The 135,603-nt window shown below is 42.0% G+C and overlaps 3 protein-coding genes across 11 annotated transcripts in view; 2 read left to right on the top strand and 1 right to left on the bottom strand.

The window, feature by feature from the left end:
* The first annotated feature begins 13,975 nt into the window (after window positions 1–13,975).
* On the top strand, window positions 13,976–58,344 carry kpnb1 (karyopherin (importin) beta 1). The gene is made up of 22 exons (XM_041173489.1): window positions 13,976–14,285; window positions 14,399–14,457; window positions 25,055–25,237; window positions 31,750–31,950; window positions 34,557–34,709; window positions 37,060–37,119; window positions 37,221–37,310; window positions 38,676–38,786; window positions 39,568–39,669; window positions 42,803–43,027; window positions 46,438–46,629; window positions 47,866–47,996; window positions 48,401–48,548; window positions 49,455–49,526; window positions 50,209–50,353; window positions 51,280–51,362; window positions 52,919–53,026; window positions 53,293–53,436; window positions 54,048–54,153; window positions 54,244–54,358; window positions 54,693–54,854; window positions 56,391–58,344. Coding segments are annotated over exons 1-22 (2,646 nt in total). The 5' UTR covers window positions 13,976–14,230; the 3' UTR covers window positions 56,392–58,344.
* A 3,943-nt stretch (window positions 58,345–62,287) lies between these two features.
* Window positions 62,288–82,103, top strand: si:dkey-225f5.4. The gene is made up of 10 exons (XM_041173686.1): window positions 62,288–62,344; window positions 67,892–67,982; window positions 68,852–68,972; window positions 71,022–71,185; window positions 72,289–72,339; window positions 72,858–73,006; window positions 74,123–74,318; window positions 75,391–75,518; window positions 80,522–80,696; window positions 81,898–82,103. Exons 1-10 carry the CDS (start codon window positions 62,322–62,324, stop codon window positions 81,967–81,969), a joined length of 1,170 nt encoding a protein of 389 aa, XP_041029620.1. The 5' UTR covers window positions 62,288–62,321; the 3' UTR covers window positions 81,970–82,103.
* Window positions 82,104–87,348: 5,245 nt separating this feature from the next.
* The window catches only part of igf2bp1 (insulin-like growth factor 2 mRNA binding protein 1), a 240,054-nt gene continuing 191,799 nt past the window's right edge, over window positions 87,349–135,603 (bottom strand). For all 9 annotated transcript variants that reach the window (XM_041173645.1, XM_041173647.1, XM_041173646.1 and 6 more), the window contains 6 exons: window positions 106,295–106,417; window positions 105,606–105,725; window positions 101,175–101,249; window positions 99,262–99,393; window positions 95,794–95,907; window positions 87,349–93,345 (listed from right to left, as the gene is read on the bottom strand). In XM_041173645.1, coding sequence (XP_041029579.1) covers window positions 93,250–93,345; window positions 95,794–95,907; window positions 99,262–99,393; window positions 101,175–101,249; window positions 105,606–105,725; window positions 106,295–106,417 — 660 coding nt within the window. In that variant the 3' untranslated portion in view covers window positions 87,349–93,249. The remainder of the gene's footprint in view (window positions 93,346–95,793; window positions 95,908–99,261; window positions 99,394–101,174; window positions 101,250–105,605; window positions 105,726–106,294; window positions 106,418–135,603) is intronic.

Genomic DNA, 135,603 nt, shown 5'->3' with positions numbered 1-135,603 from the left:
ATGAGGCCAAAAGCGGGGAAGTTTTCCCTAAATCTTTGTAAATCACTGGTTAGGTCTCAGCTCGAACACTGTGTTCAATTCTCTGTGCCAAACTTTAGGGAGAATATCAAGAACTTGGAGAAGGTGCAGAGGAGGTTTACTAAAATACTATTGGGGATGAGACTGTAAAAATTGGAATTGTTCTCCTTTGAGCAGAGACAGTTGAGAGGAAATTTGATAGATGTGTTCAAAATCACGATAGAGTAAATGAGAAACTGTTTCCAGTGGCAGAATGGTTGGTAACCAGAGGGCACAGATTTAAAGTGATTGGCAAAAGAATCTGAAGCAACGTGAAACATTTCAATACACAGCCGGTCAAGATCTGAAATGCACTGTGGAAAAGTCATGAAAGGAGATGCAATAGTAGCTTTCAGGAAGGATTTGGATATATACTTGAAAAGGAGCAATTTGCCAGACTTGGATAGCTTGTTCAAAGAGTTGGCACAGACTATGTCTGCATTTGGAGTTGAAGCATTCAGTACAGTTGGTAGTGTGATGTTCCACAGGATAGAAAAGAAAAAAAGGGAACTGACTAGTACGAGTCAGCAATGTTCTTTCACTCCTAAAACATGGGTTCAAACCCAAAAGCTGCTTGTCTGCTAGCAATCCATCTGTTGACTTTAAACACCATTCATCCTACCTGATCTTTGTTAGCTTTGTATTTTATACAAAGATAATTGCTGTTAATGTTCCTCCTGAGTTACAACTAAAATTTCCCTCTTGCTTTTTCTCTGATCTGTTTCTGTGTTAAACTCTTGTCCTATTCCTAAACTCTTGTCCTATTCCTATGCTTGCTCATTCTTTGATAAAACCCCAAAGCTACTAATCCAGAAAAAATGAATTTGCATTTACATAAAGTCTTTCACAATGTGCCAAAGTACATTTAATTAAGTACGTTTGAAGGGTTGTCATTGTTGTAACACACTTACAAAGTCTGCTAGTTTAGGATAAGTATTTTTGTTATTTTATTGAATTATGTGAAACAAAGCTCCACTGGTTCGCCACTCCAATATTGGTGTATTTATATAGACCAGTACCTATAAAGTTCTTCTATCAGTAACCTGTTCAGTGCACTGTACTCTGGTTACTTAAAACGAATACTTATTGTGCTGACTTTTGCAAACTGCCTCTATTGCACACTTCCAACAGAGATAATTATTAGAAAAACAAACCCAGGCCAATTTTCCCCTCCCTCCCCTGAGGGACCTTGTTGACAATTGTTACACTCTAGCTAAGCTCAACCAGTGACCCTTCTTCCTAAAATTCGCTACTCCCCATAAGTCTGCTGAGCTAGGTTTACACAATTTTTCAGGGAAATTTGAAAGTCTTAAGCTTTCAAAAAAATCTGCATCAAAATAGCCATTGCCTTTAGAAAGTGCTAGTCCAGTGTCTGCTGTCATTACTGGGATTAGCCTGTGACATACATTAACATACTACACAAAATGTCTGCAACAATTCACAAAATGGCAGCCAGGTGCATCTGTACCAATTAAACACTGGCATATCATAACGTTAAGCACCAGATGAGCAAAATGCAATTATTCAAGTCGTTGTATTTAATTGCAGTAAATGAATGTGTAAATTTAATTGTATACTTGTAATAAATTAGTATTAATCTATTTGATTTTTTCCTCCATTTTTGACAATTTTGGTGCATTTGTTCTTCTAATGAGAAAACACTTAATTGTTGGAACATTATCTTAACTTGATAGAATTCCCAGCCTCAGGCTATAAGCACTGGTTCTACAATTCCTCTATAGAGATCATGAAGGAACTATGGTTTTCACCTCATATACAGTGAGTTGCAAGATGTTAATATGTTTGACTGTGGGTAGCTGATGGATTTTCTAATTTTTTTAAATGTCAATTTACTGGCATGGAAGCTGTTAAAAAGCACCAGTCACCCTTCCAGAATGTTTATCAGTGTCTAGCCTTCAAATGTGAACCTTAGTTAGTGGAGGCAGATTATAAGGCCATTGCAGTTGAGCCTAGGCCTGTCCTAGTTCCGTAGCCATATTTGTATTTGTTTCCAGTTAGATTTTAACTGATCACGGTTAGGTACAGCTAAAGTACTGTGTACAGTTCTGGTCACTGCATTGCACAAAGGTGTAATCATACATACAGAGGAGACTTACAAGGGTATTGTCAGGACTGGAGAATTTTAGCTGTAAGGATAGATTGGGGTTGTTTCTTTGGAATACAGGAGGAAGAAATATCCAATTTTTCCCAACACAGCTACATCACTGATGTCTACCTGACAAAGTGAAAAATTGCCTATGTACACCCTTAGGACAATCCAATCCGGCCAATTACTGCCCCATCAGGAGTTGTCAACAATGCCACTTATCCACTGCTAACCTGCTCACCTATATTTTGAATTCTGCTGGACCACTCTTCTCCAGACCTCATTAAAGCTTAGGTCCAAATGCAAACAAAGGAGCTGAATTCCAAAGTGAGATGAGGATGACTGACAAGACAACATTTGACTGAGTGTGACATCAAAGAACCCTTTTAAAATTGAAGTCAATGGGAATCGGGGGACAATCTCTCCACTGGCTAGAGTCATACCGAACACAAAAGAAGTGGTTGTTGGAGGCCAATCATCTCAGTTCCAGATAATTGGCCTGAGGAACTTCTACATCTTCAGCTGTTTCATCAATAACCTCCCTCATAAGGTCAGAAATGGGAATGCTCGGTGGCCCAGTTTTCACTTACATTCATAACTCCTCAGATAAAGGAGTCCCTGCCTGATTGTAGCCAGATCTGGACAACATTCAGGATTGGGCTGATGATTGAATTTGTTCCACACACATGCCAGGCAATGACCATCTCTAACAAGAAGGAATATGACCATCTCTCCTTGACATTCAATGGCATTAACATTACTGAATCTCCCACTATCAGCATTGACCAGAAACTGAACTGGACCAGCCACATAAATATTGTGGAGTGTTCTCCAGCGATTGACGTACTTCCTGAGTCCACAGTTCTTTCCATCATCTATAAAGCACAGCCAGGCATGTGACAGAATGCTGCACTTGCCTGGATAGGAGCAGCCCCAACAACTCAAGAAGCTCATCAGCATTCAGGATGCTTGATTGGCACTGCATCTACCACCGTAAACATTTATTTTGTCCACTGCTGGCACATTGTGGTTGCAGTGTATATCAAGATGCATGGCAGCAATTCAGCAAAGTTTCTTCAAAATCACCTCCCAAACCCAGGGTCGGCAGGTATATGGGAATGTCAACCCCTGCAAGTTGCCCACCAAGTCACATATTATCCTGACTTGGAAATATATTGCAGTTCTATCATCACTGGGTCAAATCTTGAAACTTTCTCCCTAATTGTACTATGGGAGTACCTACACGATAAGGGCTGTAGTGATTCAAGTTGACTCTTTGCCTTCTCAAGGGCAATTAGGGATAGGCAATGGCACCCACATTGTACAGAGGAATATAAAACTGAAGGGTATAGATTGAATGGTTAGGTAGGATCTATTTCCCTTAACAGAGAGGTCAGTAACCAGGGGATGTAGAATTAAAGTAATTGGTAGAACATTTAAAGTGGAGATGCTGTTGAAGACAAATGTTTTACCTTAAAAGAACATAGAAAAAATTTCTGCCATCAGTAATCCGCCTATTTTCACCAACACAACATCACCTGACTTTGCCTTGTCTCAGCTCATCTGGTGAAATCCTGATTCATGCCTTTGTTATTTCTATACTCGACAATTCCAACACACTCTTGGCTGGTCTCCCAGATTCTACCCACCATAATCTTGAAGTCATCCAAAGCTCTGCTGCCCCTGTCTTAACTCTCAGCAAGTCCTGTTCCTTATCACCTCTGTGCTCACTGACCTATATTGGCTCCTGGTCAAGCAACATATTGATTTTTTAAATTTTCATCCTTGTTTTCAAATCCCTCCAAAGCCTTGCCCCTACTTATATCTTTTCCAGCCTCACAACCCTCTGAAATGTCTGCGCTCCTTTAAGTCTGGCCTCTTGTGCATTCTCGGTTATATTCTCTCCAAAATTGGTGGCAATGCCTTCAGTTGCCTAGGCTCCAAGCTCTGGAATATCCTCCCTAAACCTCTCTACCTTGCTTTCCTCCATTAAGACGGTCCTTAAAACTATCTCTTTACCCAAGCTTTTAGTCATCTGACCCAATACTTCCTTATGTGGCTCAGTGTCCTACTTTGTTCTATAATACTCTTGTGAGACGTTTTATTATGTTAAAAAGGTGCTGTATAAATAAGTTATTGTTCAGTATGTACTTAACCATGTATGGCTTGATGTAACAATTAAGTCAGCCAGTTCCTTAAGTTAATAAGAGTTAGTTTTAGTGCTAAAACTTACTCGGGTAAAGGTGCAGAAATTATTAAAAGATTTAAAATGTACAAATATGTCCAACTACCCACTAATACAAAAGCAACGCGCGCGCACACACACAGACGATCCTCCCCCAAGCATGCAAAAAAGAAATAAAACTCTGGCCAAGTTTTAAGAGCTGATACTCTGCAATCAAAAATTAAAGTCAGGAAACAATTGTTCACGGATTGTCCAGATGCTTGTTTACAGGTTGGGGTCACTTTCCACAGTAGCTGCTGGGACTGGTGTTTCTCACTGGAGTAGTCAAATGCTGGGGGACAATGGTTCAGCGTTCATTTTGCACCCCGTCAATATCCAGGCACTCCTGGGGACACTAATGATCCTGCCAGCCCACTGAATTCCAAGAGAAAATTAAAGCACTCTGAAAGAGCCCCCTTGTTGAATTCCAGTTCCCTGCCCCCGCAGAACCTCCAGTCTCAACAATGAGCAGCCCTCTGGCTTTATGGCATTAGAGCATACTCTCCAAATCTTACAACTTAATGTTGAGGAACTATTAGCCACCAAGTGAAACCTCATTGGATGTCTTGCCACCCAACATTCCGCTGACATGATTTGCCTACAAGAGAACCATATTGGAACTGAAGAAACAGGTCACTATTACATCAAAGCTTTGGCCTACCATGTTACTCCCCTCATGCTAAACACGGCCATGCTGCCTATGTCCAATCCAATATTGCTGATGCAGCTACCCTGCCATCAAGCACCATCTGTGACACAGTTCAGGTTGGCAGTTTCCAAACTGCAAATGTGTACAAGCCTCCCAAGTGCCAGTTGGGAATAGCAAGTCTTGTCAATACAGGACTACCATCCAGCTACCACGTGGAAGACTTCAACAGCCACCACTCTGGGGTTACTGGTCATGGTGCACAGCTCCTAGAGTGGGCCTCCAGAATGATCTCTCAATGATAAATGACCCCAAGCAACAAGGAATGTTCTATTCAGCCATATGGGTACCAAATTATACTCACCTGACCTGTGCTGGGTCAGTTCTCTTGATGGTCATCCCATCCAGCACAGTGTCTCTTCCTGGATGTCTTCCCACATAATCAACACAGGCCATCACTCCTTCACATTGGCCTTTGACTTCCAGTCATCAACAATGCGAAGATGATGTGAGGGAGCTTCCATAAAGCAGATTGGCCAAAATACAGTAAGACCTTGGACCACATGATTGTAACTATACTTATTTATAATGTACCTGTGGAAGAATCAAAAAAATGCTTTTATGGTGCCATTCACAAAGTTGCTTGCACAGCCATCTACATTCCATGCCATGTTGCAGAGAATGCAGTACTCCAAAAGGAATATGAATAATTTAATGAGTCTGATATAGCAGACCACCTCAATCTCTCAATGCCGCATGTCTCGCCAGATGGGAGGAAACAACAGAAGAGCTCAGTTTTATTCATTCCAGTCAGAAGTGTTGGTGCCTGATTCACTGTCTTGGAGCAGCCCAAAAATCATCTACACCAAAAATCCATCAATCCCCCAAACCAAGTCACCAGTCGCCTGCTCCATGTAGCAAGGACACCATTAGAATACAAAATAAAATGCGTCATCGACATTGAACTGAAAACCACCAACAGCATGCAGAACATAACAGTCCTGATCCTTTCAAGATCACAGAACTAGAGAAAGTATAATGGGGCCTGAAATGTGGCAAAGCAGTGGGATATGACAGTATTGCACCAGAATTCCTGAAACATCTTGGCCCTCATGCTCCTGCCTGACTGACTCAATTCTATACAAGAGTCATCAGCTCAAACTCACTCCCAAAGATGTGGAGTATGGCTAAAATCATTGCCATTTAAAACCATAGAAAAGATCTCACATGGCGACTAGCTGTCAACTGATTTCACTACATTCTGTGTGCTTTAAGATCTTTGAGCATCTTATCTTGCAACTCATACCTCTGGAAGTAGAGACCATCCTTAATATCAACCAAGCTAGATTCTGTAAGGGACGCAGCACACCTTTCAAGTTCTGGCACTGACCACCTACATTGAAAATGGCTTCCAAAAAACCTGAAGACAGGCATGGACTTCACAGCTGCCTTCTCTTAAAGCTGTCCAGAATGCTTCCAACCTGGGTCTGGACAGTTGTTGAAGCACTCCTTCGTAACAGACAAAGGGCAAGGGAGAAGTGCATGGAGAAACAGGTCAACTGATTGCCACAGGGCTGAATGCTAGCCCCAACCCTGTTCAACGTATATACAAATGACCTGCCAACAACCACATCCCGCAAGTTCATCTATGCTGATGACACTGGTTGTGTCACCCAAGCTCCAGCCTTCTGCATTCTGGACCATATCCTTAATAAAAATTGAAGGACTACTGCAGCACATGCCTCATGTTAAATCTCTCTAAAACCATATCATTGTATTCCACCTCCACAATACCAATGCCAAAACAGAATTGCATATCTACATAGATGGCTGGAGACTAAAGCATGATCCCAACCCAACATACTCGGGAGTGACTCTTGATAGGTCTCTGTCCTTCCGGGAACATTTGAAGAAAACATCAGCAAAGGTTAAAACTGGAAGCAGCCTACTAACCAAACTTGTTGGGTCTACATGGGGCACTGCTACCACAACACTGCAGACCTCAGCACTTGCCCTTCATACTCCACAGCAGAGTACTGTGCAACTGTCTGGCAAAGGTCATTACACATACATCTTGCTGATATTCAACTGAATGCAACAATGTGCATCGGAACCCTCCACTCAACACTCCTCCCCTGGCTTCCTGTCCTTGCAAACATCACTCCGCCGCAAATCCACCAACTGATGAAAACCCACAAGCTGGTTGAAACCATCCAGGCTGCACCTCATTTATCACTCCATGATGACCTGTTCAACCCACTTGCTGCTCACTTTCTATCATGGCACCCCAAATGGAGCACCCTTCCTGAGCAAGATCTACCAGCAGACATCCTTTGGATGAAGGAATGGGAAACCAGGGAAGTCACTAATAGGTTCCTTGTGACAAAACCCCATCTGTCAAATGGCAGGCTTTGAACTGCCATGGCGAGAGTGGTTCTTGCTAAACAGGTTCAGGACAGGCCAGGGCCCTGTGCAGCCAAGTTCCACTGCTGAGGCCTCAGTACATATACCTTATGCACTTGTGGAAATATGCAAACAATGTTGCACATTACTGAGGAGTGTCCCCTCTATAGACTAAGTGGCAGACTAATCACCTTAAACTCAGCAAATGAGGAGGTACCGCTTGGCTTTGGCGACTTGCATTCACTAAATAAATAAAGTCAAATGCTCTGCATTTGTGGCTGGTTGATTCTTTTTTCTCTTGGAGGCAGCGTTGATTCAGAATCCTCTTTTAAGAGCTCTCAGTTTACAGCAAAGAGGTATTCTGGTGGGTTTTCACATCATAAACAGCTCAGTTTTGATGAGAGAAAAAGAGGGATGGGTTAAGACTTTTGCCTCTGTGGCAGTCTCTGACAGTTCAAATCCAGTATATTTTTACACCTAACACATGGGTCACATGACCTCTCTCTGCTTTCAATCTGGGCTTATCTTAGCTACCATCTCTAAGAGCTCTGTAGACTCTGTCTCCATAAAGCAGCCTGTGCCCTTCGCCAATGTAACATAGTAGCTGCTGTAGGACAGCGTCCTTTGTTGAGCAAAAATGTTCTTTTCAAAAAGTTCTATACATTATAAAGTCATATGTGTCCAGCTGACGGTATTATAAATTAATATTTTACAATCCATAAGGATTAGGTTTGAAAGAGAAGTTAAGCAGTTTGAAGTCCCTGAACTAGAGGCAAGAACTGAAGGATCAAGTTATCCCAATGACCTATTTGCTTCTAGGCTTATGAATGTATGCATGTTCTGCTTATTGTGGATAATACCTGAAAAAGTTGGCTACTTATGGACCAGGCTCGAGGGGTTGAATGACATACTACAGTTCCTATGCTCCTATAATACTAAAGAAGGGTCCATCCCTTCCTTTTCCAGATCTAAATGCGACCCGTTATGAATTTCACTGCCGGTGTGATGCCAGGTATGTAGGCCATAGGTCCCAATGACTGGTGGATCATATCAGACATCACGTCCCTTTGGCTGTTCATTGTATTGGCAAAGTACTGATCATACTCAAATGTGCTTGCAAAACTCAGAACATGGTGTCCAACATTAGATGTGATTCCACAATTGGGCAGCACTTGCTAAACAATCCTGTGCTAAGAATTACACTGACAACCAATTTAAGATTATCAGTCAGGCTCACACTGTGGCTCACTTACATGTGCTAGAGGCCACATATATTCACACACACACAGGGCCCTATCCTTTGCAAACAGAGCCTGTGCACAGATTCAGCCTTCTTCAACTAAATAATAGCTTAGGGGCAGCCATTCCCTGGTTCATTCCCCATAGCAATGCCTTGACTGTTCAGAGTCTACCTGCCTGGTTTGAATTTAAACATAAGCTTGGTAGTTACCTATTCTCCATGGCAATATCTCTATCAATCAGAGTCCTCTTGCCAACTAATCAGCACCCTCTTCTCATGCAATATAAATTGTTGTTCCTTTTAGATTTGGTATTTTTGTGAACTTGTCCTGATGAGTGCAAGATGCCAAACTTTGACTGCATGTATCTTTTCTCAGCTATACTCAAGTTCTGTACTGCCAAACAATTATTTATATATTTATCACCTATACTTGGGTATGAAAGGTATAATTTCAAAATTTGCAGATGACTCAAAACTTTGAAGTATTGTGAACTATGAAGAGCATAGTGATAGACTTTAAGAGGTCATAGACAGGCTGGTGGAACGGACAGACAAGTCGCAGATAAAATTTAGTGCAGAGAAGTGTGAAATGATATAAATTGGTAGGAAGAATGAGGGAGGCAATGTGAAGGATACAATATTAAAAGGAGTGCAGGACCAGAGGGTCCTGGGGGTTTATGTGCACAAATTGTTGAAGATGGATGGGCAGGTTAAGAAAAGTGATTAATGATGGATATGGGATCCTGGACTTTATAAATGAAAGCCTAGAGTACAAAAGTCAGGAAGTTATGATGAACCTTTATAAAACACTAGTTCGGCCTCAACCAAAGTATTGTATCCAATTCTGGGCACCACACTTTAGGAAGGGCGTGAATGCTTTAGAGAAAGCACAGAAAAGATTTACGAGAATGGTCCTAGGGATGAGACCAGTGTTGTCTCGTAACTTTCTCAGCCAATGCTAAATCTTGGCATTTATCAGCAGACCTTATCAGCAGACTCTGAGTCTCAGGCAGTGGAGGCAGATAATTTGTATAAAGTAAATCTGTGACTTCAGCAGCTCACAAGCTTAAAAATTTTAATGTCAGACACTACTGCCAAGCTCAGTATCTTAGACCTTAGTGACACATTTGCTACTGAGATGAGCTTCTGACCACATATTAATGCCATCTCAAAGATCACCTATTTCCACATCCATAACATTGCCCAGCTTCGCCCCTGTCTCAGCTCATCTCCTGCTGAAATCCTCATACATGCCTTTGGTTACATCTCAACTTGACAATTCCAATGCCCTCCTGGCTGGTTTTGCACATTCTACCCTCCATAAACTTGACGTCATCCAAAACTCTGCTGCCTGTATCTTAATTCACATCAAGCCCTGTTCCCTCGTCAACCTTTTGCTTGCTGACCTACACTGGCTCCCGGTCAAGCAACATTTTGATTTTAAAATTCTCATCCTCGTGTTCAAATCCCTCCATGGCCTCACCTCCTGGCTCCCTATTTCTGTGATCACCCCCAGCCCTACAACCCTCCAAGATATCTGCACCTCTCTAATTTTGACCTCTTGAGCATCTCCGATTTTAATTGCTCCATCATTGGAGTATTTGTACCTTCAGTTTCCCAGGCCTTAGCTCTGGAATAACCTCCCTACACCTCTCTGCCTCCTTTAAGACGCTCCTTAAAACCTTTGACCAAGCTTTTGGTCATCTAACCTAATATCTCCTTAGCTGGTCTGGTGTCAAAATTCATTTTATAACACTCCAGTGAAGTGCCTTAGAATGTTTATTATTTTATGTTAAAGGCACTGGGCGTTGGTTAGCTCAGCTGGCTGGATGGCTGATTTGTGATGCAGTGTTGCCAACAGCATGGATTCACTGTACTTGTCATCCATAAAGACCTCGCCTGAGGTATGGTGACCCTTAGGTTAAACTCACCACCAGTCGTTTCTCCTAACGAGAGTGGACTATGGTGACTTCCACTTTCATTTTTTCATTTAAAGGCACCATATAAATATGTTGTTGTAGATACAAAGAACATTGTGGCATAGGATTACAATTTGATTGTGGGGTACATAGAGCACAGATGGCATGCAAAAATACTGTCACTTTATACTTTGTATTGGCATTCTCACTGCTGACTTGTTGAAAATAAGAATGTAGCATGTTGAAAAACCAATCTCCTGGACTGAGCATGTTTTTTCTGAAGATGATGCAGTTCTGTTCATTTGCAGATTTGTCACTGTCAGAGGCTACCACAAAAACCTGTTGTAATGCTCTTAAACTGACTCTCAAACAAAACAAACTCAGCCAAAACTCTGCTCCCTGTATCCTAACCCACACCATGTCATGTTCACCTATGCTCCAATGTGCTCACTGACCTAAATTGACTCCTGGTCCACCAATGCCTCAACTTTAAAATTCTCATCCTGATATTCAATTCCCTCAATGATCTTGCCCTTCCCTATCTCTGTAACCTCCAGCCCTTCAACTCTGGCCTCTTGTGCACCCCGCATGCCATTTGCTGCAGCACTGTCAGCTGTGCCTTCAGATGTCCAGATCCTAAGGTATAGAATTCCCTCCTCACACCTCTCCATTAATCCGCTCCTTAAAATCTACCCTACAGACCAAGGTTTTAATCACCTGTCTGAATACCTCCTTTGAATCAACATCAAAAATGTGTGTCTGATTATGATCCTGTGAAGCACCTTGGGACCTTCCACTAACATTAAAAGGACTGTAAAAATGCCAATTGTTGAATTGATGGCATTGCAATAAATCTAAAAACAAGCTTTTCACATCCAGCATGTTGTTAATAAATGTAATTGTTTTGTGTGAAGTTAACGCTGGGAAAATATTCCATTAATTTTAGTATTTAAAAACCTGATTGTAAATGGGATCCCATTGACCTTGTCAACACATTTACAGCACAATGATTCTTGTGTGGGACTCAGATCTCATCAATTCCCTCAGTCTCTCCGTGGCACGTTGTGACAATGAAGTTAATAAACCTAGTAACTGCTAGACGAGCACCATGAGAGAAAAACATCCATGAAATCCACTGAATTCCATAAAAGCTCAACTGCTGCACTCGTTCTTTCAGGGGAAGGGGGGAAATCAGTCTGGCTTCCTTGTGGCTGAAGTAGCATGTTGTTGACTTCTAATGTTCTCCTAAGCAGGCTAGCAACGTATATCCATCCATAGAACATACAAGCGAGAACAACTTGTGTCAACAACTAGAATAATAAAATGACAACACAGGAAGGCCATTCAGCCCATTGTGCCTGTGCTGGCTCTTTGACAGATCTATCCAATTAAAGCCACTCACCGTAGCCCTGCACATTTTTTCATTTTCAAGTAATTATCCAATTCCTGTTTTCAAGTTATAATTGAATCTGCTTCCACTGCCCTTGCATAGAATGACAGATGGCTCTATCAAACAGCTGGCACAGACACAATGGGCCAAATAGCTGTATAATTTCACGTTTCTATGCTCTCACCAAGGAGAACTTTTGAATCATTGAAATTTACAGCTATTCAGCTCATTGTGTCTGTGCTGGCCAGCAAGTAGCTATTAAGCCTAATCCCACTCTCTAGCTTTTGGTCCAAAGCCAGTTTACGGCAGTTCAAGTGCATCTCCAAGCACTTTTTAAGTTATGAGGGTTTCTGCTTCTACCATCTTTTCAGGGAGTAAGTTGCAAATCCCCACCACCCTCTGCATGAATAAATTTCATCTCGAATCCCCTCTAAACCTCCCATTTCTTATCTATGCCCCTCCACCCCAGTTATGGTTCCCTCAGCTGAGAATAGGGCCTAACTATCCACTCTCATCTAGGCCCCTCATAATTTTTCATACACTTCAGCTGAAAGTCACAAGAGCACAAGAAATACAAGTAGACCATTCAGCTTATCAAGCCTGCTCCACCATTCAACGGCTGATCTTGGGCTTCAGCCCCACTTTCCCACCCCGCTCCCAAATATCCCTTAACTCCCTGAGAGGCCAGCAATCTATCTACCCCAGCCTTAAATGTACTCAGCGATGGAGCATCCACAATCCTCTGGGGCAGGGAATTTAAAAGTCAACAAACATGGGACTGGACTGAAGTCACAGGACAGTCATACTGGTCTCCCCCACCCCCCCAATGCAGCCTTGCCAGCAGTTCATGGAAGAATTCCAATGGAAAGGAAATGTTTGCAACCATTAGTGGCTTCAGTAAGGTACACTTGCAATGTTGTGTAGGGTTGGTTCTGAGATGCCTTTGGTTACTAGAAGCTGCAGTTCTCGCTCCTGTTTTTTTTCCCTCCCTGGAAACGGCGGGAAATACAAACCGGGACCGCCGCACTCACCGCCAGGCGTGTCCCCTCCGCCGCCGGAAAGTAGTTCCCCTCAAGTTTTAACCTCATCAACCGCCTATTTCTTTAAAGCCCTCGGATGTAACCTGCACGGACTAGAACCTAGCTCCCGAAGGACTTCCGTTTGCTCCTTTCTCAGAGAACACTTTAGATAAAATAAGATTTCGATTCCAGCAATGGGAGAGAATGAAACGCACAATCTGATTCGCGGAGGAAAATCTACGGCGCCAAACCCCTCAGAAGTTTAGGGTGCTCGATAAATTGGACGATGATCATTCGGAGGGAGGCTCAGGGAAGGGAAAAATATTCACCGCCACCCCCACCAAAAAAAAATAAAGGCCGGACAGAGCGACATTTCCACATTCGAAATTCGGTCGAGAGCAGAGGTCATAGCTTCTCGACCAATCAGGAGCAGCGTTAGAAAGCAGCGGCAACGGTTGAAGAGATGTGACGGCCGAAACCAATGGCTGGCGCGATCCACCAATCAGGGATCGCGTTAGATACAATCAGGGCTGGCCGGATGGCCCAATTAGGGGTTGTGTTAGATAGGATCGGCGGCGGTTGAGGGCATGTGATGCGCGCGCGCAATGGCTGCAGCAATCCTCCAATCAGGAATCGCGTTAGATAGCCACCGGACTGGCGTGAAAGACCAATCACGGGTCGCGTTAGATAGGATTGTCGACGGTTGACAGCATGTGATGCGCGCCGGCAATGGCTGGCGCGATCCACCAATCAGCGGACATTTTAGATGAGCGGCGGGGTTAGGGCGGCGAAAAAGATGGTGGATCGACCAATCGGACGACGCGTCAGGCGGGGACGGCGGTTGAGCGTGTGACGCGCGGGGCGCCTGTCGGCCAATGGCACGGCGCGTTAGATTGGTGGCGGCGGCGGCGGTTTGCGGGGGGAGGGGGAGTGTGGGGGAGGGGAGCGGCGCGCGCGGCCGGTATATCGCTCCGCCGCCGGCGGGACTCGGCTTTTGCGCAGCTGCGGAGCCGGGAGAAGGCGTGAGGGAAGCTCCGGCTCTGTGGAGGAGTAAGCGATAGATAGAGAGAGAGAGAGAGAGAGAAAAAACACCAATAAAATAAAACACATCTAAACCAATATCAACAATAAAACCGCACAGTTTATCTATTAAAAATCAGAATCTGAGTGACCCAGAACCATTTATGGCCGTTTCTGCTTGAGAAAAATCCTCGTTGTTTCCCACATGAGATTCGTTAACATGGAGCTTATCACAATTTTAGAGAAAACCGTCTCTCCAGGTAAGGGGCTGAAGGGGGAAAATTGTCTCTTTTTCCACGTTTTTCTCCGCCTCCCATGTTATTTTAAACATTGTTTTTTTTTCTCCCCCCCCCCCCCCCCCCCCCCTCCTCAGATCGCAATGAGCTGGAGGCAGCGCAGAAGTTTCTGGAACAGGCGGCTGTTGAGAATTTGGTCAGTATTAGATTCCGTTTTAAATTTTTTTTTGAATGGATGGGGGGGCGATTATTTGACCTAATCTGCGGTTTTTTTTTAATGCGTGTGGGGGGCGAGGGAAATGGGTTTTATTATCTTTATTTCTATAAAAGGGAGGGAAACCGGAGTCTTCATTGAGAAAAATTACATTCCACACCCCCCCCCCCCCCCGTCCCCCATCTTTTTCTTTCTTTGGTGGGTGGGGGTGGGGGGGGGAGGAAACTAGAGTGAAAAATGCAACCCAAACTGCTGGCCGGATGTGTTGCCCTGATTGACAGGTCCTGGCAGCCAATGGGAGCCTGGGGCTTGTCGGAGGGTCAGCCGGCGGCAGCCAATGAGTGCGTGCCGAAGGGGCTGGGTTTCCGTTCTGCGCAAGTTAGGTTGACGGGAAGGGAAGCTGGGAGCCGAGGCCTGAGCGCATGTTGCCGGCTCAGCCTGGTTTCCCTGTGGGTGAGAGAGGGCAGCCTCCCCACTGACTGCAGTGCCTGGCGATGGAGCGGAGCTTTCCATTAAAACACAACTTCACATCTCTGCATCTTAGAACAATATATTATTTCACTCTTAATATTGCCCATGATCTGTACAATTTGGTGCTTGGCATCAGGATTAAGACTTTATATACAATATACTAGAGGATTAGTTACATACAGTAAACGTTTTGTGGGGGTGGCTTCCATTTCTTCTTTATTTATGAAAGTTAATCAATTTATAACCTTTTAAAACAAATTTAGAACACAAAGAGGCCACTCAGCCCATCGAGCTAGGTGCTGATGAAAAATAGCCACTCGCCCTAATCCCATTCTTGGCCTGTAACCCTGGAGGTTATGACACTCCATGTGTATTTCTTTAAATGCAGTGTGTCTGTCTCTACCACCTTTTCAGCCAGTGAGTTCCAGACCCCACCCCTCCTGGTGATGAAAGTTTCTCCTCAACTTCCCTCTAATTCTTTTGTCAATTACTTTAAATCTATCCCTTGATTATTGAAAAACAGAAATAGATCCTTCCTTTCCACTCTACCTAGGCCCCTCAATACAGTTCAGTTAAATCTTCCCTCAGCCTCCTCTCTTAACTACAGTGTGTTGCTGCACCTTAAATTGTACAAATGCATCTGAATCTCTTGCACTTCATGGAATATCTGGCCAAGAGACCCTTTTAGGATTTTAAAATCTGAATACACCATTTTATGGTAACAGCAGGGTCCATGAGTTTTTTTTTAGCTTGTTTGAGCGTTTTATTTATGGGATAGTTTCTGTTGCATCCTGTCTACGGTTGCTGCCGTCTTCCATTTAATTGGTAATTTAATGTGACTTCTGGTTTATATTTTAATTTGCAAAAAGTTATTTGAATAATGTGGAAATTGGGTTATTTTAATAACTTGAAAATTGCTTTGTGGTCAAGCGAAATTTGAACTGTGCTGCATTTTAATGTTAGAAATCATTTCAATTTCATATCTAAATGCATCACTCATAAAAGTATATTTATTTTTGTGAAGTGCATTGAAGACTTTCATTATTTTTCACGAAGTTAGTTTATCCAGGGTGCTTCATATTGTAGGTAATATTCTTTCTGAATTCTTTCTTGAAAGTGTGTGGTATTTGACAGTTTGCTAATGAGTGCTTGGGTAATTGAGAAGCCTTAACTTTCTCAATAGAATTTCTGGGTTTGTTTATCAGATTTTTTATTTTAATCTTTTATATCTTGCTAAACATATATATGCATTAACATGTTAACAAGTAACACACATGCACTATTGACCTTGACCCCTCAGTGCTATACTCAAAGTTTCCTGCTAGGTGCTGATTTTCGAGATGGCTGAGCCTATAATGTGTTTTCTGTATTAAAATGCATCTAAGACTAAGTTGTTGCAACAACAAATTCAATTGGACCACATGCTACAGATTCTGTGTTGATCAATTAGTTACTTTTTTTGGTCGATGAAAACTGGACTTTGGGAGAAAGGAGAAAGAAGGTGAGTAAAGCACTTTTTTTAAAAAAATGCACCTTTGAAAGTGCAGGCCATGTTGGGTGGAAGATGGGGCATTAAATTGAAATCCTACAGAGAATAGCTACTGGAAGAGGAAAGGTTGGTGGGTGTGGGGGAAGCAACTGGGTAACCTGATTTGGTGTTGAATTTTCATTGTTGAGGAAGTGGGGGGGGAGTGGTGAGAATAAATTTTATTGGATGCTGGGAATAGAATTCTGTCAAATCTTGTCACTTGCTGTCAGTAGCAGATGCTCCTAGGTCAGGTATGGCATCTGCAGAGCAAAGCTTCCTCTAAGCTATTGTCAGATTTCGATTTAATGTCCCATCTTTCACCCAACGTGACCTGCACTTTCAAATGTGCATTTTTTTTTTAATGCTTTACTCACCACCTTGCTCCTTTCCCCCAAAGTCTATTGTCTTTTGAGCAATGTGCCTAAATTCAATTCCAGCCATCCTTGTAAACTTGGATTGCTGGCTAGGGACTATTGGAACTGTTTGTTTCTGTGGCTCCATGCAGATTAGTCACCCTGCCTCCAACTTAATTCACCATGAAACCCACTCCAGCTTAGAGGAATCAGGTGAAAAGCCTGTGTCCGGTTAAAATGTTATCTTGTATGTCTAAATTTATTATAATTATACCTTAAGTTCAAATATTTTAATAGTTTAGTGTTGGTAGGGAAATATTAAAAGGTTGATTCCAGCAATGAAACTGGAATTGGGAATATTTGAGTTGATTCTTTATCATTTGTTTTGGCTCTCAGTCCTCTTCATTCTAGCCAGCCTGTTGTAATGCCTTTTGTCAATCAGGATTTATTATATATTGTCTGGTTCATGCCATTCTTGAAGCTGTGTAGTGAGGTTGAAAAGGGAGGTGTTCCAATTCTGCTGCATTGTTTAGTGGCTTGTAGCTCAGCCCTTTTGTCAAGGAAGGACTCAAGTTTTATTCTTGTTTTGTATTGAGTTAAATTATCTCAGTTAAGGTGGTGGTAGATGTGCCCCTTGCCAGAATTCCCACTCTTGACCAATATTCTGTGATCCTACTGGAAATTTTGGCTGTTGGATTGAGAGATCCCTGCTCAGCTTTGAGTCCTGCACAACTCTGCCTCCATGATACCAACATGAGTTGCAATCATCTGTGCAACTGTACTCCAAGTAATGGCACCTTTTAGAAACAGTGGGGGAAAATTGGATTTTTTTTAAGGAGGAAATGTAGCCTTTTATGTTTTGTGGAGACAGACACAAGTCCAGTGTTTGCCCAACTCTGCTCTGGGGGAGCCAGCCTTCTCTATAGCCAGTTCCTCAATCAAAGATGTGGCAAGTCTATTCTGACCAACGAGGATTGAATGTGAACAGTGCTGGTGATCTAGGAGTGAAACAGACCCCAAAAAATTTCTCCAGTTGGAGCTGAAAAGTTAGTGTAATCTTCTCTGATATGTTCCAAGTTAGTGAAACAAGGTGGTAGATCAGTCTGGCTGCTAGTGCATTGTTAAACAAAATGTCAGTTGGCCTCTAACAACCCTGAAGAATCTGAGATTGCTTATTTTGTAGGGAGCAATCCCAGTAGTGCACACTTGATGAGGGAGGAAAAGATGAATGGAAAGTTAGAGGCTGCTGGGGTTGGAATTGTTACATCGTGAGGACAGGTTTGGGTTTGGCTATAATTGGTCAACTAACTTGTCAATGTTGAAGCACACACTAAAATGATCATTTGGAAAGGGTAATGTATCTAGGACTCCCAACAGGAAACTGATTTCTAGAGTGGTGGGGAGAAGATTGAAGGTGAGTATATTCAATCTTTTTAAAATCCAGAGTGGTTGCACAATTCACGTAACCACCCGGGTAGTTATTTTTTAACTGCTGTATATTTTATGTGCTGCAAATGTATTTGTACTGTTTCTTAGTCATTGGAAGACTCTAATGTGGTTCTGCAGGTTCATTTCCAGTGCTTCATCCAAGTATGAGCCTACATCCTGTACAGAGGCCCTACCCTGAATTATTTTTCAGCATGTCTCACTGGATAGCAATTGGCAGTAGGGCTGTGGCTGATCTCTCCTCCTCTGCAGTCAACTGATTTAACATGGCCTTGGATTCAAACTTGGCATCTTGTTTTCATGGGTGTTTGGCAAACACTTAACTAGGAAAATTTGTAATTTAGCAAATTGAAAATATCCACCTGAAAAGATACTCAAGTTAAGTGTTTGATTGAATTGTGGAAATTTGGTTCAGAAAAACTAGACATTGTACTTCCTTTAAGTGAGATCTCTACTCTGACCAGGGGCGCATGAATGTCATAAGAGTTTAGTGTACCATAAATATGCTATTGATTTGATCGGATGCCATGGAAGCAAAAATAATTTAGTTGTGGCTAAGGCTCTTCTTTCTATCGTCAGAAATAGTTTGAACTGTAGATACAGGTAAGACTAAAATTCCAAATAGGAAACTGGTCTATGGATAAAAATATTTCCTTCACCAGTAGTGCAAATACCTGCTGCATCTCAGGCTTTCAAATATAAGTTGGCTGTCTCTTTATGGAGAACTCGATTCCTCAATTTCATTTGAATTTCTCCAAAACTCAACATTTTTCCTGAATGCACATTTGTTGCACAGTTCAGTTTCTGCATATAAAATGGCACCCTTGATATCAAAGTTGTCATTGATACTGTGTAAGTAAAATCATATAGGATGAATTATCTTAATTTTAGATTTTCTTATTATTCAGTGATGGGATGTGGGCATCACTGGCTAGACTAGCATTTATTACCGATCCTAATTGCCCTTGGGAAGGTGGTGGTGAGCTCCCTTTTTGAACCACTGTAGGCCATGTGGTGTGGGTACACCCACTGCTATTAGGGAGGGAGTTCCAGGATCTTGACCCAGTGACAGTGAAGGAACGGCAATATATTTCCAAGTCAGGATAGTTAGTGGCTTGGAGGGGAGCTTTTCAGGTAATGATGTTCCCATGTGTCTGCTGCCCTTGTCCTTCTAGATGGTAAGGGTCCTGGGTTTGGTGCTGTCTAAGGAGCCTTGGTGAGTTCCTGCATCTTGTAGATGGTACACACTGCTGCTGTTGGTGGTGAAAGGAGTGAATGTTTGTGGGTGGGCTGAACATTAAGTGAGCTGCTTTGTCCTAGTTTGTGTCAAGTTTCTTGAGTGTTGTTGGGGCTGCATTCATCTAGGCAAGTGGGGAGTATTCCATCACATTCCTAACTTGGACAGGTTTTGAGGAGTCAGAACGTGAGTTATTCTCTGCAGGATTCCTAGCCCCTGACCTGCTCTTATAGCCACAGTATTTATATGGCTAATCCAGTTCAGTTCCTGGTCATTGGTAACCCCCAGGCTGTTGATAGTTGGGTATTCAGTAATTGTAATGCCATTGAATGTCAAGGGGCAATGGTTAGATTCTCTCTTGTTGGAGATGGTCATTGCCTGGCACTTGTGTGGCGTGACTGTTACTTGCTGCTTGTCAGCCCAAGCTTGGAAATTGTCCAGATCCTGCTGTATTTGGACATGGATCTGAGGAGTCATAATGGTGCTGAATCTTGTGCAATCATCAGCAAACACCCCCACTTCTGACCTTATGATGGAAGGAAGGTCATTGATGAAGCAACCGAGGATGGTTGGACCTAGGACACTACTCCAAGGAACTCCTCTGCAGTGATGTCCTGGAGCTGAGATGACCAACCTCAAACAACCACAACTATCTTCCTTTGTGCTAGGCATGACTCCAACCAGCGGAGAATTTTCCCCAATTGCTATTGACTTCAGTTTTGCTAGGGCTCCTTGATGCCACATTTGGTCAAATGCTGCCATGATGTCAAGGGCTGTCATGCTCTCCTCACCTCTGGAGTTCAGTTTTTTTGCCCATGAGGATACTGATGGGGTAGTAACTGACCAGCTTTTTGTGTACCGGATATACCTGGGCAATTTTCCACGTTACTGGGTAGATACCAGTATTGTAGCTGTACTGGAACAGCTTGGTTAGGGGTGTGGCAAGTCCTGGAGCACAAATCTTCAGTACGATTGCTGAAACATTGTCAGGGTCCATGGCCTTTTCAGTATCCAGTGCCTTCAGTCATTTCTTGATATCAAGTGGAGTGAATCAAATTGTTTGAAGACTGGCATCTGTAATGTTGGGCATCTCCGAAGCAGGCCGCCGAGATGGGTTATCCACTCAATTTATCCTGAATTATTTGCGATCAGCTTTCAAGCACCTTTCAGATTTAGCTACTGTTTGCATGTTACAAGTTTATTCCTATCTGACCAGCTTTTGTACCCTTTTTTCAGAAAGAAGTTTTGAGTGCTTTTCTGTTGGAAGCAGTTGATTATTTGTGCCATTCACACCTTCTCTAGATGTATCTTTCGTTTGTTTACTTAGCCCATTAGCACTCCTGGCCTTGCATCACAGACCATTTTGTCATTTAATCTCCTGCCTCCACCCCCCCCCCCCCCCCCCTCCCCTTCATAGATTTTCTTTTTTGTTGTTGTCCTCACCCTCCTCCCACTTTCACTTTCTTTAAACCTATTACGTCTTTAACCTTTCCTGGTGAAAGGTCATCAACCTGAAATGTTAACTCTGTTTCTCTCTCCTCAGATGTTCCCAGACCTCCTGAGTTTTACCAGTATTTTCTGTATTTATCATAAGCTTAGAGATGGTTTTGCAGCTCTCAAATATGGCGTTGGGCATTCAACAGCTATGAACTATCATGTATATAACCATCTAATATTGTTACACGGCACTTTAATTCAGTGCATACTTTGATATTAGCAGTTTTCCTGAAGCATATTCCTATACGTTTAGATAACTTACTGGTTCTTATACCACATCTGGTAATTTATAGTGCAATTTGTTACCTGAAATTTGAGTTTTCTGAGGTGGGGGTGAATAGATGGGGACATTCATTGTGAAATTTTGATGTAACTGGGGTTTTGTAGCACATCTTGCAGCCAGACAGGATCAGTGTTTTTGCTATCCAGTGTGATTTTGAGGGTGGCGTGGCTAGCTTTATCTGTAGTCATTCTCCAGTACTCCGAGATGACAATTTTTAAAATAATCTCCATGTTCTAGTTTTCCTACTAACCAGGAACTAATAGTGACCTGACCTCACCTTCTATTCTCCAACTCGTCACAGCAGAAGTCCTGATCTGATGAAAGGTCCCAACCTCAAAGGTTGGCTCAGTTTCTCTCTCTACGGATGCTTCTGGACTTGTTGGGTGTTTCCAGCAATTTCTGTTTTTATTTCAGATTTCCAGCATCCACAAGACTTTGCTTTTTTGATCCCCTGTCTTCCCTGTCATGGATAGCTTACTGATATCAGAATGTTTTGGGAGCTGAATATGATTCCTCTGAACTGTCACTTAGCTGTCCCAGGTTTTCATTATATGCAATGAATGGCTACTCTTGATTAGAACTAATTGCCATTGATGATATGGACAATGCATGATTTAGTTTGCCTCTGCTTTCTGATTGGAGGGAGCACATTTACAACTATCTTTGACTCATTGATATTTGTGCTTGTGCTTTCACATTGCAGGAGGTAGCCTAGAAAAGCTGAATCCCTGTAGAACTTCCCAACTACAACATGAATGTGTAGTTTTACTGCCTGACCACTGGGACAGAATCTCATGGCGTTGAGAATTGTACAAAAAATATTTCAAGCTTCTTAGAAGTTATAAATTATAGCAATGAGTGGTGGCAATAAGTGGATAACTTTATTTTAAACAAATATTAACCTTTCTGAAGAGTTTATTTTCCTTTTTAAGATTTGTGCAGTTCCTTGCAAATTTAAAATCCAGTAGTATTGGCAAGATATTGATATAAATCGGCACTTTCTGATGTCACGAAGTGAGCAAATTAATGAAGTTAAGATAGTTGAACTTTGTTTAATTCTTCTAGTGCCTAAGTATGCAACATAATGCTTATCCAACCAGTGTGTGCTGCCTCTGCAATCCCTTTTTGATAGCGGGATCAGAAGGTATACCTTTACAGTTAGTTATAGTGAGCTCATGTGGTATTTTTGCTTGTTCCAATTATCATGTGAATATATCACACAAATATTCAAAAGATTATCAAAGTGCAATTTTTTAATGTTGGCACATTTTTATTTAAATTGAGTTTTTTTTCTGAATGTTCCACAGCAGTCAATGTGCAGTGTATTGCAGTACTGAATGGTACCTGCAGCTTTCCAAGGAAAGGATATTTAATTGTAAACATTCAGTCTCTCCTAATCAGCTCTTCCTAGGGAGGCCTGCTAACTATGGATGGTGAGAATAACTGTTTTTGAAAGAAAATTATGTGCCATTAAAGCTGTATGTGTCTCAGATTGTTCCCATGGAGGATGCATAGCTCAAGGTTAGAAGAGTCAGGAGATGCACTAGTTTATAAGGCTTTTCTACAGTACGCAGAATATTTTGGTTTGGCATTGAACTGAAATATGAGTAGTTCATGCCATTCCAGTAATATAGTTGACTTTGTTTTTCTCATAACACATTGCCTGTGGGTGTCTGCACAGTGTTTAAGAGAATAGCAGTTTCCTAGTGATTTAAAATAAATACTTCATGCTATGGCAGTTTTTAATTGCAGTGCTTAGCACTTTTTTGGAAACTGAAAAGGCTGGGAAGAAGTCAACAATGAAGTAGATCTGATCAGCGTGTCATTGGGTGAACACCTAGTGTGGAACTGAACCATACAAACCAGAAAGCTCACTAGTCCAAACTGATTTGAGGAATTTCAGCTAGGTAGTAGTTGGTCTGTGACTACTGGCTCCAATGTCCTTAGGGAATTTGAAACCGGCAATTATTCTCACTCCTGGTAGCTGTTCACTGACTCCTGGTAAATAATCCAGTTGGTGGCAGTTGAGGACCTTCTCCCTTTAGTCTGACAACACATGCTGTCCTGCCTTGTGCTTGAGCAGTGATGTTCAGATAAATGCCACTTTTACTCCCATTTCCATACCTATCCATTGCTTTGCTTCTCAGAAATGCATTAATTGTCTTGAGCCTGTTTCTATTGTCTAACAAAAAAAGCCTCCGTTCCCTAGCCACCAACCCAGCCTCCCCCCACTCCCGGCAACTGTCTGAGGCTGACATACTTGACCTTGAGCTAAACTTCTGATTTCATATCACTTAACATCATAGCATTGCCTGACTCTGTCCCTAACTCATCAGCTTTTCTGCTGCTGAAACCCTCAGCCATCTCTTTGCTATCTCTAAACTGAGTTTTCTAATGTGCTCCAAACTGGTCTCCCACATCCTACACTGTAAATATGAGGTTATCCAAAACTCTGCTGCCCGTGACCTAACTCCCAACAAACTGTTCAGCTATCACCCCAGTGCATGCTGACCTACATGGGCTCTTATTTAAGCAATGTCCCAATTTTGAAATTTTTACCCTTTTTCAAATTGCTCCTAGGCCTTGCCCTCCCTATCCCTGTAATCTGTTCCTACCCCACAGCCCACCAAGGTGTGTGTGTTGCTCCAATTCTGTCCTCTTGTGCATCCCCGATTTTAATTGTTCCACCATTGGTGACTGTGCCTTCAGCTGCATTGGCCCAAAGCTCTGGAATTCCTTCCCTAACATCTCCACCCCTCTATACTTTTCTCCTTTAAGTTGCTCTTCAAAACCTACATGTTTATTTGCCCTAATGTCACCTTATGTGACTGTCAAAACTTTGCTCGCATTCCTGTGAAGTGCCTTGGGATGTTTTATCACATTTAATGCATTATAAATTCTTGTTTACTTTAATGCCCTTTCTTGGTATCTCTTGCAGTAACTTCCCAGTTTTTCACTTGTCTGTTTGGCAGTACCTGCTGTTGCATTTCCACTTTCGAATGACTGATGTTTGGATATGGAATCCCAAGATGCTGTGGATGGAACAAGTTCCTTTTAAATCCTTTGGCTAATTGCTGCTGTACTTCTCTGACACAAGTGTAATGTTCAATTAGCTGTCAGTGCTCTTGCCTCTGGATCAGAAGATTGTGGATTCAAGCAGCACTCTAGGACTTGAGCACTTCAGTTAAGATGACTCTCCAGTGTAGCATTGAAGGTGTTTTTTTTTAAATAGCCTGTGAACTTTTAAGACAGATTGTCCCTATTTTTTCTTCTCCTGTAACTTATTCCCTTCATGCTTCTATTGTGGATCCTCTGTTGCACAGCCTTCTATCAGTACCCACCTATGGCAAGGTGCCAAACACTACTTGGGCATGACTTTCTGAATGAAAAGTAGCTACAGCTTCTGCTCACGACTTCATCTGAGTTTTGTTAAATGGAGGCTTCAATGTGGATTGGTTAATGCCTTCTGGCACTGAGAATTAGTGTTGAGATTCATTGTCATCTAACCCTAACCACTGAGGTTCTAAAGGTTTGTCAGTCATCCTGTGGATAGCTGGTTGATGGTTTTTACTTGATGCAAAAATATTGTAAATCCTTTTTAACTTTTGTTTTCCACTGTATCAATTATACAATACAGAATATCATAACATCCAGGGCTCTTGTTCAAATGAATTTTAAAATTTAAACTAAAAATACATGATCAATAATAATGGGAATTGTACAACTAAAGTAACTTTTTTCCACAATTCTCTCATTCAATATAGCCTACTTTCTTGGTGGAACTCTCAAAAGTACTAGCAAATCCAGGAAACAGTCAAGTTGCCCGAATTGCAGCTGGTCTACAAATCAAAAATTCCCTGACGTCCAAGGACCTTGATGTCAAGACACAATATCAGCAAAGGTGGCTGGCAATTGACACCAACGCTCGTCGAGAAATAAAAACCTTTGTAAGTTGTGAAGACTGGTAACCTTTTATAATAATTTTAATATTGAATTTTGTTTATTTCTTGGGAGAATGAGGAGGTTTTATGTCTTTCAAACAATTTTGGACTTGCCAACGTAAAAATCTAACTGGTAGAGGAAAAGGAATGCGGCCTTTCACATTTTAGACTTTGTTATTTTTAACATGGAGTGAATAGTGTTCTTTTGGATAACAACAGTTTGTCATTGGGTAAGATCTGTAATTTTTCAGTGGATGACGAAATAGTTAACCTCTTTGTCCAAACGAGTGTGCAGTTTTGCATGCATGACTAATTGTTCAAGAAATATTTCTAGCGCAGATTTGTTTATTCAGAAACTTTTTTAAAAATTCTGATTTCCAAAATGTTTGGCCGGTCTCCAGGTCCTAGTAGACTGATCTGTAATTCATTGATCTGGTAATTCAGCTGGGAAAATATGCTGGTTTGGCACTGACTTTAAATAAATCTGTTGGTAATTAGAGGTCGAACAAGTCAAACTGAAGTTCATTTATAAAATATATATATATGTAAAACTTAATTACCTTGAGTGACATAATTAAATTATCTAGCTCTAAGTAGGTATTTGGGATGTTTGCACATACATTGTATTATTCTTGTAGGTACTGTTGCTTTATAACATGGATTTGGTAGAGCATAAGGTGTTTTGAAGCAAAAACTGTTTTTCAAGGAAAGTATTAATGCAGATATAATTATCTGGACACAATTGAGGTCCAGCATGTGTATTCATGTTTGCAATTATCTTGCAATTTAATTAAACTTCTTTTTTGATCATTTCACTTCCAAGACCTAGTGTTGTGGCTGAGATTTTTATTAATACAGTTCAGGAGTATTTGGATATGTTCATGTAATATATTATGGAGCTGGCAGTGTTAACATACTGATAATGTAAGATAAATAAATTCTTCCAGTGAGTTTTCCATATAAGCATTTTTCAGACATGATTGCAACAATGGAACGTCCATTATACAAATCTGTTATTTTTGTATTTTAGAACATGTCTGTTTAATGCCATCTTAAGCGTTGTTTTATTTTACGCATGCACTGGCTCAGTACCAATGAAAAGTCGCAATAGAATGCACAGGATCTTTAAGTGCACAAGGAGGCCATTCAGCCCATCACGTCTGCACTGGCTCTCTGAAAGAACATTCTACCTAGTTCCACCCCTCTGCCTTACTCCCATAATGTTGCACATTCTCTCTTTTCAGATAGCAATCCAATCCCCTTTTGAATATCTCAATCGAACCTGCTTCCACCACCCCCTCAAGAAGTTCACCCTCTGGTTGAAAACGTTTTTCCTCACATCACTTTTACTCCTTTTGTCAATTATTTTGAATCAGTGCTTCCTCGTTCTTAGTGCTCTCTTGAGTGGAACCAGTTTCTCACTATGTACTTTGTCTATACTCCTCTGGATCTTGATTACCTCCAAGTCTCCTCTCAGCCTTATTTTCTCCAAGGAAAGCAGTCCCAACCTCTCCAAGCGATCCTGATAGCTGCAGTTCTTTATTTCTGCAATCATTCTTGTGTATCTCCTCTGTACTCTCCAATGCCTTCACATCCTTCAAGTATAGCCCACAGAACTGGACGCAGTACTCCACATGAGGCCTAACTAGTGTCTTACACAAGTTCAACATGACCTCCTTACTCTTGTACCCAGTGCCCCTATTATAAAGCCTAAGATACTATATGCTTTATTAACTGCTCTCTCAACATGCCCTGCCATCTTCAATGACTTATGAACATATAAACTGAGGCCTCTGTATTGCTGCACCTTCTTTTGGGTTTCTCCCTTTATACTGTGTCTCCATATTCTTCCTGCCAAAATGAATCAACTTGCACTTCTCTGCATTAAACTTCATCTGTCGTTGTCTGTCCACTCCACCATCACGTCTATGCCCTTTAGAAGTTCAAGTCTATCCTCATCACAGTCAACAACGTTTTTCAATCTTCGTATCATCTGCAAATTTTGAAATCATGCCCTGAACACCCCAGTCTAGGTCATTGATGTCCATCAGGAAGAGCAAGGGTTCCAACACTGACCCTGGGGGAACTCCACTAAAAACCTCCAATCTGAAAAACAACCATTTATCACTCCTTTATTTCCTGTCACTCAGCCAATTTCATATCCAAGTGCCTACTTTGCCTTTTATTCCATGACCTAGAATTTTTCTCAAGTCTTGTGTGGCACTGTATCAAATGCCTTTTGAAAATCCATATACACCACATCAACGGCATTGCCCTTATCAACCTTCTCTCTGTCATCTCCTCAAAAAACTCCCAAGTTAATTAAACATGGTTTTCCCTTAATGAATTCATGTTGGCTTTCCTTAATTATCTCACACTGAAGTCAATCTGACTGGTCTGTAGTTGCTGGCTTTACCCTTGTACCCCTTTTTGAGCAAGGGTGTAACATTTGCAATTCTTCAGTCCTCTGTAGAGTCTAAGGAGGACTGGAAGATTGTCACTCATGCCTCTGCAATTTCCACACTCACTTCCCTCAGTACCCTTGGATGCATCCCACCTGATCCTGGCACCTTATCAATTTTAAGTAAAGATAGCCTTTCTGACACCATCACCTCCTTGATTGTAAATTCTAGCGTACCAGTTACCTACCTCTGTCTCGGCATCGTTTTCTTCCTTTGTGAAGACAGAAGCAAAGTACTCTTTTTTTTTTTAATACCTCCACTATTTCTTCTACCTCCAAATGCAAGTCCCATTTTGTATCCCTAATCGGCCCTACTTTCTTTTACAACCCTTTTATTATTTATATGCTTCTAGAAGATCTTGGGATTCCCTTTTATGTTAGCTGTCAGTCTCCTTTCATGCTCTCTCTTTGCTTTCCTTATTAGAGTCCCTCTGGCCCTTCTACATTCAGCCTGACTCTGCATTGTATTGTCTACCTGAGACATCTGTCATATGCGCACTTCCCTGTCATCCAGGGTGCTCTGAATTTATTTGTCCTATCTTTCCCCTTCAAGGGAATATACCTTGACATTGCCTGCAATCTTTTTCTTTGAAGGTGGCCCATTGCCACCCAACACCTTTCCTGCCAATATAATGGTGATGGACAATTAAACAACTCACTAGGGGAGGACGCTTCACAAATATCCCAATCCTTAATGATGGGGGAGCCCAGCAGATCAGTGCAAAGGATAAGGCTAATGCATTTGCTGCAGTCTTCAGTCAGAAGTGCCGAGTGGATGATCCATCTTGGCCACCTCCAGAGGTTCCCAGCATCATGGATGCCAGTCTTCAGCTAATTCGATTCACTCCACGTGATGTCAAGAAATAGCTGAGGGCACTGGATAGTGCAAAGGCTATGGGACCTGACAATATTCTGGCAATAGTACTGAAGACTTGTGCTCCAGAGCTTACCATGCCCCTAGCTAAGCTACAACACTGGCATTTACCGGGCTATGTAGTAAATTGCCCTGGTATGTCTTGTACACAAAAAGCAGGACAAACCCGACCCGGCCACTTACCGCCCCATCAGTCTACTCTCAATCATCAAAGTAATGAAAGGGCTCATCAACAGTGCTATCAAGCAGCAGTTGCTTAGCAATAACCTGCTCACTGATGCCCAGTTTGGGTTCTGACAGGGCCACTCAGCTCCTGACTTCTTTGTGATCTTGATTCAAACATGAACAAAAGAGCTCAACTCCCGATGTGAGGTGAGAGTGACTGCCCTTGGAATCAAGGCAGTATTTGACCGAGTGTGGCATCAGAGACCTAGCAAAACTGGAGTCAGTGGGAATCAGGGAAATTTCTCCAGTGGTTGGAGTCATACCTAGCACAAAGGAAGGTGGTTGTGGTTGTTGGAGGTCAGTCATCTCAGCCCCAGGACATCACTGCAGGAGTTCCTCAGGGTAGTGTCCTAGGCCCAATCATCTTCAGCTGCTTCATCAATGACCTTCCTTCCCTCATTAGGGCAGAATTGGGGATGTTTGCTGATGATTGTACAATGTTCAGCACCATTCGCGACTCCTCAGATACTGAAGCAGTCCACATCCAAATGCAGCAAGACCTGAACAACATCGAGGACTGGGCTGACAAGTGGTAATTAACATTCATGCCACACAAGTGCCAGGCAATGACCATCTCCAACAAGAGAGAATCTATAACCATTGCCCCTTTACCTTCGATGGCATTACCATCACTGAATCACCCACTATCAACATCCTGGAGGGGGTTACCATTGACCGGAAACTGAACTAGGCTAGCCATATAAATACTGTGGCTACAAGAGCAGGTCAGAGACTAAGAATCCTGCGACAAATAACTCACCACCTGAATCCCCAAAGCCTGTCCACCATCTACAAGACAGAAGTCAGGAATGAGTGCAGCTCCCAAAACACTCGCGAAGCTTGACACTGTCCAGGACAAAGCAGCCCGCTTGATTGGCACCACATCCACAAACATTCACTCTCTCCACCACTGACACACAATAGCAGTAGTGTGTACATTTAATAGATGCACTGCAGGACTTCACCAAGGCTCCTTAGATGATATCTTCCAAACCCACAACCAATACCATCTAGAAGGACAAAGGCAGCAGATAGATGGGAACACCATCACCTGGAAGTTCCACTCCAAGTCACTCACTATCCTGACATGGAAATATATCGCTGTTCCTTCACTGTCGCTGGGTCAAATCTTGGAACTCGCTTCCTAACAGCACTGTGGGCGTACCTACACCACATGGACTGCAGCGGTTCAAGAAAGCAGTTCGCCACCACCTTAAGGACAGCTAGGGATGGGCAATAAATGCTAGCCTAGCCAGTGAAGCCCTTATCCCATTGAAGTTGGCTTCCCCCAATTAATTATCCTTGCTTTGGATTGTTCCTTGTTCTTTTCCAAGGCCAACCTAAACTTATGATACAATGGTCATTATCCCCTAAATGCTTTCCCACTGATATTTGATCCATTTTTGCCAACTGATTCCCCAGACCCAGGTCCAAGAGTGCATGCCCACTTGTTGGACCAGAAACATAACTGCTGCATAAAATTATCTTGAACACCTTCCAGGAACTCTTGCCATTCTTGTCCCTTTGCACTATTCCTATCGCAGTCTGTATTTGGATAATTATCTCTCTGTAATTTCTTTTCAAATTTGTTTCTCTGCATCCCTTCCGCTAGTTGGTGATCTATATACTACACAAATCCGTGTTAGTGCACCTTTTTTGTTCCATACCTCTAGCCAGAGAAAGTTCATCCTTTACCCTCTAGAACATCCTCTCTTGCCATTCCTGTAATGCCATTTTTAATCGGTGCTGCCACTCACCCACCAGCCCCTGCCCTTCTTCCTTTCTTGTCTCTCCTAAACACTTTGTAACCAGGAATATTTAATGTCCAGTCTTGCTCTTCGAGCTAGGTCTCTGTTATAGCAATAATATCATAATTCCATTTGTCAACCTGTGCCTGTAGTTCACTAGTTGTTAACCACACTCCATGCATTCACATACATGCACATTAAACCTGATTTAGGCTTTACTTTTCCCCTTATTCTGACCCCATCTAATGACTTAGTATTGCTAACTCTAATTCTACCAAACTCTACAAGTATTCTATTTATCTTGATACTATTCTCTGATTTATCCTCCTTATCAATTAATACTTCTCTATTTCCAACTGCTAGTTTTCCTCCTCTCCACTCCGAGTTTCCTCGCCCACCTCCCTGCCATGCTTGAATACCCAACAACTGGAAAAGATATATTTGCTTGCAACTTAATGCATAATGTTTCCTCCTGTATTTCCTATGTTTTAAATAAAAAGGTCTTCACTTCTCAAATAGAGTCTCTGTCTGAAATGTTAATTTCAGCACTTACTGATGCTGACTTGCTCTGATTCCATTTTTTCTTTTGACATATAGCATCTGTAGTGCGATTTTTAAATTTTAGTTTCAAGTGAGACACTAGGAACTAAAGTAAATATTCTCTGCTATTCTGGTCTATTTATGGTTTGTATGCTGTAGGAATACTGAACTGTGTAAAACTACATTAGTAGAAGAGTGGTTCAAGAGGCATATATCAATGTTTACAATGTCCATATTCTAACTTCAAGATAATGTGTAGTTCCTGAGTGCAAGATGTGACCTACGTAACGTGTTTGTTTTGGGTGGTTTTGGGGACTCTGGGGAATCGATCATCCATTTAGTAAAATGTATAGCTGTATTGGCACAAGAGTGTCCGTAGTCTCTGGTTTTTGCTTTCTTTACTGGCATAAGTGTTTTCTATATTTTCTGCATCTTTCCAGTTTTCTTTAAATATCTCTCTAGAATAACTACCTAGGTCCAATTTTAACCAATTAATCAATTCCCACTGGTGCCTTTCTCTAACCTAATTAAAGTATGGGGGTTATGGCACTCCAGTCCTATTCTCTCTTTTTAGATCATGATTTATTTCTGTGATGGAATTGTTGCAAATACTATTGCTTATCTTTGAAGAGCTAAACCTTGCTTTAAAGTTTCTAAACTACTCCCACAGGTCTTGCAAACTCTGGGCACAGAGACCTACAGGCCCAGTTCTGCATCTCAGTGTGTTGCAGGAATTGCGTGTGCAGAGATCCCTGTTGTTCAATGGCCGGAACTCATTCCTCACCTGGTTGCAAACGTTACAAACCCCAATAGCACTGAACATATGAAAGAGGCTACTTTGGAAGCTATTGGTTATATATGCCAGGATATAGTGAGTATTTTATTTTAAATTATCCTCCAAAAATACAGTACTTGTGAAGTTAAGCTTTCTTTTGTCATGTACTACCAATTGCCATTTATTTTGCAACAGCCATTGAGCATCAATTTCCATTTTGTATTGTGCATGCCACTGGAAATATTTCTGAGTTGTGTAATCCATATTGATCTGAAAAGAAAATGCGCCCAATGTCGCATACTTGAGCTTTAATTCCCTGCCTGTTGGCATTGATGTGCATATAAGATCACACTAAAGAGCTGATGCCGTCCACTTAAGTAGCTACTTTTAAAAACATTACCAATATCACAGAATCACAGTGCAGAAGAGGCCCTTTGGCCCTTCAAGACTGCACCAACACGTGAGAAACACCTGACCTACCTACCTAATCCCATTTACCAGCACTTGGCCCATAGCCTTGAATGTTATGACGTGCCAAGTGCTCAAGAGGCAACCCGCCTCCACCACCCTCCCAGACAGTGCATTCCAGTCCGTCACCACCCTCTGGGTAAAAAAGTTTTTCCTCACATCCCCCCTAAACCTCCTGCCCCTCACCTTGAACTTATGCCCCCTTGTGACTGACACTTCATCTAAGGGGAACAGCTGCTTCCTATCCATCCTGTCCATGCCCCTCATAATCTTGTACACCTCGATCAGGTCGCCCCTCAGTCTTCTCTGCTCTCACGAAAACAACCCGAGTCTATCCAACCTCTCTTCATAACTTAAATATTTCATCCTAGGCAACATCCTGGTGAATCTCCTCTGCACCCCCTCCAGTGCAATCACATCCTCCCTATAATGTGGCAACCAGAACTGCACATAGCACTCCAGCTGTGGCTTCACTAAGGTTCTATATAGCTCCAACATGACCTCCCTGCTTTTGTAATCGATTCCTCGATTGATAAAGGCAAGTGTCCCATGCCTTTTTCACCACCACACTAACATGCCCCTCTGCCTTCAGAGATCTATGGACACACATGCCAAGGCCCCTTTGTTCCTCAGAACTTCCTAGTGCCATGCCGTCCTTGTCAAATTACTCCTTCCAAAGTGCACCTCTCACTTTTTAGGGTTAAATTCCATCTGCCACTTATCTGCCCATTTGACCATCCCGTCTATATCTTCTTGTAGCCCAAGACACAACCTCACTGTTAACCACCCGGCCAATCTTTGCGTCATTCGCAAACTTACTAATCCTACCCCCCACATAATCATCTATGTCGTTTATATAAATGGCAAATATAAAATGAACTATTTCTGTGGTGCTGGGTGGGTAAATTCAGCAAAAATACTGTATGAAGTTATTGCAAGATCACGTTTGAATTTGCCAATCTGGCTTGGAAAGGTTCATAAATGGCAGTAATTGGATGATATAGGTTGCATCCACCATTGCTTGAAGCCATATGCAGCTGATGGATGTTCAGCACAATGATTAATCAATTTGAGGTGCTTCCACAGGCGTAGTCTGTGGTCCACTTGCTGTCACAGCCTGTAACCCTATAAAATAAATAAGTTCTTATATTTTAAGTTGAATACCAAATGTTGATTTAGATTTTCAACCTATCCTTGAATGTTAGAAATTTGTGTAAAATTATATTAAAATGATCATATCTGGAAAAATGCGACATCATGCACTACACTGACGTGTATGATTACAGCTGAGACCAGGATTAGCTGATTTTCTTTCCATGTTGCATAGTATTTTGTTTGCTTTGTAATGGTGAGTTATCATTTGTCCAGGGCTATTAACCTTGCACTAATTGGAAATGCATTTATCTGTCAGAAAAGGGGTGGGGGGAATAGCACTTTGGTAGAAAGCTCCAGTCCTTTAACTCACTTGGTTAATTCTGCTCAAATGGAAGCTTAGTATTTTGGGGCCCATTTTCACCTCCATCTGATGTAAAGTGGCAGTTATTCTCCTTCAGAAGTTTTTGGACCAGTCAGAATGCCTGAATGCAGCTGAGTGCCTCCTAAATGTGCAAAAGGGGGCCCCCCCTAACATCATGAAAACAGCTCAAGGTGCAACCTAAAATGGCAAACCACCATGGAAGTGGAAATGAGTCATCATAGAATCACTGTTAATTTCAGCTGAGCTTTTGTAAATTATCAGAAACTCAGTGAAAAGTAACCAATGCTTTGCAGTGGCACCTTTATGCATACTTCTGCAATGCTTTGTAACGGTGAGTTATTGTTTGTCCAGGGCTACTAACCTTGCACTAATTGGAAATGCATTTATCTGTTAGGAAAGGGGTGGGGGTAATAGCACTTTGGTATTCTGCAATGTTGGATTGACAACTGAATTTAGTTACTGCTGTGTATTTCATAACTTTCAAACTATTGCATTTCAAAATGGCACTAAATTACATTAATGTAGACTTAAAAGTCAATTCCTCTTGGTTTGTAATAAAATGTGCAGTTTTAACTGACCGGCTTACTTTGTGAAAACTCAGTAGAGTGCTGGAATATATTCAAATAACCAGTTAATTCTAGTGACTGTGCCTGTGGGACTTGGCAGATTAGCACATTACACATTCTTTACACATGTAACATAGGCCAGAAAATGAAGAGGAAAATTTAAAAGCTGAGCAACATTTTGGCTTTTTCAGGATCCTGAGCAACTACAAGACAAATCAAATGAAATCCTTACTGCAATTATTCAAGGGATGCGGAAGGAGGAGCCCAGTAATAATGTGAAGTTAGCTGCAACCAATGCACTGCTCAACTCCTTGGAATTCACCAAAGCTAACTTTGACAAAGAGGTAGGAAGCCATCTTTGCTGCATTGTATTAAAAATCTTTTAGCTGTATTCCATACTTGTGTGAGGATGTAGGGATGAGATGCCTCTCCATCTGGATACAAACAGGCATTGGCATCAAACCAAGCCAGTCCAGTAAAAGCCCAGAATCAATATCTGGGATTATGGGTGTGTCATTTTTTTTTACGTAAGCTAGTTACTTGGCATCTAAATGCCTTGGTATGTAGTTATCTGGTCTGAAGTCTGTGATGAGAAACCATGCACCACGCTGCATTTCACCTGATGAAACCTAATGAATGAAGCTGAGACTTGATGACCATGTTTTTAGTAAGCATTTTCTGCTGACTGAAGTAATGTATTGATTTGTTTTATTTCTTAAAATAATCACAAGGGTTGAGGTTTTATAATATTCTCAACTAAAACTAAAGTGAGCTACTGAGTGTAAACCATGTATTCCCCAAAACGAAGGAAAGAAGGTGAGAGAAATTAGGACAAGGCTTAAGGAGGATAAATAAGCTTTTAGCTTTTCAGAATTTCTCTGATGCCCTAAATGTTGTTTGATATCTTTGACATGTCATCTTAGCCTAGGAGTAAACCCTATTTTGTAGAATCCCTTCACCAGTGATCATTGAGTGGTTTCAATCTATGGCTACGAAGTCACGGGATTCTACACTGTCTGGAGATTTTTTTATTCATTCACAGGACATGGGCTTCGCTGGCTGGGCCAGCATTTTTATCACTCATCCCTAGTTGTCCTTCAGAGGATGGTGGTGAGTTGCCACCTTGAACCGCTGCAGTCCATGTGGTGTAGGTATACCCTCAGTACTGTTAGGAAGGGAGTTCCAGGATTTTGACCCAGCGACAGTGAAGGAATGGCAATATATTTCCAAGTCAGGGTGGTGAGTTACTTGAAGGGGAATATCCAGGTGGTGGTGTTCCCATCTATCTGCTGCCCTTGTCCTTCTAGGTGGTATTGGTCATGAGTTTGGAAGGTGCTGGAAGAAACCTTGGTGAATTCCTGCAGTGCGTCGTGTAGGTGGTACACTGCTGCTACTGTGTGTCGGTGGTGGAGGGTGTGAATGTTTGTGGATGTGGTGCCAGTCAAGCGAGCTGCTTTGTCATGGACGGTGTCCAGCTTCTTGAGTGTTGTGGGAGCTGCACTCATCTCGGCATGTGGGGAGTATTCCATCACACTCCTGACTTATACCTTGAAGATGGTGGACAGGCTTTGGGGAGTCAGGAGGTGGATTGCTCGTCACAGGATTCCTAGTCTCTGACCTGCTCTTGTAGCCACAGTATTTATATGGCTGGTCTAGTTCAGCTTCTGGTCAATGGTAACCCCCAAGGATGTTGATAGTGGGGGATTCAGTGATGGTAATGCATTGAATATCAAGGGACGATGGTTGGATTATCTCTTGTTGGAGATGGTCATTGCCTGACATTTATGTGGCGTGAATGTTACTTTCCACTTGTCAGTCCAAGCCTGAATACTGTCCAGGTCTTGCTCCATTTGGACATGGACTGCTTCAGTTCTGAGGAGTCATGAATGGTGCTGAACATTCTGCAATCATGAGCAAACATCCCCACTTCTGACCTTATGATAGAAGGAAGGTCATTGATGAAGCAGCTGAAGATGGTTGGGCCTAGGACACTGCCCTGAGGAACTCCTGCAGTGATGCCCTGCAGCTGAGATGACTGACCTCCAACAACCACAACCATCTTCCTTTCTGCTAGGTATGACTCCAACCAGTGGAGGATTTTCCCCCGATTCCTATTGACTCCAGCTGTGCCAGGGTCCTTGATGCCATGCTTGGCCAAATGCTGCCTTGATGTCAAGGGCAGTCACTGTCACCTCATCTCGGAAGCTCAGCTCTTTGTCCGTGTTTGAACCAAGTCTGTAATGAGGTCAGGAGCTGGGTGGCCCTGGCGATCCCAACTGGGCATCAGTGAGCAGGTTATTGCTAAGCAATCGCCACTTGGTACACTGTTGATGACCCCTTCCATTACTTTACTGATGATCAAGAGTAGACTGATGGGACATTAATTGGCCAGGTTGGATTTGTCCTGCTTTTTGTGTACAGGGTACACCTGGTTAAGTTTCCACAGAGCTGGGTAGATGCCAGTGTCAAAGGTTGATAGCTTGAGAAGTACAAGAGCAAAATAGGACTTAGACTCACCAATGTTTGATTTTGTGGAAATTAAGTAGAATGCCATTTTCCCCTTGGAGCCCAAAATAACAGAATAGCTCTACCTGATTGGATACAGAAGTATTGTTATGCAGTCATCTATTATAAAAACTGACGAGGTGAAATTTTGATGATGCTTTGCATTCATTTGTTTTTATTCCTTTGCAGTCTGAAAGGCACTTTATTATGCAAGTAGTTTGTGAAGCAACCCAGTGTCCTGATACAAGGGTATGTAACATTAAATTCCCTAAATTGTGAAATCATTGGATTTCATAATTTTATTCATACAATGAATGATTTTGAACTGAATTGTTGTTTTAACCTAATAGGTACGAGTTGCTGCCTTGCAAAACTTGGTGAAAATTATGTCCCTTTATTACCAATATATGGAGACGTATATGGGCCCTGCTCTTTTTGCTGTAAGTATAATTTATGTTTTGACCTAATTTATTGCCCTATTTAGGGGAAATAAGGTTTAGTAGCAAAATATGAAGGCTCCCCTTCATACCACATGCACAAACAGCCAAGCTGACTGCCTATCTGTTTAGAATCTCTGAAATTTGTCGGAAAATTTTGACCCGGGTAGCCATTTTCTGTAATTCTAAACAGTTAAATCCAGCTTTCAGTCCTTTAGTCTCACACTTGAGTCAGAAAATTGTGGTTGCAAGACCCATTCCAAAGTCCAGAGCACACAGCTCAGGCTGACACTTCGTGCTGGAAATGCCACATTGTTGGAAGTACTGTCTTGGATGAGATGTTGAACTGAGGCTCCCTTTAGCTACTCGATATGCATTCTAAGGCACTATTGGAGAAAGTGTTGGTGGGTTGGAGTTGACCAGGCCAACGCCGCTTAAAAACATAATTTCTTGTCTATCACCTCATTGCTATTTGTGGCATCTTGATGTGTGAAAATTGAGTGCCGCAGCTACATTACAAAAGCACCTACACTTCAAAATTGGCTGTGAAATGTTTTGGCATATTCTAAGGATATGGAAGGTAGCATATTGACTTAAGTGATTTCTTTTGCAAACTAAGGTCACCATACTGCAGTATTTCACACTGTTATAGAAATACTGAAACATAATGTAGTGATGAATTAATTTCTCAACAAGCTACCCAGAAAATGTGTTTAAAGTAAATTGCTTATTCTGTTGCTAGTTTAAATTTTGATATGATGCACCATGCCATCTGCAAGCTGATTCATATAGTGTTCATGTAGCCGGGAATTATTTGCCAATTATGGACTTTCCAAATAAATTATTAGATAGCTACCAAAAAACTGACCACATTTAATTTATGCTCTTGGAAGATTACTCTGAGTTGATCCAGATTTATTAGTAGTGTAAAAGCTGCAGCATAAAAACTGCAGATTAAATCTTGTGATGTAATGTAAGTATTGGAACTACACCAATTTAACCTAAACTACCATTAATCATTTAAAAGCCCAAGTTTTCATTTGAAGTTGCTGCATTCAGGTCAAGTGGGCAAAGTATTGACCGCCTATCTAGAAAACAAAATTTTAAATTTTTGGTATGGTTTTATAAACAAATAACCTTGTTAGAGCATTTATCATTATGGAGTGGCCACTTGCATAATCATGTATCAGTGACTTTCTGCAGTGGATTAGTGAACTTTAATAGCTCACTTCAGTGTTACTTTAGTTCAGGCCAGCTTTTATATTGTATACTATTAGTGTTGCCAGAAGCCAATCCATGGGCAAATAATTGTATTTAATCTGTGTGAATGCTTAACAACAAGTTCTTTATATTTTGAAAATCCTTAAGATTACCATTGAAGCTATGAAGAGTGATATTGATGAGGTGGCCCTACAAGGAATTGAATTCTGGTCCAATGTTTGTGATGAGGAAATGGATCTTGCTATTGAAGCTTCAGAGGTACAATTTTAAAACTGTTTGACAATATTTTAAAACTATAGTTAAAAATAATGGCTATATTTTTAATTGACAGCCTGTTTTTGCTTTTGTTCTTTACTCTTTATGGGGAAAGAAGTGTGTTAGTCCTAGATTAATAACTCTTGCAGACACAGGCATGAAATGATCACGATGCTAGAAATATTCCTTTAGAAAACTCATTAAAACACATTACCCCTCAAAAGTAAGCTCTTTTTCAAAGTAATTGTTTTGACAAGAGCAAAATACTGTGGATGCTGGATATTTGAAATAAAAACAAAACTGCTGAAAAATCTCAGCAGGTCAGGCAGCATCTGTAGAGAGAAAGAGTTCATGTTTCGGGTCAAGTGATCTTTCATCAGAACTAACATCAATCCTGATGAAAGGTCACTTAAACTGAAGCATTCATACTGTTTCTCTCCACCGATGTTGACTAACTTGCTGAATTGTTTGATGAGATTGTTTTGCTTTAAGGTAAAAAAAATTTGGTTGTGGTTCAGATATTTTAATTATCACAAGTCAATGAGAATCACGTTTTAAAGATGGCATTCAGTATATGACACAAAGCTGGCAGTTAGTCTATGATGAAATACCATGCACCACGCTGAAGCTGTTCAGTTGATGGATATATTGGAACAAAGTTGAGACTTCATTTGCCAAGCTTTTGAAGAGTATTTGAAGTTAGTTTGGTTCAGTATTGCACTAAATTTGTATATTTTCTGTTTTTAAAGAAGGAGTTTGTTAATTATACTTGATCTTCATGCAGGCAGCAGAACAGGGAAGACCTCCTGAACACACAAGTAAATTCTATGCCAAGGGGGCACTGCAGTACTTGGTACCCATTCTTACCCAGACACTGACTAAACAGGTAAGGCAGCAACTTTGATGCCTTTTGATTCATGTTTTTACTGTTGGAATTTGATGAAATGATAAACAGCAAGATATTTTGCAGTTAAGCCCTTCCTGTAACATTTAGTTGTTATTTGTGACGTTCTTGGAATTGCTTTCTTATGATCACATTAAACAGTGCTAATGGAGCTGTGGATTATTGCATGATGCATAACACAGCACCTTTTTCTGCTTCTGAATTCTAGCTTCAGTATGTCTCTTTTAAGGCCAAGAGCTGTGATCACTGTATATTAAGATCAACTCTCAGAAGACCCTTTGGTCATTTAGCAGTGAGGCTGTTTTTAAAGCCAGCTAAAAGCTATCTTGTAATGCTAGCAAATTTAGTCCCTTTGAAAGTGCTCTCTTTTCTTTTTTAGTTAAAAGTGTTTGCATCTACAAGTGTAAAACAAGCAGATTCTAGGCAGATGACTTAGAATAATTTTGTATATATTTCATACAGGTTGTAGTGTGTTCATGGTAGGTGGGATGCTGTGCAGTTTTCATGGTCATATAATGCAGAATATATGCTGCTTCATTTAAAGCTATATTTTAATGCTAGTTACATGAATGTTGGATGAGGGTCCTTCATACTTTATCATATATCGCAAGTCTTGTATATAGCAATTACTTCCTGTCATGCTTGCTGTTACAGTGAAGCTTGCCTATTTGTTTCCATGCCTCTGATTTTAATTGCACATCATTTCCTTTGAAGTGCTTTGGGATGTCCTAAGGTGCTTTATAAATGCGAGTCTTTCTTATTTCAAAGTCGGTAGCATTGTTGAACACTTGCCTTTGAGACCTTCCAGTTCTGTCACTCGGCATGTTCTCCAGAGCATCATTGCTTTGGAGTTGATTAGTCCTGTACCACAAAGCTGACTGCCCTATCTTGATGCAGTTTACTTTTTAGTATGTTTGTTGCAGTTGTTCAATGATCTTTTTATAAAAAGGGGCAGTCATTTATTGGGTGCTTCTAACCTGAAGCCTTAAAACCTTAGTAGCAGACAATACATTGTGCATTCCACAATATAACTCGTCCTTGAGAGTATCATTTAGCTTATCATGAAGAAACTCAGGATATATCTGCATCTATACTTTGTGGGTAGTTATGTCTGAGCAGACAGGCATAAATCTCATTTATGAAAGAATAGCAAATCGGAACTTTGATGAGGTCTTTATGGATCTAGGGCGAGGGAGAATGGTCCTGCCAATGAAGAACTATTAAGCATCTTTGAAGGAAAAAATTGAAAAAAGAAGCTGAGCCAATCAAATCACCCCAAATAGCTACTGAGCATTTTGGTTCTCCTACTGTTTTTTCTGCTACATTGAGCCATTTTAGGTCTGTAAGAAATCTGACATTAAACATATGTTTTTAAGAAACAAAATTACTTAAAAAAAAAAATAATTAATTGTCACAGCCATGTCAAATACAATGCTGTTTGTCCAAGGTCCTGATACAAGGCAGGATACCTGATCTTTCAGTTCTTGCAAGTTCCAAGACTCATCCACGTTGGGTGATGAGATTAATGCAGGCAGATGGTAGTTCTCAATATGTACCTGCACCTTTCCTTAGGACCACCAGCAAAATTAACCAGTCAGATCTGTCCAGGACTTGCTATTTATTAGATACTTCCTTCCCCCATGCATCTTACTCATAAGGTACAAGGAATAATCGTTTTTGTAAAGCAAAAGCAACTGGAAGTTCTTTTACATAAATCATTAAACAAGCTAAGGCATGGATTTTTTTTAACAGGTAATATCTGGGACAGGCAGGGAGGATTGTGTTACTCTATTCTGGGAGTTTACAACATGTTAGGTGTGATAAATTTTAATGTAGAATCTTTTATATTTTCTAATATATTCTAGATGATTACTGCTTCAGAACTCAGAATAATTGTTCATAATTGAAGCAGTCCGTGTCCAAATGTAGCAAACCTGGACAGTATCCAGGCTTGAGCTGACAAGTGGCAAGTAACATTCGCGCCACTCAAGTGCCAGACATTGACCGTCTCCAACAAGAGAGAATCTAGCCATTGCCCCTTGACATTCAATGGCATTATCATCACTGAATCCCCCGCTTTCAACATCCTGGGGGATATCATTGACCAGCAACTGAACTAGACTAACCATGTAGATACTGTGGCTACAAGAGCAGGTCAGAAGCTAGGAATCCTGCGGTGAGTAACTCACCATCTGACTCCCCAAATCCTGTCCACCAGTCAGGAATGTGATGGAATACTCTCCACTTGCCTGGGTGAGTGCAACTCCAACAACATTCGGAAACTTGACACCTTCTAGGACAAAGCAGCCCGCATGATTGGTAATCCCATCCACATGCATTCACTCCCCTCACCACTGATGCAAAGTGGCAGTAGTGTGTACCATCTACAAGATGCACTGCAGGAACTCAGCGAGCCTCCTTAGGTGGCATCTTCCAAACCCCCATGTCCACTACCCGCTAGAAGTACAAGGGCAGCAGACACATGGGAACACCACCACCTGGAAGTTCCCCTCCAAGTCACTCACCATCTTGACTTGGAAATATATCGCTGTTCCTTCACTGTCGCTGGATCAAAATCCTGGAGCTCCCCAACAGTTCTGTGGGTGTACCTACACCAGGTGGACTGCAGCGGTTCACAGCCAACTTCTCGAGGGCAGTTAGAGATGGGCAGTAAATGCTGGCCTAGCCATCAATGCACACTCCCATGAATGAATAAAAAAAAATGCAAGTATGATGTAGACTACAGTGCATGTAAAATCAGCTACTTCATTATCTCTGAACAGGCATTTTATAAACATATTTCTTAGTTCTTGTACCACCTCCCCCCACATCCCTTTTAAAGATTTTAAGGCTCAGCTTGAGGCACGTGTAACTATAATGGTTTCTATTTCGAGCCCACTAGTTTCCTATTTTCAGATTTGTGTCAGCTTAATCAGGAAGTTAAAGCCATAATTGAGCTAGGTAGTATTTTTTCCATTTTTGTGCCCATTATGTCCTTTGAGCAAAAACACTGAGGTGGTATAAATGCTGATTTGTATATGGTCAGTTGGTTCTTGACAATTAATTGCTGGAATGCAGTATTTTTATTTTAAATCATTCATCCTTTCACTATTAGGATGAAAATGATGACGATGACGACTGGAATCCATGCAAAGCTGCTGGTGTTTGTCTCATGCTGCTGGCAACTTGCTGTGAGGATGACATTGTTCCACACATACTTCCATTTATCAAGGAGCATATCAAAAATCCGGACTGGAGGTACAGAGATGCAGCAGTGATGGCGTTTGGCTCTATTCTAGAAGGACCAGAACCCAATCAACTAAAACCACTAGTGATACAGGTAAAAATATACCCTTACTGCAATTTACATCTTCAGTTATTGCTGCTGAAGCTGGGAGACGGTGTGTCCCAAATGCTCACCTCTAAGTTATCAGATAGTAGTGGTTTATAGATAATAAATGATGCTTTGATCTTGAGTGTAGACTATGCCAGGGTGTGGGTGTGGCTTGGGCAGAGATGAGAAATGGTAAAGGCAGGAAATCACTTGTCGGAGTCGTGTACAGGCCCCCTAATAGTAACCATATGGTAGGGTGGAGCATGAAGAAATAATGGGAGCTTGTCAGAAAGGCACGGTGGTAACCGTGAGAGATTTTAATGTACATACAGACTGGAAAAGTCAGATGGGCAAAGGTAGCCTAGATGAGTTCATTGAATGTTTCTGGGATAGTTTCTTAGAACAGCATGTTCTGGAGCCAACTAGAGAGCAGACTATACTAGACCTGATATTGTGCAACGAGATGGGATTAATTCATAGCTTTATAGTTAAGGTGCCACTAGGTAGCTATAACCATAATAAGCTTGAATTTTGCATTCAGTTTGAGGGAGCGAGAAATAGGTCCGAGACTGTTTTTAAACTTAAATAGGGGCAAATACGAGGGCATGAAAGCAAAGCTGGCTAAAGTGAATTGGCAAATTAGGTTAAGGGATAGGTTGATAGAGATGCAGTGGCAAACATTTAAGGGGATATTTCAGAATATACAGAATAGATAAATGCTAACGTGTAAGAATGTCTATGGGATAGACATAGCATCCGTGGTTAACTAAAAAGGTTAGATAGCATTAGACTTAAAGAAGAGGTATATAATTGTACAAAGATAGGTGTAAGGTCAGAAGATTGAACAATATAAGGAACAACAAAGGATGACTAAAAGATCGCTAAGGAAGAAAAAATTAGAGTACAAGAGAAAGCTAGCCAGATATATAAAAGATAGGAAGAGTTTCTATAAAGTTAACAAAGTGAGCGTTGGTCCTATAGAAAGAGAGCCTGGAGAATTGACACAGAAATGGCAGGTGAATTGAGCAGGTTATTTGCATCAGTCTTCATTATAAGGATACAAATAACATCCCAGAAGCAGCTATAAATCAGGAAATGGAAGGGAGGGAGGAACTCTGGCAAGATAACAATCATCAAGAAGTGGTACTGAGTAAATTGGAGCTGCAGGCTGACCAAGTGCTTGGGTCCTGATTGACTTCATCCTAGGCTCTTAAAAGAAGTGGCTTCTGAGATATTGATACATTGCCGAAACTCACTAGATTGTGGGAAGGTCCCATTAGATTGGAAGATAGCAAATGTAACTCCATTATTCAAAAGGGAGGAAGACAAAGTGGGAAACTACATGCCAATTAACTTAACATCTGTCATAAGGAAAATGTTAGAAGCTATTATTAAAGAAGCTATAGCAGGGCACTTGGATAAATTCAAAGTAATCAGGAAGAGTCAACATGGATTTGTGCAAGGGAAGTCATGTTTAACCAGCTTATTGGAGTTCCTTGAATAAAGGGGAACCGGTGGATGTACTGTACTTAGATTTCCAGAAGACACTTTATAAAGTGCCATATCAAAGGTATTTGTGGAAGATAAAAGCTCATGATATGGGGTAACATGTTGGCATGGACAGAAGATTGGCTGCCTAACAGTAGGCATAAGTGGGTCTTTTTCAGGTTGGCAAGGTGTAGTGAATGGTGTGTCACAGGGATCAGCGCTGGGACATCAACTGTTTACAATTTATATAAATGACTTGGATGGATGGGATGGTTGCCAAACCTGATGATGACACAAAGATAGGTAGGAGAGTAATTTGTGAAGAGGACACAAGGAGGCTTCAGAAAGATATAGATAGGTTAAGTGAGTGGGCAAACATCTAGCAAATGGAGTATAATGTAGGAAAATGTGAAATTGTCTATTTTGGCAGGAAGAATAAAAGAAGCATATTATCTAAATGGTGAGAGATTGCAGAGCTCTGAGATTCAGAGGGCTCTGTGTGTCTTAGTGCATGAATCACAAAAGGATAGTATGCAGGTACAGCAAGTAATTAGGAAAGCTAATAGAATGTTATCATTTATTGAGAGGAATTGAATGCAAAAGTAGAGAGGTTATGCTTCAGTTATACAGAGCACTAGTGAGACCACACCTGGAGTACTGTGTACAGTGTTGGCCACCTTATTTAAGGAAGGATGTAAATGCATTGGAAGCAGTTCAGAGAAGGTTTACCAGACTAACACCTGGAATGGGCGGGTTGTCTTATGAGGAATGGTTGGGCGATCTAAGCTTGTATACGCTTGAGTTTAGAAGTGTAAGAGGCAACTTGAAAAAACAAGATCCTGAGGGGAATTGACAGGGTGGATGTGGAGAGGATATTTCCTCTTGTGGAAGAATTTAGAACTAGGGGTCACTTTAAAATTAAGGGGTCACCCGTTTAAAACGGAGATGAATGGAAATTTTTTTCTGAGGGTCATGAGTCTTTGGAACACTCTTCTTGAAAAGGCAGTAGAAGCAGAGTCTTTGAATATTTTTAAGACAGGTGGATAGATTCTTGTAAGCAAGGGGTGATAGGTTATCGGGGGTAGGCGAGATGCAGATTTGAGTTTGCTATATGATCAGCTATGTTATTAAATGGTAGAGCATGCTCGATTGGGCTGAATGGCCTACTCCTCCTTGTCCGAATGCAAATACTCCTGATTGTTCTAAATTACGTTCAAGTCATTCTACTCTAAGCACCTTTGGCTGAATGTTTGTGTATAGGGGTAATGTGTTGAAGGGTTTAATGGATTGAACAGTGACTAAGTAAATTTAGTTATGCTTTATCAGATAGCTAACATGGGCATTTTGCTGGAGCATGAGCACCTTAGTGGTGGGATGTAGTTTGATGGCCTGTGATTTCGTAATGCTGAATTCCTACTTTCAATTGCATGCCTGGAAGCTGCCTTGCTAAAACGGTAATGTTGATTTGAAGAAAAAAAATGGTTTTTTTATGATTAATCAGTTTTTGTTCTAAGCTTGCTTCGATTTTATTGCTTGGCTGCCAGTTTTTCTCGTCTTTGGTCAGTGGGTGTGGCTTCAGTGGGTGATATGGAATTTTCCCTGCATCATGGATTGCTGATGTTTGTGAGGATCTGCTTCGCCAAGTAAATTGCTCAGATTTGAATTTTGGTGATGGGGAGGAGTCATCCTTGAGACAATACTGGTGGTAAAATGTGGTTTTGAATCTGTGGGTATTTTTCACACAAACTTTCAAGAATATCTCCAAAAGTGACACAATAGTCTCTCATGTTCACAACAATGATAGATTACTTCAAGACTCCAGTAATTTCAGTCTGTAGGATTAATGTTGTGTAAGTATTTATGGCTATTTTAGCCATGTAAATATTATTGATAGTTGTCACTGTTTGTAAATTCATTTCTAATTGCAGGCTATGCCCACACTGATAGAGCTAATGAAAGATCCTAGTGTTGTGGTTCGGGATACTACAGCCTGGACAGTGGGTCGAATTTGTGAGTTGCTTCCTGAGGCTGCCATCAATGACATGTACTTGACCCCTCTACTGCAATGTCTCATTGAAGGTCTGGGAGCTGAACCTCGAGTGGCTTCTAATGTTTGCTGGGTAAGTCACTTGGGCAGAGAACTACATTGAAATTAACCTCTGCATGATCCTAATCAATACTGATAGGATTTGGAATTTTCATAAGCCTTATAGAAGTGATGGGTTGACAAAATTATTGAATTGTTGACAGAGTCTTGAATAAAGCTTTGATGGCGACCTCCAGTCATTTGTTTGGTGCCTTTGCTGTTGACTGTACAGAGAGACATAGCAAATGTTCTACAAAATGTGAATATAAAGCTACCTTTCACTTCAGTGTTAGAAGGCAAATAAATCTAGTGTCCATTTTGAGTTCATAAATAAGTTAATGGTATAACAATAAACTCTTTGAAGATTTACAAAGACTGGACATTAGGGAGTTTAGGAAGTGATACCTAAATATAGGTTTTATGTAAGGTTTAATCTAAAAGTTATTTTGCCAATGTGGAGCACTTGCAGCTGGGAGCTGTGTAGCTGTCAAGTTTAATTGTAAATTTAAATGTTAACTATTGAGGATTATTAAAACAATTTGCAGATATTTGGCATTTTATGACCCAAAACTCTTAGTAGACATTTGAGAAGGAAAAATATGGCTTGGTTCTTGCATGTATGTTTGATTTCAAAAAAAGTATCTTTGTAACCTAGTTTCCTGTCAGAAAATTGAGTCTGAACCTGCTATAAGACAGCCCAGTGATGCACCACTTGGCATGAAACTCATTCACATATGAAACTATTTCAGATATGTCAAGAGGATCTTGGGGTTCCACATTTGTTCCGAGTCCTGAAACCTCATTGTGTTTTCACTGTTTGTAGTCCAGGTTTCTTCTAGAAAAATACCTGAGGGGGGAAAAGGTTGATGCCAGGACTGGTTCTGTTCTGGTACTCTGTTAACATAGGGTACCAGAACTTCAGTCCTGGGTTATCAATAGGGCATGGTCACTTGGGCAATATATCAGAGAACAGCTAATACCCATAAAATAAACAAGTAGGGGACCAGTACTTAGGGAGAGAGGTGGGAGGGTAGTGTGCAGATAGTATTTGGTGGCCAGATGAGGAACATGAATGACTGAACTGCAGCATTAGTAATTTGTGAGCATCTCTATCTGTGCCTGTAATTCATCATTCTACTGATCTTTTGCTCTTCTCTCTGCTTCTGTTTGTCTTAGCAAAATTAACCAAAACCTGACAATTGTTGCAATTAGACCTTTAGTGTTAATTAATCTTTAAAAGTCTCTAAGTGTAGTCTGACCATTTTCACAGGCATTCTCCAGTTTAGCAGAAGCTGCTTATGAAGCTGCAGATGTGGCAGATGATCAGGAAGAACCTGCAACATATTGTCTGTCGTCATCATTTGAATTGATAGTTCAGAAGCTATTAGAAACTACTGACCGGTAGGAGAAGTACTTTGTGACCTACCTTAATGTATGTTTGTTCTTGCCCATCTAGGCAGTCTGCTAAGTCAAATTTGTAGTTTGCTGCTTGTGGCTGATTTTTAGCACTCACACTTAGATTTAATTACTACAATATAAAATGCATCTGCGCATTTGCCACAAATGTTTGCATCTCATTCTTAATGTAATATAGCTGCTTAAGGTTAGTACCTGGCAGTGGCTTGGTTTGACACTGAAGTAACAATTTTCATTTGTGTGTTTATTGGCAGAACTTATTGTACAACTATGTTATTCTGGCAGTCGTTTTGGATGTTGAATTGTGAGATGTTGATTGTTGCTGTATCTAAAAGTTCTGAAAATGTAGATTTGATAACCTGATTACTAAGTAAAATGTTTTTCTTTAGGCCTGATGGGCACCAGAATAACTTGAGGAGTGCTGCATATGAGGCACTGATGGAGATAGTCAAGAACAGTGCCAAAGATTGTTACCCAGCAGTGCAGAAAACAACTCTGGTTATCATGGAAAGGCTACAGCAAGTATTACAAATGGAGGTATGTGGATTATGCATGCAATGTAACAGAAACATAGTCTGTAATATTTTTCTCTGGTTGTTTTATTTAAAATGGACATTTTGCCTTAAAAATATTATTCTGGAAATATTAAAAGTATTGCATTTGGAGTTTGGTATGAAAGTAGTTTGAAGCTTTTGTCGACTTTTCCTATCAAGGTTGAACAGTCATACTTGTGTCCAGTTTCAGTTCTCTCAAAATGAGTACTGTGGACAGCAAGTATTTTGCCACAATTTAATGACTACAGTCAAAATGCCAATAGGATAACTGACCAAAATCATAAGCTTTTAGTTGTCTAAACTGTCTAAATTTGGTATAATTCTTTCAGGTTTGTTTTGACAGAAGTGCCTCAAAATACTTGCATTTGAGCAACATAATTGAACTGTTGTAGGAATCCACATCCTGATACTGCTGCCATGGATTAATGTAGATAGAAAGTATGCAGAGAGACTTGAAGGAGAAGCAATTAAGTGCAAGATATAGTGGGATTCAGTATTATTTAGCCTATATGCTTAGTAATCTGGTCAGTAGTATCTCCCTTCATCTGAGAATTATTTTCTGTATTTCCTCTATGGCAAATGGGCAGCATAAAGATAACACACAAATGTGATGGAATGGAAAAGACTATCTGGTCCTTATTGTCATGATGCAACTGAGCATTGTGATCCACTCAGTCATCAGTAGCTATCTAATCTGGGAGAGGTAAATATAAACAGAAAAATATCCTAGATCAATTTGGGATATGAAAAATTCCTTAAAGGGGATTTAACTGAGTTCCAGGTGACCACATTGACAATGAGCTATGCAATAGGCTATGTACCTTTTTGTATGCTAGGAGATATTTTAATAAAGCAGTCCTCACTAATCTTGTTTTTTTGTTCCATTCAGTCTCATATTCAAAGTACCTCGGACAGAATTCAATACAATGATCTTCAGTCTCTGCTGTGTGCTACCTTACAGGTAACTAGTTTTTTTTTTTTGCTCCCATATCTTTGTTCTGGTGATATTGGTTGGGTTTGATTTTGTACTGGACTTTGCAAGGCTGCCTGTTAACTGTTATTAGATAACATGTTTTTCATCAAAATATTATCTTGGCCTCTGCAGAGTGGCCCTTAACCGTACATTTTAAATTAGCTTATTTGAGCAGGTGAAGTGCATTTAAAAACTAGAAGTTTTAGGTAGAATATTATCAGTGTCCAAGTGAATTGCAAGGCAAAATAGAAGCAAATTATTGCAGATGCTGGAAATCTGAAATAAAAACAGAATATGCTGGAAAAACTCAACAGGCCTGGCAGCATCTGTGGAGAGAGAAACGGAGCTAATGTTTCAAGTCTGTATGACTCTGAAGAAGAATCATATGGACTTAACATTAACCCTTTTTATTTATCCACAGATGCTGCCAGACCTGCGTTTTTCCAGCATTTTCTGAATTACAAGTTATTTTGAATTAACTTGGATTTGTGTGCAATGTGTTGCTTTCTTATACTTACTTGGAACAGATTGCCTGGTGATGACAAGTTCATGCACCACACAGAAAGATGATGGTGATTATGAATTAATCTGAAGGCTTTATTTTTGTTTTCAAAATGAATTAATATATTTACTTTTTTAAATAAACTTTATTTTTCTGTCTGGTCCTTAGAATGTACTGCGGAAGGTCCAGCACCAGGATGCACTGCAGATTTCAGATGTGGTGATGGCATCACTGCTCAGGATGTTCCAGAGCACTGCTGGCTCCGGAGGTGTGCAGGAAGATGCCCTCATGGCTGTCAGCACTCTAGTTGAAGGTATGTTTCATCATTTTAAAGGAATGAAGTGGAAAAATTGTTTTAATTCTACTAAGGTAATCAGTGTTTATAGGTACTTCGTAATTTGGTGATAGCAATGTCTTTTTTTCCATTTGTATTATATACAATAGATTTACTGCTTACTTAGATTGTTCAAGTTAATTTTGGAAAGAGAAAGGCCAGTTACTCTTGATAGTTCTGTCATTCCATCTGTGTGGCAAATGAATCAGATTAATGGTGATGATTTTGTTCCAATCTAGGAATTGGCATTCAAAACTAACTGGAACCTGGGAGCAGCTTCCCAAATTAAATGCTATCCTTCCTGTACAGAGTTAAATTTGAGTTCATAATTTGGCTGCTGAGCAATTTGGGAACAGTTGTACAGCAGACTTTCAAAGATAAACAGTTTAATCATACAGTGGGCTCAATTTAATTTTATTTTGTATCATGGTGTTTGAAATAGATCATTTTTAGCATTATAGTTGCAGAAATAGAGCCTTGTGCTATAACCTTCAAAAATTGGATCATTTGAACTAAGTTGAACAACTTCGAGTTAATTTTATATCCCAGGAATTGAAAATAGGTCCATTTTATGATTGTTAAATGATGTATGTATTGGAAATTGAATATTGTTCAGTACTTGGCTAATTTGCATCCATGGGAAGACAGCTGGAATGCACCAACCTTTTTTATTGAAGAACTGAATGCAATCTTAATTTTGATGACTATTTTAAGAATTAGTTATTACTAACTGAACTGTAAGTTGTTACTGATTCACTTTGGTAAGAAAGTACTAAACTGTAAAAAATGTGGAAAATTAAAGTATAACAGTAATAAATTGCAGATTATATTCTTGACAGCAACTACTTTGCTTCCCTTTTCCCTGAGTTCAAAGTAGGTGTATAAACGCTTTGTTTTACCTACAGTACTAGGTTCAGAGTTTTTGAAGTACATGGACGCCTTCAAACCATATCTAGGGATTGGACTGAAGAATTATGCAGAATATCAGGTAAGAATCATTTGTCCTTTTTTGTGGGGTTGGGGGGTGGAGAGGAGATGGAGTGTTTGCTAGGCGATAAAATTTACGACCTCATCTCTGGCACAAATAATTGCAGGAGGAATATGGTTTAGATATTTTTTGTCTACCTCCTTTTTTCCCTCCTACGTCTTTGTGTATCTCCCTTTCTATTCAAAATTCCCCCCCACCCCTGGCCTCCCCAATTGCTGAGAAATCCCACTTGTCTTTACCTGGTCCTGTCTTTGATTTTTAAACTAAACTTACATTTATGTAGTGTATTTTACACCCTTGGAATGCTTCATGGGATGTGAATTAGTTTTGAAGTACAGTTTGTTTCTGTAGGAAAATGAGAGTTTGCCATCTGTGTTTAACCTCATCTTTTGGTACATTTCACTCCCAAGTATCAACCCTTCATCCTTTGGCTTCATTCCCAACTGATGGAAGAAGCAAAAAAAAAAATACAAACTGGAGTCAGTTTAGAAGTCCCTTGTAGAAATTATTCTGCTGCTTCATGGATGATCAGGCAAGGGCCAGCAAGGTTCCATGCAACAAATTAAGATAAATAACTAGTTGAATCATTTTTGGTGCTGTTAGTTGAGGGCTGAATGTTGGATGCAAAATTGGAAAAATGTCCTCCAAGTAAGTCCGGGTAGTATCATGGATCATATACCCAATGCACAGACAGAGGAGATCTCTGACATTGTGGCACTATCTATCTGTCATTAAGTTGTTCATTTTGAAGTTCAACCTGGCCCACAAAAGTGTGTTTTTATCTAAGCTAAAGGTTCTATATAAATGTAAATTGATGATTTGGTTCATATACCTAGTGTGCTATCAAGTTCTTCTGGTTTGGCTAACTTGGTTTAACTAACCAGAGACCCTGGTAACCTGCAGTACTTTTAAGAACATTTTCAATAGCATACCAATTAAGTTGTGATGGCGTAGCCTTCAGATTGCTCTGAGATCAGTTCGTGGGAAGCCTGCATCTCTTCCTGGACAAAAAACAAAGTCCTCAGTAATAGCTGCTCACTTAACTTTTGTTTGTCTGGGTGAAACTATGCGAATACATATTTTTTAAAAAACATTGTTTAAACAGGGTTTATGTAGAATCATAGTTATGCGGCACAGAAACAGGCCCTTTTGCCCATCGTGTCCATGCTGGCCATCAAGCACCTATCCCATTTAAATCGGAAATTAGTAGCTTTAGTATCTATTTCACATTGTGCGTGCTTTAACCGCACACGAATTGTGTAGGATGTGAAATGCATGGGAATTGGGAAGATGTTATAGATGGAGATTAGATTGTCACCTGACACTATTTGGGATCAGAGCATATGGTATTGGTGCTTATAGTCTATAGGGGAAACTGGCAGGAGTGAAATTCCATGCCTGCAGTCTCATAGAGCAGTGCAATCATTGACTAGTGAGGATTAACTTCACTTGTGCAGTGTAAAGGATATTTCCTGAGACCAACTATTGTTATTGAATAGAACCTGGTTTGCCAAAGTTGAATGACTTCATGTTCTAAAACTCTAATGTTGTTGAAGGTTTGTCTTGCGGCAGTAGGTCTAGTGGGTGACCTGTGCAGAGCACTGCAGTCTAATATGCTACCTTTCTGTGACGAAATGATGCAACTCTTGCTGGAGAATCTGGGGGTGAGTTTGTGCCCATGATACCAAACTTAATTTTGTGATTGTCTTCTAGAGAGCTTCCTGTCTACATTTACACCATTTCAACTTAATTCTAACGTTTCAGTTCCTTAGAAAATAGTAATCCGTAAACAATTTGCTTTATAGATTAAAGTTTTTCCTGAAGCACATTAATGTAGTGTATTTTCTAAATTTAGGGTATTCTTTTAAAAGTGGTAGAATTTGGCTATTATTTCCACTTGCAACAATGGACAAAATGTCTCTCTTTCCAGAATGAAAATGTCCACCGATCTGTTAAGCCACAGATTCTGTCTGTGTTTGGGGATATTGCCCTTGCTATTGCAGGAGAATTTAAGAAGTATCTCGATATTGTCCTGGATACCCTTCAGCAGGCTTCACAGGCCCAAGTAGACAAAGTAAGTACAGCACAAGCATTTAAACCCTTCTGCTTCAAATTTAGACACTTGCCTTTTGGTGGAAACAAATGGAATTTCATCTAACAAACCTCTAACTTGGTAACATTTTGTTAAACTAACTTAGAACTTTCCCGTTTTAATATAATTATATTTTAGCAAACATATAACCCAAGACTGAGATGAGGAGAATTTGTTTCTCTCGGAGGGTCATTGGTCTGTGGAATTCTGTTCCCCAGGGAGCAATGGAGACAGGGTTATTGAATATTTTTAAAGTTGAGTTAGATACTTTATTGCCAAGGGAGTCAAAGGGTATAAGGGTAAATAGTGGCCACAATCAGATCAGCCATGATCTTATCAAGTGGCAGAGCAGGCTCACGGGGGCAAATGGCATACTCATCCCAATTTGTATGTAAATTCTGCTAAACAAAAATAGTAGCTTTAAGCAAGGTTTTTAATTTGAAAATACTTGCTTTGTTTTTTGCATGCATTTTTTTTTTGTCCCATGATTTATTAAGATTTTGTGTAATACATTTAGCACGTACCTGAACTGCTGCCCCTTGGTGTGGGTTTACACTCTGGTCAGCTGTGCTAAGATTCTGATTCATTTTTAGACAGATTATGATATGGTGGATTACCTGAACGAACTAAGAGAAGGTTGTCTGGAGGCATATACTGGCATTATTCAGGGCCTGAAGGGTGACCAAGAGAATGTACATCGTAAGTTCAATTACACAGAATGAAAACACAACGTAACCTGTAAAGTTTAAAAATTGTTAGTTTTAAATATTTTCAAATTTCCTTCTGCAGCTGATGTGATGTTGGTGCAACCAAGAGTAGAATTCATTCTCTCCTTTATCGATCACATTGCACGAGATGAAGATCATACAGATGGGGTAGTAGCCTGTGCAGCTGGACTGATAGGGTAAGCATGCTTGGGATAAGAGGAAACTGACTAATCTAGTTACAGCTATTAATGAGAGGTTGTTCACATTTGCAACTTATGTAGTTTGCTGTTCGTTCTCAACATGCTTTCCAGGAGAGTAACTACCTGGTCCTATTCATACATTCTTTCTGAAATTATATATTCTGAATGCCCAAATCACTTTTCATTTGTAGTCTGTTATTAATGATACGTATATCAACTTGGGATTTTTTGAAGAGATTCAAAAAGTGCATGTTTGGAGGAGGGGAATGGTTTCATTTAAGTAAAAATCCTTTATTCCATAACTTTTGGGGATTTTTGCGTTTTCTTCCAGAGATTTGTGTACAGCTTTTGGGAAGGACGTACTGAAATTAGTTGAAGCCAGGCCTATGATTCATGAATTATTGACTGAAGGAAGACGATCAAAAACAAACAAAACTAAAACTTTGGCTACATGGGCTACTAAAGAGCTTCGAAAACTGAAAAATCAAGCTTGGTAAGACACCTATTGTCTAGTATGGTTAGTACATCGGCTAATTTCAGTTGCTCTGTTCCTGTTTTTTTTTTAATAGTAGAAACTGCTATTGAAATGCATTTTGCTTTATTTTAAAGTTTTTATTATAAGTTACTTCAAAAGTGGTCAATTTTTAAATTGCTATAAAGAGTTTCCTGTACTTTTTAGAAGTTACTATTTAAAATAAAAAACATTCTCTCAAGTATGATGCCACATTGGTTGAGAAAAATGAACAAAATGATAAACCAGTGAAACTCCTTTTAGAATTTGGAATCAGGAAAGACTAAATGAAGTAAGGAGCTTCATATGATGAGAAATTAGGAAGAAAATGCGTTAGAGCAGGAGACCACATTTTGAGATTTTTTTTTCCTTCCCTGCATCTCCATTGTATTGAAAAGTAAGGTGTCACACTTGGAACTCAATACGTATTAAGAATAAAGTAATCACAGATTGTAATGAGAAGGGAAAAGAATGAACCATCATATTAGCTGTTTTTGCATACCCCCTTGGGTACTCCCTTGATAGTGGAGCAGTGTGGGACAGACTTCAACTTTGTAGGAGTTTAGATTATTGAGAAGTGGAAAGCAAGTTCCTGGAGGGTGATTTATCAGTGAAGGTGATGTAGAGGCTTAATGAGGTCAGGTGATGAAGCCAGAAATGTTAAGTGAGGGACAAATGGTGGAATTCTGAAATGCTTTAGTTAAGCTTGAGGAAATTAACATTTTGAAGAATGGAAAGAACCTTTTCATTGGCCCATTGAAAGATGGAGCATCAAAGTATAATTCTGCTATTGGGCTGCAAGGGCTGGAAGTTGCATTCTGATGACATTGGAGTTAGCAAAAAATATTGATGGCATTGGATGACTGGATATTTGAAGATAGATCAACCAAAGTAGGGAGTAAAAACCCATAAGGTCATAATAATAGCTTTTGAACATGCTATCAGAATTTAGAGATGTTCAGGACTATGACAGTGGATTCACTGGGATTTTTCTTAGAGCAGATCGAGGGGTATAAAATGTGCCATACAATTACTAATGGAATAGTTGTACAAATAAACTGTACTGATGATGGATTGCACTAAAACTTATCAGTGAGAGAGTTAATAGCTTCCACAACTTTAGAAGCTAATGCTGTAGGAGTTCTGATTTGAAGGTATGTGGGTTTGAAATTAATTCAAAAAAATGAAGAATGAATTGACTGGAAGTAGGTTAGATTGCAGTGGGGCAGAGCAAGCTCAGAGGATCAGACATCTTTTCAGGGATTGAACAGAATGTTGGTCAGAGTCAATCTTCCCTTCTCTAAAAGAGCCAGCAATTGCCTGGCTGTGTCTGGCAAACATTAGATTGGCATTGGATTATTGAGTAGCTGTTTTAATTTTCTTTTAAAAAAGAAAATGCAGGTGATCAAATTTGTTCCAAGTAGGAATTAATTTGAACTAATGGCACAGCTAAACTATAGGACCCCTGAGTTTTGACAGCTGTACTGGAGGATTTTCAACCAGTATCTTTTGTTGCAGATTTCTTACAGCATTGGGATAAGGAAGACACCTGAGGCCCCACTGGAATTCTCAAATCTTTGGAACAGAAGTGAGGAGTGTGCAAGGATGTTGAATGTTTGAGAATGTGAGAATGAGTGAGTGAGGTTTGCATCACACCACCTGATCCAGCAGTATCTTGGACTGAACGCGGAAACAAAAGAGGCCAACATAACCTGCAACAAGAACGAGAAGAAATTCCCTTCTGTCAAACAGCGGGAGTGTTTTAGAAAATAAATTCAAAAGGATTATGAACATTGCTGCTGGGAGGAAAATTGGATCCTCAGCCTGGCTGATGTAATCGTACTATGTGGAAATTCCTGCATGAATAATGAGGTTGAGGTTCTTGGTCAGGGATGAGTGTGTGTGAGTGAGAAGGCATACACTTTCTCTACTTCAGATACATTACAATTTACTTAAATGGTTAGCATTTGCATTAAAGAGTTGAATCTACTGAAGCAGCACAAAGAATTAAATGAGAGTTGCTCTTATTGGGAAACACTGATGAATGTTCAGAGCTTCCTTGTGCGAAGCTTTAGTTAGTCTTCAGCCTAGTTTAAGGAGATGGTATCCCCTTTTTAAATAGCTTGCATTGGCTGTATTTTAAACCATTGAATCAGATCAAGCAACATGCCATTTAACCTATTCCAACTATTTTTGAAAATATCCATATAGTTTCTCTAAAATGCAACAAATTTTGTATAGACCTTTAATGAAAGGTGGCCTATTTTTAGCAGTGTTACTGCCATTTGCTTTGAAAAATAACGATGCGTTGTGTTTTACAAGAACGCTGGGATAGATAGATAAATGGTGTGTTTAGGTGTTTTTTCCATACCTCTAAATTCAGCGCATGTAGGCTAACAAAGGGATCGTGGTCAAGCAAATGTGGTGGCCAGTGGCATAAATGTTCAGGAATGACCTTAAAATAGTGTTACATGGTCAAGGTGGCAACTATATCCCCACTGTTGTATCTTGCCACCATTGTCACACCACCTTTTTTGCCTACCAGGTATTTTTGAATCGATGGCCATTTGGCCATAGTTGGCTGAGGGCTTGTCGCTTTTTCTTCACATCATGAAGGATACTATCTCTTTAAAAGAAAAAAGAAGCCTTTCTTCCCCTGTAAAGAGAAATAAAACTGTGAAAAGTGTATATGATGCAGAGGGATTTGAAAAGGTTCAAGAAATCAAAATGGAAATGCATCATGCCCTAATCTGCCGGATAGCACTTTGGAACCCCTTTCCCCTCCACAATTTGTACTGTAGCAGCTGAAACAACGTAGAGTGCCAAAGATTTATTAATTGTATTCAGGTCATGCTTTGGATTTCTAAAGAGTTTGGAGGAAAAAAAAAATCAAATTTCATATTGAAAGTAGGCATATAGAATGCCACTCAAACTGCTTGGTGATCTATCTTTGCTTTTATTTGATTAGGAAAATAAAGAAAAATTGTGGTATTGATGTCTCGCTGCTCTTGGTATCAAACGTTAACTAAACCGGAGACACTTGTAAAACAAAAGTGGCATATTTTTCCAACAAAGTCTGAATTTTAAAAGTGTCAAAACATTCCCCAGCACAACTTATACTTAGTCTTACATTATGTGATTGCTGAAATAACTATACTTCCACACAATAATGTAACAACTGTATACAGGGTATTGGATATGTGCCTTAGTGTCAGAAGGTGAATACAGTTTGGTGTAGTTCATGCCACCTCACTGTAGGCTGAGTAGAGGCACCATGTATTTACACTGGCAAAAGGGTGTTTTATCCAGTTAATAATTGCGTACTGGGAAAGGTCTGGGCCTTTTCATGCCTTTATTTTGTACTTCGGAGATCGTACTGATGGGGAATTCTGATCATTCCTCAGTGCTACCTGTTGCTGTCCTGTGGGCTTTCAGCTGTAGAAAACAGGATAATAAAGTACACTGAGAAATAGCAAGTATTGTTTGTGTCTTTCTTAATTCTGTTTAAAGTAGCTTTTCTTGCGTCACTGTTGGTTGCTGCTACCAGAACAATGAACAAGACGTTTTTATATATTTTTAAAGTAGAAGGTAAATGAGAGAATCCAGCCATCGCCCCTTGATGTTCATTGGCATTACCATCACTGAATCCCCCACTATCAACACCCTGGGGGTTACCATTGACCAGAAACTGAACTGAACTAGCCACATAAATATTGTGGCTACAAGAGCAGCTCAGAGGCTAGGAATTCTGTGATGAGTAACTCACCTCCTAACTCCCCAAAGCCTGTCCTCCATCTATAAGGCACAAGTCAAGAGTGTGGATGGATTGCGGGATGAGCGCAGCTCCCAAGACACTGAAGAAGCTGGACACTGTCTGGGACAAAGCCGCTTGATTGGCACCACATCCACAAACATTCACTCCCTCCACCACCAACACAGTGGCAGCAGTGTGTACCATCTACAAGATGCACTGCAGGAATTCACCAAGGCTCCTTAGCACCTTCCAAACCCACTACCACTTAGAAGGACAAAAGCAGCAGATAGCTGGGAACACCGCCACCTGGAAATTCCCCTCCAAGTCACTCACCATCCTGACTTGGAAATACACTGCCGTTCCTTCACTGTCATTGGGTCAAAATCCTGGAACTACCTCCCTAACAGCACTGTGGGGTACACCACATGGACTGCAGTGGTTCAAGAAGGCACCACTTTCTCAAGGGATTTAGAGATGAGCGATAAATGCTGCCCCAGCCAGCAAAGCCCACATTCCATGAATGAATTTTAAAAAAAATATTTGTTGGATTATATTGCATCCTTCATGGAATCTTTAGACTTTACTTAGCAGCCCACTGGAAAATCAGGATATTAACACTGGTTTTTCATGCAATGCTTATGTTAAACATAAATCAATTTCACCAGCACTAGACTAAATTTGTAACTATAGTGACTAGTTATCAAACAAAATTGCAGCAACCCAGCTGAATGCACCTTCAAATTAGCCCATCATCTGTGGGGCACTAATGTGCTTCAACATTAATATGGATCCTGAGAGCATGTCATTGTAAATCTTCATAACTTGAATCAGATACCTATCTACAAGTACTGCTGATGACTGCCAACAGTTGCCCAGAAATTGCTCTTCTAAGGAATGTAACATCTTAGGCAGCTCCTTCAGATCAAGGATGACTTGCTTCCACTCCCATTCGATGGATTCAGAGATGGCTGATACGGCCAATGTGCAATCTATGACTGCCACGTGCAGGGCAAGTGGTGCTTGAAGGGTTGGGTAGATCAGTTGTTTGGAGGTTTGTGCATTTCCTCCAATGCCTTAACTTCTTCCCTGCACATTCCTGATGAAATCTTTAAATATGTTTGGTGCCTTCCCCATTTTGGTCAGTCACAAGCCAGGGTCTCCCGTGAATCTGCATATATGTTTGACCTCTTCAGGGATGCTTTGAGGACATCCCTGAAGTGGATGTAGCATAATTTGCCACGAGTTGAAGAGATGAGGAAGATGTCCACAGCTGAAACCTCTACTTGGTGATGAATGTGGCATACTTGGATATCTAGAACTTTTGGACAGTAAGCTGACTGTGTAGATCCTTTTGTTGCCACTTAACAGTCACCTGTGGAGAAAACTTAAGACTGGAGTGGAAGGTGATATCTGGTTGGGGGGGAAGGTACATCACCAGGATCAGTGCCTGGAGAAATGAAACAGCTGCAGAAGTGTGTACGGCCAGGTGGATAACTTCCTTCAAAGCTTTTGCTGCTGCTATTGGACAATGGCAAAGATCAACTCCTTTTGTGTTGTGGAGTCTTCACATATACATGTCCTGCTCCCATTGTGGCGTACCCGTACAATATATGTAATACCTGCTTTTAAAGGGAACTTTCTTTTAGTGCCTGATCACTTCTTTGGGCAGCCCAAAGTGTTTAAACTGCTGAATTACTTTGGAAGTGCTGATATTTGCATAGATAAATGATGTAACCATTTGTGCTATCAAATATCTGACAAAAGGTAGCATTTATGTAGTGATTTTGGTTGAGAAAAATTGTACTTCACATGCATAATCATACAGAAAGGGGTTATGCTGACTGGCATCAGAGCAAAAGGAAGGGTGACCAAAAGCATATGTGGTCCTGGGAGCAGAGGGTGGAATTATTAAGTGTAAGAGCATTAAGGATGGGTTGAATGAACAAGTGGCCAGCGTAAAGGGGTATGCAAAATTTTGGTAGTAGTTTTAAGGATGAAGGAGATGGAGGGGGCTGAGACCATGAAGTATTAAAATGACAATTAGATTGGAAACATGGGGACTAGGAGCCAATGCAGGTCAGCAACAATTCGTGAGTGGGACTTAGTGCACCATACGATATGGGGAGCAGAGATTTGGATGAACCATCATATGTGCTGTTTGAGAAAGGAATGTTGGCCCAATTAAACCAAACTATTAAAACGGGACTTCTGTTTAATTCATCCAAAGGATAGCATCCTTGACAGCAGCACTGCTTTGGTCAACCCATGTTCTATGCTCAAGTCCAGGGGTGCTGTTTCAATCCATGCTATTTCTGATTCAGAAAACAATGCTACCAATTGAACTAAGAAATACTAAGGAATGTTTTTTACTTTGCTTTGGATGGACAGTTGATTGCAAGTTTTAACAATTTAATGGCAATGTAATCATAACTTCCCTCTTCAACGGTTCTTAACCTGCCAGCCTATGTCCACCCACCTTTATCTTTTCAAATCTTTGAATGTGTTGTTACCTCCCAAATCAAACCCTGTCTTTCTGACAATTCTATGTTTTGGATATCCCCAATCAGCTTTCTTCTTGTGATGTAGCACTGAAACAGCCCTAACCAAAGACCTCCCCTAACTTTGATCGTGGTGCACAACGACCGCAGCCTCTGAAGCTGCCCTCAATTGTAATCCTGCCCCTAAATTGGATCTACTCTTATCTATCCAGTTTCTTTGTTCCTTCATGAGATGTGGGCGGTGTTGGCAAGGCAATTTGTTGCCCATCCCTAATTGTTCTTGAAATGAGTGGCTTGTTCGGCCATTCAGAGGGCAGTTAAGAGTCAGTCAGGTTGCTGTAGGTCTGGTGTCACACGTAGACCAGACCAGGTAAGGACGGCAGACTTCCTTGTCTAAATTGTTGTTGCTTTCCTACGTTACAACACCTTTAAAAATGAAGCACAAAGCAAAATACTGTGGATGCAGGAAATCTGAAATTTAAAAACAAAAAGTGCCGGAAGCACTCAGCAGGTCAGTCAGCATCAGTGGAGAGAGACACAATTAATGTTTCAGTCTGATGACCTTTCATCAGGAATCTAATATTAATGATGATATGGTGATGAAAAGTCACAACTCTGTGTTTTCTCTCTCTGCAAATACTGCCTGACCTGCTGAGTGCTTTCAGCTTTTTCTGTTTTTATGTAAAACTGTAAGACGTAGGGGCAGAAGTAGGCCATTCGGCCAGTTGCGTCTGCTCTGCCATTCAATGAGATCGTGGTTGATCTGATAATCCTCAACTCCATTTTCCTGCCTTGTCCCTTGATTCCTTTATTGATTAAAAATCTATCTATCTCAGCCTTGAATATACTTAAAGGCCCGGCCTCTATAGCCCTCTGTGGTAAACAATTCCACAGATTGAGTACCCTCTGAGAAGAAATTCCTCCTCATCTCTGTTTTAAATGTGAGCCCCCTAACTGGCTGTAAAAAATAAAGTGAGTTGGAGAATCCTGAGCTGAATCGTACTATATAAAGTGTAGGTTATTTTCTGTTAGTTTTTCCTTGGCTGAGCTGTTACGGAAAATCGTGGTGCCTTTAAGAGCCTTGTCCGCCCTCCTCTTTAACATGACGCCATGGTGATGGTCACCAGGTATCAACCAATAGCAGGCGGTATTGCTGCAGTGTTACAATTTGAACTGGCTGAGCGGGTTGGCGGTGAAATGTTGGCGGAGAGAGCGAGGGGGTGAGTGAGGCTTTGTGAATGGAACGAGTCCGGGGAGAGGGTACAGCCTCTCTGGCTCTGGCTCCCGCTGGGATACATTCCTCCCTCACTGTATCCACATTGTAACAAACTGGGAGCTGCATTATCCGCGAGCCCGGCCCCGCCCCGCCCCACCCCACCCGGATCTGTATCCTGGCAGCTTCTGGTTCCAGCGGGGCCGCTGGAGGATCTCTCTCTCCCTCCTGTCTCCCCGACGTGCTGCAGTTGATGCCCACTGGACACACCAGAGGCCCAGGCTAATGCTCTGGGGGGGGGGGACATGGATACAAATCCCAGCATAGCAGAATTTCATTCTGGATTTGAAAACTAGCCTCGGTAATGGTGAAACTATCATTAATTCTCATTTTAAAAATAAACACATCATTAATGTAGGGAAGGAAATTTGCCATCTTTTCCTGGTCTGGCTTGCATGTGACTCCAGACCCACAGTAATGTGGTTGACTCTTAACTGCCCTCTGAAATGGCCCAACAAGCCACTCAGTGCAAGGGCAACAAGTATTGGTCCTGCTAGTGACACCCACATTCCATGAAATAATAAAAAAACTATTGCTTCAACTGTGACAGGACGGGTTGAGAATGTGGTTAATAAAGCATATGGTTAATAAAGGTTTTATTAATAGGGGCAAGAGTGCACGACCAAGGATGTTATGTTAAACTTGTAGAAAAGCTGGTGAAGCCTCAACTGGATACTGTGTCCAATTCTGGGTCCACACTTTAGAGGCAATGCAGAAAAGATTCACGAGAATGGTTTCAATGGTGAAGATCTTCAGTTATGTAGACAGATTGGAGAAGTTGGAACTCTTTTCTTTGGAGAAGAGAAGGTGGGAGGAGGTTTAATAGAGCTATCCAAATTCACGAGGGGTATGGACAGAGTAGATAGGGAGAAACTGTTCCCATTGGTGGAAGGATCGAGAATGAGAAGGCACAGATTTAAGGTAATTGGCAAAAGAAGCATTGACGATATGAGAGAAAACGTTTTCACACAGCGGGTGATTAAGATCTGGAATGCGCAGCCTGAGAGTGTGGTGGAGGTAGGTTCAATCAAGGCCTTAAAGAGGGAATTGGTATCTGGAAAGGAAGAATGTGCAGGGTTACTGGGAGAAGACAGAGGAGTGGCACTAGGTAGATTGCTCGTTCGAAGATCCAGCACAGACAATAGGCCAATTTGTCTCCTATGTTTCTAACAGTTCTGTCATTCCAAGATATCAGGAGCCTGCATTTTGCAAATTGGATAATTCTTTACATTTAAAAGACAATGCTGTTGTTTTAGATTAAAGAGAAGGTTGACTCCATGATTTTTCACCCCTTACTTTCCATGCTTTAATCCTGCCTTCGATTGTTATGTCTCCTTGTGAATTGAAATCAATGCAGTCTTTTTTTTTCTTAAATACTTATAATTTCAAAAGAACAAATTGATAATTTCGCCAGGTGACTTTAAAAGAGAGATCTTTTGTTTCCATGATTTGGATAAATAAGCTGAAGTGAATGTTACATGTTGAGAAGGCAAGTTGACAGAGCTTAACCCCTTTCCTTACAGAGCAGGGAGTGCCCACAACCTTCAGTTCCTGATCTGGACTGAGTTATCTGAGAATGTGTTGCAATTGTTAGCAGATTTCCACTCCTGTAGGTATGTGAAATTGGGTGAAGGGAATGTTGAGCTCAACTGTGATGTGCTTTTGGGTAGACACTCCCAGCCCAACAACATTAAAGAAAGATGTGTTTATATCGGCACCCCATCCACCACCTTAAACATTGACTCCCTCCACTATGGATGTAAGGTGGGAACACTGTGTACCATCTACAAGCTGTGCTGCAATAACTCACCAAGGCTCCTTCAACAGCTCCTTCCAAACCTGTGACCTCCACCACCTAGAAGGGCAAGAGCAGCAGATGCAAGGACACACCACCACCCTTCCATGGAACTCACCATCCTGACTTGGAAATATATCACTGTTCCTTTATCATCACTGGGTCAAGATCTTGGAACTCCCTCCCTAGCAGCAGCGTGGGAGTATTTTCACCACAAGGGCTGCACCGGTTCATGAAAACAACTCGTCACCACCATCTCAAGGGCAATTAGGGACGGACAATAAATAGCAGCCCTAGTAGCTAATATGCTTCTCTTTTATTCTTCCTGCCAATACGGACAATTTCACATTTTCCCACATTATATTCCATCTGCCAGATCTTTGCCCACTCACTTAACCTATCTATATCTGTTTGCAGCCTCCTTATGTCCTCTTCACAACTTACTTTCCTACCTGTCTTTGTGTCATCAGCAAATTTGGCAACTGTCCCTTCAATCCCTTTATCCAAGCCATTTATATAAATTGTAAACAGTTGAGGCCCCAGCACTGATCCCTGTGGCACACCACTTGTTATATCTTGCCAACCTGAAAAAGACCCATTTATGCCCACTCTCTGCTTCCTGTTAGCCAGCCAATGTTCTATTCATACTAATATGTTACCCCCTATACCATAAGCTTTTATTTTCTGCAATAGGATGCCTTCTGGAAATCTAAGTACAGTACATCCACCGGTTCCCCTTTATCCACAGCACATGTTACTTCCTCAAAGAACTCCAATAAGTTGTTAAACACGATTTCCTTTTCACAAAACCATGTTGACTCTGCCTGATGCCCTTGGGCTCATCCAATAGTTTCTAACGTTTTCCCTACGACAGATGTTAAGCTAACTGACCTGCAGTTTCCCACTTTCTGTCTCCCTCCCTTTTTGAATAATGAAGTTACATTTGCTATCTTCCCGTTGAATGGGATCTTCCCCGAATCTAGGGAGTTTTGGAAAATTAAAACCAATGCATCAACTATCTCACTAGACCCTTCTTTTAAAACTCTAGGGTGAAGTCCATCAGGACCCAGGCTCTTGTCAACCTGCAGCTCCAACAGTTTACTCAGTACCACCTCTCTGGTAACTGTAATTTTCCTGACTTCCTCCCCCATTCCATTTCCTGGCTGCTTCTGGGATGTTACTCGTATCCACTATAGTGAAAACTGATGCAAAATACTTGTTCAATTCATCTGCCATCTCGTTTTCCATTATCACATCTCCAGACTCATTTTCTATAGGACCAACACTCATTATGTTACAAATATCCAGACATTGTTATTTCAGATTTCTTATACTGGAAATTTGATATAAAATATGTTTGATTTCAGATTTCGTGTACTTATTTCAATTTTCCAGAATTTTTTATTTGATTTCCTGTGTTTTTTATTTCAATGTTGCAGTTTTTTTCACTTCAGTTATTGCATTTGTTATTTCAAATATCTTAGTTTTTTTGTTCAAATTTCGATATTTTTTATTTGGGATGTTTAATGTTTTATTGCTAATTTCTAATAGCTTCTATTTCAATTTTTGTTCTTCTAACGTTTTAATATTTTCCCTTCAAATTTCTTCTATTTATTTCCATTTTCCAGAAAGAAGTGAGGTTTGTCAAGGAATGTGATCTGATGGGGATTCAAGAAAGTTATTTGAGGTGGCCTTATCTGTGATTGACACAATAGCTTGAATCTATGTAGCATGATGTAGTACAACATCCCAAGGTTATTCTAAGAAGTGTTAATGGGATCTGACAGTGAGCTACAGAAAACATGAGGACAGGTGGCCAAAAAGCTTGTTCACAAAGGAACATTTTAAAGAGTATCATAAAGGAGGGAGAGTTGAGGCACAGCTGCCGATGATGTAATGATTAAAATGGGGGATGTGCAAGAGACCAGAATTGGTGGAATGCAGAGATCTTAGAGGATTGAAGGGCTGAAAGAGGTAACAGAAATATAGAGGGAGTGAGGAAATTGAAAACAAATCTGGCCATTGTCAAATGAGAAGCCAATGTCACTGAGCATAGGGTTGATGAGTGAATGGGACTTGAGTTAGTGTACTAGCAGCAGAGTTTGAGTGTTTGGGGCCTTGCACAGGGAGGAGGTAAAGGGGCAGCTGTTACACCTGAAATTGCAATGGAAGGTGCCCATGGGAAGTGGCTGAGGTGTCGGGGGTATTTGTGGAGTGGGCCAGGGTTTTGAGGAAGGAATGGTCCTTTCGGAATGCTGACAGGAGAGGGGAGGGAAAGATGTGTTTGGTGGTGGCATCATGCTGGAGTTGGAGGAAATGATGGAGGATAATCTTTTTGAATGCAGAGGCTGGTGGGATGGAAAACAAGGACAGGAAAAACCCTACCATGGTTCTAGGAGGGAGGGGAAGAAGTGAGGGCAGAACTGTGGTAAATGGGCTGGACACAGTTGTGGACCCTGTCAACCATAGTGGTGCGAAATCCTTGGTTGAGGCAAAAGGGCAATGTCAGAAGCCCCATTTTGGAAGGTAGCATCATCAGAATAGATGCGACGGAGATTGAGAAACTGGGAGTGGAGTCATTACAGGAAGAAGCGCGTGAGGTGGTGTAGTCGATCAAGCTGTTGGAGTTGGTGGATTTGCAATGAATATCAGTAGATAGTCTATTCCACAGAAATGGAGACAGAGAAGTCAAGGAAGGGAAGGGAAGTGTCTCAGAGATGGACACTTGATGGGAAGGTGAGAGAAGTGTGGAAATTCGGAGGAAAATTGATGAATCTTTCCAGTTCTGGACTGAAGCACGAAGCAGCATCGATGTACCGGAAAAAGAATTGTGTGAGGGGGCCTGAGTAAGACTGGAAAAAGGAATGTCCCACATACCCCACAAAAGGACAGGAGTAACTAAGGCCCATGCAACACTCATAGCTACACCTTTTATTTGGAGGAAGTGAGACAAGTTAAAGGAGAAATTGTTCAGTCAGAGAACAAGTTCAACCAGATGAGGAGGCTGGTGGTAGATAGAGACTGTTCAGGCCTCTGTTCAAGAAAGAAGAGATCTGAAGTACAATTCTTTCAGTTTAGTCTAATGTGTTTGCTGCTCACAATGCAGTCTCCTCTACACTGGGGAGGAAAAGCACAGCCTGGGTGATCGCTTTGCAGAACACCTCCATTCAGTCCAAAGCATGACCCCAATCTACCAGTCAATTGCCATTTCAATTTACCACCTTGCTCTCACACTCACACTTCTGTCCTTGGCCTGCTGCAGTGTTCCAGTGAAGCCCAACGCAAGTTTGAGGAACAACACCTCATCTTCTAATTAGGCACTTTACAGCCTTCTGGATTCAACATTGAGTTCAACAACTTCAGACTGTGAAGACTGTGAACTCTGTCCTCCAATCTGTATTTTCTCTGCCCCCCCCCCACCACCAAGTACCAGTCTGTATGTTTTGCTTTCAGACAGCGCTGACCTTTATTCTATTAACACCTACCAATGCTTTGTTCCTTTACTACTATCATTACTACTCTCTTTGCCTTTGTTTCATGACATCTTTATCATTTAATCTTCCCTGCCCTCTAACCTATCCCTGACATTTCCTTTTGACAGTCTAAACATGCACGGTATGTTTGTACAGGTTAATGAAGTTGTATGGCCTTTGGCAGCCTATGTGGGAAAAACTTTGCTTACTTTTTCTTAAATTGTAGGCTGCTTAAGGAAGCAGAGGCTGCAAAAAGGATCCATGAAGAGGATGAGAGTATATCAGAGGAGGGCCCTGCTGTTGTTCAGCATGCAATTGTGAGTATTGCAAATTAACTGCACTCCTATTTAATTTCTGAAAATCCTAAATCCATGGGTAAGGTTGAAGAGAGAGTAGGGGATAAGACAAATATAAAAAGACATGCCACAAAAAGAAGATGTTAGGAAAGAAGACAAAAAATCTGGTCATAGAGATAGGTTTTAAGGTGCATCTTCAAGAAAAGAGAGAGGTTTATGGTGGGAGTTCCAGAGTTTAGTGCCTAGACAGCTGAAGGCACAGCCTCCAATGGTGGAGCAGTTATAATCAAGGATGGTCAAGCAGCCAGAGTTGGAGGAGCACGTATGCTCATGAAGTTTGTAGGGTTGGAGGAGATTACAGGAAAAGGAGCAGCAGGTCCATACAGGGATTTTAAAATCAAGATGTTATTTAATTGGGAGCCAGTGTAGGGCAGCGAACACAATAGGTGATTGATGAACAGAACTTATTGCAAGTTAGGATATATACAGCAGAGATTTGGACTACCTCACGTTCACGGAGAGTAGAACATGAGAGACTGGTAACAAAGGCATGGATGAGGATCTAGATCCTGTGGCACTATTTGAAGAAGAACCATGAGTTTAGTCTTAAAATCAACATTCTCCCTTAACCAGCCAAAAAAATAATTAAGTGACTTCTAATCTCATTGCAGTTTTTGAGGTCTTGCCATGTGGAAAATGACTACAATATTTATCTACCTACTGCAAAGTACTTCATTGTATTTAAAGAATTTTGAGATATTTTCAAAATATGTAAGGAGACACATAATAGAATGCAAATCCACCTTATCTAATGGGGGTGTTGGTGCTATATTTCACTATCAAGATTTGTTGGAGGCTATGCTTTCAGGGACCATGCCTTATTCCTATAGGGTTTCCGAAGGAACCAGAAGATGATGTTTCGACAACTGAAGACCTGTGCTTTATTCCTGGACATGGTGAAAAACAGTAATGTCAAGGAAATTAAAGAACATGTCCAGCAACAGGATATCCGTAAGTTGGCAGATCAGTCATAACCAGAGAATGAAATTGGAGGGATGGGAAATGCTGTATAGTTTAATATATCTGTGAAGCCACCTTCTGGGACTGAAAGATGGTTCTAATGGAGGTTTTTGGGATCTGCTTCATCCAAAAGTTCATTGTTTGAAGAGAAAAATGGTAGAAGTTGTGTGTGATATTGGCACAGACTCATGGTCAATAAAACAAAGTCCTTCACTAACTTAAAATAAAATTCTCATCCCTGTATTAGAATCCCTCCAATTCTGGTCACTTGCACATCTCCAAATTTTCATTGCTTTCTCCATTGGTGACCTTGCTCCAAATTCTGGAATTCCTCCCCAAACCTCCTTCTTGACATCCTTAAAACCTACCTCTTTGACCAAGCTTTTGGTTACCTGTCTTAATGCCTCTTCTTGTTCTGTACCTGATTTTGCCCAATTAAGTTCTATAATGCACCTTGGGATATTTATAATAAAGGTGATGTATAAATGCAAATTGCTGTTGCTATGAATTTGTGTCCAATAGGTTGACGGCAGCCAAGTTGTGGCCACATGACTTGGCTCACTGACCAACATTGCTCTTCAGTCAGCTTGAAATTCTTTTTCCCTGCTCCCTTTGTAGGTCTGTTCACTGTCATTCCCTTCAACTCCCACACCACCAGCACAAATTGGGAACTGGGTGCTCATCACACAGGCCAGGCTGACACAAACCCATATTTCAGCACTTTATTGAAACAAATAACATTCCTTGAGTCAGCCCCTCTGGTAGTTTCCTTATTAAATGCTCTTATTAAATATGATTGTTGACAAAGTGAGCCTTTATGAAGGATCTGGAATTTTCTTTTTGGGGAGGTTGGAGAGTGGTGGAAGTACTTTAAAGTTCTGCTTTGTTTTTTACCCCAGAATAAAAATTAAATTTTGCTTTTTTGGTTGTGTTATTTCTGACAAAAGGCATTTTTTTTTTGAGAAGCTTTCTAATGTAGCAAAATATCCCAGAACAGCTCAAAGGACAGTGGACATTGAGCAAGATTATAGGGAGATAAATAAAGGTATGGTCAAAAAAAGTAGATCTTAAAGTAGCTTATGAAGCTGGAAGAACTGGATCAGTACAGGAAGAGAATGCCATGCTCAGCTGAGAATTTCACATTCAGTGCTGGAGCAGAGGTGGGGGATGAATGTAGAATTGTCCAGAGTTGGAAATTAGAGGTCGTAGCTCAGACCTGCTGCAGGTAGGGTAGAATGAGACCAAGAAGGAATTTGGAGGCACAAACAAGTTTTGAATTCCCAAGTCCTTGCCCTCAGCGAAGCAATGCATGGGCAGGGCCTGGTGTGGAATTGGAAGCAAGTGGTGGAGATTGGAGTTCATTCAGTCCGTCTATGGAAACCCATTCAGAGAGCATTGGTAAAATAGAGCCTACAGTGACTAATGCATGGCAGTGATTGTAAGATGGAAACAGAGGTGGCCAATGTTAGAGGTGAAAGTAAAGGTTTCAGTTGATGGGACAGAAACTTCTCAAAAGCCCAGTTTGGCAATTTTAAAATTCTTTCCCTTGTGTTCAAATTTCCCCATGGCCTCGTCCACATGTCCTCATCTCTGTAACCTCCCACAGCTCTCGAACCCTCTGAGATTTCAGCACTCTCCCAGTTGTGATCTCTTGCATTTCCCCAATTTCCTTCACCCCTTTGTTGTCGGCTATATTGTCAGATGCCTGGGCCCTAAGCACTGGAATTCCCCCCTTAAACCTCTCCCCCTCCCACTCCTCCTTTAAGATGCTGTTTAAAACGTACCTCTTTAATCAACTTTTAGTTACTTGGCCTAATATTTCTCTGTGGCTTAGTACCAAATTTTGTGTGATAAAGCTCCTGTGAAGTGCTTTGGGAGGTTTCACTACATTAAATGTGAGTTGTTGGATGACGGTGAGGTTAAGAGGATAGCTGTACAGGCTAGCTAACTCTTTTGCATGTGAAAAGTTTTTGGTAGATTGGGGCAGTGAGAGAGTGGAACCTGAAATATTTATATTTGCGAGTTTATTTCTTTAAATAGAGAAGAAACTAAATGAAACAAGGCAAAAGTGGAAGAGTCTGAAAGCAGAATGTCGAGTGCAAGATGAAGAGCTGCAAAACATCTCTACAATCTCGTGGAAATTCCAAGCTCTGGAGACAAAGCAGCAAGCTCTGAAGGATGCTGTTCAGCTATATGAAACAAAGGTAATCAGAGCTTGAATGCACAAGAGTTGATTTGTTTTTAGTGTTGGCTGTGCCTAAGTGCATAGTGAGAGTCAGAAGGCCCCTCCAGAGCTTGAGCACAAAACCTAGGCAGGCACTCCAGTACAGTACTTCAGTGCTGCACTGTCAGAGATGCCTTCTTTCCAATGAAATGTTATACTGAGGCCCTGTCTGCCCTATTAGGTGGACATAATGATCTCCTGGCACTAGTTTGTAGAAAAGCAAGATGAGTTCTCCCTCACATCCTGGCCAATAATTAATCCCTTAATCTCTCTTTTAAAAAAAATCAAATCATTATCACATTTGTTTGTGGGATCTTGCTGTGCGCAGATTGGCTGCCACATTTCCCTACATTACACCAGTGACAGCATTTTAAAACAACTTCATTGGCTATAAAACATTTTGGAACATCCTGAGACCAAGAAGTGATGATACCAGGAAAGCTATTTGGCCTAAAGTATTTTCACACCCATAACACCTGGTGTTTATAAGTCACTTTTAAAGTGGTAAAACTGTTCCAATGCGCTTCACAGGAGCATTATCATACATAACTTGACACCAAGCTGCACAAGGAAATATTCGGACAGGTGACTGAAAACTTGGGCAAAGAGATGGGTGTTCAGGTGTGTTTTAAAGAAGGAGGGAGGCAAAGAGGGTTAGAGAGTAAATTCCAGAGCTTAGGGCCCAGGCAATTGAAAGCACAGCTGCCATTTTTGGAGCGATTAAAATCAGAGATGCACAGGAGGCAAGAATTGGAGGGGCGCAAAGATCTGAGAGTCATAGAGCGGGAGGAGGTTACAGAGATGAGGCCATGGAGGGAGGGGAATTTTAAAATTGAGGTGTTGCTGGGCTGGGAGGCAACATGACAGCAAACGCAGGCGTAATCTTCCTGTGGGAAGGTGCCTGGCCGTCACTTTGAAGTTCCTGACGTGGCAAGTTTGAAATCGGACTCCCACAAGCACAGACTCGTATTCCGAAACTCACTAGCGCAAGGTGTTGGAAAATCGCTACGTTACTGTCCATTGTATAGCTTGAGCAGGTTGACTGAAATTGCTAATTCATTTTCATCATCTCCCACGAAACAGAAATTACAGCTGGAAGAGGCTCTTCAACAGAAGAAGTTGCAACTTCAGGAGGTATGTTTGTACACACCTGGCAGCAAGGATAGAATTTATAGAATTCCCTGAAAGGCATTTGGGTGCCTATGACAGTCTGGCAGCTTTCTGCTTATATTACCTGAAAAGAAGGAATGTTCAGGGCTACTGGGATAACGCTTGGGAGTAGCACAAAGTAAATTGCTCCTTCAGAGACCCAGCGCAGACAAGATGGCTGAATGGCCTCCTTCTGTGTTGTAACCTTTCTGAAATTCTGTGATTACCTGGTGTCAGCTCAGAAATTGCCAAATTTACTGAATTTAATTCACGGTTGGCTTGGAACCCCCAACCTTCAGATTGTTAGCCCGTTAACCATAACTACTAGGCATTTGCTCCTAGTTTATGTCTCAACATTTCTCAGTTCACTTGAGAGTTGATTCAAGTCACAAAAACAAATTGAGGAGCCACAGGGGGACTTGAGCCCCAGACTTTGGGGTTGGAATAAGTTACTTTGCCGCCTACTCTTCGTGTCTGGTTGTATCTTTTTATTTCCTGTCCAGGAGCGGAAACTTACCTTGGCAAAAGAGAAGAGCCAAATTGAACAGGCCATTGAGGAATGTTCTTTGTGCATAAGCAGGTGTCACACTTTAAAACAAGAAGCAGAGCAAACAATCCAGCTCTTGACAAAGGAGGGTTGCTGCAGTAACCGGTGAGGACCACTAGATAAATGTTTCCACTCCAGGGCTTGAATACAAAAACCACAGCTGACACTCCAGTGCGGTACTCAGGAGGTGCTGCACTGCCACTGGATTCCGTCTTTCAAACAAGATGTTAAATGAGGCCCCATCTGCCTGTTGGGGTGGATGTTAAAGATCCCATGGCATTATTTTGAAGAAGAGCAGGGGAGTTATCCCTGGTGTCCTGGCCAACGTTCAGCCCTCAATCACCATCACAAACAAAAACAGATTATCTGATCATTAGCGCATTGCTGTGCACATAATGGCTGCTGCATTTCCTACATCACCACAGTAACTACACTTCAAAAGTACTTAATTGGTTGGAAAGCACTTTGAGGCACCTGGTAGTGCTGCAAAGTGCTATATAAATGCAAGCCTTTTCTTTTATTGATCAATCCTGGAATAATTGCTATTGGTGAAAATACTAGTGCTGTGGGAGATGTAACTCACTCAACAAGTGCTGGTGAGTTTGTGGAGAATCCCAACAGTGAGGTAGTTTCTGACCCTGATGTATTAATGCAAAGTCAGTATTGATGTCTCTGTGTCACACGTTAAGTTGGACTTGGAGTAGGGTTTCCGGCACGATTTACAAAAGGCAGACCGATTCACAGCGAGCAAGAAGTCTGGTTAACCAGAGTCTCTATGAACTACAGCAAACCGGAACCATTACCAAAGTTACAGCAGTGTCTCCCAAATAGAAGCAGAGTTATTGTTCCAACAAAATGCAGTGGGTGGAGGATAGTTACATAAATTATATCAGTGAAACCAATTTCAATCACTTACAACAGTGAGGTCTCTGGCATGATTGACGGGGACATTACACATTCTGATTGGGATTGATGAAACTATTGTAAGGAGTTGTGTTTCTGCTGTAAAGGTTCCATTAGTGAGTAAACATTGATTCCACGAGGAGGGATTAATAGTAAGAGATGAGGAGGGTGCAAAAGATACTCACACTTCAACTAGTTTGTAACCTGCTAGATCCAATTGAGGTTGTTGGCTTCAGTCTATTTGCTCTCTGTGTTGTTTTTACCTGGCTGTAACTATTTCTCTCACAACTAATCCAGCTCTTTTTTTTAATTTTAAAGCACGCTTCCATGTGATTTTCACACACTGTCACAGCTCCATGAGACTGTGAAAAGCCAGTCAGGCGTAAAAGTCCTTACGCTCTCTGAAAATCAAATTACTCTGCAGTTTGACCCTCGAGCCCTGATCCCACTGACACAGCTCACTCCTCTTGTGCTGACTGTAATTTGGACCACAGATGGGAGAGTTAAATTTGAGGTGAGCAGATTATTAATTGCTTTGACACTTTTTTCCCTGTCTTGTTAAGCTAACTATCCGCGTGCAACCTGCTTTAGCGTCTGTGTAGGAATCAGAGCAGAACAAAAGGGCCTGTGGGGGTGAACTCTCAGGTCCCTCTGATTCACTCGGCTCTCAATTCCGGTGGCGTCATCACCAATGGGACCAGGACTGAGAATGGGAGCTTGATTTTTCTCCCTCCCTCCCACCAACCATTTCCTTTCCTCTCTACCTGTTCTACCCCTTTTATCTGTTCTACCCTCTCTGAAGCCATCGACATGTGTTGCAGAGTTTGATTTCACACTGCCAACATGTTTTCTAACCCAAGTGACTAATCTTTACCCCTGAGCCAGGGCAGCTAGAGGTTGACAGGACATTCAAGCCTGTTTCTAGCTCAGGCAGAAGGAAGAAACTTGCAGCACAGAAGGAGGCCATTCAGCCCATTGTGCCTCTGTTGTCTCTTTGAAAGAGCAACCATGCCTAGTCCAATACCCCCTGTCTTTTCTGTAAAGTTCCCCATCCTCGAGTACCAGCCCAAACAACTCCACTTTAAAATTATTTATGGATTCAGCTTCCATCACCTTTTCAAATAGAACGTTCCAGATCCTGACAACTCTCTAGCAGAAAATCTAGATGAGAAATTTTTCCGTTCAGTGATTTCAAATCTGACTTCTGATTAATAACCCACTTACCAAAGGAAACATTTTTCTCTATCTGTCTTCAGTAGATACCGTCTAACATTAATCAGGTCCAGAGCGTTCTTCCAGACTAGTTTTGTCTAAGTGGGGGTCACATAGGCACTTCCAGAGTTTTTTGCCCAGTTAGCCTGTGTTTTTATCTGGGTTTTTTTGCCTCTCCTGGGAGATCACGTGGGACATTTATGTACTGTCTGAAGCATTATGGTTCTGTGCGACAGGCTAGATTGACTTGAGAGGATATTTTCTGCAACTTGCGCGTCCCCCCTTACATTCCCTCACTCACAAATCGTTTCTCTCACACTCGCATTAACTAATTTTTCATCACTAACCAGTACTTTCTATTTCCTTTCTCCCAGAGCAATTGTGGCTTCCTTGACCTGTCTGAAATGGAGTCTGTGGACCTACCGAACGTTACAGCTGAAATCTGGAAACGTTACATGAGCCAAGCTGAACTTTGGGGTGAAATCCAGCACTTGCAGAACAGGTCAGTTAGCCATGAGTTATAAAATTGACATGTAACGAGCTGATTTTCTCTTTGAAAGAGCTATCAGATTAGTCCCACTCCCCTTGCTGGTTCCCCCATAGCTGTGCAAATTTCTCCTTTTCAAGTATTTATCAATTCCTTTTTAACCATTACTATTGAATCCCCTTCCATCGCCCTTTCAGCATGTGCATCTGCACAATTCAGCACCATCCCCTGACTGATATCCTCCATTCCTTCTGTCTCTCTCTCTCTCTCTCTCTCTATCTCAGCCAATTCCTTATTAATCTTCCAACATTTAATGAGGAGGCGTTACTGCCTTAAGCTTGTTTTTTTTTGCCTTTCATGTGAACTTTACTGGAATGGGTTGCTGAATTCTGGTTCCCCGTTGAGTTGCAACTTTGTCGACAGTTGGAAGTCTGTGCTCGGTCAGGCAGAATGTACCCCATCGGAAACCACTCTGCCCGCCATTGGGAGATGGACATGTTCGTTTTCCTTTTTCAAGACACTGACACCTGCTGGGTTAGTGTTCCAGTGATGCTGTTGATCCCCGCCCCCCCCCTCCCCCACCCCCAGCATCTTGCTCAAGTGACCATTGTTCCTGCCTAGGCCAATCAGTGTGTGAGTGAGGTCTTCCTCGAGGAGCTTCATTTATCCTTCCATTACCCAACATTAAGCATTTGTCCGCTTTCCATTTTAAATCCGAGACTGATCAGATTTTTTCTGGACAGGACAGGTCGATGCAGTTAAGAGCTGATCGGCCATGATCTCATTGAATGGTGGAACAGGCCTGAGGGGCTGAATGGCCTCCTGCTGTTCCTATGTTCTCGTAACTAAATTTCAGCAAATGCTTGGCAGAGCCCAGTGGTAAAACAGTGTAAACAGCTGGCTACTTGGCCCACACAGGATTTCCACCAATCTCCTGTCATGGTTTCTGTGGGATATTGAGAGAACCCATGTGGAATGCCTATCCTGGTATCTCTATCTCATTAAGTCCTTCAATAGGGGCTGATGTCACAGAATCTCACAGTGCAGAAGAGGCCCTTCGGCCCATCAAGTCTGCACCAACACGTGAGAAACACCTGACCCCATAGCCTTGAATGTTATGATGTGCCAAGTGCTCACCCAGGTACTTTTTAAAGGATGTGAGGCAACCCGCCTCCACCACCCTCCCAAGCAGTGTATTCCAGACCCTCACCACCCTCTGGGTAAAAAAGGTTTTTCCTCACATCCCCCCCTAAACCTCCTGCCCTCATCTTGAACTTATGTCCCCTTGTGACTGACCCTTCAACTAAGGGGAACAGCTGCTCCCTATCCACCCTGTCCATGCCCCTCATAATCTTGTACAACTCTACCAGGTCACCCCTCAGTCTTCTCTGCTCCAACGAAAACAGCCCAAGTCTATCCAACCTCTCTCCATAACTTAAATGTTAAATTCACCAGGCAACATCCTGGTGAATCTCTTCTGCACCCCCTCCAGTGTCCTCACAATTGACTTCCAGCAGTCACAGTAAAGCAAATTATGGAGGGTGAGCCCAATCCTGGGTCAAATTGCCACTTTCTGTGCTGTAATGACTTTATAACACTGTGTTGGGCAGTTGGTGGTGTAGTGGTGATGTCACTGGACTAGTAATCCAGAGGCTCTGAGAACAGGAGTTCAAATCCCAACATGGCAGCTGGTGGAGTTTAAATTCAATTAATAAAATCTGGAATTGATGGTGACCATCGATTGTCATAAAAATCCACCTGGTTCACTAATGTCCTTTAAGGTAGGAAATCTGCCATCCTTACCTGGTCTGGCCTACCTGTGACTCCAGACCCACGGCAATGTGGTTGACTCTTAACCGCCCTCTGAAATGGCCTAATAACCTAATAATGGATGGACAAGAAATGCTGGCTTCACCAGTGATGCCCACGTCACATGAAATAAATAATCCCCAGGGGAATAAATAAAAAATGCCGGAAATACTTATCTGATCAATGAGCCTTCAGTGGAACAATTCTGATGAAAGATCATGACCTGAAATGTAAACTATTTCTCCCTCCACAGATGCTGCCTCACATGCTGAGTGTTTCATGTGACGTGGATGTCACTGGTAAAGCCAGGATTTGTTGCCCATCCATAATTGCCCTTGCTTCTTTAATTAAGATTTCCAGTATTTTGCTCTTGTAATTAAAAAAAAAAGGAACTTGATCCTAGCCTTTCCCCCATTAAGTTAAAGAACTTGCATTTATATAGCACCCTTCGCCGCTTCGGAACATCCCAAAACTGTTTGCAGCCAGTGAAGCTCTTTTGAAGTGTAACCACTGTCATTGGAAACATGGCAGCTAATCTTCCCCACAGTAAACTCCCAGAAACAGGGAAGGTGATAGTGACCAGATAATCTAGTTTATTGATGTTGGCTGAGGTATAAATATTGGCCAGATATTGGGAACTCCCAGCAGTCATGACTTATCATGACAGGAGCAGGAACTCTGATTCCTTGTCTTTTCCATTAACCCTCTCCAAGATCAATTAATAGTACTCCTTTCAACTTAAATAAAAGCAAGATACTGCGGATGCCAAAAATCAAATAAAAGCAGGAAATGCTGGAAAAACTCAGCAGGTCTGGGAACATCTGTGGAGAGAGAAACAGAGTTAACGTCCATGTGACTCCTCTGGATCTACCCCAGAGTACTGAGGGAGGCAGGGAGGAGATGGCTGGGGTCTTGACAGAAATCTTTGTATCCTCACTGGCTACGAGTGAGGTCTCAGAGGACTGGAGAATGGCCAATGTTGTTCCATTGTTTAAGAAGGGTAGCAGAGATAATCCAGGAAATTACAGGCCGGTGAGCCTTACGTCAGTGGTAGGGAAATTATTGGAGAAGATTCTTCGTGACAGGATTTACTACCATTTGGAAGCAAATGGGCGTATTAGTGAGAGGCAGCATGGTTTTGTGAAGGGAAGGTCGTGTCTCATTAACTTGACCGAGTTTTTCGAGGAAGTGACAAAGATGATCGACGATGGAAGGGCAGTGGATGTTATATACATGGATTTCAGTAAGGCCTTTGACAAGGTCCCTCATAGCAGACTGATACAGAAGGTAAAGTCGCACAGGATCAGAGGTGAGCTAGCAAGAGGGATACAGAATTGGCTTGGTCATAGAAGACAGAGGGTAACAGTGGAAGGGTGCTTTCCTGAATGGAGAGCTGTGACTAGTGGAGTTCCGCAGGGATCAGTGTTGGGACCTTTGCTAAACAAAAACAGAAATACCTGGCAAACTCAGCAGGTCTGGCAGCATCGGCGGAGAAGAGCAAAGTTGACGTTTCGAGTCCTCATGACCCTTCAACAGAACTAAATAGAAATAGGAAAGGGGTGAAATAAAAGCTGGTTTAATATTATATTTATATTTCACCCCTTTCCTATTTCTACTTAGTTCTGTTGAAGGGTCATGAGGACTCGAAACATCAACTCTTTTCTTCTCCGCCGATGCTGCCAGACCTGCTGAGTTTTTCCAGGTATTTCTGTTTTTGTTTTAGATTTCCAGCATCCGCAGTTTTTTGTTTTTATCTCTAGGATCTTTGCTGTTTGTGGTATACATAAATGATTTGGAGGAAAATGTAACTGGCCTAATTAGTAAGTTTGCAGATGACACTAAGGTTGGAGGAGTTGCAGATAGTGAAGAGGATTGTCAAAGGATACAACGGGATATAGATCAGTTGGAGACTTGGGTGGAGAAATGGCAGATGGAGTTTAATCCGGACAAAAGCGAGATAATGCATTTTGGAAGGTCTAATACAGGCAGGAATTATACAGTAAATGGCAGAACCCTAAGTGCATCGATGGGCAGAGGGATTTGGGTGTACAGGTCCACAGGTCACTGAAAGTGGCAACGCAGGTGGATAAGGTAGTCAAGAAGGCATATGGCATGCTTGCCTTCATTGGCAAGGGTATTGAGTATAAAAGCTGGGAAGTCATGCTGCAGCTGTATAGAACCTTGGTTAGGCCCCACTTGGAATATTGCGTGCAATTCTGGTCGCCACATTACCAGAATGATATGAAGGCGTTGGAGAGGGTGCAGAGGAGGTTTACCAGGATGCTGCCTGGTCTGGAGGTTATTAACTATGAGGAAAGGTTGGAGAAATTCATATTGTTCTCACTAGAGCGACAGAGATTGAGGGGCAACTTGACAGAAGTTTACAAAATTGAGTGGCATAGACAGAGTAGATAGTCAGAAGCTTTTTCCCAGGGTGGAAGAGTCAATTACTAGGGGACATAGATTTAAGGTGATTGGAGAAAACTATAAAGGTGATGTGCAGGGCAAGTTTTTTACGCAGAGGGTAGTGAGTGTCTGGAATTCGCTGCCAGGGGGGGTGTTGGAAGCAGGTACGATAGTGGTGTTTAAGAGGCAGCGTGACAAATACATGAATAGGATGGGAATAGAGGGATGTGGACCCTGGAAGTACAAAATGTTTTGGTTGATGGGCAAAACGATTGGCGCAGGCTTGTTCTTGTGCTGTACTTTTCTTTGTTCTTTGTTCTTTAGAGCTGTAGAGATAGAAATATGATGGGTTTTATGAAAATTGGCACTGCCACAGTATAAGACCCATCACAATTCTACCTCTCAAGCTCTGAAGAGTCATGCGGACTTGAAAGGTTAAAGCTGTTTCTTTCTCCACAAATGCTGCCAGACCTGCTGAGTTTTTTTTTAACCTCCATTCAGCTTTCCTGGGATCTGTGGGACTATTGCGAAAGACCCAAGGGTGGAGATGGTGCTAATTGGATAGTTCTTTCAAAGAGCCAGCACAGTTCAAATGGCCCCTTTCTGTGCTGTATGATTCTAATTCGGGACAGACTGGAGACTGATCTGAGGCCTCTTGTCCAACATCAAATTTACTCAGTGGCTTTACCCATTAAGCCATCGGAATAGAGTTAATTTAAGCTTCCGATTTTAACTTGGGAGCTTGTGGAGTATTTCTGCTCTAATTCTGAATTCCTGGCAATGGTTTGCTGGCTTGTTTCTAGGTTTGCCATTGATTGGCTGGAGGACGAACGAAAGCTGAAGTTCTTGCAGTTGATTGCTGGCAGTTCCTCAAATGTTGTTTGCACATTGTATGTCGAGCATGGTTACCCAGGCAACGGTGAGGTCAAGCTCAGCTCCATTCAAGAAAATAATAAACCTATCGATACAGTAATTAAGGTGAGGATGTTAATGGATTGCTTGCTGAGCTAATACTCTCACTCACACTGCAGCCACTCTGTTGAGAAATTCAATGTCTACCTCTTGTCAGAAACACTGCTCATTACTGCAGCAGAATCCTGACTTGATGATCTTGAGCTCATTTTGTTTTCTCTCTCTGGGGGATTACATGGCTATGAGAGAGGGTGAGGATTTGGAGGGGGAAGTGTTCAATCATGGTACTTCACTCACCGTGGTGTGGGCTAGGCTTGTGGACCAGCTAGTCTTTTTCTGCTATCAATTTTGTAAGATTTGAGCATGTGAAAGCGTTATCTTTTTTGTGAATACATGAATACTGGATTACATAGTTTCCACGGGCTAAATCTTAGCTCCAAGTGTTTTCTTTTTAACTTGCTCTCTCCTGATCTCCTCCACCTCCTGAGGCACAGGGTTTTTCAGGATGAATAAAAGGGAAGAGTGGCCTTCCTCTAACTTGGGTATCTTGTGAACCTAATGGTTCATTCTGTAATTTTTAGGTGCATGAATGCCAGCCTTTCATACCCTCAGTCAGAGAGTGAGAGAGCATGAGGATGATATGGAGGGGGGTGGGAATGGTGTTTAAGGTTCTGCCACTCAGAGTTCATACATTCCTTGCCTGAGCCAAGCTTTAGAGACTCTTGTAGTCGAGCTGTGATCTTGCAGGGAACCTGGATGCCTTACTAAATAAACATGGGAAAGCTGCCCAATGCTGATGTAGGTTAAGACCCTGGCAGGTATGATACTAAGTCAAAACATATCAGGAAGATCGCAGGTTCAGTTCAACCTTGCTGTGTGATGTGTTAACTGATTCTGAGCCGGTATGGGGATTAAGGCAGCTAACACAGGCATCGGTGTCTCTGCTTTAGAGGAAGGAAAATACTAAGAGACCCTAATGTGCTTTCTATAATGCCTTCCCTTCCCGGGCGACTGTGTAGATTGGGATAGTGGATGGGGTTGGTTCTAGGTGCTCCTCTTTTCAATAGCCCGCCTCTCCTGGCTATTGGAGAAAGGCCACTTGGGAACAGTACTTGAGAAGAGGCCACCTCCATTCATAGGACCAGATACACAGGAGAGGAGAGACTCTCTTTCACAAGCAACCAGAACATTTTTCAGCAACTTCTGTAAAATGATTTTTCCCCCTGTTGTGATTACTGAGTTTACTGTTTGTTTGTTTCTTCCTCAGCCTCCACAGGCCAAGCCCTCACTATCTGACTGGTTGGAATATCTTAATATGTTGGAGTGTTGGAAAGAATAAAGGCTCTTTGTTAATTTTATATGAATGTTTATTTGGACTCAGTGAACTGTAGAAAGTGATCTCTCGCTTGCTGTCTCTTGCTCTCATTTTTACTTGCACTTTTTCTCTCTAATAAATATTTGTTTATTACTGTCTATAGTGAATTGTTAATTGTTTTACCCAAGATTTTTTTTATTCATTCAAGGTATGTGGGTTTCATTGCCCATCCCTAGTTGCCCTTGAGAAGGTGGTGATGAGCTGCCTTCTCAAACTGCTGCAGTCCATGTGATTTAGACACACCCATAGTCCTGCAGAAAGGGGTTCCCAGGTTTTTGACCCAGCAACAACAAAGGGAAAACTAATAGGTTTCCAAGTCGGGAAAGCCAGTTTGATTATTCTAACAATGTGGGACTTTATGGAGATATACGAGATTGATAAAATGAATAGAGAGCAGATTATGCTTGAGACACAGGATGAAAGGACAGAGGTTCAGGACTGTGACGATTAGGATAGGCAGCACAAATTATTTTGCTCAAGTGGTAACAAAGCTGCCATGAGGTTTTCAGGAGTTACGGCAAGATCGTGAACAGGCTGTTAGATGTGATAAAGAGGACTGTGTGGAGTTTGCTTCCCTCTGAGGGAAGAGGCCAACGGTATCTAATGAACACAAAAAAAAATCACAGAACAACAACACAAAATATATTTTTGAAATGCATAAAATGAAACGTACACAATCTATACCAGTACAGGAAATAAATTTATTTTGTAATGAAACATTTGAGTATAGCTGTTTGGTGACAAAAAAGGAATTAGTTGGATGAAGATTGAGCCAAGTTGCTGAAATGACAGCTCCTTTCAGTCTCTTTAGCAAACTTAACACATTGACTGGCCTCAATAATAAAGAAGCTTTGAACAGAAGGGAAAGAGGAAAAGTTTTTTTTAAATGGTCTCAAAAGTAACAGGATTCTACACACAAACTTCAGCACATCGCATGGCAAAACACAGGCTTTAAATGGCGGTCACTGAAAAATGATCAAAAACAACATCCAAAGAAATGGAACTAATCGATGTCATTTTGAAAGGCAGTACACAATTGGCGTGGAATTTTAAATTTCAGTTTATTTCTCTCCCCAAGCCCCCCTTTTAATTACCCGCCTCTCTCTCTCTCTCACTTCCCCTCACCTCCCTCCCACCCACCCACCCCCCATTCCCATTGTTCCAGTTCTTCAAATACTTCTTTAGCCCAGATTCCTCTTGATTTTTAATTTAATGATTTTTAAGCTGACCAGCTCTGCGCTGGAGCTAATTTGGAATCTGGTGCAAGTCCTGCTAAATGTAATTTTTCACAGTTTGAAACTAAGTAAGCATTGGGTTGAAGTAGTTAAAAAACTGAACCTTGGGCTTTGTTCAGCTGCTCACCTCACTGATGTACCTTGTAACATGTTTTCCCCTGTCCCCAGCTGCAGATTTCATAACTCCCCATGTTCCTGTTAGCAAGCTCAGCCCTGTTGAAGGTGCCACATTTTTAAAGTTGATAACATAATCAAAGTTTGAACAATCAAAAGTTTGGATCAACTTGTTACAAGGTAAATGAGAGAGAAGAAGCTCTGGAATTCAAAAACTGTCAATGAAATTGAAGAGTCTGATTCCCTCCCTGCCTTTAATTTTTATTTTAGTGGAACAAACAAGTATTCCCATGTTTTTTTAAAATAAATGTCATAACCAAATTGATGAGCTTGCGTCACTTGAGACCTACTTTAGCAAAGAGACTGTTGTAGATTTTCATGCAAATTAGTTCCAATGTTTACATTGGAAAATAAGTTTCCAAGACAAAATTACAATCCCAGGTCAATATTTGGAAAGCGAGTTAGTCACACTGGGGGGAGGGTGAAAGAGGTGACTGCCTGCAGGCATTCAGAGTCAGGAAAGTTCTCAATGAAGAGATATGGCAAGAGATTACATTCCCAACACTGTACACAATACATTCCACAGGGCTGGGAATCCCACTGTTCAAATTGATGCATAAAAATTGTACATGGCTAGCCAAGTCCCAGAGATGGGGCAATGCTTTGTGAATCCCTTTTCCCCCCTGCTACTTAAGTTCAACATGTTTTGCAGTAGAACTTTATGTCACAAGTTACATTGAGGTGTGAGTCATTTCTGTCCCTGCTTCATTTTACAAACCTGACCTGCACAGTGTAAAAACATCTCTAAATGCAAAGGAGAGTTCTGTTTCTATACAGCTTATTATACATGTAGAGAGCTGGATCATATTTTCTGTCTTTAACATTTGACATGGTAACTTCTACACAACACAATTTTAGATGAAAAATGGTCAGAGTTTCTTCCAAAAGAGATTAATGGGACTATTTTCATCCTGCAATATTGTGGTTGCCCACTGATTGATATAATAGGATATGAGCGTCACTCAATTCAGAATTAGGAAAAATCTGAAGGTTAGACATCTCCTTGCTGCTGATGCACACAGGGCTGGCACATGATATATGTTTACCAGTTGTCAAATGTCAGCCCGACAATGTCAGATAACTGCATGATCCTGCAGAATATGTACTCAACCCTCCCTGATCTGGAGGTTGTGTGCGAAGTAGGATTTTTTTTAAAAAATTCCCAATCCCAAAAGTACAAGGCATTTGTGCACAGCTTTGGGGCAGAACATTGATATATCCCCCTTTTAAAATTTAGCCTTTGTGCACCTAATGCATGAGACTAATTACCTTTTTTTTTGGCTTGTTGAACAAATGGGCGAAGGAATTTATTCCATAGCTGTGAGGTAACAATTCTGAATGGGATCAGTGTCTGCTAATCCCACTGGCACAAAATAAACTTGTCCCCACTCCACCCCGATGGCAAAGCCATCAGTGATTTTATTTAAGGGTAAAATCTCATCAGGTTAGCTCCTGAAGTAGAATATAAAGTTTAGCTGGTAAAGAGAAATGGGGCTGGAACCCTGCACTGGGATAGATTCTCTGGAGAGAGAATGTGACTCTGATAGATTCTGCAGGGAGTGGGTCCGTTATCGGGTAAGCAGGTATGTTTAAATTGCAAAGTGCTGGCAGCAAGTGACAACTGTAACCATAGCAACTCGCACCCAAGTAAGCTCTGCAGGCAACATAAAAACTGCAAAATACTCCCACTAGATTATTTTTAAAATGTTTGACACAAAGCAGTGCAGGGACCATGCAAGTACAATACTGCACTGAGGGTGGCAAGCACAACCAGAATGGAGTCTGGTTTAAGATCAAGTGTGGGATAAACCTACTCGACTGGTCCCAAAGCGTTATCCTTTGATATTCACACTACTAACTTGCCTTTTTGTTCCAACGTCTCCACAGCAAGGGTGGCACACATTGGGACATTTTTACTACGTTAAAGGCGCTATATAAATGCAAGTTGTTTTTGGGACTGGACTGTAACCACTGGGAATTCTACAGGGGAATGTTTGCAGGTAAAAGCTTTCCCCAGCGTGACCATTTGGGGAAAAAAAACTGTACAGTCTGTTTGTTTCCTGATTTTTTTTTAATTTGTATCTAGTCAAGAACAAGCGTAAGTAAGGGAAAAGAAAAATGAAACGAATAAAACACCAATTCACTCAACAATTCCTATAGTAAAAATCTTTGGGAGGAAAACAAAAGGATTTTAGCCTAAACTACAGAATGTGGAGATGCCACTACCATTTTTTTTCGTCCTAATTGCTAAGAGGTAGATGAAAAAAAATTAAATGGTTATACAGGTCTTATTCCCCTCCCTGTTTCCCCCTACCCAACCCCCTCCCTCCCCCAATTTGAATGCAGTGCAGGTATTGATGAAGTAGGTCTGCATGCACAATACACACCAATCCAAGATTAGCAAGGTTAAGAAGGAGTTTTGCATCGGAGCAGAGGTAATGAGAGGGCAACTCATAATTCAGCATTTTTTTTTCACATGAGAAACCTTTTGAGGTAGTTACTGTCCTGGATATACATGAATTTATTCCAAGCACCTCAGCATGGTTCAAAAATAGATTTATAGAGAAAAAGGCAATGTCCAATTGTCTTTGGGAGGAGAAAGGTGGAATATTTATTATTTTGCTTTCAGTGAGGGGTGGTGGGCTCCTGGATTCACTTCTACAGAAGTGCCTTCATTGTGCTGAAGGATCAATTTAAAAATGTTCCACTGATAAATCTTTCAGTCATTGTGAGCCATACTGATTAGCAAAACTCCAGACTGAATTCTGCTATGTGCTGGGTCTGCCAGGGGCAGCTGAGAGTGGGGAAACCTTTAGACTTTGTCTTAAGCCCCTCTGATAGGCTGTGAAAAGATAGCCTATGATCTATCCCTGTGATATATGATGCAGAGTATGGGAGCGGATATCGAGCAAGGGGGAGTATTGGGTTTGGTCATGATGCTTTTCACACTCAAATTGTCTTCATTGTTCATTGGTCAGCCAGAATCTTGGGAATCACATCCTAGCATGAGTCATTGCCTTGAAGAGGGAAGCTGGGAAAATTGGAGCGTTTGGATTGGCCAATGATAATTTAGCAACCCAGAGCCACGGAGTCTCCCATAATAACTGGAGTCAATCTGATATTCAACCAATGTGTCTAATGACTCTCTCAGGATCTTGTTAATCTCCCCACACAGCAGCCTGCTTCAACCTGGTCACATGAATAGCAGATAGCATCAACAAGATGCTTAGGGGCATAGGAATGAATGGGGGAAGCAGCTTGGATAACAGTATTCCAAAAAATTACTAAAAAAAGGGCCACAGAGAGGCTTAAGGTAGACCTCTGTCTTATAATCCTCCATGTTTCATTCTCATAGAGCAGCTGTCAACCATTAACACGTCAGGGTAAGGAATTCTAAACACCAGAATGCAGATCTTTAGTTTGTGGATCAATTCACATGGTTTAACTCGTATTAACCACAGAATTTGGACATTGCCTTTTAAACAAAGCCAAGCTAGCAATTCTTTGTTGATATGTTACATATTCTTGTTTTAAAATGGCCCAATTCTTTGGACAATTATGAATCTTTACAATTATGAGTTAAACTCTGGTGCCCCACTCAAAGGCCAGGCCACAAGTTGAACAATCAATTTCTAACTGCCCTCCATACAGCCTGACAGTGACTATACTTTTTTAAAATGCTCCATGTAAACTCTTCCTTTTTTTTAAGTTCAAATTGAAGTATTAAAAATCTTAAACACTGTCCTGCCATAGAAACTGTCTCCTGTCCACTGTGATCTAGTTGTCTTCCTGTTTAAAATACTCAAGTGACAATATCCCTACCAGAATGAAGGCTTCATTCTAATCAATGTATTTTTAATTTCTATCTCGTTTTGCACGCACACCACCCCCCCCCCCCCTCCCTCCCGCCTCCAGCATTTCCATTGCCATCTTACTAACCCACAAGCGCTCCACTGGCTTTTCCGGTGCTAGATGAAGTGAGGAAATTTTGCTTTCATGAGATGAGGCTGGCAGTCTAATGATTTAAAGAGTTAGAAGATGAAGAGAAGGTTGTCTTATGGAAAATTTTATTTGAGGGGAGCTGGTTGGAGCAGTGGGTTAAGCCACAGGCCTTTTACTTCTGTAGCAACTACTACACAGGTAGACAAAAAGTTATGGACAACAAGCTGAAGTGATGCCTTCTGAACTGTCAGCTTTGACTCAGGGACTCTGGTCCTTCCAACACTCGAATCCATTGACCACAGTTTAGATGTGGACAATGGACAGGTTTTAAGCCAAGCAGGTCAGAGCCAGTTTAGGTGCTGAATGATTCAATTTTGCATTATGGAGCTATACCGCAAGTTTGGGCTGCAATGCAGGCTCATTCACTCCAGCACAGAACTTCAATTGTTCACAGTATTAAATCTGTAATGTAAAATCAAACATCAATTTGGAATCTAAGACTCTCCAGTGAAGTTGCACTTTGAGGTATACAAGCACCAATCTGATAGCCATCCTCATATTAACCACTGAGGTTCTAAGCTCTAATCAATATGTGGGGCCATTCTTTGGCACCAAACTTTACTGCAGGCAACTAATTCCAAAATAATCCCATACTATGACAAAGAGGTGAATCTAGCTCCCTCGTTCCATCTTATTGTCTGTCACGGATGTTCAAAGCACAATAGAAAATAGTACAAAGTGTGAATTGGAAATTTAGAGCAGATAATGTTGGAAACACAGGGCAGATCCATCATTTTCTGCAAGGTAAAAAATAGATTAATAACTTCGATAGAGATCCTTCATCAAAATTGGAAAGGGAAATTAGGCAAGGTCCCAAAGACACAAGTCCTCGTCCTTTAAGAAATCTCACCTACTTCCCCAATGTACTTCTGTATGCAAAACGTTAAATTGTATTTTTTCCTGTTGGATGCTGACATTCTGCACTGTATTTCTAGAATTTTTGGTCTGTATTTGAGGATTGAGAGTTTGTAACGTGCACCTGCCCCTAAAGCAAATTGACCTACTAGAATATTTTTAACTGGCACTTTGCTGACCTTTAAGATCATTAATTCCCTGCATTCCATAAAAGCCCCTTAATATTATGGATCTCAAACATAAATATCCCCATGGAAAATTATCTAACCTATAGAGCAAATCGGATAACATGGAGCACTGAGGGAGGAGCCAATCGGATCCAAGTATCCAGGCAGACTGTGTCTATGGCAGGACTGTCAATAGTAATAAGCAATCCACTGCAAGTGTCGATTGCCAACACTGTAGCTTCAAGGTATAAAAAGGCTCAAGGTGTCGGTGAGATGATGCTTGCTGTAGGATCAAAAAAAAACAAATAAAAAATAGGCCGAAGTCTGAATAGGCTGTTTCACGATTTAAGTAATTAAAAGGAAGGGAAGTATAGAGGCCAATGCCTTAACCTGAAAAAAAAATACAGCAATGGTTGAACGGGCTTTGTACAAATGTAGCCACTTTCAGAATCTAGTCTTTGTTCCCACATGAAGTACTTATTAAAAGCAGGTGGCATGTGCAAAAAACTTGGATTTTTCCCAGACTAGTCATGCAAAGAAATAAAATTAAAAGCAGTTTTATTTTAAAGAGACTGCAGATTGCATGCGTTATGTACACAGTTTGCGTATGTGTGAGTGTGAGTGAGTGTGTGTGTGTGTGTGTGTGTGTGTGAGAAAGAGTATGTAGAGGTCATTCTGTCTTTATCTTTTTTCTGCAGGCAGAGGGAGCTGGGTTGTCGATATCAAAAGAGATTTTAGGATCTGTATCTGGGATGGAGTAGGGAATTCAATCCATGCTAATTAAATCAATGGGAGGAGGCATTAGAGTTTAGTGTTATCTTCCCTATGAGTATGTCCCAGCAGTTTTTTTTATTTGTTTATGGGATGGAGGCATCGCTGGCCAGACCAGCATTTATTGTCCACCCCTACTTGCCCTTGAGTGAGGCTTATTTCACTGTTTAACACTTCTCCCTCAGCAAAAGCTGCACATTGAAATCTTTCAGTTCTGTAGCCTGCCACCTCTCTAAGTAATAGTTCTCATGAAAGTGTAGATCCTGACTAACTGGTCATGCTGCTTTTATTCTATATCAAAACTATCACCATCCGTTGCCCTAAATTGCCCTTTGCCAATTTGGTACAAAATTGTCCATCTTAGTTGTTGGGACGAGTTTGGAGGGAAGCTTGATTACTTGGTGCCTTTCTGATAAATTCCTTGTTTTGTATTTTCACAGTTGTGGACGCGACTGAAAAATTAGAAAGTTAAGAAATAATTTCCAAGAAGTACTAATAAATTATTATTTTTTTAAGATTAACCAAAAGTTCAAAGTATAATCTGCGGAGCTTCAAATAGTGAACAAACTTTGAAAACGCGTGTTTGAAATAAATACGTTTAGAAGAATAATGAAACTTACGGTGGGAGAGCAGGAGGTAAAAGATAAATATATAACAACAAAAGATTGCATGAATCCCTCTTTGATATTCTGTTGTGTTGAGATATTAGTTTTGTGCACAGAGAGTCACAACCGTGCAGAGGGATGAGGTGGGACAAGGGCACAGGGATAAAGAATAAGGTGCGGCAGATTGAAGTAGAGGTTGGCAGATTACTAGTCCAGGCATGCAGAGGTGAATCAGTCCTATTCTAAAGTCAAACATCTTGTCCACAGGCAGGAGGGAGTAGTTTCAGTGTGACACAGTTCACATGGCTTGCTTCCATTATAAACGTGGGCATAGGAAGTAATATTGAAAAAGTTGCATGCAGTGATAAGGCTTTAACATATTACAGGTATATCCGTTATATATATTAAAAGTAGCTAACATAATAATAGTGACAAAGTCTAATGAATCTGGGTTAGTATAAGAAATCCAAGCCTTTTACACAGCGCTAACTGAAAAATCATTAGATGTGATTTTCAACGTCTTAAAATAGAAATCGTGGCATTTAACTGCATCATCACAACTGCTTTTAAATATGTAAAAATGCAAATTGTTCCCAATGTGGCACCTCTGTACCTCAGATCTGAGGCAGTTGCTGTAATTTTTAATTTTTTTTTAATATTTAAACACTTCCACCGACTAGAAACAGGGGCAAAACTAACAGCCCACACCACACATTTCCCGGCTGTTGTATGTAACTCAGCAAATTTTACTTTCTTTTATTAAAAAAATAAAATATTCAAGACTATCAGCTTTATAAGTATATAAAATACCAGCAAGCAAAAAAGGAACAAATGTTGAGGTACTAAACGCCTGAGGTAGTCTAGTAAAAGCGCACAGTGATGCCCTGGACCATCACTGCTGAATATACTTCCTTCGGTGTTCCTTAGCAGTGTTATGTTTTCTCTTTCTCTCTCTCAATTTTAATTTTCATAACTCAATTAATTAAAAAAAAACACAAATCTTTCCTGGTAAAGGGACTGGACCAGATATCAAAGCTGCTTTTTTTTTTTCCCTCTCTTTCAGCTATTCGCTTATTTTAATCTCTTTCAGTGAATATCATGCTCCTCACACGTGGGACTCTTATTTCCTTTCCACTTTCTTTCCTTTACAACAAATACCAGTGTTGGAAAAAAAAACAAGAGATAAAATCAAAACAGATTTGTGTCCACCACATGAGGTTCCAACTGTAACTCTCTCTGGCACAAGAAGGTGGCACAACTGTTACACGGAAAACACCACGCTGAAATCTTGGCCACTCAGAAGGAATTTGTTCATAAGTTCTTAGTTCAAGAAAGCAGAATAAATTTTAAGTTAATACCACACAGGGTTGGCATTACCTTATCAATCATCACAGTTCATTTAATATTTGGCAAGAATACACAATTTTCTAGAGTTTTAACACTGTGGAAGGCTTAAATAAAAGTAGACAAATCAATAACGGTTTAGCTCAAATGAAGATTCATCACTCTCTGCGTCCTGTTCCAATATTCCAATGCTCCTGCCCATTCCCACAATGTACTCAGCCAATCAGCAAAGTTCAACCGGTTCACAGCATCCTCTCATTAGGGTGGTAGAAGAGGAGGAGGAGAAAGAATGCAATGTACCTGTTGGTGCATTGTACCTAGTCCCAAAACCCCTTTTAGAGATCGTTGAACAATAATTACCCACAGGAAGCATTTGTAAACGTTGCATCTTAAACCATTTCCCAATGTTTTTCAGAAGGTTCCATTAAGGTCAAACATTTAAGATGGGGAGAAAACAAGGGTACGACTCCAAAGACTTTAGGGAGTTTTCTTGTAAAACAAGACTCCAGAGTTATGCTCAAGGAAAGCTCAACTCTTCTCCAACTGAAATATAACAGGGCCTTAATTCTCTATTTACAGGATGTAGCTAGCAACATATACTGGCTGATTTATGTTCTCAAACTATTCATCTCCCCTACTTAACCCACCCACCCAGAACTCAAACACAGACGCCAACCTTATAGATACTTCCATAAGTCTAGCCACTTACTATCTGGGTCAAATTAAAACCAAAATACCAAAGTGCAATGCTAGGAATACTTCTGATTGGCTCCTAGCAGCTAGTTGTTCCAATGGAAAAGCTCTGCACACAGTTCTGTATGTCACATACACCTTCCAATGCCACTTATTTTTCATTTGGTGCTTCCTTACCCCGTGTATTACACGTCACACAATAAAGATTTGACCTTAATGGAAACTTTATACCTACTGTGAGAATATTTCTAACCTTCTAAAAGGCCATAAACCTTAAGTAGGGATACATTTTTACTTATGGGTCGCTCGTATAGATCACAACATAACATTATGTGACATAGAAAAGGCTCTATCATCCTTACAGTAAGTCATGTGGCCTTTTATTTTCTTTTTTAATGTATGATATTTTACCCATCACTTTGTAATCGAAACCTTTCTGTTTAGCAGCAAATGAACAAATGCTTTGGGGTTCTTTGGACTTAAATGGTGTGGAGATTCATTAGATTTGCTTCAATTACTTACTACAGTAGAGAAAAAAACTGACTCGCATTCAGTGATGAATCTCAACCCTAGACATCTACAGTTATATCCAAACAGTTAGATCTGATGGTCATCACAAGTCCTCATATCTGTGAGATTGTTTGCCTACTTAGCCAATTTGTCACTGGATATTATGTTTCTCTCTCCTGACCTCCCATATCCCATAATCAGTCTTGTCTTTTCAATGTTCTTGATGAGTAATAGAATACAATGTTGGAATCCAATTTTGGCATTGTCCATGGTCTCTAAACCCAACCATATTCACCTCGTCACATTGTCCCTAACCTGGCCAGTTGTCTAACCCTCCCTGAAACCAGGGAAGAAGAGTGAGAGGACAATAGTGGTGGGTTTTAGGAGGGCAGGACAGTAGAATCCACTAGGATGTTGGAAGGACCAAATTAGAGGATCCTTCTCAAAAAGTTGTTAATAGCAGAAGTCGCTAATGTAGTAATTCTACTATTAATAACAGGCAATGTTAAATTGTCATTAGAAATAAGCCATAAACCCAAAATTGGTAGGAATCATCCCATAACAGGATTGGCAGCATGGATCTAAGTGGGACTTATAAAATGACAGCTTCTCCAATCTCCCAGATGATACATAGCCAATGCCTAGCAAGCATGTTTGGCCTGGTCACCAAAAGGAATTGAGGTCCTGCTATCCAAAATTTTCTTTTGCACAGTTCAAGTAGAAAAAGTCTTAAATTACACCAAATTGTGCCTGTTAATGTAATTTTTATCCACGATGTTTACTTAGCCTTCCACAGTTTTAAAGGTGAACAAAACGTTGATCTGAACACAGCCAATCTTTGGCCTGGCATCTTCATTGTTGGGACGTATCTGGGGCATTTTGGTGCTTTCACTTCCTTCGAGGCTGGGACTGGTTGCTTTGTACCTTCTGCTGCTGCTGGTGTTTGACTTGAGCCAATATTTCCCTGATCTTTCTCTGTGCTAGCTGTGAGACAAAGGGACACATCAGCTTCGTATTTTAGACACAAATTGGGGGACTTAGCAAACACAAACCCTTAATCCGTCAGGGTCTCAATGCTAGGGAATGTTAAAGAACAATGCACTCCTGTTAAATGTAGAACTTTAAAGATAATAGCCCAGTTAATAACTTAATCAAATCATGTAATATTAAGTGCTGAAAATTGGATACAAATACAGACCCCACCACTTAAATCAGAGACATTTAAACCAGACATTCAGTTATATTGACCAAAAAGCAGGCGTCATTATTCATTTTCATTAATTTAAGGCAGAAACTGCTGTTTACTCACTATATAAGTACAGGGATATCTCTTTCTGCAGATATATTCAAGCCAAAGTAAAATTGTGTTTAACTGAAGTGAAGTCACTGCATCAACTACAGACACTTCCATGCTGCAGTTGTAGAAAATACTGACCAACTTTCTTAAAGTCATCGGCACATCCAAAGCAGGCTAAGGACTGACAACAAAAAACGTCTTGAAAAACAGTTACTAGATTATAACTCTCATAATAAGTCTTAATTCAATACTGTGCCAATTATTTTTTTAAATGTTTACAATAAGAAAGCTTTTAATTTTATTAACTCTGCTGCATCGTATGAGTCAACATTTGTTGCGAGCAAATTGGGTTTGGACAAACACACCTGCTACAGGCTGTAGGGACTCTTATCTTTTTTTTAATCCTCCATCAAGAGTCCTCTACCCCCTCCCACAACACTGACTCTCCAATTGCGCTGAGCTAAATGCCTTGCTCCAAATCAGCAGTTGTGAAGATCTGTGCAATTGGCCTCCTAGGAGGTGATGGACCACCCAGTTGGTCCTCTCTAGGGGAAATTGTGCAGGTCCTACCCTTCATCTCCTTACTTTCCATCACTGACATTGAACGAACTGAGAATTGAACCTGTTTTCATCTTTCTGAGAATTCTGCTGCATTCCACACCACCCAAAAGACAATGAAACCCCAAGCTTCAGAATCCTAAGTCCAACAGTGCTCCAGCCCAATGCAAAGCCATAGACCTCAAACATTAACTCTGTTTTTCCCTCCACAGTTACTGCCTGACCTGCTGAGGATTTCCAGCATTTTCTGTAATTATTTCAGAATTCCAGAATCTGCTTATGTATTTGTGTTCCAGCCCAACATGATGGGAACTAAATTGGATGGTTCTTTCAAAGAAACCAGCAAAGGGGATGGCAGGCCAAATGGCCTCCTTCTGTAATATAAGATAGAATAATTCTAAGTTGTTCAAAGCCTAAAAAATGCCCTTTTACTTTCATTATTAAAGCATGTTAAAGTTTTTGGGGATAGAAATTCCTTCCTAATGAAACAAAAATCATTTGTAAATTTGCTATTGTTGTTTTTTGTGTTACTTCCCATGACCAATATCTCCGCAATGAGCTTAGAGATTTTGCACTGATCAGGAAAATGTTTAATTCAGAATCGCTTTCTTGCTCTGAGAATGGGACTGAGAGAAAACTCCCCACAAGATTTCTCTGAATTCCACGCTCCTAGTATTTGCAACTTCTATATTATTATTCCTCTGATTTATTGTTGTTCCGAGAACAGTCTGCTATTATTGTCTGGGATGCATATTGTGTTGCCCGAGCATAGCACAGAAAGAAAAGTTGAGTGGGGATTACAGTGGAATCCAACCAACTTTCTGCTGATTTCAAATCAGCAGGATCCCTTACAGCCCGTGACCATTGCTGCATGATTGTGCTCTGTGTCATGACATAATGGATGAGCAATGGGGGTAAGTTCAGGAAAGCAATGCCCTGCCAAAAGCAAGTTAAGATGAACCTTTATAAAACCCTGGTCCAGCCTTGGTATCGTGTCCAGTTCTGGGCACCATACTTTAGGAAAGATGTGAAGGCATTAGAGAGAGTGCAGAAAAGATTTACGAGAACAGTCTCGGGGATGAGGAACTTCAGTTCTGCGGATAGATTAGAGAAGCTGGGGCTGTTCTGCTCAGAGAATAGAAGGTCAAGAGGAGATTTGATAGGGGTTTTCAAGGTAATGAGGGGTCTAGACGGAATTGATAGGGAGAAACTGTTGGCTTAAGGACGGAGAACCAGAGGAGACCAATTTAAAGTGATTGGCAAAAGAAGCAATGGTGACATGAGATAAAACCTTTCTATGCAGTGCATGGCTAGGATCTGGAATGCTCTACCTGAGAATGTGGTGGAGGCAGATTCAATCGAGATGTCCAAAAGTGAATTAAGATAATTACCTGAAACAAAGGAATTTGCACGACTACAGGGAAAAGATGGGAGAGTGGGACCAGGCAAATTGTTCTTCTAGATAGCCAACATGGACAGAATGGGCTGAATGGCCTCCTTCTATGCTGTAACTATTCTATGATTCTACGATTCAAATACCCCAGCAGCTCACTAGAGGCAGCTGAATGTGTGCCTACCTGGCTTGCATAAAAGTGACCAATGATCTTGACAACAACTTGGTCATTCTCATCTGGGACCTGGTCTCGAGGCACCACTACCTCTGCGCTGGACAGATTCTGCAGCTCATTCACCTACAGCAGGGAACCACAGAGATGGAGAATTAGGAAAAATTGCACAATATTGAGTTCTCAACAATCAGAGTAAGTGTGGCTTGCATAGACATAAACATACATAATAAATGCTAGGGACTCCCAGGTCAGGTACAGGATTAATTAGCAACATCTTGTATTTAAAGAGCACCTTTAATGTAATAAAACATCCCAAGGCACTTCACAGGAGTGTTTTATACCAAATTTTGAGACTGAGCCACATAAGGAGATATTAAGGCAGTTGAGTGAAAGCTTGGTTAGTGAGTTAAAGAAGTAAAAAGAGGTGGAGAGACAGCAGTTTATGGAGGGAACTCCAGAGCTTAGAGCTGAAAGCACAACCACACAAATAAAATCGGGGATGCTCAAGGGACCAAATACCTTGGAACGTTGCAGGGCAGGAGGAATGGCAGAGATAGGGAGGGGCAAGACCATGAAAGGACTTGAAAACAAGGATGAGGATTTTAAAACCAAGATGTTGCTTAACTGGGAGCCTATGTAGGTCAGCAAGCACAGAGGTGATGGGTTAATGGAATTTGGTCCATGTTACAACACAGGCAGCAGCATGAAGAGTAAAGCCTTTTCTATAATGCCCAATAACGTGTTTTGATTTCAACCTCAGAGACATGGGAGCAGGAGTAGGCCATTTGGCCTTTCAAGCCTGCTCCACATTAATAAGATCATGGCTGATTTGGTTGTGGTCTCAACTCCACTTTCCTCTGTCTGGCAAGGATCTATCTAACTCAGCCTTGAATAAATTCAATGAGAATTCCACAGACTAACAATCTTCTGAGAGAAAAAGAATCCTCCTCATCGCCATCTTAAAACAGAGACATCTTGTTCATAAACTGTGTCTCCTAGTTCAAGAGGAAACATCCTCCTGGCATCTACCCTATCAAGTCCCCTCACAATCTTATATGTTTCAAAATGATCACCTCTCATTCTTCTAAACTCCTGTGGGTTTAGGCCCAACCTGTCCAACCATTCTACACAGGATAAACACTTCATCATAGCAATGAGTTGAGTGAACGTTCTCAAATTTCTCACATTACCTTCATCAGAGAATATCCCCACTTCTGACCTTATGTTGGAGGGAAGATCATTGATGAAGCAGCTGAAGATGGTTGGGCCTAGGGCATTACCCTGAGGAGCTCCTGCAGTGATGTCCTGGGACTAAAATGATTGACCTCCAACAACCACAACAGTTATACCTAGCACAAAGGAAGATGGTTGTGGTTGTTGGAGGTCAGTCATCTCAGCTCCAGGACATCGCTGTAGGAGTTCCTCAGGGTAGTGTACTCAGCCTATCCATCTTCAGCTGCTTCATCAATGACCTTCCTTCCATCATAAGCTCAGAAACAGGGATGTTTGCTGATGATTGCACAATGTTCAACACCATTCCCGACTCCTCAGATACCGAAGCAGTCCGTGTCCAAATGCAGCAAGACCTGGACTTCATCCAAGCTTGGGCTGTAAAGTGGCAAGTAACATTCGTGCCACACAAGTGCCAGGCAATGACTCTCTCCAACAAGGCAGAATCCAACCATCGCCCCTTGACACTAAATGGCATTACCATCGTTGAATCCACAACTATCAAATTCCTGGAGATTACCATTGACCAGAAACTGAACTGGACTAGCCATAAAAATGTCGTGGCTGCAAGAGCAGGTCAGAGGCTGGGAATCCTGTAACAAGTAACTCACCTCCTGACACCCCAAAGCCTATCCACCATCTTCAAGGCACAAGTCAGGAGTGTAATGGAATACTCTCCACTTGCCTGGATGAGTGTAGCTCCCACAACACTCAAGAGGCTCGACACCATCCAAGACAAAGCAGCCCAATTGTTTGGCACCCCATCCATAAATATTCACTCCCTCCACCACTGACGCACAGTGACAGCAGATTGTACCATTTACAAGGTGCTCTGCAGCAACTCACCAGGGCTCCTTTGACAGCACCTTCCAAATTGGCAAACTCTACACTGAGAAGATCAAGGGCAGCAAATGCAAGAGAACACCAACACCTGCAAGTTCCCTCCAAGTCACTCACCATCCTGACTTGGAAATATATTGCCGTTCCTTCACTGTCACTAGGTCAAAATCCTGGAACTCCCTCCCTAACAGCACAGTGGGTGTACCTACACCACACGGACTTCAGCAATCCGAGAAAGTGGCTCACCACCACCTTCTCAGGGGCAATCAGGGATGGACAATAAATGCTGGCCTAGCCAGCGACACCCACAGAATAAAAGAAAAACTCTGTGAGTGAGAGGCATGATTGAGTGCGAATTAGCGCAAAGTTCTGACTAGTTTTAAGCTGAGCACTCATTCCCACTGGGAAGGTGCTGTCTTTCAGATGGGATGTTAAACCCAGGACCTGCTTGCCTATTCAGGTGGATGTGAAAGGTTTCTATGGTCCTATTATGAAGAGCTGCAGTCAACATTCGACCCTGGACCAGTGACACCATTAGTCTCATTAGCTGTTTGTGGGATCTGGCTGTGCGCAAACTGGCTGCTTTGTTTGCCTGCATAGCAACAATGGCTATATTTCAAGTGCACTTCACTGGCGGTGCAGTGTTCTAGGACATCCTGAGGACATGGAAGACTCTGTGTAAATGCCAGATCTTTCCCCCCCTTCAACTTCCCTTCCAATCCTATGATCCAACTCCATCTTCTTGCCGAGTGCCCATCTTCTTTTGCTCTTTGGATGGCTCCAAGTTTGTTGTGAATGATTTTATCACAGCTACTGTTGTTGGAAGAGCTAATTTTAAGCCGGCTGACCACCATACCTGTGTCCTACATGGGCCTATATTTGAAGAATGAGAGGTGATCCCATTGAAAGATATTAAATGTTCAAGAAGCATGGCAGAGTAGATGCTGACAGGATGATTCTCTTGGCTGGAGAATCTGAAACACGAGGTCATAGTCTCAGATTAAAGGATCAACCACTTAGCACTGAGATGAAAAGAAATTTCTTCACACAGCAGGTTGTGAATCTTTGGCGTTCTCCACCCCAGATAGCTGTGGTGCTCAGTCATTGAGTATGTTCAGGACAGAGATTGGTAGATTTTTGGATGCTAAGGGTGATAGTGAAGGAAGGTGGAACTGAGGCAGAAGATCAGACACAATCTTATTTAATGGTCAAGCAGCTCAAAAAGCTGCATGGCCAACTCCTGCTCTCATTTCTTATTGTTTTATGTTCCTCTTGTGACTTGGCAATGAACTGACCCATTCTAAGGATCATGTTGCACATGGGGCTGAGTTTCTGCAAGCCCCAGCTTTACTCCCTCCATCAATAACCAGAACTCAAACCTATGAACCGCTAATTACCAGCACTTACAGTTTTCCCTCCTTTGCCTATCACTCTGCCAGCAGCCGAGGCAGCAACTTTAATGTGCGTCTCAAGTTTGACTTCTTCCTTGGGTCCAAAGAAATTTTCCTCTTTCAACTTCCCGTGGATCCGGCCCTGGACCTTTTGCGGGGGAGGGTGGTGGGAGAGAAAAAAAAAGTCATTCAAATGATGCTTTCTGTGTCTTCTCCTCAGCTCTCGTGTTGTCACTGGCCAAAGTTGGTGGAATGTTCTAGTGATTCGCACACATTCACTATGGGTGAGCTGAGAGTCAGCAGGTTATGGGGGTGGAATCATAGCCAAATCCAATTCTGTCCTCAATTGAGATACACACTGATGGAATTTGGAGCATGGGGTCTCCTGATAACATTCAGTTGCCTCCTCAATCAGTGGAACAGGGGCTTCAATCCACACGGGCACATGACCGGCCTGGGTGAGCTTGCCAGTTTTGTTAATTGATTCCAATTTAGGCGCATTGTTGTCCTGGCACATTTCATGTGGAATTATTACTGCAGCAAAGATGGTGGCGGGGGGGAGAGGGGGAGGAGAGGGAAGGGGGGAAAAAAAAGATGGGGGGAGAGAAGAGAAAGAGAGAGAGGGAGAGAGAAAGGGGGAGGGAGAGAGAAGGCTGAGAAGGTGAGATGAAGTGGGACGGAGAAAGGGACTAAAAGGGTGGAAGAGAGTGGGAGAGAGAAGAGGAAAAGAGAGAGGGGAGGAAAGAAAAGGAAGTGACTGGGAGAGAGAAGGAAAAGGAGAAAGTGAGGAAAAAGAGATAGAGAGAGAGGGAGGGATGGGGAGAGAGAGAGAGAGAGAGATATTCCCAGCAGATGGGATTGGATGGAAAGAGGGTAACAGGGGAATGCGAGAGTATCTTAATCCTAAACCCAGGGTCTTTGCTTTAGAGTCATAGGGGAGAATTTTCACCTGGGCGGGGAAACATGCAGCCAATTAGCTCGAGCGTGAAATGACGCGTGTTGGACACTGGGTGAGTGAGCCAATGTCAACGCGCAGTCGTGTGATAGTTCGTTCAGTGGGCGTGCGCAGGAATTGGCAGCCTGCCCGCCGGCAATTAGAAGGCCTGGTAAGGCCGTTAAAGTATTAATTAACAAACTTTTCGCTGCCCGTCCAACCTGACAGTTGGCAGGCGGGTGAAAAGCTAAGCAGTCTTTACATTTTGTTTTTGAAACCTCATTGGAAACATGAGAGGACATGTTTTATAACGTCATTTTAAAATCTTTATTTCTAATTTTTAAATATCCCCATCTCCCTGAAGCAGCTCTCTGCCTCAGGTAGATTTTCAGGTGCGAAGCTCCCCTGTTTGCCCTGCTCGACCTCCCCCTCCCCCCACACAGGCAGCGCTGCCGCTCGCGTTTCACTTAACTGGCCCCCCAGCGTGAAATTGCGGTCCAGCCTCCGACCAGCTTCCCGACCGCCTCCACCAAGCCCACCCGACAAGGGCAAAATTCTGCCCATAACATCTTCCAGCACTGGAGGAGGCCATTCAGTCCATCACACCTGTGCTGGCTCTCTGAAAGAGCTATCCAATTAATCCCATTCCTTCGTCCTTTCCCCAATACCCTATTAAAAATGTTATGTTTGAAATACTTTTCCATCTTCCTATTAAAAGCTATAACAGATTCTGCCTCTACCACTGTTTAAGATCAAGCATTCAGTGTCCTGACAACCCACAGTGTCTAAAACATAAGCATCTCCTAACCTTACTGACTGGTGAGGATGGGACTGGTTTCCAATAGAGAAAACCAATGCAGTGAAGGATGGTGAAATGATATTGAGCAGGTTGTCAGCAGGTGATGGGATATTGGCAGCACCCACAAATTAAGCTCATATTTTTGGAAGAATGATCTTTTGTGTCTCGCGCTCTCTTGCTAAGCAGCCCTTTTTACCTTAAACTGGGCCTCTGGTAGTCCTGTAATGATTACCATGCGCTGTTTGGTGTCCGGACTTTCTGCTGGAGCGATCTGTAAGAAAAGGTACTGAGATATTATGCCCAGCATGATGCTAGGGGGATTCTGTGACAACAGTGACAATTTGTATTTATGTAGCACCTTTGACATGGTAACACATTGCATGGCATTTCACAGGAACATTATCTGCCAAAATTTGACACCAATTGTACATAAGGAGATACTACAACAAGTGACCAAAGGCTTGGTCAAAGGTGTAGTTTTTTAAGGATTATCTCAAAAGGAAGAGAGAGAGGTGGTGAGGTTTATGGAGGGAATTCAAGAGATTGGGCCAATGCAGCTGAAGGCACAGCGCCAATGGTGATGCGATTAAAATTGGGGACATGCAAGAGGCCAGAATTGGAGGAGTGCAGAGATCTCGGAGTGTTTTGGGGCTGGAGAAGATTACAGAGATAGGGATGGGTGAAGCCATGGAGGGGGTTGAGAACAAGGATGAAAATTTTAAAATCAAGTTGTAGCCAATGTAGATCACAGAACACAGGGAGTGATGGGTGAATGGAACTTGAGTGTGAGTTAGGATAGAGGCAGCAGACTTTGGAGGAGAGAAAGTTGATGAAAGGTGCAAGGAGGGAAGCCAACCGGGATTGGCCTAATTGAGTTATTAACCATGGCTTCGCTAATTCCAGCCTCTTCACAGAGTTCCTCATTCAATCCAAGCAATATGCTCTGCAAAGTCCTCCTTACTAATATCTGGGGGTTTGTGCCAAAATTGAGAGAGGTATCTCACTAGTCAAGCAACAGCCTCACATGGTCATCCTCACAGATTAATACTTTACAGATCATGTCCCAGACTCCACCATCACCATCCCTGGGTATGTCCTATTCCACCAGCAAGACAGACCCAGCAGAAGTGGCAGCACAGTGATATGCAGTCAGGAGGGTGTTGCCCTGGGAGTCCTCAACATCGATTCCAGACGCCATGAAATCTCATGGCATCACGTCAAACATGGGCAAGGAAACCTCCTGCTGATTACTACATACCGATCAACCCCCCCCCCTTAGCTGATGAGTCAATGCTCCTCCATGTTGAACACCACTTGGAGGAAGCACTGAAGGTGGCAAGGGCACAGAATGTACTCGAGTGGGGGATTTCAATTTCCATCGCCAAGAGTGACTCAGTAGTACCACGACTGACCGAGCTGGCAGGGTCCTAAGTGACATAGCTGCTAGACTGGGTCCGCAGCAGGTGGTGAGGGACCCAGCAAGAGGGAAAAAACATACTTAGCCTTATCCTCACCAACCTGCCTGCCGCAGATGCATCTGTCCATGACAGTATCGGTAGCAATGACCATCGCATAGTCCCTTTGGAGATGTAGTCCTGCCTTCACATTGAGGATACCCTCCATTGTGTTGTGTGGCACTACCACAGTGCTAAATGGGATAGAATTCAAACAGATCTAGCAGCTTAAGACTGGGCATCCATGAGGGGCTGTGGGCCATCAGTAGCAGTAGAATTGTACTCAAACACAATCTGTAACCTCATGGCCCAGTGTTTCCCCTACTCTACCATTACCATCAAGCCAGGGATCAACCCTGGTTCAATGAAAAGAGTGCAGGAGGACATGCCAGGAGCAGCACCAGGCATACCTAACAATGAGGTGTCAACTGGTGAAGCTATAACACAGGACTACTTGCATGCCAAACAGACAGACAGAGCTAAGCGATTCCACAACCAACAGATCAGATCTAAGCTCTGCAGTCCTGCCACATCCAATCATGAATGGTGATGGACAATTAAACAACACACTGGAGGGAGGAGGCTTCACAAATTTCCCCATCCTCAATGATGGAGGAGCCCAGTATATCAGTGCAAAAGATAAGTTGAAGCATTCGCAACAACCTTCATCCAAAAGTGAGTAGTGGATGATTAATCCTGGTCTACTCCGGAGGTCTCCAGCATCACAGATGCCAGTCTTCAGCCAATTCGATTCACTCCACCTGATATTAAGAAACGGGTGAAGGTACCAGATGCTGCAAAGGCTATGGGCCCTGACAATATTCCGGCAATAGTACTGAAGACTTCTGTTCCAGAACTTGCCGCACCCCTAGTCAAGCTGTTCCAGTACAGCTACAACACTGGCATCTACCCGGCTATGTAGAAAATTGCCCAGGTGTGTCCTGTACACAAAAAGCAGGACAAATCCAAACCGCCCAAATACTGTCCCATCAGTCTACTCTCCATCATCAGTAGAGTGATGGAAGGGATCAGCAACAGTGCTATCAAGAGGCACTTGCTTAGCAATAGCCTGCCCAACCATCTTCAGCTGTTTGATCAATGACCTTCTTCTATCATAAGGTCAGAAGTGGGGATGTTCGCTGATGATTGCACAATGTTCAGCAGCAAGAACGACTCCTCAGGTAGTGAAGCAGTCCATGTTCAAATGCAGCAAAATCTGGACAACATCCAGGCTTAGGCTGGATGTGGCAAGTGGCAAGTAACATTTGTGCCACAGAAGTGTCAGGCAATGACCATCTCCAAGAAGAGAGAATATAACCATCACCCTTTGACATTCAATGGCATTACCATCACTGAGACCCTCACTATCAACATCCTGGGTCTTACCATTGACCAGAAACTGAACTGGACTAGCCATATAAATATTGTGGCTACAAGAGCAGGTCAGAGGCTAGGAATCCTGCAGCAAGTAACTCATCTCCTGACTCCCCAAAGGCTGTTCACCATCTACAAGGCACAATTCAGGAGTGTAATGGAATTCTCTCCACTTGCCTGGATGGGTGCAGCTCCAACAACACTCAAGAAGCTTGACACCACCCAGGACAAAGCAGCCTGTTTGATTGGCACCACATTCACCACCTTAAACATTCACTCCCTTCATCACCGACGCACAGCTGCAGCAGTGTGTACCATCTACAGATGCACTGCAGGAACTCACCAAGGCTCCTTAGACAGCACCTTTCAAACCCATGACCACTACCACCTAGAAGAACAAGGACAGCAGACACATGGGAACACAACCGCCTGGAATTTCCCCTCCAAGTCACTCACCATCCTGACTTGGAAATATATCGCCGTTTCTTCCCCATCGCTGGGTCAAAATCCTGGAAGTCCCTCCCTAACAGCACTGTGGGTGCAGCGGTTCAAGAAGAGAGGTCCCGCCACCTTCTCCAGGGTAATTAGGGTAAATGCTGGCCTAGTCAGCGACAACCACACCCCATAAATAAATAAATAAACAAACAGACAGCTCCAACAGCTTTGCAACACAACATTCCTCCATCTCGCTTTCTCTCCTCCTTTCTTTTTGGCACTAACTGCTCCCGGTGTAGAGATGAATGCCAGCAACTTTCTCACTAGAGTGGTCATTCTTTACATCGGCCATTACAGTGAGTGTGGGCGAACTATTCAGATACTTGTGCATCACACATCTGTGCACAATTTCATCCAGCATCAGTTACTGGATTGTAACTGGGAACAGGAACCCCAGCTGAGTTCTTTTTCTAGCCCGTCTATTCCCGGAGCAGGGCAGGGGTGGGGTGGTGGCACAGTCAATTTTGTTCCCTGACTGCATCTTGACTCAGGATCGGCATGTGGCTGAAGTAGGGGCCTGTCAGGTTTTCACTGGTGAGCTGCATTTACTCAACACACCATCCATCAGGGAGAGGCCAGTCTATGACATCTTCACCAGAAGCAACAGACAGGATGTGCCTCTGGGCCTTGCGTTGGGATCCAATGGGGTCCCTGAGCCCACACTTGCCGGCAGCGCCTCAGCAATTTTGGTGGAGGCAGCCTCCTAGTCATACTCACAGTTAGAGGGCTGGCAGCTCTGAAGACTCAACAGGTCCATCAGTAAAGTGAGCACAGCTGTAGCAAGGCTGCGATCAAAAGGATGCCTCAAAATGGAGGCTCCCTCGGACAGGTAAGTTAAAAGTTTAAAATCAGAGGGGCCAAACAGTCTGGGTAATGCTTGGAAAGGGCAGCTGGGGTAAGGGAAGAATGACGCTGCCAAGATCGTTGTAAAAAATCTAGCGGATTCACTAATGTTGCCGAGGGACAGGAGCCTGGATACAGTTACCAACTCTGGTTGGATGTATTCCTGGAGGTTTCAACATCTGATCTCCAGGCACCAGGCCCAGTCAAACATTTCTCCTTTCTTTAATATTTTTGTAACTAATAAATGGGAAGTGGTCAAAGAAATTGAAATGAATGTTTCCAGTGCTTGTTGCTCAGGCCTGGATATTCATATCTGGAGACTCAACACTGGAGGGTTGGGGACCATAAATCCGACCCGCACATAACTCCTGTCCCACAAATATAAACAAAGCCTTTGAGATGAGAAGGCTCACCGCCATCTCAGAGAGCAAATTACAGAGAGAAAAAACAAATATTCTCACCTTGATCGAAGCCTCTGCACATCGAGAGAGCTGTTTGATATGCTGCCCTTTCTTTCCGATAATGGCCCCTACTGCCTGAGCCGGGATGAAGACGTGGACTGTCTCAGGGTCTGAGGTTTGCTGCAGAAATCAAACGCATCATCATCTGCAGCCAATGCTCGGCGCCTTCATTCATGTCCTTAAACAGATCCCCCACATGCTGAATCTTAAGAAGAAAATCCCAGCTAGGTTGAGAAAGTTGCCTCTGATTTACAGATCCCAAATTCTAACAGGGAGTGACAGGGGGTTGGGGAGGTGGATTCTGACATTGGGTGACATTGACACAGTCGCACATTACAGATTTCTCCCGATGTTAATTTCCATTGATTTAAAGAAATTAACACTGGGGAGATTATTCTTTTTACAATGTTGCCTGTGTTGAAATAGTCCCATCTTAAAAATGACTCCAATTTAAAAAAGAACGATGGAGCAGCGAAGGAGGTCATTCAGCCCACGGAGTCAGCGCTGGCTCTTTAAAAAGTTCCACTCCGCCCACTCTTTCCCCTGCAGGCCCGCAAGTATTTCCTAATTAATTAGAGATGCAATTCCCTTTTGAAAGCTGTGGGTTTGTAATCCGCCTGATTTCATTTGATCGATGCAACCCTTACCCCAAAGTGGGCAGATGTGAAAAATCTCATTGACTGACTCACCATGTAGGGACCGTAAGGTGTTGCTGGTGCCACCCCTACAGGATGAGGGGGGACGGTGGACGAGGAAGGTGGGAACAAGCCCAGAGCATTCAGGTTCAAGCCAGGAATCAAGTTTGCCTGGAGCTGGAAAAAGTTTAAATGAATTAGCACACTGGAGTGTTACACCTGGGCAGGTACATTTATAGAGATACTGGAGTGTTACACAGGGGCAGGTACAGTTATAGAGATACTGGAGTGTTACACCTGGGCAGGTACATTTACAGAGATACTGGAGTGTTACACCTGGGCAGGTACATTTATAGAGATACTGGAGTGTTACACCTGGGCAGGTACATTTATAGAGATACTGGAGTGCTACACCTGGGCAGGTACATTTATAGAGATAATGGAGTGTTACACCTGGGCTCGAACTCAAGTTCTGTCGAAGGGTCATGAGGACTCGAAACGTCAACACTTTTCTTCACCGCCGATGATGCCAGACCTGCTGAGTTAATCCAGGTAATTCTGTTTTTGTTTTTGTTTTACATTTATAGAGATACTGGAGTCTTATACCTTGGCAGGTACATTTACAGAGATACTGGAGTGTTACACCTGCGCAGGTACATTTATAGAGATACTGGAATGTTACACCTGGGCAGGTACATTTATAGAGATACTGGAGTGTTACACCTGCGCAGGTACATTTATAGAGATACTGGAATGTTACACCTGGGCTGGTACATTTATAGAGATACAGGAGTCTTACACCTGGGCAGGTACATTTATAAAGTTACTGGAGCCTTACGCACCTGGGCAGGTACATTTATATAGATACTGCAGTGTTACACCTGGACAGGTACATTTATAGAGATACAGGAGTGTTACATCGGGTCAGGTACATTTATAGAGATACTGGAATGTTACACCTGGGCAGGTACATTTATAGAGATACTGGAGTGCTACACCTGGGCAGGTACATTTATAGAGATACTGGAATGTTACACCTGAGCAGGTACATTTATAGAGATACTGGAGTGTTACACCTGGGCTGGTACATTTATAGAAATACTGGAGTCTTACACACCTGGACAGGTACATTTATAGAGATAGTGGAGCGTTACACCTGGGCAGGTACATTTATAGAGATACTAGAGAGTTACACCTGGGCAGGTACATTTATAGAGATACTGGAAAATAACACCTGGGCAGGTACATTTATAGAGATACTGGAGTGTTACACCTGGGCAGGTACATTTATAGAGATACTGGAGTGCTACACCTGCGCAGGTACATTTATAGAGATACAGGAACGTTACACCTGGGCAGGTACAGATATAGAGATACTGGAGTCTTACACCTGGGCAGGTACATTTATAGAGATACTGGAGTGTTACACCTGGAAAGGTACATTTATAGAGATACAGGAATGTTACACCTGGGCGGGTACATTTATAGAGATAAAGGAGTGTTACAACTGGGCAGGTACATTTATTGAGATACTGGAGTCTTACACACCTGGGCAGGTACATTTATAGAGATACTGGAGTGTTACATCTGGGCAGGTACATTTATAGAGATAAAGGAGTCTTACACCTGGGCAGGTACATTTATTGAGATACTGGAGTCTTACACCTGGGCTGGTACATTTATAGAGTTACTGGAGCCTTACGCACATGGGCAGGTACATTTATAGAGATACTGGAGCCTTACGCACCTGGGCAGGTACATTTATAGAGATACAGGAGTGTTACACCGGGTCAGGTACATTTATAGAGATACTGGAGTGTTACACCTGGGCAGGTAAATTTATAGAGATACTGGAGTGTTACACCTGGGCAGGTACATATATAGAGATACTGGAGTGTTACACCTGGGCAGGTACATTTATAGAGATACTGCAGTGTTACACCGGGTCAGGTACATTTATAGAGATACTGGAGTGTTACACCTGGGCAGGTACATTTATAGAGATACTGGAGTGTTACACCTGGGCAGGTACATTTATAGAGATACTGGAGTGTTACACCTGGGCAGGTACATTTATAGAGATACTGGAGTGTTACATCTGGGCAGGTTCATTTATAGAGATACTGGGGTGTTACACCTGGGCAGGTACATTTATAGAGATACTGGAGTGTTACACCTGGGCAGGAACATTTATCGAGATACTGGAATGTTACACCTGGGTAGGTACATTTATAGAGATACTGGAGTGTTACACCTGCGCAGGTACATTTATAGAGATACTGGAATGTTACACCTGGGCTGGTACATTTATAGAGATACAGGAGTCTTACACCTGGGCAGGTACATTTATAAAGTTACTGGAGCCTTACGCACCTGGGCAGGTACATTTATATAGATACTGCAGTGTTACACCTGGACAGGTACATTTATAGAGATACAGGAGTGTTACATCGGGTCAGGTACATTTATAGAGATACTGGAGTGTTACACCTGGAAAGGTACATTTATAGAGATACAGGAATGTTACACCTGGGCGGGTACATTTATAGAGATAAAGGAGTGTTACAACTGGGCAGGTACATTTATTGAGATACTGGAGTCTTACACACCTGGGCAGGTACATTTATAGAGATACTGGAGTGTTACACCTGGGCAGGTACATTTATAGAGATAAGGGAGTGTTACACCTGGGCAGGTACATTTATTGAGATACTGGAGTCTTACACCTGGGCTGGTACATTTATAGAGTTACTGGAGCCTTACGCACATGGGCAGGTACATTTATAGAGATACTGGAGCCTTACGCACCTGGGCAGGTACATTTATAGAGATACAGGAGTGTTACACCGGGTCAGGTACATTTATAGAGATACTGGAGTGTTACACCTGGGCAGGTAAATTTATAGAGATACTGGAGTGTTACACCTGGGCAGGTACATATATAGAGATACTGGAGTGTTACACCTGGGCAGGTACATTTATAGAGATACTGCAGTGTTACACCGGGTCAGGTACATTTATAGAGATACTGGAGTGTTACACCTGGGCAGGTACATTTATAGAGATACTGGAGTGTTACACCTGGGCAGGTACATTTATAGAGATACTGGAGTGTTACACCTGGGCAGGTACATTTATAGAGATACTGGAGTGTTACACCTGGGCAGGTTCATTTATAGAGATACTGGGGTGTTACACCTGGGCAGGTACATTTATAGAGATACTGGAGTGTTACACCTGGGCAGGAACATTTATCGAGATACTGGAATGTTACACCTGGGTAGGTACATTTATAGAGATACTGGAGTCTTACACCTGGGTAGGTACATTTATAGAGATATAGGAGTCTTACACCTGGGCAGTTACATGTATTGAGATACTAGAGTGTTACACCTGGACAGGTACATTCATCGAGATACAGGAATGTTACACCTGGGCAGGTACATTTATAGAGATACTGGAGTCTTACACCTGGGCAGGTACATGAATTGAGACACAGGAGTGTTACACCTGGGCAGGTACATTCATGGAGATACAGGAATGTTACACCTGTGCAGGTACATTTATAGAGATACTGGAGTTCTACACCTGGGCAGGTACATTTATAGAGATAAAGGAGTGTTACACCTGGACAGGTATATTTATAGAGATACTGGAGTCTTACACCTGGGCAGATACATTTATACAGATACTGGAGTGCTACAGCTGCGCAGGTACATTTATAGAGATACTGGAGTCTTACACACCTGGCCAGGTAAATTTATGGAGACACTGGAGTCTTACAGCTGGGCAGGTACATTTAGAGAGATACTGGAGCCTTAGGCATCTGGGCAGGTACATTTATTGAGATACAGGAATGTTACACCTGGGCAGGTACAGTAATAGAGATACTGGACAGTTACACCTGGGCAGGTACATTTATAGAGATAAAGGAGTGTTACACCTGGGCAGGTACATTTATAGAGATAAAGGAGTGTTACACCTGGGCAGGTACATTTATAGAGATACAGGAGTCTTACACCTGGGCAGGTACATTTTTTGAGATACTGGAGTCTTACACACCTGGGAAGGTACAATTATAGAGATACTGGAGTGTTACACCGGGTCAGGTACATTTATAGAGATACTGGAATGTTACAACTGGGCAGGTACATTTATAGAGATACCTGAATGTTACGCCTGAGCAGGTACATTTATAGAGATACTGGAGTCTTACACACCTGGACAGGTACATTTATAGAGATAGTGGAGTGTTACACCTGGAAAGGTACATTTATAGAGATACAGGAATGTTACACCTGGGCGGGTACATTTATAGAGATAAAGGAGTGTTACAACTGGGCAGGTACATTTATTGAGATACTGGAGTCTTACACACCTGGGCAGGTACATTTATAGAGATACTGGAGTGTTACATCTGGGCAGGTACATTTATAGAGATAAAGGAGTGTTACACTTGGGCAGGTACATTTATTGAGATACTGGAGTCTTACACCTGGGCTGGTACATTTATAGAGTTACTGGAGCCTTACGCACATGGGCAGGTACATTTATAGAGATACTGGAGCCTTACGCACCTGGGCAGGTACATTTATAGAGATACAGGAGTGTTACACCGGGTCAGGTACATTTATAGAGATACTGGAGTGTTACACCTGGGCAGGTAAATTTATAGAGATACTGGAGTGTTACACCTGGGCAGGTACATACATAGAGATACTGGAGTGTTACACCTGGGCAGGTACATTTATAGAGATACTGGAGTGTTACACCTGGGCAGGTTCATTTATAGAGATACTGGGGTGTTACACCTGGGCAGGTACATTTATAGAGATACTGGAGTGTTACACCTGGGCAGGAACATTTATCGAGATACTGGAATGTTACACCTGGGTAGGTACATTTATAGAGATACTGGAGTCTTACACCTGGGTAGGTACATTTATAGAGATATAGGAGTCTTACACCTGGGCAGTTACATGTATTGAGATACTAGAGTGTTACACCTGGACAGGTACATTCATAGAGATACAGGAATGTTACACCTGGGCAGGTACATTTATAGAGATACTGGAGTCTTACACCTGGGCAGGTACATGAATTGAGACACAGGAGTGTTACACCTGGGCAGGTACATTCATGGAGATACAGGAATGTTACACCTGTGCAGGTACATTTATAGAGATACTGGAGTTCTACACCTGGGCAGGTACATTTATAGAGATAAAGGAGTGTTACACCTGGGCAGGTATATTTATAGAGTTACTGGAGTCTTAAACCTGGGCAGGTACATTTATACAGATACTGGAGTGCTACAGCTGCGCAGGTACATTTATAGAGATACTGGAGTCTTACACACCTGGCCAGGTAAATTTATGGAGACACTGGAGTCTTACAGCTGGGCAGGTACATTTAGAGAGATACTGGAGCCTTAGGCACCTGGGCAGGTACATTTATAGAGATACTGGAGTCTTACACACCTGGACATTTACATTTATAGAGATAGTGGAGTGTTACACCTGGGCAGGTACATTTATAGAGATACTGGAGAGTTACACCTGGGCAGGTACATTTATAGAGATACTGGAGTGTTACACCTGGGCAGGTACATTTATGGTGATACTGGAGTCTTACACCTGGGCAGGTACATTTATAGAGATACTGGAGTCTTACACCTGGGCCAGTATATTTATAGAGATACTGGAGTCTTACACCTGGGCAGGTTCATTTATAGAGATAGAGGAATGTTACACCTGGGCAGGTACAGTTATAGAGATACTGGAGTCTTGCACCTGGGCAGGTACATTTATAGAGATACAGGAATATTACACCTGGGCAGGTACAGTTATAGAGATACTGGAGTGTTACACCTGGGCAGGTACATTTATAGAGATACTGGAGTCTTACACCTGGGCAGGTACATTTATAGAGATACAGGAATGTTACACCTGGGTGGGTACATTTATAGAGATAAAGGAGTGTTACAACTGGGCAGGTACATTTATTGAGATACTGGAGTCTAACACACCTGGGCAGGTACATTTATAGAGATACTGGAGTGTTACATCTGGGCAGGTACATTTATAGAGATAAAGGAGTGTTACACCTGGGCAGGTACAGTTATAGAGATACAGGAGTCTTACACCTGGGCAGGTACATTTATTGAGATACTGGAGTCTTACACACCTGGGCAGGTACATTTATAGAGATACTGGAGTCTTACACCTGGGCAGGTACATTTATAGAGATACAGGAGTGTTACATCGGGTCAGGTACATTTATAGAGATACTGGAGTGTTACACCTGGGCAGGTACATTTATCGAGATACTGGAGTGTTACACCTGGGTAGGTACATTTATAGAGATAATGGAGTCTTACACCTGGGCAGTTACATGTATTGAGATACTGGAGTGTTACACCTGGGCAGGTACATTCATAGAGATACAGGAATGTTACACCTGGGCAGGTACATTTATAGAGATAAAGGAGTGTTACACCTGGGCAGGTACATTTATAGAGATACTGGAGTCTTACACCTGGGCAGGTACATTTATTGAGATACTGGAGTCTTACACACCTGGGCAGGTACATTTATGGAGGTACTGGAGTGTTACACCTGGGCAGGTACATTTACAGAGATACTGGAGTGTTACACCTGGGTAGATACATTTATAGAAATACTGGAGTCTTACACCTGGGCAGGTACATGTATTGAGATACAGGAGTCTTACACCTGGGCAGTTACATTCATAGAGATACAGGAATGTTACACCTGGACAGGTACATTTATATAGATACTGGAGTGTTACACCTGGGCAGATACATTTATAGAGATACAGGAGTCTTACACCAGGGCTGGTACATTTATACAGATACTGGAATATTACACCTGGGCAGGGACATTTGTAGAGATACTGGAGTCTTGCAGCTGGGCAAATACATTTATAGAGATACTGCAGTCTTACACCTAGGCCGGGACATTTATAGAGATACAGGATTGTTACACTTGGGCCTGTACTTTTATAAAGATACTGGAATGTTACACCTCGGCCGGTACATTTATAGAGATAAAGAAGTGTTACACCTGGGCAGGTACATATATTGAGATATTGGAGTCTTACACACCTGGGCAGGTACATTTATAGAGATACTGGAGTGTTACACCTGGGCAGGTACATTTATAGAGATACTGGAGTGTTACACCTGGGCAGGTTCAGTTATAGAGATACTGGAGAGTTACACCTGGGCAGGTACATTTATAGAGATACTGGAGTCTTTAACCTGGGCAGGTACATTTATTGAGATACAGGAGTGTTACAGCTGGGCCGGTACATTTATAAAGATACTGGAGTGTTACACCTCGGCCGGTACATTCATAGAGATACTGGATTCTTACAGCTGGGCAGGTACATTTGTAGAGATACTGGAGTGTTACACCTGGGCAGGTACATTTATCGAGATACTGGAGTCTCACACCTGGGCAGGTACATTTATAGAGATACTGGAGTCTTATACCTGGGCAGGTACATTAATTGAGATACTGGAGTCTTACACCTGGGCAGGTACATTAATTGAGATACTGGAGTCTTACACACCTGGGCAGGTACATTTATAGAGATACTGGAGTGTTACACCTGGGCAGGTACATTTATAGAGATACTGGAGTGTTACACCTGGGCACGTACATTTATAGAGATACTGGAGTGTTCCACCTGGGCAGGTACATTTATAAAGATACTGCAGTCTTACACCCCTGGGCAGGTACATTTATACAGATACTGGAGTCTTACACACCTGGGCAGGTACATTTATAGAGATACTGGAGTGTTACACCTGGGTAGGTACATTTATAGAGATACTGGAGTGTTACACCTGGGAAGGTACATTTATTGAGATACTGGAGTCTTACACACCTGGGCAGGTACATTTATAGAGATACTGGAGTCTTACACACCTGGGCAGGTACATTTATAGAGATACTGGAGTGTTACACCTGGGTAGGTACATTTATAGAGATACTGGAGTCTTACACACCTGGGCAGGTACATTTATTGAGATACTGGAGTCTTACACTTGGGCAGACACATGTATTGAGGTACAGTTGTGTTACAACAGGGCATGTACATTCATAGAGATATAGGAATGTTACACCTGGGCAGGTACATTTATAGAGATGAAGGAGTGTTACATCTGGGCAGGTACATTTATAGAGATACTGGAGTGTTACACCTGGGCAGGTACATTTATAGAGATAAAGGAGTGTTACACCTGGGCAGGTAAATTTATAGAGATACTGGAGTCTTACACCTGGGCAGGTACATTTATTGAGATACTGGAGTCTTACACACCTGGGCAGGTACATTTATAGAGATACTGGAGTGTTACACCTGGGCAGGTACATTTATAGAGATACAGGAGTGTTACACCTGGGCAGGTACATTTATAGAGATACTGGAGTCTTACAGCTGGGCAGGTACATTTATAGAGATACTGGAGTCTTACAGCTGGGCAGGTACATTTATAGAGATAAAGGAATCTTACACCTGGGCAGGTACATTTATGGAGATACTGGAGTCGTACAGCTGGGCAGGTACCTTTATAGAGATACAGGTGTGTTACACCTCGGCCAGCACATTTGTAGAGATACTGCAGTCTTACAGCTGGGCAGGTGCATTTATAAAGATACTGGAATGTTACACCTCGACCGGTACATTTATAGAGATACTGGAGTGTTACACCTCGGCCGGTACATTTATAGAGATACTGGAGAGTTACACCTGGGCAGGTTCATTTATAAAGATACTGGAGTGTTACACCTCGGCCGGTACATTTATAGAGATACTGGAATGTTACAACTCGGCCAGTACATTTATAGAGATACTGGAGTCTTACAGCTGGGTAGGTACATGTATTGAGATACTGGAGTCTTACACACCTGGGCAGGTACATTTATAGAGATACTGGAGTGCTACACCTGGGCAGGTACATTTATAGAGATAAAGGAGTGTTACACCTGGGCAGGTACATTTATAGAGATACTGGAGTCTTACACCTGGGCAGGTACATTTATTGAGATACTGGAGTCTTACACACCTGGGCAGGTACATTTACTGAGATACTGGAGTGTTACACCAGGGCAGGTACATTTATAGAGATACTGGAGTGTTACACCTGGGTAGATACATTTATAGAGATACTGGAGTCTTACACCTGGGCGGGTACATATATTGAGATACAGGAGTGTTACACCTGGGCAATTACATTTATAGAGATCCAAGAATGTTACACCTGGGCAGGTACATTTATTGAGATACTGGATTCTTACACACCTGGACAGGTACATTTATAGAGATACTGGAGTGTTACATCTGGGCAGGTACATTTATAGAGATAAGGGAGTGTTACACATGGGCAGGTACATCTATAGAGATACTGGAGAGTTACACCTGGGCAGGTATATTTATAGAGACAGTGGTGTCTTACACCTGGGCAGGTACATTTATAGAGTCACTGGAGCCTTATGCACCTGGGCAGGTACATTTATGGAGATACCGCAGTGTTACACCTGGGCAGGTACATTTATAGAGATACTGGAGTGTTACATCTGGGCAGGTACATTTATAGAGATAGAGGAGCGTTACACCGGGTCAGGTACATTTATAGAGATACTGGAGTCTTACACCTGGGCTGGTTCATTTATTGAGATACTGGAGTCTTACAGCTGGGCTGGTACATTTATAGAGATACTGGAGGGTTACAGCTGGGCAGATACATTTATAGAGATACTGGAGTCTTACACCTGGGCTGGTTCATTTATTGAGATACTTGAGTCTTACACCTGGGTAGGTACATTTATAGAGATACTGGAGTGTTACACCTGGGCATTTACATTTATTGAGATACTGGAGGGTTACACCTGGGCAGGTACATTTATAGAGATACTGGAGTGTTACAACTGGGCTGGTACATGTATAGAGATACTGGAGTGTTACACCTGGGCAGGTACATTTATAGAGATACTGGAGTCTTACACCTGGGCAGGTTCATTTATAAAGATACTGGAGTGTTACACCTGGGCAGATACATTTATAGAGATACTGGAGTGTTACACCTGGGCAGGTACATTTATAGAGATACTGGAGTGTTACACCTGGGCAGGTACATTTATAGAGATACTGGAGTCTTACACCTGGGCAGGTACATTTATAGAGATACTGGAGTGTTACACCTGGGCAGGTTCATTTATAGAGATACTGGAGTGTTACACCTGGGCAGGTTCATTTATAGAGATACTGGAGAGTTACACCTGGGCAGGTACATTTATAGACTTACTGTAGCGTTACATCTGGGCAGGTACATTTATAGAGATAGAGGAGCGTTACACCTGGGCAGGTATATGTATTGAGATACTGGAGTGTTACACCTGGGCAGGAACATTCATAGAGATACAGGAATGTTACACCTGGGCAGGTACAATTATAGAGATATTGGAGTGTTACACCTGGGCTGGTACATTTATCGAGATACTGGAGTCTTACACCTGGGTAGGTACATTTATAGAGATACTGGAGTCTTACACCTGGGCTGGTACATTTATAGAGATACAGGAGTCTTACAGCTGGGCAGGTCTATGTATTGAGATACTGGAGTCTTACACCTGGGTAGGTACATTTATAGAGATACTGGAGTTTTACACCTGGGCTGGTACATTTATAGAGATACAGGAGTCTTACACCTGGGCAGGTACATTAATTGAGATACTGGAGTCTTATATACCTGGGCATGTACATTTATAGAGATACTGGAGTCTTACACCTGGGCAGGTACATGTATTGAGATACAGGAGTGTTACACCTGGGCAGTTACATTCATAGAGATACAGGAATGTTACACCTGGGCAGGTATATTTATAGAAATACTGGAGTGTAACACCTGGGCAGGTACATTTATAGAGATAAAGGAGTGTTACACCTGGGCAGGTACATTTATTGAGATACTGGAGTCTTACACACCTGGACAGGTACATTTATATAGATACTGGAGTGTTACATCTGGGCAGGTACATTTATAGAGAAAAAGGAGTGTTACACCTGGGCAGGTACATTTATAGAGATACTGGAGTGTTACACCTGGGCAGGTACATTTATAGAGATACTGGAGTGTTACACCTGGGCAGGTTCAGTTATAGAGATACTGGAGAGTTACACCTGGGCAGGTACATTTATAGAGATACTGGAGTCTTTAACCTGGGCAGGTACATTTATTGAGATACAGGAGTGTTACAGCTGGGCCGGTACATTTATAAAGATACTGGAGTGTTACACCTCGGCCGGTACATTCATAGAGATACTGGAGTCTTACAGCTGGGCAGGTACATTTGTAGAGATACTGGAGTGTTACACCTGGGCAGGTACATTTGTAGAGATACTGGAGTCTCACACCTGGGCAGGTACATTTATAGAGATACTGGAGTCTTATACCTGGGCAGGTACATTAATTGAGATACTGGAGTCTTACACCTGGGCAGGTACATTAATTGAGATACTGGAGTCTTACACACCTGGGCAGGTACATTCATGGAGATACTGGAGTGTTACACCTGGGCAGGTACATTTATAGAGATACTGGAGTGTTACACCTGGGCAGGAACATTCATAGAGATACAGGAATGTTACACCTGGGCAGGTACAATTATAGAGATATTGGAGTGTTACACCTGGGCTGGTACATTTATCGAGATACTGGAGTCTTACACCTGGGTAGGTACATTTATAGAGATACTGGAGTCTTACACCTGGGCTGGTACATTTATAGAGATACAGGAGTCTTACAGCTGGGCAGGTCTATGTATTGAGATACTGGAGTCTTACACCTGGGTAGGTACATTTATAGAGATACTGGAGTTTTACACCTGGGCTGGTACATTTATAGAGATACAGGAGTCTTACACCTGGGCAGGTACATTAATTGAGATACTGGAGTCTTATATACCTGGGCATGTACATTTATAGAGATACTGGAGTCTTACACCTGGGCAGGTACATGTATTGAGATACAGGAGTGTTACACCTGGGCAGTTACATTCATAGAGATACAGGAATGTTACACCTGGGCAGGTATATTTATAGAAATACTGGAGTGTAACACCTGGGCAGGTACATTTATAGAGATAAAGGAGTGTTACACCTGGGCAGGTACATTTATTGAGATACTGGAGTCTTACACACCTGGACAGGTACATTTATATAGATACTGGAGTGTTACATCTGGGCAGGTACATTTATAGAGAAAAAGGAGTGTTACACCTGGGCAGGTACATTTATAGAGATACTGGAGTGTTACACCTGGGCAGGTACATTTATAGAGATACTGGAGTGTTACACCTGGGCAGGTTCAGTTATAGAGATATTGGAGAGTTACACCTGGGCAGGTACATTTATAGAGATACTGGAGTCTTTAACCTGGGCAGGTACATTTATTGAGATACAGGAGTGTTACAGCTGGGCCGGTACATTTATAAAGATACTGGAGTGTTACACCTCGGCCGGTACATTCATAGAGATACTGGAGTCTTACAGCTGGGCAGGTACATTTGTAGAGATACTGGAGTGTTACACCTGGGCAGGTACATTTGTAGAGATACTGGAGTCTCACACCTGGGCAGGTACATTTATAGAGATACTGGAGTCTTATACCTGGGCAGGTACATTAATTGAGATACTGGAGTCTTACACCTGGGCAGGTACATTAATTGAGATACTGGAGTCTTACACACCTGGGCAGGTACATTCATGGAGATACTGGAGTGTTACACCTGGGAAGGTACATTTATAGAGATACTGGAGTGTTACACCTGGGCAGGTACATTTATAGAGATACTGGAGTGTTACACCTGGGCAGGTACATTTATAGAGATACTGGAGTGTTACACCTGGGCACGTACATTTATAGAGATACTGGAGTGTTCCACCTGGGCAGGTACATTTATAAAGATACTGCAGTCTTACACCCCTGGGCAGGTACATTTATACAGATACTGGAGTCTTACACACCTGGGCAGGTACATTTATAGAGATACTGGAGTGTTACACCTGGGTAGGTACATTTATAGAGATACTGGAGTGTTACACCTGGGAAGGTACATTTATTGAGATACTGGAGTCTTACACACCTGGGCAGGTACATTTATAGAGATACTGGAGTCTTACACACCTGGGCAGGTACATTTATAGAGATACTGGAGTGTTACACCTGGGTAGGTACATTTATAGAGATACTGGAGTCTTACACACCTGGGCAGGTACATTTATAGAGATACTGGAGTCTTACACTTGGGCAGACACATGTATTGAGGTACAGTTGTGTTACAACAGGGCATGTACATTCATAGAGATATAGGAATGTTACACCTGGGCAGGTACATTTATAGAGATGAAGGAGTGTTACATCTGGGAAGGTACATTTATAGAGATACTGGAGTGTTACACCTGGGCAGGTACATTTATAGAGATAAAGGAGTGTTACACCTGGGCAGGTATATTTATAGAGTTACTGGAGTCTTAAACCTGGGCAGGTACATTTATACAGATACTGGAGTGCTACAGCTGCGCAGGTACATTTATACAGATACTGGAGTGCTACAGCTGGGCAGGTACCTTTATAGAGATACAGGTGTGTTACACCTCGGCCAGCACATTTGTAGAGATACTGCAGTCTTACAGCTGGGCAGGTACATTTATAAAGATACTGGAATGTTACACCTCGACCGGTACATTTATAGAGATACTGGAGTGTTACACCTCGGCCGGTACATTTATAGAGATACTGGAGAGTTACACCTGGGCAGGTTCATTTATAAAGATACTGGAGTGTTACACCTCGGCCGGTACATTTATAGAGATACTGGAATGTTATAACTCGGCCGGTATATTTATAGAGATACTGGAGTCTTACAGCTGGGTAGGTACATGTATTGAGATACTGGAGTCTTACACACCTGGGCAGGTACATTTATAGAGATACTGGAGTGCTACACCTGGGCAGGTACATTTATAGAGATAAAGGAGTGTTACACCTGGGCAGGTACATTTATAGAGATACTGGAGTCTTACACCTGGGCAGGTACATTTATTGAGATACTGGAGTCTTACACACCTGGGCAGGTACATTTACCGAGATACTGGAGTGTTACACCAGGGCAGGTACATTTATAGAGATACTGGAGTGTTACACCTGGGTAGATACATTTATAGAGATACTGGAGTCTTACACCTGGGCGGGTACATGTATTGAGATACAGGAGTGTTACACCTGGGCAGTTACATTTATAGAGATCCAAGAATGTTACACCTGGGCAGGTACATTTATAGAAATACTGGAGTGTTACACCTGGGCAGATACATTTATAGAGATACAGGAGTCTTACACCAGGGCTGGTACATTTATACAGATACTGGAATATTACACCTGGGCAGGGACATTTGTAGAGATACTGGAGTCTTGCAGCTGGGCAAATACATTTATAGAGATACTGCAGTCTTACACCTAGGCCGGGACATTTATAGAGATACAGGATTGTTACACTTGGGCCTGTACTTTTATAAAGATACTGGAATGTTACACCTCGGCCGGTACATTTATAGAGATAAAGAAGTGTTACACCTGGGCAGGTACATATATTGAGATATTGGAGTCTTACACACCTGGGCAGGTACATTTATAGAGATACTGGAGTGTTACACCTGGGCAGGTACATTTATAGAGATACTGGAGTGTTACACCTGGGCAGGTTCATTTATAGAGATACTGGAGAGTTACACCTGGGCAGGTACATTTATAGAGATACTGGAGTCTTTAACCTGGGCAGGTACATTTATTGAGATACAGGAGTGTTACAGCTGGGCCGGTACATTTATAAAGATACTGGAGTGTTACACCTCGGCCGGTACATTCATAGAGATACTGGATTCTTACAGCTGGGCAGGTACATTTGTAGAGATACTGGAGTGTTACACCTGGGCAGGTACATTTATCGAGATACTGGAGTCTCACACCTGGGCAGGTACATTTATAGAGATACTGGAGTCTTATACCTGGGCAGGTACATTAATTGAGATACTGGAGTCTTACACCTGGGCAGGTACATTAATTGAGATACTGGAGTCTTACACACCTGGGCAGGTACATTTATAGAGATACTGGAGTGTTACACCTGGGCAGGTACATTTATAGAGATACTGGAGTGTTACACCTGGGCACGTACATTTATAGAGATACTGGAGTGTTCCACCTGGGCAGGTACATTTATAAAGATACTGCAGTCTTACACCCCTGGGCAGGTACATTTATACAGATACTGTAGTCTTACACACCTGGGCAGGTACATTTATAGAGATACTGGAGTGTTACACCTGGGTAGGTACATTTATAGAGATACTGGAGTGTTACACCTGGGAAGGTACATTTATTGAGATACTGGAGTCTTACACACCTGGGCAGGTACATTTATAGAGATACTGGAGTCTTACACACCTGGGCAGGTACATTTATAGAGATACTGGAGTGTTACACCTGGGTAGGTACATTTATAGAGATACTGGAGTCTTACACACCTGGGCAGGTACATTTATTGAGATACTGGAGTCTTACACTTGGGCAGACACATGTATTGAGGTACAGTTGTGTTACAACAGGGCATGTACATTCATAGAGATATAGGAATGTTACACCTGGGCAGGTACATTATAGAGATGAAGGAGTGTTACATCTGGGCAGGTACATTTATAGAGATACTGGAGTGTTACACCTGGGCAGGTACATTTATAGAGATAAAGGAGTGTTACACCTGGGCAGGTAAATTTATAGAGATACTGGAGTCTTACACCTGGGCAGGTACATTTATTGAGATACTGGAGTCTTACACACCTGGGCAGGTACATTTATAGAGATACTGGAGTGTTACACCTGGGCAGGTACATTTATAGAGATACAGGAGTGTTACACCTGGGCAGGTACATTTATAGAGATACTGGAGTCTTACAGCTGGGCAGGTACATTTATAGAGATACTGGAGTCTTACAGCTGGGCAGGTACATTTATAGAGATAAAGGAATCTTACACCTGGGCAGGTACATTTATGGAGATACTGGAGTCGTACAGCTGGGCAGGTACCTTTATAGAGATACAGGTGTGTTACACCTCGGCCAGCACATTTGTAGAGATACTGCAGTCTTACAGCTGGGCAGGTGCATTTATAAAGATACTGGAATGTTACACCTCGACCGGTACATTTATAGAGATACTGGAGTGTTACACCTCGGCCGGTACATTTATAGAGATACTGGAGAGTTACACCTGGGCAGGTTCATTTATAAAGATACTGGAGTGTTACACCTCGGCCGGTACATTTATAGAGATACTGGAATGTTACAACTCGGCCGGTACATTTATAGAGATACTGGAGTCTTACAGCTGGGTAGGTACATGTATTGAGATACTGGAGTCTTACACACCTGGGCAGGTACATTTATAGAGATACTGGAGTGCTACACCTGGGCAGGTACATTTATAGAGATAAAGGAGTGTTACACCTGGGCAGGTACATTTATAGAGATACTGGAGTCTTACACCTGGGCAGGTACATTTATGGAGATACTGGAGTCTTACACACCTGGGCAGGTACATTTACCGAGATACTGGAGTGTTACACCAGGGCAGGTACATTTATAGAGATACTGGAGTGTTACACCTGGGCAGATACATTTATAGAGATACTGGAGTCTTACACCTGGGCGGGTACATATATTGAGATACAGGAGTGTTACACCTGGGCAATTACATTTATAGAGATCCAAGAATGTTACACCTGGGCAGGTACATTTATTGAGATACTGGATCTTACACACCTGGGACAGGTACATTTATAGAGATACTGGAGTGTTACATCTGGGCAGGTACATTTATAGAGATAAGGGAGTGTTACACATGGGCAGGTACATTTATAGAGATACTGGAGTGTTACACCTGGGCAGGTACATTTATAGAGATACTGGAGTGTTACACCTGGGCAGGTACATTTATAGAGATACTGGAGTTTACACCTGGGCAGGTACATTTATAGAGATACTGGAGTGTTACACCTGGGCAGGTACATTTATAGAGATACTGGAGTGTTACACCTGGGCAGGTACATTTATAGAGATACTGGAGTCTTACAGCTAGGCAGGTACATTTATAGAGATACTGGAATGTTACACCTCGGCCGGTACATTTATAGAGATACTGGAGTCTTACAGCTGGGCAGGTACATTTATAGAGATACTGGAGTCTTACACCTGGGCAGGTACATTTATAGAGATACTGGAGAGTTACACCTGGGCAGGTTCATTTATAAAGATACTGGAGTGTTACACCTCGGCCGGTACATTTATAGAGATACTGGAGGTTTACACCTGGGCAGGTACATTTATAGAGATACTGGAGTGCTTACACCTGGGCAGGTACATTTATAGAGATACTGGAGTGTTACACCTGGGCAGGTACATTTATAGAGATACTGGAGTCTTACACCTGGGCAGGTACATTTATAGAGATACTGGAGTCTTACACCTGGGCAGGTACATTTATAGAGATACTGGAGTGTTACACCTGGGCAGGTACATTTATAGAGATACTGGAGTGTTACACCTGGGCAGGTACATTTATAGAGATACTGGAGTCTTACACCTGGGCAGGTACATTTATAGAGATACTGGAGTGTTACACCTGGGCAGGTACATTTATAGAGATACTGGAGTGTTACACCTGGGCAGGTACATTTATAGAGATACTGGAGTGTTACACCTGGGCAGGTACATTTATAGAGATACTGGAGGTTACACTCTGGGCAGGTACATTTATAGAGATACTGGAGTCGTTACACCTGGGCAGGTACATTTATAGAGATACTGGAGTGTTACACCTGGGCAGGTACATTTATAGAGATACTGGAGTGTTACACCTGGGCAGGTACATTATAGAGATACTGGAGTCGTTACACCTGGGCAGGTACATTTATAGAGATACTGGAGTCTTACACCTGGGCAGGTACATTTATAGAGATACTGGAGTGTTACACCTGGGCAGGTACATTTATAGAGATACTGGAGTCTTACACCTGGGCAGGTACATTTATAGAGATACTGGAGTCTTACACCTGGGCAGGTACATTTATAGAGATACTGGAGTCTTACACCTGGGCAGGTACATTTATAGAGATACTGGAGTCTTACACCTGGGCAGGTACATTTATAGAGATACTGGAGTGTTACACCTGGGCAGGTACATTTATAGAGATACTGGAGTGTTACACCTGGGCAGGTACATTTATAGAGATACTGGAGTGTTACACCTGGGCAGGAACATTCATAGAGATACAGGAATGTTACACCTGGGCAGGTACATTTATAGAGATACTGGAGTGTTACACCTGGGCAGGTACATTTATATAGATACTGGAGTGTTACATCTGGGCAGGTACATTTATAGAGAAAAAGGAGTGTTACACCTGGGCAGGTACATTTATAGAGATACTGGAGTGTTACACCTGGGCAGGTTCATTTATAGAGATACTGGAGTGTTACACCTGGGCAGGTTCAGTTATAGAGATACTGGAGAGTTACACCTGGGCAGGTACATTTATAGAGATACTGGAGTCTTTAACCTGGGCAGGTACATTTATTGAGATACAGGAGTGTTACAGCTGGGCCGGTACATTTATAAAGATACTGGAGTGTTACACCTCGGCCGGTACATTCATAGAGATACTGGAGTCTTACAGCTGGGCAGGTACATTTGTAGAGATACTGGAGTGTTACACCTGGGCAGGTACATTTATCGAGATACTGGAGTCTCACACCTGGGCAGGTACATTTATAGAGATACTGGAGTCTTATACCTGGGCAGGTACATTAATTGAGATACTGGAGTCTTACACCTGGGCAGGTACATTAATTGAGATACTGGAGTCTTACACCTGGGCAGGTACATTCATGGAGATACTGGAGTGTTACACCTGGGCAGGTACATTTATTGAGATACTGGAGTGTTACACCTGGGCAGGAACATTCATAGAGATACAGGAATGTTACACCTGGGCAGGTACAATTATAGAGATATTGGAGTGTTACACCTGGGCAGGTATATGTATTGAGATGCTGGAGTGTTACACCTGGGCAGGAACATTCATAGAGATACAGGAAAGTTACACTTGGGCAGGTACATTTATAGAGATACAGGAGTCTTATAGCTGGGCAGGTCTATGTATTGAGATACTGGAGTCTTACACCTGGGTAGGTACATTTATAGAGATACTGGAGTCTTACACCTGGGCTGGTACATTTATAGAGATACAGGAGTCTTACACCTGGGCAGGTACATTTATAGAGATACTGGAGTCTTATATACCTGGGCATGTACATTTATAGAGATACTGGAGTGTTACACCTGGGCAGGTACATTTATAGAGATACTGGAGTGTTACACCTGGGCAGGTACATTTATAGAGATACTGGAGTGTTACACCTGGGCAGGTACATTTATAGAGATACTGGAGTGTTTACACCTGGGCAGGTACATTTATAGAGATACTGGAGTCTTACACCTGGGCAGGTACATTTATAGAGATACTGGAGTGTTACACCTGGGCAGGTACATTTATAGAGATACTGGAGTGTTACACCTGGGCAGGTACATTTATAGAGATACTGGAGTGTTACACCTGGGCAGGTACATTTATAGAGATACTGGAGTCTTACACCTGGGCAGGTACATTTATAGAGATACTGGAGTCTTACACCTGGGCAGGTACATTTATAGAGATACTGGAGTGTTACACCTGGGCAGGTACATTTATAGAGATACTGGAGTGTTACACCTGGGCAGGTACATTTATAGAGATACTGGAGTGTTACACCTGGGCAGGTACATTTATAGAGATACTGGAGTCTTACACCTGGGCAGGTACATTTATAGAGATACTGGAGTCTTACACCTGGGCAGGTACATTTATAGAGATACTGGAGTGTTACACCTGGGCAGGTACATTTATAGAGATACTGGAGTGTTACACCTGGGCAGGTACATTTATAGAGATACTGGAGTGTTACACCTGGGCAGGTACATTTATAGAGATACTGGAGTGTTACACCTGGGCAGGTACATTTATAGAGATACTGGAGTCTTACACCTGGGCAGGTACATTTATAGAGATACTGGAGTGTTACACCTGGGCAGGTACATTTATAGAGATACTGGAGTGTTACACCTGGGCAGGTACATTTATAGAGATACTGGAGTGTTACACCTGGGCAGGTACATTTATAGAGATACTGGAGTGTTACACCTGGGCAGGTACATTTATAGAGATACTGGAGTGTTACACCTGGGCAGGTACATTTATAGAGATACTGGAGTGTTACACCTGGGCAGGTACATTTATAGAGATACTGGAGTGTTACACCTGGGCAGGTACATTTATAGAGATACTGGAGTCTTACACCTGGGCAGGTACATTTATAGAGATACTGGAGTGTTACACCTGGGGCAGGTACATTTATAGAGATACTGGAGTGTTACACCTGGGCAGGTACATTTATAGAGATACTGGAGTGTTACACCTGGGCAGGTACATTTATAGAGATACTGGAGTGTTACACCTGGGCAGGTACATTTATAGAGATACTGGAGTCTTACACCTGGGCAGGTACATTTATAGAGATACTGGAGTGTTACACCTGGGCAGGTACATTTATAGAGATACTGGAGTGTTACACCTGGGCAGGTACATTTATAGAGATACTGGAGTGTTACACCTGGGCAGGTACATTTATAGAGATACTGGAGTGTTACACCTGGGCAGGTACATTTATAGAGATACTGGAGTGTTACACCTGGGCAGGTACATTTATAGAGATACTGGAGTGTTACACCTGGGCAGGTACATTTATAGAGATACTGGAGTCTTACACCTGGGCAGGTACATTTATAGAGATACTGGAGTGTTACACCTGGGCAGGTACATTTATAGAGATACTGGAGTGTTACACCTGGGCAGGTACATTTATAGAGATACTGGAGTGTTACACCTGGGCAGGTACATTTATAGAGATACTGGAGTGTTACACCTGGGCAGGTACATTTATAGAGATACTGGAGTGTTACACCTGGGCAGGTACATTTATAGAGATACTGGAGTGTTACACCTGGGCAGGTACATTTATAGAGATACTGGAGTGTTACACCTGGGCAGGTACATTTATAGAGATACTGGAGTGTTACACCTGGGCAGGTACATTTATAGAGATACTGGAGTGTTACACCTGGGCAGGTACATTTATAGAGATACTGGAGTGTTACACCTGGGCAGGTACATTTATAGAGATACTGGAGTCTTACACCTGGGCAGGTACATTTATAGAGATACTGGAGTGTTACACCTGGGCAGGTACATTTATAGAGATACTGGAGTGCTTACACCTGGGCAGGTACATTTATAGAGATACTGGAGTGTTACACCTGGGCAGGTACATTTATAGAGATACTGGAGTGTTACACCTGGGCAGGTACATTTATAGAGATACTGGAGTGTTACACCTGGGCAGGTACATTATAGAGATACTGGAGTGTTACACCTGGGCAGGTACATTTATAGAGATACTGGAGTGTTACACCTGGGCAGGTACATTTATAGAGATACTGGAGTGCTTACACCTGGGCAGGTACATTTATAGAGATACTGGAGTGTTACACCTGGGCAGGTACATTTATAGAGATACTGGAGTGTTACACCTGGGCAGGTACATTTATAGAGATACTGGAGTCTTACACCTGGGCAGGTACATTTATAGAGATACTGGAGTGTTACACCTGGGCAGGTACATTTATAGAGATACTGGAGTGTTACACCTGGGCAGGTACATTTATAGAGATACTGGAGTCTTACACCTGGGCAGGTACATTTATAGAGATACTGGAGTGTTACACTGGGCAGGTACATTTATAGAGATACTGGAGTGTTACACCTGGGCAGGTACATTTATAGAGATACTGGAGTGTTACACCTGGGCAGGTACATTTATAGAGATACTGGAGTGTTACACCTGGGCAGGTACATTTATAGAGATACTGGAGTGTTACACCTGGGCAGGTACATTTATAGAGATACTGGAGTGTTACACCTGGGCAGGTACATTTATAGAGATACTGGAGTCTTACACCTGGGCAGGTACATTTATAGAGATACTGGAGTCTTACACCTGGGCAGGTACATTTATAGAGATACTGGAGTGTTACACCTGGGCAGGTACATTTATAGAGATACTGGAGTCTTACACCTGGGCAGGTACATTTATAGAGATACTTGAGTCTTACACCTGGGTAGGTACATCTATAGAGATACTGGAGTGTTACACCTGGGCAGGTACATTTATAGAGATACTGGAGTCTTACAGCTGGGCTGGTACATTTATAGAGATACTGGAGTGTTACACCTGGGCAGGTACATTTATAGAGATACTGGAGTGTTACACCTGGGCAGGTACATTTATAGAGATACTGGAGTCTTACACCTGGGCAGGTACATTTATAGAGATACTGGAGTGTTACACCTGGGCAGGTACATTTATAGAGATACTGGAGTGTTACACCTGGGCAGGTACATTTATAGAGATACAGGAGTGTTACACCTGGGCAGGTACATTTATAGAGATACAGGAGTGTTACACCTGGGCAGGTACATTTATAGAGATACTGGAGTCTTACACCTGGCAGGTACATTTATAGAGATACTGGAGTGTTACAGCTGGGCTGGTACATTTATAGAGATACTGAGTGTTACAACTGGGCAGGTAAATTGATAGAGATACTGGAGTATTACACCTGGGCAGGTACATTTATAGAGATACTGGAGTGTTACAACTGGGCAGGTACATTTATAGAGATACTGGAGTTTACACCTGGGCAGGTTCTATGTATAGAGATACTGGAGAGTTATACCTGGGCAGGTACATTCATAGAGATAGTGGTGTCTTACACATGGGCAGGTACATTTATAGAGATACTGGAGTGTTACACCTGGGCAGGTACATTTATAGAGATACTGGAGGCTTACAGCTGGGCTGGTACATTTATAGAGATACTGGAGTGTTACACCTGGGCATTTACATTTATAGAGATACTGGAGTGTTACACCTGGGCAGGTACATTTATCGAGATACTGGAGTGTTACACCTGGGCAGGTACATTTATAGAGATACTGGAGTGTTACACCTGGGCAGGTACATTTATAGAGATACTGGAGTGTTACTCCTGGGCAGGTACATTTATAGAGATACTGGAGTGTTACACCTGGGCAGGTACATTTATAGAGATACTGGAGTGTTACATCTGGGCAGGTACATTTATAGAGATACTGGAGTGTTACACCTGGGCAGGATTCATTTATGGAGATACTGGAGTGTTACACCTGGGCAGGTTCATTTATAGAGATAATGGAGAGTTATACCTGGGCAGGTACATTTATAGAGATACTGCAGTCTTACACCTGGGCAGGTACATTTATTGAGATACAGGAGTGTTACAGCTGGGCCGGTACATTTATGAAGATACTGGGGTGTTACACCTCGGCCGGAACATTTATAGAGATACTGGAGTCTTACACCTGGGCAGGTACATTTATAGGCTTACTGTAGCGTTACATCTGGGCAGGTACATTTATAGAGATAGAGGAGCGTTCCACCTGGGCAGGTATATGTATTGAGATACTGGAGTGTTACACCTGGGCAGGAACATTCATAGAGATACAGGAATGTTACACCTGGGCAGGTACATTTATAGAGATACTGGAGTGTTACACCTGGGCTGGTACATTTATCGAGATACTGGAGTCTTACACCTGGGTAGGTACATTTATAGAGATACTGGAGACTTACACCTGGGCTGGTACATTTATAGAGATACAGGAGTCTTACAGCTGGGCAGGTCTATGTATTGAGATACTGGAGTCTTACACCTGGGTAGGTACATTTATAGAGATACTGGAGTCTTACACCTGGGCTGGTACATTTATAGAGATACAGGAGTCTTACAGCTGGGCAGATCTATGTATTGAGATACTGGAGTCTTACACCTGGGCAGGTACATTAATTGAGATACTGGAGTCTTACACACCTGGGCAGGTACATTTATAGAGATACTGGAGTCTTACACCTGGGCAGGTACATATATTGAGTTACAGGAGTGTTACACCTGGGCAGTTACATTCATAGAGATAAAGGAGTGTTACACCTGGGCAGGTACATTTATTGAGATACTGGAGTCTTACACACCTGGACAGGTACATTTATATAGATACTGGAGTGTTACATCTGGGCAGGTACATTTATAGAGAAAAAGCAGTGTTACACCTGGGAAGGTACATTTATAGAGATACTGGAGTATTACACCTGGGCAGGTACATTTATAGAGATACTGGAGTGTTACACCTGGGCAGGTACATTTATAGAGATACTGGAGTCTTACACCTGGGCAGGTACATTTATAGAGATACTGGAGTGTTACACCTGGGCAGGTACATTTATAGAGATACTGGAGTGTTACACCTGGGCAGGTACATTTATAGAGATACTGGAGTGTTACACCTGGGCAGGTACATTTATAGAGATACTGGAGTGTTACACCTGGGCAGGTACATTTATAGAGATACTGGAGTGTTACACCTGGGCAGGTACATTTATAGAGATACTGGAGTGTTACACCTGGGCAGGTACATTTATAGAGATACTGGAGTGTTACACCTGGGCAGGTACATTTATAGAGATACTGGAGTGTTACACCTGGGCAGGTACATTTATAGAGATACTGGAGTGTTACACCTGGGCAGGTACATTTATAGAGATACTGGAGTCTTACACCTGGGCAGGTACATTTATAGAGATACTGGAGTGTTACACCTGGGCAGGTTCATTTATAGAGATACTGGAGTGTTACACCTGGGCAAGGTTCATTTATAGAGATACTGGAGAGTTACACCTGGGCAGGTACATTTATAGAGATACTGGCGTGTTACACCTGGGCAGGTACATTTATAGAGATACAGGAGTGTTACAGCTGGGCCGGTACATTTATAAAGATACTGGAGTGTTACACCTCGGCAGGTACATTTATAGAGATACTGGAGTCTTAAACCTGGGTAGGTACATTGATAGAGATACTGGAGTCATACACCTGGGCTGGTACATTTATAGAGATACAGGAGTCTTACAGCTGGGCAGGTCTATGTATTGAGATACTGGAGTCTTACACCTGGGCAGGTACATTAATTGAGATACTGGAGTCTTACACACCTGGGCAGGTACATTGATAGAGACACTGGAGTCTTACACCTGGGCAGGTACATTTATTGAGATATAGGAGTGTTACACCTGGGCAGGTACATTCATAGAGATACTGGAATGTTACACCTGTGCAGGTACATTTATAGAGATACTGGAGTGCTACACCTGGGCAGGTACATTTATAGAGATAAAGGAGTGTTACACCTTGTCAGGTACATTTATAGAGATACTGGAGTCTTACACACCTGGGCAGGTACATTTATGGAGATACTGGAATGTTGCACCTGGGCAGGTACATTTATAGAGATACTGGAGTGTTATACCTGGTAGATACATTTATAGAAATACTGGAGTCTTACACATGGGCAGCTACATGTATTGAGATACAGGAGTGTTACACCTGGGCAGTACATTCATAGAGATACAGGAATGTTACACCTGGGCAGGGATATTTATAGAAATACTGGAGTGTAGCACCTGGGCAGGTACATTTATTAGAGATAAAGGAATGTTACACCTGGGCAGGTACATTTATTGAGATACTGGAGTCTTACACACCTGGACAGGTACATTTATATAGATACTGGAGTGTTACATCTGGGCAGGCACATTAATAGAGATAAAAGAGTGTTACACCTGGGCAGGTATATTTAAGAGATACTGGAATATTACACCTGGGCAGGTACATTTATATAGATACTGGAGTGTTACATCTGGGCAGGTACATTCATAGAGATACTGGAGTGTTACACCTGGGCAGGTACATGTATTGAGATACAGGAGTGTTACACCTGGGCAGTTACATTCATAGAGATACAGGAATGTTACACCTGGGCAGGTATATTTATAGAAATACTGGAGTGTAACACCTGGGCAGGTACATTTATAGAGATAAAGGAGTGTTACACCTGGGCAGGTACATTTATTGAGATACTGGAGTCTTACACACCTGGACAGGTACATTTATATAGATACTGGAGTGTTACATCTGAGCAGGTACATTTATAGAGATAAAGTAGTGTTACACCTGGGCAGGAACATTTATAGAGATACTGGAGTATTACACCTGGGCAGGGACATTTATAGAGATACTGGAGTGTTACAACTGGGCAGGTAAATTGATAGAGATACTGGAGAGTTACACCTGGGCAGGTTCTATGTATAGAGATACTGGAGAGTTATACCTGGGCAGGTACATTCATAGAGATAGTGGTGTCTTACACATGGGCAGGTACATTTATAGAGATACTGGAGTGTTACACCTGGGCAGGTACATTTATAGAGATACTGGAGGCTTACAGCTGGGCTGGTACATTTATAGAGATACTGGAGTGTTACACCTGGGCATTTACATTTATAGAGATACTGGAGTGTTACACCTGGGCAGGTACATTTATCGAGATACTGGAGTGTTACACCTGGGCAGGTACATTTATAGAGATACTGGAGTGTTACACCTGGGCAGGTACATTTATAGAGATACTGGAGTGTTACTCCTGGGCAGGTACATTTATAGAGATACTGGAGTGTTACACCTGGGCAGGTACATTTATAGAGATACTGGAGTGTTACATCTGGGCAGGTACATTTATAGAGATACTGGAGTGTTACACCTGGGCAGATTCATTTATGGAGATACTGGAGTGTTACACCTGGGCAGGTTCATTTATAGAGATAATGGAGAGTTATACCTGGGCAGGTACATTTATAGAGATACTGCAGTCTTACACCTGGGCAGGTACATTTATTGAGATACAGGAGTGTTACAGCTGGGCCGGTACATTTATGAAGATACTGGGGTGTTACACCTCGGCCGGAACATTTATAGAGATACTGGAGTCTTACACCTGGGCAGGTACATTTATAGGCTTACTGTAGCGTTACATCTGGGCAGGTACATTTATAGAGATAGAGGAGCGTTCCACCTGGGCAGGTATATGTATTGAGATACTGGAGTGTTACACCTGGGCAGGAACATTCATAGAGATACAGGAATGTTACACCTGGGCAGGTACATTTATAGAGATACTGGAGTGTTACACCTGGGCTGGTACATTTATCGAGATACTGGAGTCTTACACCTGGGTAGGTACATTTATAGAGATACTGGAGACTTACACCTGGGCTGGTACATTTATAGAGATACAGGAGTCTTACAGCTGGGCAGGTCTATGTATTGAGATACTGGAGTCTTACACCTGGGTAGGTACATTTATAGAGATACTGGAGTCTTACACCTGGGCTGGTACATTTATAGAGATACAGGAGTCTTACAGCTGGGCAGATCTATGTATTGAGATACTGGAGTCTTACACCTGGGCAGGTACATTAATTGAGATACTGGAGTCTTACACACCTGGGCAGGTACATTTATAGAGATACTGGAGTCTTACACCTGGGCAGGTACATATATTGAGTTACAGGAGTGTTACACCTGGGCAGTTACATTCATAGAGATAAAGGAGTGTTACACCTGGGCAGGTACATTTATTGAGATACTGGAGTCTTACACACCTGGACAGGTACATTTATATAGATACTGGAGTGTTACATCTGGGCAGGTACATTTATAGAGAAAAAGCAGTGTTACACCTGGGAAGGTACATTTATAGAGATACTGGAGTATTACACCTGGGCAGGGACATTTATAGAGATACTGGAGTGTTACTCCTGGGCAGGTAAATTGATAGAGATACTGGAGAGTTACACCTGGGCAGGTTATATGTATACAGCTACTGGAGAGTTATACCTGGGCAGGTACATTCATAGACATAGTGGTGTCTTACACCTGGGCAGGTACATTTATAGAGATACTGGAGTGTTACACCTGGGCAGGTACATTTATAGAGATACTGGAGTCTTACAGCTGGGCAGGTACATTTATAGAGATACTGGAATGTTACACCTGGGCATTTACATTTATTGAGATACTGGAGGGTTACACCTGGGCAGGTACATTTATAGAGATACTGGAGTGTTACACCTGGGCAGGTACATTTATAGAGATACTGGAGTGTTAAACCTGGGCAGGTACATTTATAGAGATACTGGAGTGTTACACCTGGGCAGGTACATTTATAGAGATACTGGAGTGTTACACCTGGGCAGGTACATTTATAGAGATACTGGAGTGTTACACCTGGGCAGGTTCATTTATGGAGATACTGGAGTGTTACACCTGGGCAAGTTCATTTATAGAGATACTGGAGAGTTACACCTGGGCAGGTACATTTATAGAGATACTGCAGTCTTACACCTGGGCAGGTACATTTATTGAGATACAGGAGTGTTACAGCTGGGCCGGTACATTTATAAAGATACTGGAGTGTTACACCTCGGCCGGTACATTTATAGAGATACTGGAGTCTTAAACCTGGGTAGGTACATTGATAGAGATACTGGAGTCATACACCTGGGCTGGTACATTTATAGAGATACAGGAGTCTTACAGCTGGGCAGGTCTATGTATTGAGATACTGGAGTCTTACACCTGGGCAGGTACATTAATTGAGATACTGGAGTCTTACACACCTGGGCAGGTACATTGATAGAGACACTGGAGTCTTACACCTGGGCAGGTACATGTATTGAGATATAGGAGTGTTACACCTGGGCAGGTACATTCATGGAGATACAGGAATGTTACACCTGTGCAGGTACATTTATAGAGATACTGGAGTGCTACACCTGGGCAGGTACATTTATAGAGATAAAGGAGTGTTACACCTTGTCAGGTACATTTATAGAGATACTGGAGTCTTACACACCTGGGCAGGTACATTTATGGAGATACTGGAATGTTGCACCTGGGCAGGTACATTTATAGAGATACTGGAGTGTTATACCTGGGTAGATACATTTATAGAAATACTGGAGTCTTACACATGGGCAGCTACATGTATTGAGATACAGGAGTGTTACACCTGGGCAGTTACATTCATAGAGATACAGGAATGTTACACCTGGGCAGGGATATTTATAGAAATACTGGA

This window comes from Carcharodon carcharias, chromosome 23 (genome assembly GCF_017639515.1).
Source record: "Carcharodon carcharias isolate sCarCar2 chromosome 23, sCarCar2.pri, whole genome shotgun sequence".
Lineage (NCBI taxonomy): Eukaryota > Metazoa > Chordata > Chondrichthyes > Lamniformes > Lamnidae > Carcharodon > Carcharodon carcharias.
This window is presented reverse-complemented; position numbering and strand designations above follow the sequence as displayed.

What these genes read in the sequence shown, in the direction of transcription:
- kpnb1 (XM_041173489.1), top strand. Translation starts at nt 14,231, where the DNA reads ATGAGATTCGTTAACATGGAGCTTATCACAATTTTAGAGAAAACCGTC. An exon ending in AAGCTAACTTTGACAAAGAG is followed by an intron (nt 34,710 to 37,059) that starts GTAGGAAGCCAT and finishes ATTCCTTTGCAG; the next exon opens with TCTGAAAGGCACTTTATTAT. An exon ending in CACAGGCCCAAGTAGACAAA is followed by an intron (nt 53,437 to 54,047) that starts GTAAGTACAGCA and finishes ATTCATTTTTAG; the next exon opens with ACAGATTATGATATGGTGGA.
- si:dkey-225f5.4 (XM_041173686.1), top strand. Translation starts at nt 62,322, where the DNA reads ATGTTGGCGGAGAGAGCGAGGGG. An exon ending in TTGGCGGAGAGAGCGAGGGG is followed by an intron (nt 62,345 to 67,891) that starts GTGAGTGAGGCT and finishes CTTAAATTGTAG; the next exon opens with GCTGCTTAAGGAAGCAGAGG. An exon ending in TTCAGCTATATGAAACAAAG is followed by an intron (nt 71,186 to 72,288) that starts GTAATCAGAGCT and finishes CCCACGAAACAG; the next exon opens with AAATTACAGCTGGAAGAGGC.